This window comes from Quercus lobata, chromosome 1, assembly GCF_001633185.2.
Source record: "Quercus lobata isolate SW786 chromosome 1, ValleyOak3.0 Primary Assembly, whole genome shotgun sequence".
In the NCBI taxonomy this organism is placed as follows: domain Eukaryota; kingdom Viridiplantae; phylum Streptophyta; class Magnoliopsida; order Fagales; family Fagaceae; genus Quercus; species Quercus lobata.
The window spans coordinates 18,637,519-18,781,697 of record NC_044904.1 but is presented as its reverse complement, the minus strand read 5'-3'; the positions used below and the strand labels follow the sequence as shown (position 1 = coordinate 18,781,697).

The 144,179-nt window shown below is 34.1% G+C and overlaps 8 protein-coding genes across 12 annotated transcripts; 4 read left to right on the top strand and 4 right to left on the bottom strand.

The window, feature by feature from the left end:
* The first annotated feature begins 10,658 nt into the window (after nt 1-10,658).
* Nucleotides 10,659-38,904, top strand: LOC115981984 (structural maintenance of chromosomes protein 3). The gene is made up of 30 exons (XM_031104454.1): nt 10,659-11,056; nt 11,767-11,807; nt 11,966-12,041; nt 12,633-12,671; nt 12,785-12,852; nt 12,939-13,010; nt 14,265-14,344; nt 14,457-14,535; nt 14,660-14,777; nt 14,868-15,043; nt 15,779-16,024; nt 16,287-16,408; nt 17,005-17,149; nt 20,236-20,408; nt 20,487-20,586; nt 22,804-22,940; nt 23,109-23,310; nt 24,154-24,241; nt 24,332-24,481; nt 25,388-25,539; nt 25,979-26,170; nt 26,293-26,476; nt 26,562-26,632; nt 26,718-26,869; nt 27,294-27,462; nt 27,554-27,700; nt 35,540-35,635; nt 36,541-36,715; nt 38,052-38,237; nt 38,577-38,904. Exons 2-29 carry the CDS (start codon nt 11,793-11,795, stop codon nt 38,234-38,236), a joined length of 3,609 nt encoding a protein of 1,202 aa, XP_030960314.1. The 5' UTR covers nt 10,659-11,056; nt 11,767-11,792; the 3' UTR covers nt 38,237; nt 38,577-38,904.
* A 9,240-nt stretch (nt 38,905-48,144) lies between these two features.
* On the bottom strand, nt 48,145-53,476 carry LOC115984429 (beta-glucosidase BoGH3B-like). Its single transcript, XM_031107478.1, has 9 exons — nt 53,427-53,476; nt 51,219-51,682; nt 50,998-51,088; nt 50,563-50,708; nt 50,069-50,312; nt 49,846-49,950; nt 49,518-49,700; nt 48,865-49,069; nt 48,145-48,735 (listed from the first exon to the last, which is right to left on the bottom strand). The coding sequence occupies exons 2-9, from the start codon at nt 51,653-51,655 to the stop codon at nt 48,251-48,253; spliced, it is 1,896 nt and encodes a 631-aa protein (XP_030963338.1). The 5' UTR covers nt 51,656-51,682; nt 53,427-53,476; the 3' UTR covers nt 48,145-48,250.
* Nucleotides 53,477-60,528: 7,052 nt separating this feature from the next.
* Nucleotides 60,529-65,670, bottom strand: LOC115981972 (beta-glucosidase BoGH3B-like). Of its 2 annotated transcripts, none has more exons than XM_031104432.1 (10): nt 65,512-65,670; nt 64,955-65,211; nt 64,624-64,828; nt 64,124-64,214; nt 63,866-64,011; nt 62,454-62,697; nt 62,255-62,359; nt 61,898-62,080; nt 61,584-61,788; nt 60,529-61,207 (listed from the first exon to the last, which is right to left on the bottom strand). In XM_031104432.1, the coding sequence occupies exons 2-10, from the start codon at nt 65,172-65,174 to the stop codon at nt 60,729-60,731; spliced, it is 1,878 nt and encodes a 625-aa protein (XP_030960292.1). In that variant the 5' UTR covers nt 65,175-65,211; nt 65,512-65,670; the 3' UTR covers nt 60,529-60,728. The 2 variants fall into 2 exon arrangements, with proteins under 2 accessions (XP_030960292.1, XP_030960301.1); XM_031104441.1 differs by lacking the exon at nt 65,512-65,670 and adding an exon at nt 65,433-65,503.
* A 14,665-nt stretch (nt 65,671-80,335) lies between these two features.
* On the bottom strand, nt 80,336-95,354 carry LOC115981966 (abscisic-aldehyde oxidase-like). Its single transcript, XM_031104420.1, has 10 exons — nt 95,090-95,354; nt 92,361-94,055; nt 91,549-91,808; nt 91,165-91,374; nt 90,693-90,911; nt 86,385-87,350; nt 84,570-84,665; nt 84,291-84,389; nt 81,614-81,803; nt 80,336-80,830 (listed from the first exon to the last, which is right to left on the bottom strand). The coding sequence occupies exons 1-10, from the start codon at nt 95,238-95,240 to the stop codon at nt 80,613-80,615; spliced, it is 4,104 nt and encodes a 1,367-aa protein (XP_030960280.1). The 5' UTR covers nt 95,241-95,354; the 3' UTR covers nt 80,336-80,612.
* Nucleotides 95,355-99,411: 4,057 nt separating this feature from the next.
* LOC115981944 lies at nt 99,412-116,079 on the bottom strand. Of its 4 annotated transcripts, XM_031104391.1 has the most exons (15): nt 115,908-116,079; nt 115,649-115,876; nt 114,842-115,519; nt 114,295-114,501; nt 113,866-114,177; nt 112,649-112,776; nt 111,245-112,396; nt 109,527-109,668; nt 109,252-109,417; nt 108,957-109,120; nt 108,091-108,176; nt 105,707-105,806; nt 102,980-103,041; nt 100,418-100,577; nt 99,573-99,853 (listed from the first exon to the last, which is right to left on the bottom strand). In XM_031104391.1, exons 2-15 carry the CDS (start codon nt 115,811-115,813, stop codon nt 99,680-99,682), a joined length of 3,696 nt encoding a protein of 1,231 aa, XP_030960251.1. In that variant the 5' UTR covers nt 115,814-115,876; nt 115,908-116,079; the 3' UTR covers nt 99,573-99,679. The 4 variants fall into 4 exon arrangements, 3 of the variants coding, with proteins under 3 accessions (XP_030960258.1, XP_030960251.1, XP_030960269.1); XM_031104398.1 differs by lacking the exon at nt 115,908-116,079 and having other exon boundaries at nt 99,412-99,853; nt 115,649-115,879; XR_004089488.1 differs by lacking the exons at nt 102,980-103,041; nt 115,908-116,079 and having other exon boundaries at nt 99,412-99,853; nt 115,649-115,879.
* Nucleotides 116,080-120,577: 4,498 nt separating this feature from the next.
* Nucleotides 120,578-122,092, top strand: LOC115950317 (germin-like protein subfamily 1 member 20). The gene is made up of 2 exons (XM_031067535.1): nt 120,578-120,704; nt 121,557-122,092. Exons 1-2 carry the CDS (start codon nt 120,578-120,580, stop codon nt 122,090-122,092), a joined length of 663 nt encoding a protein of 220 aa, XP_030923395.1.
* An 8,511-nt stretch (nt 122,093-130,603) lies between these two features.
* Nucleotides 130,604-132,231, top strand: LOC115988849 (germin-like protein subfamily 1 member 7). The gene is made up of 3 exons (XM_031112510.1): nt 130,604-130,636; nt 131,382-131,466; nt 131,696-132,231. The coding sequence occupies exons 1-3, from the start codon at nt 130,604-130,606 to the stop codon at nt 132,229-132,231; spliced, it is 654 nt and encodes a 217-aa protein (XP_030968370.1).
* A 7,122-nt stretch (nt 132,232-139,353) lies between these two features.
* LOC115984352 (germin-like protein subfamily 1 member 7) lies at nt 139,354-140,233 on the top strand. The gene is made up of 2 exons (XM_031107401.1): nt 139,354-139,468; nt 139,698-140,233. The coding sequence occupies exons 1-2, from the start codon at nt 139,354-139,356 to the stop codon at nt 140,231-140,233; spliced, it is 651 nt and encodes a 216-aa protein (XP_030963261.1).
* The last annotated feature ends 3,946 nt before the right edge of the window (nt 140,234-144,179 follow it).

Here is a 144,179-nt window from a genome sequence, read left to right as displayed (position 1 = left end):
TTCTTATTTGTATTATAAATGCTATTAGAGGGAGGAGGGAATTAAGAAAAAGCAAAGGCGCCATGACCCACCCCCTAGCCCCATCTCCCTCTGTCCCAGTGTATAGAGTATAACAAGAAAAATTGAATCAATGATGAACTTGTCAAAATATACATCTAATAAAAATTTATTAAATTGTGTGACATTGTTAAAGGTTATACTTAACATTATTTGTGTAAGGACTCAATTTGTAACGATCCCAAATTGGTGTTGGGTTCGAACGTTAAAGGCCCAAATAATAAATTTTGTAGAGAGTGGGCTAAAAGGCTAGGTCTTGGTCACCGGACAGCGGTTAGACATGGTGTTCATGGTGGACGCACAGGGGTGAACTAAGTTTGTCCATGGACCTTCTCCATTGAGCTTGATGTTCTTATTAATCCTTTCACTTTTTGGGTACAATTGTTTCAGCCCTTTTTTTGGCGCATGAATCCTTACATTATATAGCCCTTCTTAGTTGATTCTGACCTTCCAGGCAAGTAACTACTAGAGTGCCTATCCCATCAGCCGCTTCCTCCCACTTTCTGTTAGTTGCAATAACTGAAGTCACACTATTCAGGGGTCTTTTCTTATCAATGTGGCTGGGACATTTGTTGGCGCATTCAATGCGGAGGTGACGTCTTTTCCTTGAACCACTCCCACACTGTACCCCCGTGCGAGTCCCATTCTACTCGCCTTTTTTGCTGGGAGCGCTTTGGAGGCTGCATTTGATGACGTGTCGTTGTTCCCTTTTAGGCCTTGGGATGCCGAGAACAGGGTCATCCTCGACTACACCTCTAGGCCATTTGGACTTTCGCTGCTTGTCCTCGGCAACTACTCTCCTCAACGCGGGCCTTGGACCCTAATGGAAAGTGGGCCGGGACCACAAATTCTCTAGCCCCACAATTTGGATTTCACTCATACATATATACATGCATACATATATTTATAGCCTTTATTTTTGTATGTATGTATTCCAAACTTGTCATAAATAAATTTTATTTTTGATTATCAAATATTGCAAAGAAACTAATTCATGAATTTGGGTGGAGTCCACCCTTCCCCCCCACATAGGGTGGACCTTACTACACTCCCCTAGGGCTTCGTTTGATAGTTCAAAAGGGAATGGAATGAATGGTAATAATTATAAAGGAATATAAATGAAATGAATAGAATATAATGAAATATATTTAATTAAGGGAAACGAATGGAAAATAAATGAATGGAATGAAATTAAGTAACCTTGTTTGAATGTTATAAAATATTGGTGGAAATGAATGGAGTGGGATGGAAAGTAAGCAATCTTGTTTGGGAGTAATATAAAGGGAAATGAATGAAATCATTTTATGATACTATTACTACTAGGGCCAAAATGGCCGAATAGCATATTTGGCTGAAAAATTTTATGATCTACCCCTGTTCATGAAATATTTAGCAATCTACCACCTTTTTAAACTTGAGTTCGTGAAACTCGAGTTTGACATGTAACTCAAGTTCCATAAAAACTGTCACAGTGGCACTCACTGATTTGTATTACTTTAATTAAAAAAGGTCATGTGGAACTTGAGTTTCTTGTAATGTGTTACTCTCGAGTACCATAAAACTGAACTAAATAAATAACTTTTACAACACTTTACAAGCACCACTATTACACTAGTACACACTAGCTTTTATTTAATGCACTCACTCACCAAATACACTTGCACACACCTGACACCTTACTTCTAGACACCTACACACTATGACTTTTAGACTTGTGCTTTTTACACACTACACTTCACCAGTCCTTCACTTCACAAGTCACGCGACATGGCATCATCCTTACTTTCTCTACTACACTTCACTTGTCCTTCATTGCACCTGCACACACTTGACTTGTGCTTTCTTTAGTCTATTTCTTTCCTTCTTTTCCTTCAGCTTTTCTTCTTCACTTCAGCGTGCCCCACACGAATAAGGCGACATCAATTTTTAAAGGAACTTGAGCTTCAAGAGCTCGAGTTTCATATTACAGGGAATTAGAATTTTTAAAACTCAAGTTCCACGTGGACTTTAAATTATAAAATGCCAAATCAACTTTTGCTGCTGTGTCACATTTTTTTGGAACTCGATTTTCATAGACTTGTGTTCTATGTAGAAGTCGAGCTTTATGAACTCGAGTTTCAAAATAGTGGTAAATTGTTAAATATTTCGCAAATAATAATAATAGATTGCTAAATATTTCAGCCAAATATGGTATTTGACCATTTTGACCTTACTACTAGACCTCTATTTTAAAATTAGGGCTAAATATATGGGTATTTTAGGAATTTCAGTAAAAATTTCATTAATCTCTAATCCAATATCCTTCAATTCCTCCCGATTTTAGGAGAAATGAAAATTTGAGGTTTGAGGGAATAGAGAGGAATGAGTGTTCCCTCTTACCCATTTCATTTCGTCCCACCTGAACTTCCAAACAAGGGACATTTTGTTCCCTCATTAAAACTCCCAAACAATGGAAGAAATGAATATTCTAAAATTATTCTTTTCATTCTCTTCTATTCCATTCATTTTATTCCTCCTAGATAAGCTCTAAGCCTTCGTTTAGGAGTTCATAAGTGAATAGAATGAAATGGAAATGAATAATCATAAAGGAATGAAATGTATTTAAATAAGGAAAATGAATGGAACGAAATTAAGTAACTTTGTTTGAATGTTTAAAAATAAAAGAATGTAATGAAATGAAAATGAATGGAATGTAAGTAACCTTGTTTGGGAGTAACAAATAGGGAAATGAATGGAATCATTTTATTGTTGTGAAATTTTAAAATACTCGCAAGTGTACGAACCGTACCGAAGTATAGTTAGACAAGAACGAGGTCGAACCCACAGGGACTTGTATGAACGTAAGAAAATTAATTAAACCTTAACCAAATTAATCCTAATCTAGTTTAATAAAAATTGGTTGTTTTGCAATTAAATATACTAAACAAATAATAAAATTAAGCAAATAGTTAAACTAAGTAAAAGATATGAAGCAATAAAAAGATGTAAACAATCAAGAGAAAGGAATTAAGGTTTTGAAATCCGCCTTGTAAATCATATCAGCATATATTTATGATCATTAATTTTTTCCAACCACTGCATGATAATCTAGAAATCAATCTTGCTATCATGGAAAATATCATCATTAAAATCCTTATTTTAAAAATCAAAAGCATGTTCTTCTTCGCTTCTTAAGTATAAAATCAAATCATCAATTGTATCCGTAGCCAAACAAATCACAAGATATATCTAATTCTAAAAATCAAATCATAAATTGTATCCATTGACAAACAAATTACAAGTGATATCCAATTTTGTAATCAAAAATTAATAAACCAAGCATTCAATTAATTAAGACAAATCCTAAATCATGAGAAAAACATGATTGAACTCATATCTAGAATCTCATCTTAGTCAATTGATACGAAGTAATAACAATTTAAATCATTAAAGAACAACTATTGTGGGAAAAATCAAATTACATAAATATTACTGATAATCCTTAATAAGGTTTCATCCTCAACCTTAATTATAAATTTAGCTACACATAGTAATTGAAAGAAAACACAAAAATAAAATACTAAACATTAAACTAGACAAATAAAATAAAACTAACTGTCATGGAAGAAGTAGCCGCAACTCTCTACACATTCAGCCCTCAGCCCTAGCACTAGCCTCAGCCTCCCTGAATTTTGCCCTAAAGAGCCTTTAAATAGGTCAAGGAATCTTATTACAAGTTGAATTCCTGCTTGGAGAAAATCCCAGATTTTTAGGCTTCACTTAACCGACAGTTTTGGTCCATTTAACGTCATAATTTGGACTTTTGGTAAACTACAAAGTTGTAGCCCTTTAAGCTAACATTCCAGCCCAACTTTAATCATCTCGATTGGACATCTGAGCCGAAAGTTATGCCAAAAATACTAACTGATGTGCAATCTGGAATCCTAATCCGAATTGGACTTGGATTTAGTGCAAATTTCCTTTGATTCCTTACTCCAATTGGACTTAAATTTAATTGGGTTGGTCTTTTCTTGAATTCATGCCTGGCTGAATGTAAGTTGGCTTGATTCAATTGGCCTAGCCCCACTTTGCATGTAAAGCCCTTGTTACCTACAACACAAAGATATTATATAATCAGTCACAAAATAACATAAAAGTAAGGCTAAATATGTAGATATGTGAGTACTTTATTGTATATATTTCATGCACATCAACAATATTACTATTAGACTTCTATTTTAAAATAAATGGCTGAATATATAGGAGTATTTTGGGAGTTTTAGTAAAAAATTCATTGAATATAATTCCATTCTCTCCAATTCCTCCATATTTTGAGGGGAATGAAAATTTGAGGTTTGAAGGGAATAGAGATGAATGAGTGTTCATTCCTACCTATTTCATTCCCTCCCACTTAAACTCCTAAATGAGGGAATGAACTTTCTATTTCTTCCATTAAAACTTTCAAATAAGGGAAATGAGAAATATTCTAAAAATATTATTTTCATTCTTTTCCATTGTATTCCCTCCTCCCAATAAGTGCTAAGGTTTCGTTTGAGAGTTCATAAAGGATTAGAATGGAATGGAACGGGACAGAACGTATTTAAGTAAGGGAAAAGAATAAAAAATAAATGAATGAAATTGAATTAAGTAACCTTATTTAGATGTTTTAAAATAAATAAATGGAAAGAAATAGAAAGTAAGTAATCTTGTTTGGGAGTAATATAGAAGAAAATGAATGGAATAATTTTATGACATTATTACTATTAGACCCCTATTTTAAAATAAATATATAGGGTATTTTAGAGTTTTAGTAAAAAATTTATTAAATCTAATTTCATTCCCTCCAATTTCTCCTAATTTTTAAGGGAAATGAAAATTTGAGGTTTGGAGGAAAAATAGAGAAATGAATATTTCTCCTATTTATTCCATTCCCTCTTGCTTAAAATCCCAAATAAAATAATGAATTTTCAATTTCCTCCATTAAATATCCTAAACAATGAAAGGGAAGAGTATTCTAAAATTATTATTTTTATTCATTTCCATTCCATTCATTTCCCGCTTGTCAAATGAGGGCTAAGGGTATGTTTGGTTGGAGGAGTGAAAAAATGAGAGGATAAAAAATATTTAGTTTTCCCTTTTGTGTGTTTGTTTGGAGGAGTGGAAAATTAGGAGGGATGGAAAACTCTTTTATTTGGTTAAGGAGAAAAATGGGAGGATAGAAAATGTAGTTTAAATAAATTTACTCTTATGCCTTTATTAAATAATATGTAAGAAATAATTTATTTATACTAATTAAATAGTATAAAAATTAACATATCATACATATAAAATTATATATATATATATATTTTTTGTTATGGATATCATATTCATATATCTTTATATTGGGTATAAATTTTGAAAATCTAACTGTTAGATTGAATGTTCTTATTGTATTATTCATGCTTACCAAATTTCAAGAAGATCAAAAATCAATTGCTATGCCATCAAACAAATGTTAAAATTTCAAGTTTTTATAATATAAAATTGTGTATAAAAAATAAGTTTATTGATCAAATAATAAATAATATCCGATTTGAATGAAATTTGATATATATATATATATATATAGAGAGAGAGAGAGAGAGAGAGAGAGAGAGAGATAAGTTCAAGTTACACCTGGTGTAACTCATATAAACTTACACATTTTTTACACCGAAAAATTTCTAAGAGATCTAACGGTTAAAAAAACACCATTAAATGCTAATGTTTTCCACCTTACTACATAATTAATACTAGCATTCTCTCTCTCCTTATTTATTGCTTTCCACTATATAATATATATATATATATATTTTTTTTTTTTGATGATCCACTATATGGTATTTTCTTCAACACAAACTAACAAAAAAAATTGAAAAATAATCTCATAATCATTAATTTCACAAAACTACCCATAACAAGAGTCAAATGACTTTCAACTTGCTCCTTAAAATAAATAAATAAAGGAACTTATTTATAGTTTGTAAATAATTATTCAATATACTTTGTCTAGGCTAAGGATACTTTTTTTTTTTCTCCTTTTTTCAACAATCTACGGGCTTATAAAAATCAACTTAACTTCTTTGGACTTGAATTCTATTGCCTAGTCACTGCCAAGCTTCCACACAGACTTTATCTCAACTTTTTTGCTGACCTTACAAAATTTTGAAACAACATTAAACCCTCCAAAATATAGCATTACGTACTCTTTGTACTAAAACCCCTAACACAAACACTACACTAGTGTCTTTTGGCAACCACAAAATGGCTTAATTTCTTATATATGCTATTCTAGAATGCACAAAAGGGTACATGATCCAACCTATTTTGTCTATAAATACTAAGGCTTTTTGCACTCCTTCATCTTCTCCTTGGTATTCACTCTAGGCCTAGAGTCTGGACATATATCAAAGAAAAAGAAAACAAAAAAAAGAAAAAAAGAAGGAAAATGAGCATCAATGGATTTTTTCAGTATTTCAATGTTTTATACTTGGTCTTAATCTTTGTGGGCTTCTATGGTTTTGTACAGGGACGATTACTCACAGAAAAGAAACCTGACCCAAAAGATATTGCTGCCAGATCTCGTTGGTTGGTCTCTCAGAATTCCTGGGGAGTCTTAAAGTATGCTATCCCTCTTTACTCTCTAGCTTGTTCGCTCGAAATGGGTATAGCTGTGTTGTATAGAACCTTATATGCGTATAAGAAGATAGAGCTAAATTATCAACATTACGGGATTAATTAGTGATGTCAATAGGTGTGTATATATATATGCACACTACAGTAAGATGACAACTAAAGTAATATTATTTAAATATTTTAAATAATAGTTTTTTTATTAGATAAATTAAGGATTGCCCGTTAGATAATGATAATAGTGGAAAGCAATAAATAAGGAGGGAGAGAAAGAGAGGGAGAATGTAGTATTAATTAGGTAGTAAGGTGGAAAACAATAGCATTTAATATTTTTTTAACCATTAGATCTCTTAGAAATCTACAGTGTAAAAAATGTGTAAGTTTATAAGAGTTACATCAGGTGTAACTTGAATCTATCTCATATATATAAATTTGGAGATGTTCACTGGTCTATATTACAGCTCAAAGACCATTTTGCAAATCTAGACATACATTACAATAGATTCTCTTAGTTAGAGGAAAAAAAAAAAAAGAAGAAGAAGATCAACCATGGAAAGTAGTGAGAGTAACAACAAGAAGGAAAAAAAGAAAAAGAAAAATAAGAGAATGATGAGATGAATGAGATACAAACAAATCAAGGAAGACATTAGGGTGTGTTGACTATGTGGTGAAGTGGGTGGCGGTAGGTGACATTCGTGAGAAACATTAAAATTTGGGGCAATTTTGTCATTGTGCTGGAATAGGAGTTTTCATGCTTGTTTTCTCTCCATTTTGGAGAGATGAATTTTTGTTGGGTCAGAAGAGAAAATGCCTGGAAGGCTGGACCCCACTAAAAAATTATCATTATTTGCTCCTTACCAAACAACACCAAAACCTAATTTCTTTCATTTACCTTCTATCAGGGAATGAAATTGAATTTATTTAAGTAAGGGAAATGAATGGAATGAAATTAAGTAACATTGTTTGGATTTTTTAAAATAAATGAAAGGAAAAGAATGGAAGGTAAGTAATCTTATATGAGAGTAACATAGAGGAAAATTAATGGAATTATTTTATGATATCATTACTATTAGATCCCTATTTAAAAATAAATGGCTAAATATATGAGAGTATTTAGTAAAAAAATTATTAAATCTAATTTCATTGCCTTAAATTCCTCTCAATTTTTGGAGAATAAAAATTTGAGGTTTTAAGGGAAAATAGGGAAATGAGTATTCCCCTACACATTTCATTTCCTCTCACTTAAACTCCCAAATAAGGGAATGAATTTTCATTCCTTCCATTAAAACTCCCAAATAAGAGAAATGAAGAATATTTTAAAATTATTATTTTCATTCCATTTCTTTCCCTCCTCCCAAATGAGGGCCAGTGGTATGTTTAGTTGGAGGAGTGTAAAAGGGGGAGGATAGAAAATTGGTGGGAAGATAGAAAAAGATTTAGTTTTCTTTCATGTGTGTTTTTGTGAAGGAGTGGAAAAGTGAAAGAAATGAAAAACTCTTTTTTTTGGTTGAGGAGAAAAATTAGAGGATAGAAAATGTGATTTATATAAATTTACTCTTATGCCCTTATTACATAATATGTAAGAAATAATTTATTTGTACTCATTAAATTATAAAATAAAAATGAACACATCATACATATAAACTTATATTATTTTTCTTTATTATTATATATATTCTAATCTAATATGAACAAAATTTCCCTTCAAACTAGGGGTGTGCAAAAAATCGGTAAACCAAAAAAACCAACTGAAATCGGCTAAACCGAGTTCAATTTTTTGGTTCGGTTTTGGTACGGTTCGGTGTTGGATTTTTTACCCCGAAATTGATCGAACCAACCCATATATAGATATTTATGTAAGTTTAAAACATAATAGAGTGAGTAGCTTAGTAGAATGGCATGCGTGTGTCGACCACTTGTTCATAGGTTTGAGTCTTCACCTATCCATTTTGAGTTTTGATTTTTTTTTTAAAACCCTAGCGTCTTATATATATACTTATAACCCTAGCATCTTCTAGCCGCCCCTCACCCAATTTTCTCTCCCTCTCACAAACACATACCCTGCATCTTTTTCTTTTTTTGATATCCACATACCCTACATCTTATTTTTCTCATTTCTTCTAGCACCAATTCTCTCTCTTCGTTTCTTGCTATGGTATGCCTTCTTCTTGATTTTGTTTCTCTCATCCCAAATCACCCATGCTTGTACTGGGATTCCATGGGTTTTGTGTCATCCCATGATGTTTGTTTTGAAGAAACTTTGTAGTTGCTACTTTTGTTGTAGATGGTGGCCTAATCTTAGTTTGTGTTTTATGTTTTTTGCTGTGTTGCTTTGTATTTTGTGTTGAAAATAGGGTCTGTGTTGGTCTTGCTTTTCTTGTTAGTTGTTGTCCATTTGATGCAAAAAAACTTCTTCAATTTTTAATTGCTTTTGTTTCTCACATTCCAAATATCGAAACTCGACTGAACGGAAACGAAACTGAATGCAATTGGTCGGTTCGACGTCCCTTCCTTACAAGTCGGTTTCAGTGCTCAAAAACTAAAACTAAAATTTTCGGTTCGGTGCGAAAACTGCGTTCAACACCAACTGACCTGAACTGATTACACTCCTACTTCAAACTTCTCATGTATCTTTATATTGAATGTAAAATTTGAAAATATAACCGTTGGATTGAATGTTATTATTATATCATTCATGCTTGGAAAATTCCAAAAAGATCAAAGATCAATTGTTATGTCATAAAAAAAATGTTAAAATTTCAAGTTTTTGTAATTTAAAATTGTGTATAAAAAATAAGTTTATTAATTGAATAGTAAATAATATCTGATTTGAACGAAATTTGATATGCATATTAAGAACATAAAGAACATAAAATTTAATGGTTATATTTTCAAATTTCACACCAAAAAATGAGTTGCATGAGAAGTTTGAACACTCTTGTTTTTCTTGTTGTCTTCTATGGTCCAATTAGTTTTGGTGATGACACATGACTTTGTTTGGATAGGTTTGCTAGGGCTTCCTGGCTGAAGGATGACCTTATTATCTATCCTATATATATATATATATATATATATATATAAATCTAGACATGTTGTTGGGTGGAAAAAAATTGGGGCAATAAAAAAAATTTGGACACGATCACTAGTCTATATTACAGCTCAAAGACCATTTTGCAAATCTGGAAGATCAACCATGGAAAGTAGAGAAACTAATGACAAGAAGGAAAAAAAAAAAGACAAAAAAAGAGAAGGATGAGATGAATTACCATAGACTGTGCAGAGGAGATACAAACAAAGCAAGAAAGACATTAAGGTGTGTTAACTGTGAGGTGAAGTAGGTGGAGGTGGGTGACATTCGTGAGAAGCACTAAAATTTGAAGGCGATTTTGTTATTGCGTTGGAACAGGAGTTTTCATTATTTTTCTCCTTACCAAACAACACAAAAACATATTTTTACTCATATATTTTCCATCCTTCTTATTTCATTTCTAACCAAACATACCCTAATTATCCCTTTTATTATAAGCTATTGGATTTGTATAAGAAAAAAAAAAAAAAAAAAAAAAAACTTCAGGCGCACTCTACAAACTTAATAATCCCTCCTATTATAAGCTATTTGGATTTGTATAAAGTTAGTCTAATTTGCGTGTAACAAGAAACAGGAATCCAAGAAACTTACCTTGTATTACATATCATAGAAAAAAGAGAGAGAGAGAGAAATCTTACAAAAAGAAGGAAAAGAAAAAGAGCAAAAAGAAAATTAGTACAAGCAACAAATTATGTGGCGGGGTAAATTTATTTATTTAATTTAATTAATTTTTTTTTATAAATTTGGTCGGAACGTGGAATAGCATAGCCCAACAACCAAACACCAGAACTGGTCACAACAACACAGAGTACTGAGCAGTGCACAGTGCACAGTGCACATTCCGCCCCAACGAACCCAACCCAACCCAACCCAACCCAGGCCCATCAATTAATCATTCATCGTTGTTGTAACAATTCCTTTGCTTCGCTTCATTGCGTGTTTCATTTTCATCTTCTTCATAATTTGATATTTTGATTATTTTCATTCAGGCTCTTTCATCTGGAGCCAAAGAAAAAACTTCCTATTTTGCCGCCCTTTTTTTTCCACTCTGCTACTTCGCTCGCTGTGCTTCAAAAATCAAAGGACATAATACAGTGCTAAAAGTTCGCCGTTGGTGCACAGCACAGCACGGCACAGTTCAACACTCATCCTTACAACTACACACCCTTCTATTTCAAGTCAACTCACTTCGATTTTCACTCTCCTCCCTCCATTTCTCTCTCTCTCTCTCTCTCTCTCTCTCTCGCTTCAATTCAACTGCTTCTTCTGGTAAAGTAGGTAAACTCCCTTTTTTTCCCACTCAGTTCTCTCTTTTCCTACTTCACAAGCTATAATTTAGTTTTCGATTTTTCATTTTTCACTTGCTGAAACCCTAGAATTTACTCTGCTCTCACTTCCTTTTTTTGTTTGTTTTTTAATTTAAAATTTTAAATTCAGATTTTCGCGCACAGACTCTGGTTTTCACTTTCCAGCATGGTAGGCTAGGGTTTGCTTTGCACTCTCACTATGGAAGTGTTTTTCACTTTTTCTCGCTTTCTAATCGGAAAGTGCTCTAGGTTTTGGGTTTTTAGAAAATAAGTGTTGCTTTAAGTTTTTTGTTTGTTTTTTTTGTTTGGAATTTAATTACCGTAATTCCCTTGAATTTTTGTTTCCAGAAAAAGCGTGTTTGTTATATGTTGATAGAACAGTGATTGTACTGTGGATTGTTTGGTAGAATGGCACCTGAACTATCTGCCCTAAAAATAGTTCAACTGTCCTTAACTGGGCAGTGTTTGTTGCTTTTAGACTTTTAGTGAGTGAATTCACCTCGAGTAGCAAGTGAAGTAAACACTGAAATGGGAAATAAAATTTTCAACTCATATCTTGTGTTGGGTATGCTTATTTTTATTTATCAAAAAAAAAAAAACTATGATCTACAAGGCTTGGTCGAGGTTTTTGAGTTGTGTATTAACAACTGCTGATAGTTATGCATTCACATTCTTGTGCAGAGGCTGGATAACCTGCTGATTTCAGCATGTATATCAAGCAGGTAAATTATTCTTGGCTGGTCTGAGCAAAGGACTGAAAATTAGATGAAATTTTGTTCTCTATTTTTTATTTGTTCCCGAATCTTTTGAATCTTTCATTTTATTTGATTTTTGAGATGTATATGTTTTTTTTTTTAATGTCTGGGGTTTTTAAATTTAGGTTATAATCGAGGGGTTTAAGAGCTACAGAGAACAAGTCGCTACTGAGCCTTTCAGTCCGAAAGTTAACTGTGTTGGTAATGGTTTCCCTGTACTTGTTCAATATTGTTATTGATGATTCAGTGAGATTTTATTCTGAAGTTTGTGTGTTTATCACTGTTACATTTTTTTTTTTTAATTATATTTTTTGTTTTATATGAGAAACATAATAATTTAGTCTTTTTTAAAGGTGATTATTATCTGCGTCTAAGTCACTGAATTAAACTGCTTGTGAATATGTGTGATGTCTGATATAAACAATTAAGTGGTAAAGAAAGTCTTCAAAGGCCAAGTTATTGGCATTAATTATCATTGGATGACAAAAGTCAGTGTTATCATTGAAGAAACTTCTCAAATGAAAGTTTCTTTCTAGAACCATTTTGAGTTCTTACCAGATTTATTATCTAGTTAGTAGATGGTTTTTCATGCGAAGCAAGGAGTCTTAGAAAGACATTATAAAACATAGAGTAATTGTTTTGTCCTCCCTTTTGAAATGTACTTTATTCATTTGCATTTCTTCTTTTAATAGTACTAGATGCTTATCTATTAAAGTGTGTGTATTACATTGTTTTATGTGTGATTGGAATATCAATAAATGCTTTTGTTTATTTGAACTATGTCCTCTGCAGTTGGTGCCAATGGATCTGGAAAAACAAACTTTTTTCATGGTGAGTACCTGATTTTGGGTACTTTGTTTTTATCTGTTGACTGATGATTTTTTGTTGGAAAGAAACTGATAGTAAAACTTACTTTTTGGTACTTAAAATGTCTATCTTTATAGCGATTCGATTTGTATTAAGTGATCTCTTCCAGAACCTGCGCAGTGAAGATAGGCATGCACTGCTCCATGTATGCTTCGCTACATATTTTGTTCATTGTCTAGAAATCATGTTGAGTTTATGTTTTAATGAATTCTATGTATCATTATTATGCAGGAAGGTGCTGGACACCAAGTATTATCTGCTTTTGTGGAGATTGTGTTTGACAATTCTGACAATCGTATTCCGGTAATGCTTTGTACCTAACTTTTTTTTGATTGATATAACACTTTGTACCATAGCAATTTTATTAGTGTAGCAAAAAGATATATATTTTTTTAGGGGAGGGGGTTAATGTTAAACCTTGATGTTTTCTTTAAATCCTTGGTAGCTTAAATTTTTTTTTTTTCCTTCTTTTTCATACCTTTTGCTTGTTAGTACATGATAAACTGGTGCATTTGTTAGGCATAGTGTTGCTTTGTTGACTGGACTGCCAACTATTTTCTGAAAGCTGATCTCTCTTTTGTGATTTTATTTTTGCATCATTGAAGGGCATGCAAAGAAAAAACTAATAGTTAAGAAAAAAATATCAACAAATATATTAACAGAAAAAGGGTTGTTCTGTTTGATTTTATATAAGCCCATTTTAATGGAAGTTGGGATGATCAAATACAGTAAGCTCATTTCTAAAATCCACTTCCCCCTTTTTCTGTGCTTTATCTTCTTAAATTATGTTGTGGCTTCAATGAATGAAGAAATAACCTACAGCTCTGATATAGATGGCAAAAAGACGAGTTTTAAATATTCAAGTAACTGGGGCCCTTGACTAATAATCTGAAATTTCAATTACCTACCATGCCATGCCAAAAAGCAGCATTGAATCTTTCACTGTCCAGTACTGTTTTATATTATTTTGATGACATGTCCAGTATCCGTACCCAAAAATTTTGCTTGTTTATTCCAAGTTTTGAACATTATGTGAGTCAGATACCTTACCTATCAAAAAACAAAAAAATGTGAGTCAGATACCTTGACACATTATATCTCCTGATACATTTACCCTAATCCATGTAACACACCAGACCAGAGTACACTTGAAGGCCCTTAAGTGATGAGATAAATTATAAGGTTGTCTTGGGGAACAATTACAATTGCGGTTTTATAAGTTCCTTTTATCTCTTATCTTTAGTTTTAGTTATTAATGTGGACTATGTAAAACAGTGAAAGTAGCTCCTGTATACAAGAGCTTTCTATTTTTTCTCTTTCGAATACGATAACTTAAGCTATAGTTGTTTGTATCATGTGCCAATCAAAAAAAAAAAAAGGAAAAAAGATTTGTTTGTACAATTTAATATTACTTTGTATAGTTATAATCACTGCTACTCCTATTCTTTCTTTGTTTTTGCTAGAACACCCAGAACTGAGGGATGTTGGATGCTTGATTGTATGGGTTGTTTTCTCATTTTTTTCACTGCTTTAGTATGCTTCTCCAACACTTTTCAGGTTGATAAGGAGGAAGTGCGCTTGCGTCGAACAATTGGTTTGAAAAAAGATGAGTATTTCTTAGATGGAAAGCACATCACGTAAGTTTTGAATCTTGTTTGAAAAAGACCATATTCTATGTCATATATGATTATGTTCGCTAGCGCCCTTTCTTTTAAATGATGAGCCTAACATGGGTAACATGATTTGCAGTAAAACAGAAGTTATGAATTTATTGGAAAGTGCTGGGTTCTCTCGCTCAAATCCTTATTATGTTGTGCAGCAAGGAAAAGTAGGAGCATGATTTTTCTATTATTGAACTTTGTTGTTACCATTTCTTTCTGCTTTATGATTCATCAGGCACACACTTATTCTCTTTTATTATCCCTCTTTGGGATTTCTGGACTGTTACATAGATAGCATCATTGACATTGATGAAAGATGCTGAGCGACTGGATTTACTGAAAGAAATTGGTGGCACTCGAGTTTATGAGGAGAGACGACGTGAAAGTTTGAAAATTATGCAAGAAACGGGCAAGTCCTTTTTTATTTCCCCCTCCTTTTCTTTTATGTATGCATGTATGTATGCAAGTATATATAACTGTTTTTTCACCTGTTAATCAGGAAATAAAAGAAAGCAAATAATTCAAGTTGTTCAGTACTTGGACGAGAGATTAAAGGAACTGGATGAAGAGAAAGAGGAACTTAAAAAATATCAGCAGCTTGACAAGCTGCGAAAATCTCTAGAATATACTATTTATGACAAGGAAGTTCATGATGCTCGGCAGAAACTGGCAGAGGTCAGATAATTTAGATGCTTGGATGTATGAAGTTTGCATCATTTCTTTTTTCTTAATTGGAAAGGAATATACTTTATTCTCCTCATCTCAATTAATAATGTGCTAATTCTTCAACTGCATATCCTAATGAGAATGTAATCAGAAAATGTATCTTTATAAAAATGAAGAATAAAGAATGGTCAGGAATGTCCACCTTTTCTGACTAGCACAAAGCAAGCACATTGTCTACTTAGAATTCTCTTTCCTTCTGGACAGGAGTATCAACATGGAAATAGAGCTTTTCAACGGGAAAAAATTACAGCAGCCTTAATGTAAATATCACTATAGGATCTATTAGTCTGTGGACTGTGACAGATTTTATTCTGCAATGAATCAACAATGCAGCAAGTTGGAGGGGAATGTGTTACTTCCTTTCCATGGACACCAATGTTCTAATGTATTTTGGTGCGAAAGTTTTTCAGAAAATATATCTAATTCTTTACAATAAGACAAAAATTTAGATTTTGAGTCTCATAGCTTATAAAATTGATACTCAACATGAATGAGATAAGTCATAGTGTTGTGCATCCTCTACAGTGTATCATGTATTTTTGAATCAATAGAAAACATATTTTACTTATAGTATTGTGGTTACTAGGAAGTGAAAATGTATAGTGGCCAAAATAACTTTTGTTTTATTCTTGTATAGCTGTGGCTTTGAAGCTGAAGGTTATATAATTTTCACCTTGATTGCAGGTTGAAGAGGCACGAAATAAATATTCTGAAACATCAACGAAGATGTATAATAGTGTGCTGGATGCCCATGAAAAGGCCAAGGACTTGGAGGAGACATTGAAAGATCTCACAAAAGAAGTTCAAGGTTTAGTCAAGGAGAAAGAAGCTTTGGAAAACCGACGAACAGAAGCAATAACAAAGCACACAGAACTGGAGCTTGATGTCAAAGACTTACAAGAGAAGATCTATGGAAATAACCGAGCCAAGGTATTGTTATGGATAATGACAGTATATATCAGTTCATATATATATATATTGACGAGAGTTACACCTTGTTAATGTTATATCACTTAATAACTTTCTATTTGATGAGTTTTTGACAAATCCACCATTGTATTACCAATATTTCCTTAGACTCTTAATGCTTGCAAAATTTAAAGATGATTAGAGATCAATAGGTATGTGTGTGTGTATGTGTGATAACAATTTTGCAAATATTGGTGCTAAACTTGCAAGTTGCATGCTTTAGGAGGATGCTACAAGACAGCTCGAGATTCTACAGAAAGAAATTCAAGACTCAATGGATGAGCTTGACAAAATACATCCTTTTTATGAGAATCAAGTCATAAAGGAAAAGGAGATAACAAAGGGGTATGTCTATGGCAGTTAGTTGATACTGGAATGATTTCTATATACATGCTCTTCATAATGTATGCCAACTTTCTAATTATTAATATTTCTTCTTCATTGAGAATTTTATCTGTTATTTTATCTCAGTAGATGTATGTATGTATCTATGGTACATATTTATATATTAAGGCAACGTGCCTTCTGTTTGCAAAGGTTGGTTTGTTTGGCTTGGCTAATACCTTATAGCTGAAATAAATCTGTTTAGTTGCACTTTTTTGTTTAAACCAACTGCAATTTTTTTGGATAGGCTTGGTTAATGCATTTTAGTAGGCAAACAGTGGTCTTAGATTAGTTGTGCTTGAAAGTCAGTAAAAAATTTGACTTTTCCCTTTCATCCCTTTTATTTTATGTGATTCTTCTTTCTGTTCCTATGCTGTACTTCCTTTTTATTCCTCTGAACTCTGGTGTGGAAGTAATGTATATATTGATGTATCTATGCTTGTATATTTTATCAAATGTGCTTGTCTAGCCAAAATGATTGAACTTATTGTGTGCTTTGGAGAAATTTCCTGTTGGTTGCTAAATCTTTTCCTAATCACTGTTTCTCATGTACTTAGAATAATGGAGCGTGAAAAGCAGCTTAGCATTCTTTATCAGAAACAAGGTCGTGCTACCCAGTTTTCGAGTAAAGCTAATCGTGACAAATGGCTTCAAAGAGAAATTGATGATCTTCAAAAAGTGCTTTCTTCAAATTTGGTGCAGGTAAAGTGTTGCTTTAGTAAACTAGAGTGCCATTTTGGATACTACATCATAGTGTTTTCTAAATATTTTATATGGATAGAACATGAGGATCTTTTAATTTATCTTTCTTGGTGAAGAACTATTTTTTATTTTTGATAGGTAATCAGAAATTTATTAATAAAGAGAAAAAAGAAAAGAAAAGTACAAGTTGTTCATGATGATGAAAAAGAAGAAGAAAAAAAAAAAAACAAACAACACAGCAAAACAAGAAATTAGGAAACTAAGCTAAGAGAAAACATAAACTCAGAGAGAGAAGAACATTCAGTAAAACCCCAACACCGAGACCACTCCCAAAGACTACGTTGGCATAAAACTTTTAACTCGTCCAAAGTCTTCTCATTATCCTCAAAGGAACGACGATTTCGTTCCAACCACACAATCCACATTAAGCACCCTGGAACCAAATTCCAGATGTCTAAATTATGTTTCCCGAGCCACTGATGCCAACAACATAACAAACCCGCCACTGATCCTGGCATCACCCAATGAATACCAAAGGCCTGAAGCATAAAAGTCCAAAGGGAATGAGTAATAGGGCAGTGAAGGAGAAGATGGTCTACTGACTCCCCATCACAACAACACATACAACACCAAGTAGCCAACGGGCGACCCCTAAGCATTAGATTGTCCAAAGTGAGGATCCGACCATGAGTAGCTGTCCACAAAAAGAACGCCACTCGCCTAGGAATCTTTGGTTTCCAAACACCCTTCCAAGGAAACAAAGAATTCGAAGCACCCCGAATCGCATGGTAATAAGACCGGGTGTCAAAATTTCCATCACCCTTCAACTGCCAACAAAGAGTATCACTCCTATCACCCTGAGGAATGCGAGTTTGGATAAGCTGGAGAAGAGAATAAGATGCAGCTAACTCCCAATCTTCAAAAGCTCTATAGAACCTTAAATCCCATACTCTAACAGTACCCCCATCTGGCATCCACAAAACCTCAGAGATACAAGCATCCTTGACCGCTGAACACATATAGAGATCAGGATAGAGATTTTTTAGAGTATTATCACCAATCCACCTATCATGCCAAAAGCGTATACGAGTGCCTTCACGCACTACGAAAGACAGATGCTTAGAGAAGCTCTCCCACCCTTCATTAATGCTTCTCCATAGGCCACACCCATGAGTCCTCCTGCACACTTTAGAGCACCACCCCCCTTGGCCCTCACCATATTTTGTGGAGATAACTCGCCGCCAAAGATGGGTATCTTCATGCCCATATCTCCACAACCATTTCCCTAATAAAGCTTGATTAAAAGACACCACACTTCTAATCCCCAAACCACCCATCTTGATGGGTAAACACACCTTTTCCCAAGCCACCAAAGGATATTTGAAACTCCCCTCAGAAGATCCCCAAAGAAAATTCCTCTGAATCCTTTCCAATCTAGCAGCCACAGCTTTAGGAATAGTAAAAAGAACTATTGAAGGAAAATTACACCATCTTTGACACTTTGGTCATCTAAGGGTCCTGTCGGAGAATTCTGTTATCTGAAAACAATTACTTGTTCTTTTTCATTTTTAATGGCAATGATGAATTACATCAAAAGCATATAGAGTATGTTGATGTTGGAACAACATAGCTGTAGAACCCCACAGATTTTTCATATTATCAAGCAAATGAAAATGTAAGTTACATAAGGCAGCATATGGGCTTCTGTGAAGTCCTTGAAAGTAAGAGAAGACCTGTTTGCCATGATATACGTCACTTTCTTTCCAATTTGGGGACACAAGAATTTGAACAGATGAATTCCTTTTTTAACATGTTATAATTTGTCTCCACCATTCGAAGTTGCAATAACATTCTTTTCAACATGTATTACTCTTTCTTCTCTTTATTTTCGTCTTTGTAAACTTCATTAAAGGATCTTCTGCCAGATTCATGTACTCCATTTTCTCTGTGATAAAGTATTTCTTGCCGACCATGAAGCCATTCGAAGCTTGATTTCTTACCCTTTAATGGGGTTTGTATTGTTTCTGTTTTGTATCTTTTGGTGGCAGAGCTCTTGAATGTCATGGATCAGTAGGTTTTTAACTCTTGTTCTTTATGATTGAGATTAATTTTGTTCAAGAATCTCTACTAAATGATGATGAAAGCCTTGATTGAAGCTATTAACACCTTTGTCATGGTATAAAAATGATACAAGAGGTTGATAATCCATGCATTCAAGAGAGAGTTTATGATTGAATTTGTTCAATTTACAAGGCTATTTATAAGCCTAGGAGTTACATGATGACATCACCCTCCTACAACTAAAACTCCTAATATTTAGCTAGCAATAGCATATTTATAACACGTGGAATTCCATTTACAAGCTAACTATAGCTACGCATTTAACACATGCTGAAATTAATTGAATCACATGGCATATCTAACAACGTTCCTAATTTTTAGCACATGCACATGTAACTACCACATGTGGGCCAAAGCCTTGCCCTAATTAGCACATGCTGAATTTGGTCACAGAAGAGCTCCCTTTATTTTTGGCCATTGCCATGTCATCATATCTCCTACATTAAAATAAAGTGGAGTCTGTACTTCCATGAAGTTGTTGAATGTAGGTGGTGTGAAGATTGCACTTCATTTTCTGAGGCTCCAAGTTGGCCGTGCTTGGGAGATTTGATTTCATTGGCTCTATCATGGGAATACCACCACCACCCCCTCGCCTCCATCGTGACCCCCCCCCCCCCCCTTTTTTTTTTTAATATATGCCTCAAAATTTTGATTCCTGCATTTCCCTGATGTTGGCGGTCTCATTCATCTGACTTTTCTCCTTTTGGAAAACTAATATGCTTATTTGCTTTGAGAATGATGCTTGGTTTGGTTGAAGAAATCAAAACCACACATACATGGTCATAAGTTGACTTGTCTGTACTACCTTGCTTCCAACTCATAAACTATTGCATAGCCTTGTGTTTGAATTTTCCAGTTCCTTTATTCTCAACATTAATTAGTTTTATTGAAATGAAATTCTGTATAGTTTATAGGTCACTTTTATCTTCTTTTTTTTGGGTCTTATCTGTTATTTTTGGTAGCAGGAGGAAAAACTTCAGGAAGAAATTCGCCGGCTTAATGCTGAGTTGACAGAATGGGATGCCTACATTGAGTCTCGCCGAACTGAAATTGCTACGTTAGAATCCCATATCTCCCAGTCACGTGAAGGGTTCAGTCATCATAAAACTGAGAGAGACAAGCTGCAAAATGAGCGAAAGTATGATCTATGTGCTTTTGTTTTTGGTCAAGGTTATTGAAATACTCCAAGATGCTTAAAGTGTGGTTAACTGTGTAGGTACTTATGGAGCAAAGAAAGTGCACTTTCTTCTGATATCAATAAGCTGAGAATAGAAGTTGAGAAGGCAGAAAAGAGCCTTGATCATGCAACTCCTGGAGTGAGTAATCTCATTTTAATTTGTTTTAATTTCTCAATTTTCTGAACATGGTTGTCAAAATGCGTAGGGAAACCTTCACATTGGTACTACTGAGTTTGTGATTTATAAAAATTGGCATAATCAAATGTGTATGTATCAGGCTTAAATTTTATCTGTGTTGGTAGTTGCTCACAATTATGTTTTTTTTTTTGATAAGTGCTTACAATTATGTTGTTGAGTGGTATAAATATGATATGATTCACCATGCATTTTACAAAGTTATGTTTCATGGTTATGTTGTGGTAGGTATGTACACTTTGAAAATTGGATTTTATTCAATTCCCAGTACGCAATTTTAAAACGGGATGGGAGTTTATCTAGTGAGAACATATATTGTAGACAAGAGTTTTATGAAAAGAGTTTTGTGATAAGTTATACTCAAAACTATTGTAGACAAGTTACACTCAAATTTTTTTTTTTTTTGATAAGTAAGTTACACTAAAAATATGCAAAATCACTGGTTTATATCAATAATGTCAAGATCCTATAGTTTTAATTCAGTTTTGGTTTATTTTTTTGAGAATATAAAAAAGCTCCAAAAAGCGTGCTCTGAGCTTTTTGAAAAAGCGCAAAAAAGTGCACCTATAGCGCACATCTTTGAATGAGCCTAGCTTTTGAGGCAAAAAGCACTTGAACCTTGGGGCTTCGAGCTTTGAGCTTAAGTGCGCTTTTAACAATGCTGCAACACTCACAAACACACATATTCAAAACCTTGTATAAATAAAAGCTAACCCAAATCCAATTATACCCAAATTAAACTCTCAATACCAACTAACAAACTCACAAATAAGGCGCACATTTCATAGTCCCAACACATCCAGTGGTGCTTTCTCACTCAAACAATAGCCAAACTCTTTTCAAACATGTGGGTATCTTATAACCCCAAAAGAATTGTTTCTCTAAGAGTCTTCTCCTTTGTCAATGTGAGAGGACCACCTGGACCAAAGCCACCAAACTCTTCACAGTATTTCCTAATATATATATATATATATATAGGCTCTAACTTCTATTCCATGGTGAATGAGAAATACTACATTTTTGAACTAGTAAACCAAATAGTATTTTCACAATGAATAGAATTTTTTTTTTTTTTTTTTTTTTGTGTGGAATCAATTTAATTTCCGACCAGGAGATTGAAATAAATATGGTCCATTAGATAAGGGCTGGGTTTCTAAAGTGAAAGGAAAATTTATATAGAATTGCCATTAGATCAATGATGCTTTATTTTTTATTTTTAATAGGTAATAAGACTTTTATTGAAAGAAATGAACATTGTGTAGTGGAAATGAAAAATGATACAAAGTGTTTGGTTGGTAAGAAGTAAGACATTCCTAATACAAGTGTAGTGGAAATGAAAATGGTAAATTATAGGTGTGAAAATAATAGATGAACTCATCTGTTTAAAGGTGGAGTGGCTCTATTGAGAAAGGGATGAGATAGAGTAGTTTAAGATGTTTTGGTTATGCGTTGCAGAGAATGCTTAATGCTCTAGTGAGAAAGGCTGATCTAATTTGAGTCAAAGTAGCGAAGAAAGGTGGAGAAGGGCCTAAAATAATATGAATAGATGTATTGAACAAGGATGCAATATATATTTGGATAGAATAGAATGGAGAAATAGGATATATATGGCCAACTCTGCATAGTTGAAAAAGGATCCATAAAATTGACCCTAATTTAATTGGAATTAAGGTTGACTTACGTGATCTTAGCCTTTATCTTAAAATATTGTGAAATATAAATTTGTTTTTCCCTTCACAGATATGTACAAAAAATCACAAAGGTGATAATAGAATTCTATCTTAAGCTTATTGTTGTTTGAGAAATCAGAACTTTGGATGCAGTTGGTGACAAAAGCTTTCAAAATATTTTTTTTGTTAAATTTTAATAACTAAAAGAAAAATATAAATGCTAATAGCATATTTGTCTATTAATTTGTTGTGTTTCCGTATGTATCAACATTTCATCATAAATGTGGCTAAGAGGCCTTACATCTTGTATATTCCTCAATGGATTAATCATGAGCCTCTTTTTTTAATTTTTTATAGTTATGTTATCTATCTCTTATAATTGTCTCTCTCTTAATAGTTGGTTTTGCAATGGATTCTATGACAATAACATAGTTGTTTTGTTATGACAGATCTATCTTCTCAATTTTTTATTCCATTGTGTAATACACAGGATGTGAGGAGAGGGCTGAAATCTGTTAAGTCCATCTGCAAAGAGTATAACATTCGTGGGGTGTTTGGTCCGGTCATTGAGTTGCTTGATTGTGATGAAAAGTTTTTTACCGCTGTTGAAGTTACTGCTGGAAACAGGTAAATATGATTTCTTTTTGGGGACTCTTAATTCTTGGAGCTGCATCTTATTGTAATGTTTTTGCCTGGTAACCGGTTAAAATATCTAGTAGTTTTTGGACCTTCCATGTTGTGTGCGTTCGATAATGAAAAAAAAAAAGTATTTGACATCTGTTTTTGTCTGAACAGCTTATTTCATGTGGTGGTCCAAAATGATGAAATATCAACCAGGATAATTAAACAACTTAATTCATCGATGGGTGGAAGAGTTACTTTTATACCTCTGAACAGGGTGAGGGCTCCCCATGTGTCTTATCCACAGAGTTCTGATGTGGTACCCCTGTTGAAGAGACTAAAGTTTTCTCCCGATTATCATGCAGCATTTGCACAGGTTTGTATCTGCCATGGGTTCTGTTCCTTGTTAGAAACACATTTTGTATCCCTGCATGGTTACGATGCTAGATTAGTAATTTCCCTGATGGATTCCTAATATTGTTACTTTTTAACTTCTTTGGTTTTTACCATATGGTGAACCAATAATTTAGTCATTAATGCGCTAATATTACTGTAGGGGATTATTTGTTTGTGTAGTTCCTTTTTTTGATAACTGTCATCTTGAATTTGAAGTATTCATAATCAAGCTCAGTTACTTACACAAGAAGCTTCAAAGGTGGTTTTAAACCTTTAGTGGATATTGGGAGGCCAGTGAACTGGACAATTTTGAGTGCTTAGAAGCAACTTAATGGTTTATTGTTGAAATGGAAAATGTAAAAAGGTTAATATGTGTGTGTGTGTGAAATTCCACTTTATTACTCTAAACACAAGTATTCAATTGGCAGGTATGAGAGAGAGAGAGAGAGAGAGATTTATCATTTATGATAGTAATTATGAGATTTGATCAAGTGTACAGTGAAAGATGATGGTGGCCCGTGGTCTTTGTTTGGTATATTATTGTTATACTTATAGTAAGGGTAAAAGATATTAAGAAATTTTATTGGCTTTACATCTTTTGAAAGATTTTGCTAAAGGGGTAGACTTCTTTCAAGTAAATTAAAATTGTTGGTAGGTTAGCCTTGTATTGCTTCAAAAAGAGTACAAATGTGAGATGGCTTACTGTAAGATCTATTTAAAATTATATTGCACTGTAGGGTTGTTACTGTTTATATTATTATCTCGACTCCTGTTGGATGTCCTTTGACGTTGCTTTTAATCTTATATATTCCCTTGTACCTAGGTTTTTGCTAGGACAGTGATTTGCAGAGATTTGGATGTGGCCACCAGGGTTGCTCGCAATGATGGTCTGGACTGCATAACTTTGGAAGGTTGGCATAGAAGTGCACTGTATTAATTGTTTCAGAAACTTTGGTCAGCCACTGATGGCTTCACACAATTTGATTTTTATCTTATAACAGGTGATCAAGTAAGCAAGAAAGGGGGTATGACCGGTGGCTTTTATGATTACAGGCGCTCGAAATTGAAGTTTATGAATATAGTTGTGCAGAATACAAAATCTATCAACATGAAGGAAAAAGAACTAGAAGAAGTTAGAAATATGCTTCAAGATATCCTTTTGACATACGCTTTTATCTTTAGCTGCATTGGTTCCATTCTTGTTTTTGTATGTGTGTCTTTTCCTAACACATATACACATAAAAAGAGCTTATTGCATAGCTATGTACTTCATACAAGTTTTGATGAATTCCGGTGCATTATTGATGTTAGAATAATGGTTAAATAATTGAATTCACAATTTCTTAGTAACTTAGGCATTTGGTACAAGTGGTGATATATCATGGTATCAGAGAGGTGGTCCTGTGTTTGAACCTTGTCACCACTCTAGCTTATTTTGAAAAAAAAAAAAAATTTCGGTCCCACTTATTAAGGGGAAGTATTAGCCCACGTGTGAGGGGGAGTGTTAGAATAATGGTTAAAAGCTTAAATTCACCATTTCCTAACAATTTAAACTTTTGAGACAAGTGATAATTTATTTATAATGTTGGTTTTTATATAGAGATCTCATTGTTTATCACGATGGCTGAAAAACTGTAATGTTTCACGAGAAGTTTCTACAAGAATAATATTGATGGAGCTTATTGAGTGGCATATTTTAGTTGGGACAGCTTATTCAGAAAATGTTGCTAGAAAAATCAAAGCTCTCAAATTGTAAGGTTCAAATAAGTAAAGGACAAGGTTTTCCTCCTCCAAACTCATCCAACCCACTATGTGGCGATTTATAAGACTAACCATGTGTATTGTTTAAACAAGTCACATGACTTATTCAAAATTTCATGTGACTAAAAGTACACGTGGGTGGTCTCTTTAACTGCCATGTAATGGCTTTGAGGTAAACTTTTTCCGTAGGTAAAAATAGACCATTAACAGACGGCAGTCTCCAAAGTAGGTGCTCTTCCTCATTATGAATGGTTTCCTGTGTTCTACGCCGTTTGTTTTTGCTTAGCTAGTCTTACAGATCGACCAGAAGATTACAGAACTTGTTTCTGAGCAGCAGAAAATTGACGCCAAGCGGACTCATGACAAGTCAGAATTAGAACAGCTTAAACAGGACATTACAAATGCTAATAAGCAGAAACAATTGATCTCTAAAGCTCTTGAAAAGAAGGTATTTTACTTTTGATTATTTTGTATATTGCCTTGGCTAACATTCTCTATTAGTGGTTTTTTTTTTTCTTGGCTTAAATACACTTTTGGTTCAAAAAGTATAGCCCATGTGCGATTTTAGTCCTTGGAGTTTGAAGTGATCACTTTTAGTTCTTTAGATGATGTGACCAAACTAAAAATTGACACGTCGTCACTCCATTAGACATATTAGGGATGAAAAGTGACCAATTTAAGTTTGTTTGGGACTAAAATTGATCACTTTAAGTTTTTTAGGGACCAAAAGTGATTTTTTTAAGTTTATTAAGGGCTAGAAGCGATCACTTTAAACTATAGGGACTAAAATCGCTCATTAGCTAAAATTTAGGGACCAACACTGTGTTTTGGCCTTTCTTTGATATGTTTCTGTTTTGTCCACTCAAATTCTTGTCAATTGTTTGTAGGAGAAGTCACTTGCAGATGTACGGACTCAGATTGATCAGCTTAGAGCCAGTATGACAATGAAGCGGGCTGAAATGGGCACGGACCTTATTGATCACTTAACACCAGAGGAAAAAGAGCTTTTATCACGATTGAACCCTGAAATTGCAGATCTTAAAGAGAAGCTTATTGCTTGCAAGACAGACCGTATTGAGGTTTGAGAAATGCATTTTGAATTTCTTTTTCTTTTTCCCCACTGCTGGGCAGCTTTATTGTTGTTGAAATATATTATTAATTTTGAATTTAAGTACTTATGTATATGATTTTCAATTATTAGACTGAAACAAGAAAAGCGGAGCTTGAGACCAATCTGACGACTAACCTTAAGAGGCGAAAGCAAGAGTTGGAGGTCATAATATTGTCTGCAGAGACCGAAACTTTGCCTGGTGAAGCTGAATTGAAGAGGCAGGAATTGAGTGATGCTAAATTATTGGTTGTCGATGTCACGGAGCAGCTTAAAAGTGAGGGCTTCGAATTTCATTCAACACATTTGTATTTTGCAGTTTAATGTATGGTTCCATGTTTTGACTGCAATTTTCTCCTTAGGAGTTTCTGACCGTATGGATGACCTTACAAAGCAACTCAGGATGCAAAAAGATGAAAAGAATAAGTTAAAGGTACTTATGCTGGTTGTTGTTGGTTAAGGGGTCAAGGTTATAATTTCTCTCTTTCTGCTGCTGAGATCACCACTTGTTGATGCAGAGTTTGGAGGATGAGTATGAGAGGACACTTCAGGATGAAGCCAAAGAATTAGAACAGCTATTAAGTAAAAGAAATATGCTTCTTGCTAAACAAGAAGAGTACTCAAAGAAAATCAGGGAATTGGGTCCATTGTCATCAGATGCTTTTGAAACGTATTACCTCTTTTTTTTTTTTTTCCTGGCTGGATCTTTTCAATTTTGTCTCAGATTCGAAGTTTGCTTTGTGTCTAATGTTTTCTGAATGATATTCATGTCTAGAGTTATTTCGATTTTTTCTTCCTAAACTAGAGAAGTACTTGATAAAAATCAGGGAATTGGTCTATTGTCATCAGATGCTTTTGAAATGTATACTTCTGTATTTTTTCTTTTTCATTTTTTCATTTTTCTAGCTGGATGTTATTACTTTCCATAAGTTTGAAGTTTCCTGTCTTTAATGTTTTCTGATAGATGTTATCAATGTCTGGGTCTATATTTTTTTCATACTTTAGGTCTCAAATTTTATCACAGTATATTTCTTAACTGTACTTGTATTTTCTTAATTTTCAATAACTCTTTATATTGAAAATGATAATGACAGGTATAAACGGAGGAGCATCAAAGAATTGCACAAGATGCTACAGAGGTGCAATGAACAACTTCAACAGTTCAGCCATGTAAACAAAAAAGCACTTGACCAGTACGTAAATTTTACAGAGCAACGAGAAGAACTCCAGAAAAGGCAAGCTGAACTGGATGCAGGTGATGAGGTATTATTCTGGAATTTCTATACACAAACCTTTAAATATAACATTTTGTTTAAAATATGAACTTAAGATATGCTTTTCTGAAATTCTGCAGAAAATTAGAGAACTTATATCTGTTTTAGATCAGCGCAAGGATGAATCAATAGAACGTACTTTTAAAGGTGTTGCTAGGCATTTCCGAGAAGTCTTTTCTGAACTTGTGCAAGGTGGCCATGGCCATCTGGTTATGATGAAGAAAAAGGTTTGTTAGTGTCTTTCATCTCTTCCAGCTTTTGTGTTAACCCTGTCACTATTCTAGTGAATCTCTGGAGGAAAAAAAAAAATCATTTCTTGGTCTCACTTGCTTTCTGATTATCAGACTCACAAGCTTGAACTGGATTGTTTATTTGATTGAGCTTGATTGGCCATCGGAGATAATAAATAAAAATCCGTAACCTTTGCTAAGTTGTTTTAAAAGAGCCTGTGCTTTTGGCTCACCTTAATTCAACCTTAAACAATAACTTTAGAAGGTAAGTAAGCTTATATGGTTATACCTGTTATTCACTGTCTTGATGTTTAGTTTGAGAATGATTTGTGGTGGATCGAGATCTTAGAGCTAGATAAGACTTTTTACACAATATCTCTCTCTATTAGAGGCCCGGCTACCTCAAATTAGTCAGAAATATTGTTCCCGGTTATTTTTTACGTCTGTCTTGGATTGTTATGGGTGGGTTTCGCAGTTTTTTTATTGAATCGAAGTTGTTTCAATTGGTGGTTGAGGAAGGGGGGAACTTTTTTTCCCTTAGGATTTATGAACGGGGAAAGTATTTCATGCAATCAGTTTTTATGGGTAAGAGTGCAGCACGATGGTTAATGCAAAGCTTGGAACACACAGTGATTGGGATTAACCCCAAACACTTCTTCACGCTCAGGGAAGGAGACATTGCTTACACAGTGCAACGGGGCTCTAACTCGTTTGGGCAATATTTGTTAGTAACAGAGTTAAAAGTTGGCGGGATGAGAAGATCGATCATTATTCCTACAGGCAAGGCACAAGGAGGTTGGAGGGCATTTGGTATTGAATTAAGGAGAATGCTTGAACCTTCTCATTATGCGTTGGGTGTTCCAAAAGCTGTATTGTCTAAGTTGGGTTCAGAGGTTCACGCTTCTTGGTCTTTTGTTGATACGGTAAAAGCGTCGATGCAGGGACGGAAGCATGCGCTCCAGCCCTCCATTAAAGAGACAGAGAAGATTCAAGTAGTGGAGAACACTATGCCGCCTCCGAGAGATGAAGATGGGATTCAGGTGGTGGCTTTTGAAGTTCCGACTAATAAGGCTACTCCGATTGCCGGGGGTGGGGTGGAGGGGAGTCACCGTGGTATTAATGTAGATGCTAAGGTTAAGGAGAAAAACCCGGAACAAAATAAATTCAGATTGAATAATTTGAATTTGAAAGAGGTTGATTTTGGTAGGGAGCGTCAAGTTAGGAGGTCTAGTTGGTTAAGGAAAGGTTTGACTGTGGAAGTAAATGAATTTGGCAAGAGGCGGGTGTCTTGGCAACGTTTTAGGAGTGATAAGCAAGCTGTAAAGTGGGTGGCACGGGATGATCTTTCTGCCCAGGTTGGCATTCAGGGTATGAACAATGGGTTTTCTGAAGCCTAGGCTGATAAGAGCTGCTTAGGCCCACTGTTGCCTAGCCCTTTTTCTTTTGAGGCAGGGGCTTGCTCCAAGCAGTCCAATAATAAACCCAGCCCAAGTTCTACAGGCCCATTTGTGGAAGGTGGTAAGGCTCAAGCAAACACATCAGGCCCGAGCTCCACATCAGATGGTATGAGTGTTAGTGTGCCACCTGCGAGCTCGGCGATTGATCTTCTACCGACACGGAGGACGGCGATGGCTCCGGTGGCTGACTTGAGCTCGAGCTCACCCATATCGGTACCGGAAGTCCACGGCGGGAGTGGGTCTTGCGTCCAGGTGAGCCCGAGCTGGATCACCCAGCATCCCACCTTGCCGATACCGGTAGCGGAAGTGGTCAAGGCCACTCGTGAGCTGGGTTCACCACCCTTAGCTCCGACATGCCTCTCGCTGGAGCCGGCGAAGGTGCTGCCCTCAGAGGATCCGGTACAAAAGCTGGCAGAAGCAGTTTTGAATGTTCCTCAGCAATGGGTTTCGCCGGTGGAAGAGCTTGGGTGCACCGGGATTCTTCCGAAGCTGGGTTTCAGGCTCAGTTCTGGTCGGAACAGTTTGTTGGGTCATATTGAGTTGTCGGGTGGGTTGATTTCTGAAGCTAAGAGGTTAGTAATTCTCGATTTTGTGCCGAGATGGATCGGAACTCCTTTTTCCGATCAGTTTCTGGAGTTTCTGCGAGCTGGGTCGATGGGTTTCGGAGTATCGGGTCAGGAGGTTAATACTTTCTCTAGTAAGGAGCTTTCAAGCTTTCCTAGGGAGATTGTGCTTGCAAGGGATGCAGCTGATTTTTCTGTGGGTTTTGGTGAAAATGAAGTGTCAGATTGTTTACCTCTGCAAATCATTGATCCGGGTGTGTCAACAAATTTGGAAGAATTGAAGGAGGCCACTGAGGTATTGAGTATTGAGAATAAGTTAGATATTTCTAGTTGGGTGAAGCACAGAATTCCTGGGTTCAGTAAATTGGTTGGGTTGTCAACGAATCGACATGAGAAGTTGTGCATTGCTCTCTTACAGAGGCTAGAAACTGAGATGGAAGCAGCCAATGTGTTACACAGGAGAGAAATGGGTAGTAAAAAAGTGGCTAAGTCCAAAAACAAGGGACGTAGAGAGTTGCAAAACTTGATATGTTCGGTGAATTATGAGAGGAGATAAAGGGTGGTTTTGTGTTGGTGTCATTAGTTGGGGATAGTTTAGTGTCTATGAAGATAAAAATGATTTCGTGGAATGTTAGAGGTTTAAATGATCCTCAAAAACGACTTGTAGTGAAGAATTTGTTGCGGGAGTGGAAGTGCGATGTTGTTTGTTTACAAGAGACGAAAATTGCTAGCATGAATAGACAATTGGTTTGTAGTTTGTGGGGTTGTCCATATGTGGATTGAGCTGTTTTGGAGGCTGATCGGACTGCTGGTGGTATCTTGCTTATGTGGGATAAAAGGGTTTTGGAGAAGGTAGAGGTTATGGTCGGCATTTACTCAGTTTCGGTTAAGTGGCAAGGGGTGGGGGACGGTTTTATATGGGCATGCTCAGGGGTTTATGGCCCAAATGAGAATGTTGAGAGGGGTCACATGTGGGATGAGTTGGTGGGTATTCAGCAGTATTGGAGGTTACCATGGTGTTGCTTTGGCGATTTTAATATTGTTCGCTTTCCTAGTGAGCGTAGGGGTGAGGCACGTTTGACATTGGCTATGGAAAAATTCTCTGAATTTATTGAGGATCTTAACTTAGTAGATTTGCCTTTAGACGGAGGTAGATACACATGGTCCAGTGGCACCGATCAACCAGCGATGTCTAGGATTGATAGAGCATTGGTCACTCCAGATTGGGAGGACCATTTCCCTGGTGTTCTTCAAAGGATTTTACCACGTCCTATCTCAGATCATAGTCCAATTCTTTTGGAGGTAGGGGGAATGGCAAGGGGGAAAAGTCCGTTCAGATTTGAAAATATGTGGTTGAAGACGGAGGGATTTGTGGATAGAGTTCAGTTCTGGTGGAATCGGCATTCTTTTGTGGGTACTCCTAGTTTTGTGCTTGCAAAAAAGTTGAAGGCTCTGAAAGAGGATATTGTGCAATGGAATCGCCGAGAGTTTGGTAATGTAGAGCGTCAGAAGAAACAATTATTGGAGGAACTAAAAAAATTAGACGCCAAGGAGGGGGATTTTGGTCTCACTGATGGGGAGAAAGGCCATAGGGTAGCTTTGAGGTCCCAGGTGGAACATCTTCTTTCTTTGGAAGAAATTTCCTGGAGACAAAAATCTAGGATGTTATGTATCAAGGAAGGGGATAATAACACCAAGTTTTTTCACAAAATGGCTAATTCTCATAGAAGGTTTAATCATCTAAGGAGTTTGGAGGTGGATGGGGTGGTTTTTGAGGAGGAATCCGAGGTGTCTAATCAGGTAGTACAATTTTATAAAACTTTGTACAAGGAGACTGAGAGTTGGAGGCCTTTTGTGGAGGGTTTGGAATTTGATCGTATTGGGGATGTGGAGAGGGTTTGGCTTGAAAGGAAGTTTGAGAGGGAGGAGATACTTCAAGTTGTACGTGATTTGGAAGGGGACAAAGCTCCAGGTCCGGATGGGTTTACTATGGCTTTTTATCATCTCTGTTGGAGAGTAGTGGAGAAAGACGTCTTAGCGGTCTTTGAAGAGTTTTTTCAACATTGTAAGTTTGAAAAATCCCTTAATGCTACCTTCATTGCATTAATTCCTAAAAAGAATGATGCTTCTAATATTAGAGATTTCCGACCTATTAGCTTGGTGGGGAGTGTGTATAAAATCTTGTCTAAGGTTTTGGCAAATCGATTGAAAGTGGTATTAGATCAGTTGATCTCTGAGTCTCAGAATAGCTTTGTGGGTGGGAGACAAATTCTTGACTCGGTTCTTATTGCGAATGAGTGTGTGGATAGTTGAGGGAAGAGTAGGGTTTCTGGAGTCATTTGTAAACTTGATATTGAGAAAGCCTACGATCATGTGAATTGGGAGACTTTGTTGAATTTGTTGCATAGAATGGGCTTTGGAGTGAAGTGGTGTAAATGGATCCGTACTTGTATATCCACAGTTCAGTTCTCTGTTTTGATTAACGGGTCTCCAGCTGATTTCTTTAGTAGTTCAAGAGGTTTAAGACAAGGGGATCCGCTATCTCCTATGCTGTTTTTGATTATGATGGAGGTGTTTAGTAGGATGTTGAGAAGAGTGGAGGAAGCCGGTTTGATTCGTGGCTTTAAAGTTGAAGGTAGGAGGGGTGGTGGGGAATGTGTTACACATCTACTGTTTGCAGACGATACTATCCTATTTTGTGATGCGGATGTGGAGCAAATCCTTCACATTCGATTGTTGTTACTTAGTTTGCAGGCGGTAACAGGTTTGAAGGTTAATGTGCATAAGAGTGAAATGGTTCCAATAGGGGTGGTTGATGATGTGCATGCCCTTGCTGAAATTTTGGGTTGTAAAGTCGGTAAGTTACCTATGACTTATCTTGGCATGCCTTTAGGGGCTTCACATAATTCCCCTTCAATTTGGAATCCTATTCTGGAAAAATTTGAGCAGAGATTAGCTGGGTGGAAGAAGCTGTATTTGTCTAAGGGGGGTCGATTGATGTTACTCAAGAGTACATTATCTAGTCTTCCTACTTATTTTCTATCGCTATTCACAATTCCTACTCATGTGGCTAATAGAATTGAAAAACTACAAAGGGATTTTCTTTGGGGTGATAGCAGAATTCATTTGGTAGGATGGGACAAAGTTTGTGTGCCTATAGCTAATGGTGGTTTGGGGATAAGGAAACTTACTACTTTCAATAAGGCCTTATTGGGGAAATGGTTGTGGCGGTTTGGGAAGGAAGAGGATCGACTATGGAGGAGGGTGGTGGTTCAAAATATGGGGAAGAGTGGGGGGGGGTGGACCTCAAAACTGGGTAGGGGAGTTCATGGGTGTGGTTTGTGGAGAGGCATTCGCATGGGTTGGGAGGATTTTAGTAAGAATTGTCAATTTGTTGTTGGGTTGGGGAATAGAGTGAGGTTTTGGCAGGATGGGTGGTGTGGGGGTCAACCTTTTCACTTGGCCTTCCCAAGGTTGTATGGTATTGCTATTGATAAGGAGATATCTGTTGAAGCCTCCTTGTCAAGGCAAGGGGAGGAGAATAGACGAACTTGGGATGTTCGTTTTATTCGAGAATTTAATGATTGGGAGATGGAGGAAGGGCTACATTTTCTTTGTATGCTGGGAGCTAATATTCCTCCTATGGATGTGGGAGACCGGATGAGATGGAAGTTGAAGGTTAATGGGGATTTTGATATCCGGTCATATTATAACAAATTAAGGAATTCTCCTTCAATTGTCTTTCCGTGGAAAGCTATTTGGAAAGTAAAGGCCCCTAGGCGAGTCTCCTTTTTTGTTTGGTGTGTAGCTTGGAATAAGATCCTAACGGGTGATAACCTAAGATTGAGGAGACTGGTGCATTTTGTGGACTGGTGCATTTTGTGGACTGGTGCATTATGTGTAGACATAGTGGAGAGTCGGTAGATCATTTACTTCTTCATTGTGAGATGGCTTATCGGTTATGGAGCTTTGTCTTTATAACTTTTGGCGTGTCTTGGGTTGTACCTAGTTCGATCCCAGACTTGCTTTTTGGCTGGTGGAATTGGTTGGGGAAACACTCGTCTCAGATATGGAATTTAGTTCCGTTGTGCATCTTTTGGTGTATTTGGAAGGAACGGAATCGGCGGACTTTTGAGGATTTGATTAGCTTCGGTGATCAGATGCTGGCTTCTTTTAGTGGGACTCTTTTTGATTGGTCTCGGGCTTGGGGACTCACGACTAGTGATTCTCTCCCTTCTTTCATTATCTCTCTCTCTCTTTGTAATTAATTTGTGGTTTGGTTTTCTTTTTTGCTTTTTCGTTGTTTCCTCCTTGTACTTTCTGGGTTTGCTCTATGTTTTTTATGCATAGAGTAGCCATTCGTATATATAACATTCTTACTTATCAAAAAAAAAGAATGATTTGTGGGCAATGACTTTTTTAACATTGTCTGTCTGCACTTGAAACAGTTTATTCAGTATCTTAACAAGGTTAACTTTGTAATATCCTTCTCTTTTGATACTGACTTCTAGGTCATTGTATTATTATATAAAATGGCGTATCTGACTGCAATGTGAATGTGTGTGTGTGTGTGTGGGGGGGGGGGGGGATTAAGTTATACTTAGTGTAACTCTTTACAGGGATTAAGTTATACCTAGTGTAACTCTTTACGATATTATGCCAGTCCATAACTTTTTATAGAATTAATATTTTATAAATCCGACCTTAGATTTGATATTTTAGTTGCTTTTAATATGTATGCTGAATTTTGTGTTAATTGGGTGTTATTTACTATATAATCCACAAACTCATGTTTTGAATGTAATTTTAAAGTTAAGAAGACTTGAAATTTAAACATTTTATGATGAAATAGTTAATTGGTCTCCAATCATCTTGGTATTCAACAAGCATGGAGGGTATAAGGACATAATGTAATCCAACGATTGATTTGTCAAAATCTCTTTTTAATGAAAAGGTATGGAGTGGTGTAACATCTCATAGAGTTAAACCCGGTGTACCTAACCTCATATATATATATATATATATAATCAGACCTGTTGAAGTTTCAATTGTTACCACCATTCAAACTTCTCCATTTTATTATTTTGTGTGAGTTTCAGAAAGGTACCAATAAAAAAAAATTATGTTTCAGAAAGGAGTCTGAAATATTCTGTCCTCTAGTTGGCCTAAACTGACCCTCAAATTATATGAAGAAATCATAAAAAGAATCTTCTCGAGTTGATTGTTACTATTTTCAAACGTCTTCATTATATTATCTTGTTATTGTGTGTTTGAGAAAGGAGTCTGAAATTTCCTGTCTTTTATTTTTTAGTGTTAAACCCTGAAAATGTATGAAGTAATCATGAAAAAATCTTTTAGGAGTTGACTGTGCCACAAGAATTATAGCTTGTTTGAATTATGTTCCACCCTGATTTTTACTCCCCTTTGTCCTGCTAGAAATATTAGAAAGTATTTTGTTGCAGACTTATCACTAGTTCTTTGACGTGTTTCGGAGAAAGATAAGAATATAAAGGGAACCTCATTTTGTATGGTCTACTCAATTTTCCTCTATTTTTTATAAATAAAATAAAATAAAAGGAGGGACTTCCTTAAGTTATTATTATTGAATGTGCTTCCTTATCCTTTTTTCCTTGCTATACTTTTAGGTTTATTTTGGTGATTTTAAACAATGTTTCCTTCAGGAAAGATCCATTGGGAATTATAGAATTTGGATATCCTTTTTAAAAACATGTCTTGCTTTTCATAAAGCTTGTCAATATCTTGAATTATTATTATTATTAATTTATATATAAATAAGTTTTGGTTCATTTCTTCAGGATGGTGATCAGGGCGATGATGATCTTGATGACGATGGACCTCGTGAAGCAGATTTGGAGGGAAGGGTGGAGAAATACATTGGTGTGAAAGTGAAGGCATGTATCTTCTTATGTGAGACTTGGAAGGGGCAAGGGTAGAATGGCTGAGTCAGGATTATCCTTTAAAAAAAAAAAAAAAAAAAATTGGGTGGTTCCCGCTGGGGAAAGTGTTGTGGAAGTAACTACTAGTGCAAACTCCAATTTTATGAACATTAATTAAAAAAAAAAGTGGATAAAAATTAATTAATTATCATAAACACTTAATTTTTTAGTGAATGTGAAGAACAAAATATGTTTTAAGCCTATTAATACTTCATTTACCCCAATTATTTTTCATGTTCATAAAGTAGTAATTAGATCACAAGAAAATAGAAAAATCACTACTTAAAGACCAACTATGAAGGAAAGCAATAAGATAAGATTATAAATATACTATTGAAAGGATGTAAAAAGAAAAAATGATTGATGAAAAAGGAAATAAATCAAATTATCGGAATAGGATTGTAGGAAGTAAGCCATTGACTTGTGTTTGGTGGTAGTAATGTGACAGTACAACTAGAATGATTTCTGCTAAATTTTGTTTTTTCTATAAATTTGAAATGCACCCATATATATTATTTTTTGCAGTGTTTGGATTTTGGAAGTTAACACCATTGAAACAAAAAGTGAAATTAACTCTACTGAAACAAAGAGTCGTTGACTTGTATGAGGGGGGAGTCTGTTTTCTTTGTTGGATTGAGGGGATAATTGAAAAGACCCATTTTTTTTGGAGGTTGGGGGTTTGGGGGGTGGGGGGGGGGGGGGGGTGTGGTTGTTAAATATCGAAAAAGGGATCTCTCTTTTCCGCCATTGCTTTTTGCAGCTGCCAGGCTTTAGAACCTCGGCTGGCAGCATCTTCCATTTCATTTTAGCCGTTACATTTTAAATTTAACAATGGTCCAAATTGGCTTCTGGTGTGGCAGGTTTCTTTTACTGGGCAAGGGGAGACACAATCCATGAAGCAGTTGTCTGGGGGTCAGAAAACTGTTGTTGCCCTGACGCTTATTTTTGCCATACAGCGATGTGATCCTGCTCCCTTTTATCTTTTTGATGAGATAGACGCAGCATTGGATCCTCAGTACAGAACTGCTGTTGGAAGTATCCTTTGTTATGTTAGCTATGTGCCTCCTATCAGATTTAATCATTCAATCCTTGGTTTTTCATGTACAATTTGTTTTTGTAGTTGGTCTGGGGTAGCATATAAACATTTCATGGGGAATTGAGAGCCTCCTTTGTCTCGAATACTCCTCAGTACCAACTAGCTTAAGCTTCTCTGTGTCAATTGGCTTATCACAGATGCTTAGCTTTATATGTTAGTGCCCATATAATCAGATTGATGCACAAGCTGTGTCAAAACTTTAGACATTTTTTATATTGTCTTTTTACAATGTACTTAAAAGGAGAGAACTTGTTGGGATGACTTCAGCAAAAGAGGTAACCAGTGTTGATAACTGAAGCTTCATTTAAGAGTCTTAACAAATTGAAGATGAAATTGGAAATAAATAATAACTGTTGTGGCATTTAATTAAGTTCAATAATATTTTTAATTACTGCAGTTTTCCTCGATGAATCAGAATGTAAAGTCATAATGTTTAGGGTAGCCTAGTGCTAACAAGGGTTCGAGTTGCTCAATTCAGGTGGCTGCATGTCTTACATTGGGGCTTTATATAATAACAGTTGGGTTTGAGTAACCACCAACTTGCTCATATTATTTATATTATTATTTTTTCTTATTAGTAAGTTGCATATGCACCTGGTGGGTTTTGAACTCATAAGTCATGATCTCACTCTTCACCTTTCTCTTACAAGAGAAGAACCAATTGAGCTGGAGCTCATTGGCAACTTGATTCTTGGTCCAAAACTGTGAAGCAACATCTAGTGAATAATGAAATGATATCAATGGATACATTGTAATCATTTAAGTAACTTTTTTTTCCCAAAATGGTTGACTAGGTCTGATATAGTTTTGCTTGGTTTTGGTATGGTAGGAATACAATGGATTTGATTCAGATGTAGCTTGAAACCAAACAGTCCTGCCCTACGTAGTGTACTTTAGGTGAGCTGTTTTGTTCAAGATGGCCTAAATGGGCTTCATATGGTGAAGATGAGATCATAATTTCCTTAATAATAAAGCACTTTTGATTCCTTGTATTTTATGGGCAAAATTGACTTCCAGTTTCTACCATTATAAACAAGAAAAATGGTTAGTTACACGGCTATAAACCCTATATGCTTGCTTATTCCAGTAAGTTGCTCGTCACTATTTATTGCTTTTGTCAATCCATTTGCATAATGACATCGTCTTGCATATATTAGGGAGACTCAATACCAATTGTTGCATACTCTTTAGGCCTTCTGTTTTCAGCTTGGTTTTAGCTAATCACTTAGTCATTGGAAGCTATTGTGTTTGATCCTTAAATCAGCTGTTTGGTAGATATGATACGTCGCCTGGCAGACATGGCAAATACTCAATTTATAACAACAACGTTTCGGCCAGAGCTTGTGAAAGTTGCTGACAAGATATATGGGGTGACACATAAAAATAGAGTGAGCCGTGTCAATGTTGTCTCCAAGGAAGACGCACTAGAATTTATTGAGCAGGACCAATCTCACAACTAAGGTCTGGACCATTTCATAAGTTTTGCCTTAAAATATTTTGCATATCAATGATTTAAGAGAGGATGACTGACCAAAAATTACAATTTTACATTAAGAGTATTATTTACACTGCTATGTTTAGTGGTGTTGACCTTTCCTTCGGACATGGCAATGACTACTATAGTGATTTTTCGAGCTCAGTGTAGCATACCCCAGCTGCCTGGCAGTGTCCCCATCATCCAATCATTAATTATGTTTGTTTGTGGCTCATAATATAGTATTTGCATGTTCATAGTTGAAACAAAGTACCATTATTGATCCATGTTTGGCTTAAAATACCTTTTTTGTTGCTGCCATGTAGGGGACAAACGCTGGGCAGATTGGAGTGAGTGCTTTGGGCGGTTCAACTTGGTATGATATATGTTTGCTTGTGGAGCCACAAGACTGTATAGAAGCTCTTAAACTTGGTATGATATATGTTTGCCTGTGGAGCCACAAGACTGTATAGAAGCCAAACAACTCAGCTAAATCATGTTGTACCCATCTTTTCCAGTATTATTGTTGTAGATTTTATGGAATTAACTTAGAAGCGGGAGCAACATATTGGAATGCTGAAGATTTTATACTAATTAGTCGCAGACCTGTGTGTCGCGCGTAATAATATTTTTAGGGTAGTCTCATTAAATATATTTTTTGCAATTTCGACTAATCTAATAAATAGTAATGTATTTCATAATCATATTTTTATTTATTATAGGGACAATCACTAATGTTATATATATAATTTGTCGAACCAAAATGAGTACAATACAATTTTTTTCAAGAATTCAAAAGGTAATTTAGTGAAAATATTAATTTTTTAATATAAGTTATTTATAACATTTTGTGTATCATTAAAAAGTATATAAAAGTTGGAAATTATTTTTTTAGTTTTAAACAAAGTTTTTCAAATCCAATTTTTTCTACCGCACAATAAAAAAATACGAAGAAACATATCTAAACAATTAATAAAACATGACAAACCTATAATTCAAAATACAAAAGAGATGAAAAAATAAAACTCACATCGAAGTCAAACTCATTTTTCCAAATATGTAATGCATATCAAATATGATATGATCAAGCTAAATATTCAATGTATAATAAAATACAAAATTTATAATAAAGCTTGGAAGAAGTGCAATAGAAATATGTTGTTTTCAAGTAAAAGTTCTTGTTATAGCTTTATACATAATGTTTGTAATTCTTTTTCCTTAATAATAATAAACAAAAACCAAGAGTACAATTCCAAAGGGGGAAAAGTAGAGAATTGTTTTTGTTGAAAAAAGAAGCATTATGTTAATACTGTCATAATCTAATTTAACATCTAATCTAATATGTGAAAAATGAATAGATAAATAAATAATTTTAAAACGCAAAATTGAATTTATTTTCTTGAAAATCTCAAAGAATACACTAATGAGATAAGAAAGATGAAGAATAATATAAAATATTCATAAATGCTTAATACAAGTACTCAAGCATCTAAGAACATCATATAACAAAGACAACAATTTTGCTGTTAATTTGTTGAACAAAATATTTAAACAAAATATTTACAAACAGTGACAGGAAACTACACAAAACCATCTTCTTCAATTATATTAGCTGTTCTTTATTATGTTATCCAGACTATCTTCTTTTTTTCTAAATACATTAAAATCCGACAACACAAAATATGACATATTATAATATGATTTTTCCCCAAATCAGGTCAACAACAAATATCATTCATTAAAATTATTTTGGGTTGTAAAAAATTGATTAAAAAAAAAAATACTTGCATCAAGAAACACATATGAATTAGTCAATTATAGGATAATAGGGGTACTGACCTCTAGTAGGAGATCCTTCTATGGGGCAGCTGTTAAGTTGTATTTATTCTACCATCAATGATTAAGCAAGATCTGTGAATACATCTTTTTGTGGGAAAATTATACATGAAATGGGAGACAATTGCAAATTTATAATAAGGGGGTGAGAATAATAGGAAAATGGGGGTACAAACATCTAGTAGGACAACTCCTATGGGGCAGTTGTTAAGTTGTTTTTTTTTTTTTTACCATTAATGATTAAGCAAGACCTGTGAATGCATTTTTATAAGTATTTTTTTATTCTTCATTGATTTCATTTTTTTAGTTATAGACAACCAATTTTTCACAAAAAAAAAAAAAAAAAAAAAAAAATCAAAATTAGAGTTCTAAAGAATTCAAATATTTGTCAATCTAAGGTTGAGATGTAAGAAAAATAAAAAAATCCAACAAAGAATGAAAAAAAAAATTGAGAGAGAGAGAGAACATTTTTTTGTGAGAAAAATATGCATAGACTGGGAGAGAATTGCAAATTTATAGTAAGGAGATGAGAATAAGAAAAGCCAAAATAAAGGAAGATAAATGAGCAAAATTATATGTAAAGTTAAAACCATTAGAAATGAATATGTATAGGCAATATTTTTGTTTTGATTTTTTGTTGATTTATTAATTAGTTATAATATTAACATTAAAGTAGATGAATATGTAAAGATAAACTTAAAACCGCCTAAAATGAATTTGTAAAGCCAATATATTTAATATTGTCAAAAACATTAAAGGTAAACAATAAATTTGAAAAATAATAGGGTAAACTACATATTTGTTCTCTATCATTTACACCATATTTCAATTTTGTCTCTAACCTTTCAATTATGTCAATTTGGTCTCTAACTTTTCAGTATTGTGTCAATTTAGTCCCTACCATTATATATTAGATAAAAATTGCTAATATGACAAACGGCCAAAATAAAATCTTAGTTTATTGTCACACCAACGAAAACTAATTTTTTATTTTGGTCATTAAATATGTCATCAATTTTCATCCAAAAGATAACGGCATGGATTAAATTAACATGGTACTGAAAGGTTGGGGACCAAATTGATACATTGAAAAAGATTATGGATCAAATTGAAATATGGTGTATAGGATAGGGACCAATTATGTAATTTATCCACAATAATAATAACGTGACCAATGACGTGACAGATGAGGTGGCTCAACAAGAGCGTAACAATAATAAATGCTAAGTTTCAACTTTTATTTATTTATTTATTTGGAGAAAACTTTTAGATATATGTAGTACCGATATAGATATAGATAGACTAAAGCTATGGGTATTACAAACATGTGTGCCAACTACAAATTTTTCTCACGTGGGTCTCTCTAGAGAGGTTTAACTCGATGAAACCCATGCCTCTGTTCTTTGAATAGAGCTTCTTTTCCCTTGGTGGAAACGCATTTTTTTTTCCCCCTCAGAACTCCACTCCACACCATACACCAACCTTGCTACGTGCTCTACAAATGGATGACCTTGCAAGCAAGTGGGAACGACTGTTCTTCAAGGCAAAGGAACACGATACCGTCGACCTTCCCCCTGTTGTAGAGAGCAACAATAGAGTCCTCGTCGCCAGACTCTTCACCAAACATAGAGTAAATCTGGCAGCACTTACTAGAATGCTACGAAGCATGTGGAGCTCTGTCCAAACCTTCAAGGTTCGCGATCTAGGTTCAAATACTATTCTGATACTCTTCAACAATGACGCTGATCCACAAAAGATACTTTCACACGGGCCTTGGTCTTTCGATAAATACTTGATTGGTCTATATAATCCCAAAGGTGAGGAATCGGTGGACGATGCAACCTTTGAGCGAACATCCTTTTGGGTCCAGATTCATAACCTTCCCCTCTGGCGAATGAACAAAGCCACCGCGGAAGCCATTGGCAGAACGTTGGGCACCGTTGAACAGGTTGATGCATCGCCCACTGGTGAATGTTGCGGCCAATACCTCAGAGTCCAAATCCATCTCGATATCAACCAACCGCTGTGCAGAGGAAGGATGGTGAATGTTGGTGAGATGGTACCTTAATGGGTGTCTTTCCAATACGAACAACTACCTATTTTTTGCTACTGGTGCAGTCACCTCAACCATGACAAAAAGGACTACTCACTATGTACTGATAGCAGCGGCACGCTGAATACTGATGACCAACAGTATGGGGCTTGGCTGCGAGCCTCCACGAACAATCTTCAACAACCACAAGTAGCTAATTGCACCACCAAGTCGAATTTCATTGCTCCTCGTGGCCCACCCCACCCTCCTCGTCCAATGCCATCTCCAACCACGGAACGGGCTTCTGAGATGACGGCGTGTACTGAAACACCGGTTCCGAAGTCTACTCCCACTGATATGCCTATCCCCACAAACCCGGAATTGGTTACGCTACACTCTCCAACTAATATGGAAATTTTGTCGGATTCGAATCTTTTCAACGCACATATCACGGAGATTGACAATGATTTGAGAAAAATTTCCAAACAACTCATAGTCAACCACTCCACTTAAGGCAAGTACGGATTTTGAGGACCCATTTGCGCCATGCTCTCCAAACCTTGTACACCCTGTCATTCCCGCAGTACATGTCAGTACCTCCTACCTGATTGACACCTAAACCAAACTCGTGTTGAATCCGGAGCACGTGCACACTAGTGGGCCAAAAAATGTCCTAGACCCAGCCTAAGCAACATGGAAAAGAATTGGGCCTCCCAAACTAGTGTTTGACACAAAACCCACCACCTTGCTAAGTACTAGGCCAAAATGTAAATTGAGGATATATCTACCATGCATGATTCTTCTTTGGATAAAAAACTAAAGATAGACGAGGAAGCAAGAAGCTTGGGAAAGATTATGGTGGACAACCTGGGATCGGCGGTGGCTGCTTGGCAGCACCATCGGGTCCAATGAATATCCTGAGCTGGAACTGTCGGGGCTTGGGAATCTCGAATAGTTAACGCTCTCAAGAGAGCATTAAAGAAACAAGCTCACTTATGTGTCTTCTTGATGGAGACAAAATTTTCTACGGATCAGTTGAACGCTAAAAAGCAGCACTGAGATTATAATCAAGGCTTGGTGGTCTCTAGTGATGGCTTGAGTGGCGGTTTAACTCTTTTGTGGAAACCTAATACTAAGGTACATGTACAAAACTTCTCACGTTGGTTTATTGATGCTTATGTGTTTTATGCCACCACAGGACTCTCCTGGAGGCTGACAAGCTTCTATGGCCATCCTAAAACTAGTAAACATAAGGAAACATGGAATCTCCTCGAGTCCCTTAGCTGATCCAGTCATCTTCCTTGACTTTGTGTTGGTGATTTTAATGAAATCATAAGCCAGTCTGAGAAAGCTGGAGGTTGCCTACGCAGAACCATTCATCTCTGTAACTTCATTGATCTTGGCTACGTTGGCTACCTTTTCACTTGGTCCCGAAACCACCCCACTGAAGGACGCATTCACATTTGTCTTGACAGAGCACTCGCAAACAATGCGTGGAGGTCACTCTTCTCAGGCTCCACTGTCCACCATGTCGCCATGTCCACCTTAGACCACTCTTTAATCTTTGTCCACTTGCAATGCCCTAGACCTCGAAAGCTTGGACCTCTGTTCTACTTTGAAGCCATGTGGCTTCAGGACCCACGATGTGCAGACGTGGTCCAAGATGCTTGGTACGAAGGGCTGTACAAGCTGGATGGTGTTCCAATCATTGAAAGACTTGATAAGAAGCTCCAACTCCTTGAATAGCACTCCATCCGAAATAGTGCTAAAATTTATGAAGTCCGAGCTGCTTTGAATCGTTGGCTTCACGTTCAGAACACCATGTGGCACCAAAGATCATGAAACCTGTGGATTATTGATGGTGATTGTAATACTACATTTTTCCACCAAAAAGCATCCAACCGAAAGAACAAAAACTCTATTCAAGGTATTTGTGATTCAACTGGGAGGTGGTAGGTGGATGATCACACTACCGAGACTATTATTTTGGAATACTTTGACAATATTTTCCACTCCAATGGCCCTACTGATACTTTGGAATAAGTTTCTAAATCAACCTTTTACAGCAGATGAGGTTTACAGAGCTCTCAAACAGATGTATCCAAAAAAATCTCTAGGACCTGATGGTATGCCTCCTCTCTTCTTTCAGCACTTTTGGTCTCTTACAGGTGAGTGTGTTACAAAAATTGTTCTAGACTTCTTAAACTTAGGCAATGTACCTCCAAATTTTAATGAAGCCCACATTGTCCTTATTCCAAAAGTCAAAACCCTACAAAAATAACTCAGTATAGGCCAATAAGTCTTTGTAATGTCATCTCTAGGCTTACATCCAAAGTCATTGCTAATAGACTGAAGTGTTTCCTGCCATTTATCATTAGTGAAAATTAGAGTGCATTCATGTATGATCGCCTCATCACTGATGATGTTCTTGTTGTTTTTGAAATTATGCACCACCTAAATCAAAAAACTAGGGGTAAAGTTTGTGAGATGGCTTTGAAACTAAATATAAGCAAAGTTTTTGATCGTGTTGAATGGAGTTGCTTAAAACAAATCATGCCGAAAATGGGTTTCAATGAGAGATGGGTAAATCTTATGATGCAATGTATTACTTCTGTTACATACTCTATCAGGATAAATGGTAAACCCCGAGGCCACATTATCCCTACATGGGGTTTGAGGCAAGGGAATCCCATTTCCCCTTTCTTGTTTCTCTTTTGTGTAGAGGGACTGTCAGCACTTTTACATCAATCTTCTGCACAGGGTCATCTTCAGGGTGTCTCTTTCAGGGTGTTTCTGCTAGTGCACATGGCCTAAGGATCTCTCACTTATTCTTTGCTGATGACAACATCATTTTCTACCAAGCAACCACAGAACAATGTAGCCATCTGGAGCAACTTCTGGATATTTATGAAAAGGCTTCAGGCCAACAACTCAATAGGGAAAAAACCGCCCTCTCCTTTAGCCGGAATACTCCGCAAGACACTTAGGAAGCCATTAAAAATCGCTTTGGGGGCAAAGGTCATTCCACAACATGAAACTTATTTGGGGTTACCTTCATTAGTGGGTAGATCAAAACAAAATGCTTTTAGAGCTCTAAAGGAGAGGCTTGACAACAAACTTTCAGGGTGGAAGAAGAAGATGTTATCCCAAGCTAGTAAGGAAGTGCTTATCAAGGTGGTAGCACAAACTATCCCTACATACACTATGAGTGTCTTTAAGCTCTCTGATGCTCTTTGTGATGACTTGACTGGGATGATTCGAAAGTTTTGGTGGGACTAGAAAGATGATAGAAACAAAATGGCATGCCTTAGCTGGGAAAAAACGTGCGCCCCCAAGGAGAAGGGTGACTTGGGCTTCCGAGACCTAAAAACATTCAACCTAGCCCTACTGGCTAAACAAGGATGGCAGCTACAGAAAAATTCTCAGTCTCTGGTCTACCGGGTAATGAAGGCGCGTTATTTCCCAAGCACAGACTTCTTACATGCCGAGCTAGGCTCCAAACACTCACACGCATGGCGCGGCATCTTCTCAGCCCTACCGGTAGTGAAAGCGGGCTGCTGGTGGCAAGTGGGGAATGGTACATCCATTTGCATCTGGACTGACTGTTGGCTACCACGACCATCGACCTTCCGAGTGATATCACCCCCAGCTTCACTGCCGTTGGACTCGAAGATTAACTCCCTTATCAACCTGGACTCTGGTGATTGGGATGTTACACTGATCACACAAACCTTCCTACCTGTTGATGTCAACTCCATCCTCGGCATTCCTCTAAGCCGCCACAAGCCGAGAGATAGACTGGTACGGGCCTACACGCCAAAAGGGAGTTTCACAGTCAACAGTGCCTACATACTACCGAGACCTCCCACAGCACAAGCCAGAGCAGCTTCGGCGAATGATCTGGAACCTCCATATACCAAACAATGTAAAGCTCTTCACTTAGCGAGCCTGCCAAAATATCCTACCTACGAAAGCAAATCTATGCCATCGCCACGTCCTTGATAACCCCATTTGTGAAGCATGTGGCCTAGCCCCGGAGACTACTGGACACCTTTTTTGGGATTGCCATATTGCAAAAGAAACATGGAAACTCTCTGATATCCCTTTTGATAAACATGGCCTCAGCTACAGAGATTTCATGGATTTTCTTTGGCATTTGGTTTTCACTCAACATGTGGGTACAGACATCCTTGAGCTTACTGTTACTACAACAAGGAGTATATGGTTTAGCAGAAACAAGACACGACTCGGAGCTACCCGCCAACCACCTCATGAGATAATGACCAAAGCCCGTTTTTTGCTCACGGAGTACCAGGATGCCCACCTCCGGCCCACGCTGTTCAAGGACGCCACAGACAATCGCTGGGTCCCGCCTGTTTTTCCGTGGTATAAGGTGAATGTGGACGCCGCTAGCTGTCTTCGCTCAACTTGGCATGGTTGGTATTGGAGTTATCATCCGTGACCATGAAGGTTTTGTGGTTGCTGCACTCAGTAAGCGCCTCCCCCTCCCACTCGGCCCCCCTAGAAGCAGAAGCGAAGGCCATGGATGAGGCTACGCTCTTTGCATGGGATGTAGGAGTCATGGACGTAATTTTTGAAACCGACTCAATCAGTGTTTCTCATGCTCTTCTGGACCCAGCAAATGCTAAGATTACGATTGCTAGTCTTGTCGCTGGGACCCACTCAAAGCTACAGAAGTTTCGTTCCTTTGAAGTTTCACACGTCAAGAGACAAGCCAACTTTCCCGCACATGCTTTAGCTGCATATGCCAAGGATATTGATTTCTTTGTATCATGGATGGAGGAATGCCCACCATTCATTGAATCACAAGTGTTTCATGATGCTTTGTCCTTATCTTCTTATTAATAAAAATCCTGTATTTCTCATTAAAAAAAGAAAAGAAAAAAAGCTATGGGTATTACGGTTTTCTTCTGTCACCGCCCCGGCCCCAGAAATGTTTGGTTGAAAAGAAACTTGAATTATCTAAATGCTTTCAAGTTTTGATAACAAAATTTGAACTGGATTAATTTTGAAATTTATTAAAAACGTTAGTGATATATCCAGAGAAAATTATCTTAATAATTTAATAATTAATGAGTTTAAAAAAAGAAAACTATTTTAGGTAATGTTACGATGGTAAAAGAAAAGCGTATCGTATTTGTTTTAATTTATTTAAAAAAAAAATAGCATGTAGGACAAATTTTTGGAATATTAAAATATGATGTAAGAATATAATTTGATACTTGAAAGTGAAAAAATTACTGTTACAGCAAGTGTTGAAAACATCAACTCCTTGGCCCAAAAAAAAAAAGTTTTGATATTTTCTTTTTAAGAAGTGGTACAAATCATAGTTGTTTCTAGTTTTAATTTGAACTAATTATTGAAATTATTCTTTTGCCCACTAGTAAAATTTTGTCATTTAGAATAAATTGATTTATTGTGAAAATATTGTGAACATAATATTTATTTCTTTTTAGAAACTAAAAACAATCTATCTAATATTAAATAGATTGTTTTTAGTTTCTAAAAAGAAATAAATATTTTTACAATAAATTTTAACTAGTAGGTTGTTAAAGATGGTTATGGGTGGGGGAAAAATAATTTTAATTGTGGATTCAAATTAGAATTAATAATAACTTACTACTTATAATTTATTGTAAAAGTATTGTGGACACATCATTTTTCTATAACATAGTTACACATTGTTGGCAAAATGAAGTTTTTATGTTGAGAGGAAAAAAAAAGTTTTATCTGCGGTCTAAACAAAACATTCAATGAGTGTTACTGTCTTATTTATTTTAATTATGTTTATGATTAAACAACTAATAAATTTGACATTTACTATTTATTTTAGTTGAATCTATTTGTACTTGGTTCATTATAAAGAAGACTCACTTTTTAGTTTTTACCCAAAAAAATGGTTGAAATTACATATCAAAGCGAGAAAAAGCAAGGTAACAAGTGATTCACAACATCTCAATTAACGACAAGAAGCATAGTATAGTTCCAATAAAGTCAGACTGCAAAATTTCCTCATACCTTTGTGACTTTTAAACATTATCAACTAAACCAATATTTAAACAAATCCAAGAAGGTAAAAAAGAAAAAGAAAAGACACATAAGAGAGAGACTCTATGCCTTAACTGGCTCAGTAGTAAGTCCAAACCCAAATGGAAATAGTGGGTCATAATGAGCATCACCAACATTCATTGGTAGCTGATCCACTGTCTTGAACCAGGTACGAGCAAGCTTCCCAGAGAATCTATAGTCACCAAAAAGAACATCAGCAACTCCATGGCCTTCAGAACCCGGTAGCCATGCAGCAACAAGTGCATCAATTTGTGATATGTATGGTTCAATCACAAGAGGCCTGCCAGAGACTACCACAACAACACACTTGACACTCGCACACACGTTTGTGATTGTGCTTGGACCTGGTTCAGCAATTGTCAGGTTCAAACTGTCTCCTAGTGTCTCTGCATAAGGGTGCTCTCCTACAACAACAATGGCATAGGAGAAGTTGTTGGACTTCACATAATCAGCATCAGGGTTCTTGCTATAAACAACTTCTGTGCTGGGGTCAACAGCAGTTGTAATAGCACTTAAAATCGTCGTTCCTGTTTTTCAAAAAAAAACTGTGGTACGTCGTTACTTATTACAAGGAATACAAGAAGCTGTAATGGAATGATTGTTCTTTGTTCTGTTCGTATATGAATTTGAGGTGAAATGGTAGGTAAAGCATGTACCTGCAGTGAGGTTGTTTCCATTAAGTCCTTGCCAAGCGATAGTCCAACCACCGCATTGATAGCCCAAATTGTTGGCGTGGCTTCCAGCAACTAGGATCTTTGATGCATTCTTCGACAGAGGTAGCAATGGACTATCTGCATTTTCTCCATTCTTTAAGAGAACTAGTGACTTTCTCACAGCTTCTCGTGCTAAATCTCTATGTGCCTGTCAGGAAAATATCACACGATTTCATTTGTAATAGTACATAATATTATGATTAAGTCAATTACACAGATGTTTACAGTTCCTAGCTGCATTAATTACTCAAGTAAAACTTAGTACAGTTCCTTAGGTTCCGAGTACAATTCCTTAGGTTCCGTACTTTAGCTTCCCAATCTAATTTAATCATGTGATTGTAATGAGGAATGAATCACATAGTTGAATTTAATTGTCTTTGAAAAAGATAACACTCTTTTTGTTGTATTAGTCTATACAACCATGTGATTGATTTCAATTAGGAAACAAAAAATATAACATCTAAAGAATTGTAATTATGTTTTTGCCTAATTAAGTATATAGGTGAATAGTCAAGAGCTTTGTAGTCTAAAGTTCAAATTTTCACTACTTCACTATTGAATTATCCGAAAAAGAAAAGAAAAAAGAAGTGACTAACCTGACTTCCAAGTTGGTCAATAAAGCTCTCATCAGATAAGGGGTTCTCAAACAGACCCATCATAAACTTAACTCTTAAAATCCTGTGAACAACATCATCAATACGACTCATAGGGATACGTTTGTTATTGACATGGTCAGTCAAGTCACCAATGAAATCAGTGAAGTTGTAGGGAACCATGACCTGAAAACACCCAAAATATTAAGCTTCATAGTTGAGCATTTCACTTTAAACAATCAACATCAGGCAAAATGACTTATTCTTGATTAATTAAGTCCAAAACAGTTCAAGATGAGAAATGTGATTAATGCATAGAATGGCCACTAACCATGTCAATACCAGCTTGAACTCCAGCCAAAACTGAGTATGAGTAGTTTGAACCCGGTGGATATGTAATCTTGTCAATACCCTGCCAATCAGAGATCACAAAACCCTGCAATTTTTACAGTAAAATATGGGGATCGAGTTAGACTGGATTGGTTCTTTCAGATTCAAACATCTAAATAACTAAAAAAAAACTTCGTACAGATAGTATATGAAAATGTTTGTACCCTAAACTTGAGGGTGCCCTTGAGAAAATTGGTGACTAGTTCATGGTTAGCATGCATCTTTACTCCATTCAAGCTGGAGTAGGAAGTCATAATTGTGCCAACACCCTTGATAACAGAATCCAAGTAGGGAGGCATGTGAATGCTCAGTAATCCATGCCTATCAATTACAGTGTTGTTCTCATTGATGCCTCTAATGGTGCCTCCATCACCCACAAAGTGTTTTGCACAAGCCAGAACCTTATCCCTATATAAAAAACGCAAGGCATTAGATAGGAAGACAGTTTCTAAGTAATTAATTTCATGAGGGGCATGAATAATAATACCACACCAAATTTCAATGTAATTTATGTTTCAAAATAACTTTCTGTTGGACTAGGTATGAGGTGAGTAACCATATTTTCATATGGTGTAATGGTTTTAACTACATATCAGCTATCAAAGCAAGAAGGCATGCACTAAAAATATGTATTTACGACAGTATTCGTTGAACTTACTTTCCACCAACATATGGGACACTCTTTCGTGAATCAGCTGGAATCTCGCCTTGCAACCCAATTATGATATCTGTCATCTTTTTCACAATTTCGGGATCCTCGCTAAAGCTCTCGTAACATCTACCCCATCTGGGATCTCTACACACCTGTTAGATATGCAAAATAACATTAAGATTAATTAGCTCCTTAAATTCATCACCAAAGGTGGGAACTAACAAAGAAATTATGCAATTTCATGGAAGAGTAATGCTAAAGAAGACTAAATACTTTTTACAATTTATTTATTTATTTTTTTTATGAATGCTAACTTGATTTACCGATACTACTTTTATTATACACCAATTACAAAATTTTATGTCAAAACAATAGCTGTAAAAAACATCAATGTCCCTATACTTGTTTTCCAGAGAATGATTCTTGGAATTGGTTCCATACCGCAATGCACGGAGAAAAAGCGTAGTTGATCCCAGTAGCTCTAACTTCAAGTGCAGTTGCTGCGCCAATCTTCTTCACAAGGTGAACATCCCTGCAACATGTTTCCATGATTGGAAAGTAAAGTAAAAGTCCATAGTTTTTTTGTTGGGTTCATTCTATATTAGAATAGACAATACAATATAATATTATACTATGGAAGGGGAATATAATACAATCCTTACCTTGTAGCTCCAAGACCAACATTATGGGGAAAAATGGTGGCCTTATACACATTATTGTGGCCATGAACTGCATCAATGCCATAAAGCATAGGAATCCCAAGACGGCTAGAGATAGCACCCTCTTGAAAATCATTGACCATGTTAATCCAATCCTGTGGTGTAGCATGAGGCAATGGCTCACTTCCTCCACCACTCAGTACACTGCCTAATGAGTAGTTCCTCATAATTTCACGCGAGACTACCGAGCGGTCTGCTTGCACCATCTGACCAATCTTTTCTGCTAGAGTCATCCGTTTCATTAGGTCTCTTATTCTAGCATTAATGGGTTGTTCTGGGTCCTTGTATTTCAAGTATTCTCCTTCAGCGTTTACTATCACTGTCCAACTGCAACATAGGAACAGAAGCCCCACGAGGGCTATTGAAAACCTTTCCGCCATCCTTCAAAGCTATAGCTCTTTCAATATCTGTGAAAGGAAATTGAAATATCAGTTTGAAAGCAAATCAGAAAGAAGAAGAAGATTTTGATAACTTGGCATGGTTGTTACACCCTCTAGTATATAGATTAAAACAGAAAGAATAGAAAAATTTACAATTAATCAAAGATTTAAGTTCAAAATAGGAACATGCAAAAATCAAATTATAATTATTATATGATTAATCATTAATGCAAATATAGTTATTATATGTTTACAAATAATGATTATTATATGATTAATCATTAATGCAAATATAATTATTATAGGCAAATAAAGGATAAAAAAAAGCATGGGAAGCTTAGTTATATTTATATATCAATAAAAGAATAGAAAAATTTACAAATAATCAAAGATTTAAGTTCAAAATAGGTACATGCAAAAATCAAATTATAATTATTATATGATTAATCATTAATGCAAAAATAGTTATTATATGTTTAATCATTAATGCAAATATAATAATATAATTATTATATGTATAATCATTAATGCAAATATAATTATTATAGGTTTAATCATTAATGCAAATAAAGGATTAAAAAAACATGTGGAAGCTTAGTTATATTTATATATAAATAAAAGAAAATATGGGAAGCTTTGTTATTATTATTATTTTTTTTTAGAATACTAAGTATTTTTAAAGAAGAAAGAAGTTTTTGATAACTTGGCATGGTTGTTACACCCTCTAGTATATAGATTAAAACAGAAAGAATAGAAATTTTCACCAATAATCAAAGATTTAAATTCAAAATAGGAACATGCAAAAATCAAATTATAATTATTATATGATTAATCATTAAAGCAAATATAATTATTATATGTTTAATCATTAATGCAAATATAATAAAACAATATAATTATTATATGTATAAGTTTAATCATAAAAAATGCATGGGATGCTTAGTTATATTTATATATCAATAAAAGAAAATATGGGAAGCTTTCTTACTTTTTATTTATTTATTTATTTATAATACTAAGTATTTTTAACAAACACGAAAAACTTTATTACCTTAGGAAAAGTTCTTGTGTGAGTAAGAGAGGAGAGAGAACAATAAACAAAGACAATATTCATTAAAAAAAAAACAGATAAAAAAAATAAGGGATAGAAAAATTTACAGATAAAAAAAGAAAAATAAATAAAATATTTAAGTTCAAAAGTAGGAACACGAAAATATCAAATTATATATTTAATGCAGAGAGCAAAGAAGTGGGGTCAATTAGCTAAACTGATTAAGCTTTTTGTCGTCCAATAGAAAACTTGAGATAAATGGTGTCTTATTCTCATGTAGGTTTAAATCCTAATGTGTATAGAGCTTTGTTACCTAAGGAAAATTAATTTCTTCTGTGTGTGAGAGAGGAGAGAACAACAAACAAAGAAAATATTTATAAAAGAAGAAGAAGAAAACAGAAAAAAAAAAAAAATTAATAATAATAAAAGCTTGGAACATGAAGAGTTTTTCAGAGAATGAATCAAACTGCATTGAAAACCGAGATTTGCAGAGTGACTTTCACAAGTTACAAACAGATACTACTACAACCTTTTAATTTTAAGGAAAAAAAAAAAATAACGGATACTCAATGCTAATAATTAACTAGGAAAACCTGAGAGGCAACATATACTATAACATCTACATGCAATCATGCATTACGTAGCACAAAGAAACAAACACAAAAGTCTCAACTGTTGTGGTGGGAGAGATCTAGAGAGGAGAAGAGTAAAACCCCATACCTCCAACTCCAATTATAGCAGAACCTCGCCAAGAAACCAGTGTTTTTTTTTTTTTTTTTTTTAATATATATATAGGTAGAAACCAGTTTTATATGTGTAAATATTTATAGAGGGTTTAGGAAAACAAAACGTGGAGGATTTGTTTTGATATGAAAATACGAAAATCAAGCATTATCTGGACTCCTTTTTTATTTTTATTTTTTATGACACAAAATCAAGCATTATCTGGACTATTACGGTGACACAAATTATTAGTTAATCCGGATAAGTAATGGATAACGTTGTAGGTGACTAGGCGTATACAACTTAATTTGGATAAGATCAAAATTATACTTTTCCAAAGTAAAACCCTTCTAGGATACTTTATTGCATTCCATATTATCACCTATTATTACTGTAAGATCACCAAAAAAAAAAAGTTTGGTATATATATATACACGAATAGTAATAAAAACCTTATTATAGCATTGTTAAATCACATTCCATATCTCTTACTGATGAGAGATAAAAAAAAAAAAAAAATTGATATATCATATAATTTCATTGAAAAAAGGGAATGAAATTAAGAATATAGTAATTAGTGGTAGATTCTAAAAGTTAATTTTGCAGCCAATAATTCGGGCTTTTATTTTTTATTTTTTATAGAAATATGTTTTTGTTTGTTAATAATCCAACAATTTAATGATAAATTTATATGTAAACTAAAAAAAAAAATAGTATATTTAAAATTGAATAACAAAATCAGAGTAAGGGTTATGTTCAATACACTGAAGAAGGCATGTTGCGGACACGTGATAAAAATTAGACACTATATATGTATCATGTTGGCTCCAGTGTACACTGGAGCATTGGAACTAACTTGTGTCCTTAAAATCATATTGGTTCTAGAAGCCACTGATGCACCAAGTGGCTATTTTTGTTTTGCGACAAGTGTTTACACTCTTATTAATATTATAATATAGTTAATCGTGCATTAAACACTATTACCAATACTTTACTTACTCAACATGATAAAAATTTTCTCCAAAAAAAAAAAATGATAAAACTTTATTTTTTTTAGAAATAGTTTGACAAAACATTATTCAAGATAAATCAGCCATCACAAAATTATCAATGTCAGGAGAAACAAACTTCATTCATACTAAAAGCAAATAAGAAAATCATTTTTTCCTAGTTAAAGCATGTGCCTTGTAAGAAATTTAAACTTCTATTATCAAAAATTTCGAGAAATTTAAAATAAACTTTATATTTATCACTTTTGTTATTAAGATTGTTTATGTAGATTAAACTATATTACAGTTAGTTTATTATACATAAAACCCTATTGTTAAATTTCAAGAAATATAACATTCTACTTAAACTAAAATTCTATTACTAAAAGTTTTAAGCAATTTATAAAATGAATTTAATAATATTTTGATTATATATCATAATATCAAATAATAAAATTAAAATGATTTTTTTTTAAAGTTACATATATGACATGCTCATTGTTTGATCTTAGCTTCTTCTTTTTTCTTTTTCTTTTTCTCAAAATCTTAACTTTTTTTTTTTTTGGAGAAAAACCTTTTATGTAGCTTTTTTTTTAAAGAGTTTTAACATATGATGTACGCTTCTGATGATAGTCTTTTCTCATCAGACTAAGACACCAATTAATGTTTAGTGTAGGCAAGAATTGGACCCCAGATTTCTTATTCAATCATCATGACGAATGCCCATTGTTAAATTCAACTATTATAGTTTAAATATATTGTATGATATGTTATTATATAATTTGATTTTTGATATGATATAAATTTTTAATATTAGAGAATCAGTATCCCAAGTTTGCTAGACTAATCCCCCCCTTATCTATGAGATAGCCCAAAAACCACACGAGCCAATGTAATTTGATTCGTAAAAGCAATGCAATTAAAAAAAAGTCATTCTAATATATCTTTTGAATTCCTTATTTGGGATTGATGAATACATTGAATAGTATTGAAAAGTGGACACTTAAGTTTGTGTAATTAGGCTAAGGGTTTGTAGCTGAATTGACACCTCCCCATGTATAAAGTGTTTTGGGGGGGGGGGGTTTAGAGGAGAAAAAGTTTGAGCTGTAGGGTTAACAGCATATTAAAATTATCTTTAAAAAAGTGTGTAATCAATGTAGCAAGATAATTAATACATAATAATAAATGCATTTGTCCCATTAAAACATGACAATTAATTAGTACTGTTTTCACATAAGGTCTAGCTTACATCTAGTGAAATTTTGACAGAAAATCTCCTTTTGTTTCAAGAAGAAACAGCCACATCACCCCCTAATAAACTAGCGGTAATGAATAAAGCTCAGTGCCACGTCATTTTCTTTTAAGCAAAAACTAAGAACAATCGTTTTGAGCTAATGATGCGCTAATGCTGAATTTTTTTTTTTTTTTTCCAAATAACCTTAAATATCAAATAATTTCGTTAGTTGTCACATTTCAAAACAATGTGAGAAACTAACATCTCGAGTGTCTAAAACTTGAGCTCCAAGATAAAACTCGAGTTTCTAAGTCTCGATTTGTAAGCGATGGCATCTAAGGTGGAAAAATATCCATGTGAAACTCGAGTTTCACCGTTTTATTTTTTCCTACGCGTTTTTCTTCCTCGCGTTCTTCTTCCTTGCGTTTTATTTTTTCCTTCTTCTTCTTCGTTCTTCGATGTTGCAGATTTGAAGACCAAATCGTCCAATCGCTCACCCAGCGTTCAATCGTCGAATCAACCAGATTGGCTCACCCAGCATTCAATCGTCCAATCAACCAGATTGTCTCTTCGTTCTTCCTCTGTTTTTCAGAGCTCCAGATCGTGCCTTTTCTGATCTGTTCGTTTTTAGATTGCTCTTCCTCTGTTCTTCTTCAGATCTAATTCTTCAAGTACAAAAATCGAGTCTCAGAGACTTGGTTTTGCTTTTTGGAACTCGAGTCTCTAAGACTCGAGATCTGTGTGGCATCATACTACCAACTCACCAAGTGGAAATCGAGTCTTTAACCCTTGAGTTTTAGATTGAAATTGAGTTTATAAAACTTGAGATGCTACTTTGCCACATTCTTTCAAATGCATCTTAATTTATGATATTCTTTCTCCTCACTATGCTAGTCTGCACATTCCCTCCGTTAATGCTTGAAGTTTAAACATCGTTTTCTTTCTTCTGCACTATCTCCTTTGCAGTACTGGTGTGAACACACAACTGGGCAAAAGTTCAATCTGTTCCCCATTGTTTCGCATTTGCCTCTGTTTGTTCAAATTTTTTTATGCGATCTCCTCACACAAAGGCACAGTCAGACAAAAAAGAACTCAGAAGAATGCCAACAATGTGGTTTCTAAATCTTCAAATTATGCTGTGATGTAACAGAGAATCAAAACATGGATAGTCTTGTAATTTTGTAATTTTCCTTGATGAACGCTGGTTGTTTTGTAAAGAGCATTTGCAGTGGGCTTCCCATATGCCAAATGTAAGATACATTTGGCATACAAGCCCAAGAAATGCTCAGCAACTGGAAGGCCTTATGGGAAAAGCCATTTTTTTTTTTTTTGAGATTTAGCTACAGTACCATCTCAAATGTAAGATGGTACTGTAGCTGAATGGTATAAAAAAAATAATTTTTTAATTGCTCTTTTTTGCAATTTCTCTCTCCTCTCTCATTTTTTCTCTTTCTTTTCTCTCTCTTCCTTCTCTGTTTCTCATCCCCTCTCTCTCTCTCGCCATTGTCAAGCTTCTCTTTCGGAGCTCACGCCGAATCACCAAGCCAGATTGATGTGGTGGCGAGGCTGGTGGCGCGGTTGTGATGGGCGTGGTGGCTGGAGGTCAACGCGGTGGAGATCGGCGTGGAGACCGATATGGAGATCGGCATAGAGACCAGCGTTTGGTGGGTTTGGTGGTGTTGACATGGTGGCCGGTTTCTGGGTTTGGTGGCCAGCGTTTGGTTGGTTAAGTTGCTATGGGTTTGCTGGGTTTGTAGTGGGTACTTGGTGGGTTTTATTTTGTTTTTTTTTTTTTTTTTAATTTTGGGTTTTTGGTTCCGGTTTCCGACGTTTGGGTCGGATTTGGGTGGTGTTTGGGTTGGCGTTGGGTGGTTGGATTTAGGTCCGGTGGTTGTGATTTTTTCCGATGGGTTGGGGGATTTGTTCCGATGGGTTTGATGGTGGGTTTCGGTATTTGCTAGGTTTGTTTGGGCAGAGGGTAGTGGTGGCATGGTGGTGATTGTTTGTTTAGTTGTGGTCGGTGCTAGAGGTTGAGATTGTTTAGTTCTGGTGCTTGTTTGATTTGGGTGAATTTTTGTTGTGATTTGCTTCTTGTGATTTTGCTGGGTATGGGTTTGCTAGAGGTTGAGGGTGAAGGAGAGGAAAAGGAGGAGAAAAAGAGAAATAATAAAAAAAAGATTAAAAAATAATATTTTAATAAAATGGTAAAATAATAGAGTTTTGGGATGCTGGTGTATTGTAAAATGGTATGGTATAATTGATAAAGTTGCTTTTTGATATAGTAAAATAAGATGAGATATAAAAACCGGCTGTGGATGCTAATGGGGCTGGCGTGCTCTGTAAAAGGGCAGTTTTTTATTTTGGGTTTAAAAATAAGACATGCCAAGTGTTTGAGAAAAATTCCAGTTAGAATTTCAAATTGAGGTGGCTATTAATTATTTCAAAAGTTCAGATATATTTTCCTTCTTGTAAATCTTCTTTAAGATTGGATCAATAAAATTTTTTCATTAATATTGGAAGTCTATCTTGATGACAATTTTTTATTTTGTTTTTTTGGAATAAGGAAGAACCTTCGCTGTCTGTTTGGGATTAAAAAAAAAAAAAATATATATATATATATATGTGGGGCCCGAGAATTTGTGGTTCCGGCCCACTTCATAATAGGGCCCAAGATCCAAGCCAAGGAGAATGATTTCCGAGGACGCGAAGTAAAAATCCAAAAAAGGCCCAAATATATGGCCGAGGACGATCTTATGCTCGGCACCTCACAAAACGCCTGAAGAAAATGACAAACTCAGTACATGAGCAGTACAAGGGAGAAAGCTGCCAACACCGTAGTATGGAACCCTGCATCTGACAGGCCCATACTCCAGACCATGCTATTTAACTTTTCCAACCACTCCCAACCACTCTATGTATGGATTGATAGGACGGGTCTATACCCCAAAAAGCAAAACTTACATGTGGACACTAAACGGGAAGTAAACACTAGTATAAAAGGGAAAGAGAGCCAAGGGGGAGGGGGATCCCAGAAAAAGGAGAAATCCTACAAAAGGGAGAAGGAGAAGGGGAAGGATACTATGCTCCTCGGACGTAGTCCGAGGACTAAAACCCTACAAGCCGCACCGATGGAAGGCTTAGCTAGTCAAGCCAAGTCCACCCTCATATAAGCTTCCATAAAAACCACGACTAGACCGCTGACCAGTGACCAAGGTCCAGCCTTTCAAGCCCACACTCTACAAATTATATTGTTCGGACCCTTTTCATACGAGCCCAATGTCATTCTTGGGTCGTGAATAATCGTGTCCCTACAATATATATAAAAGAGAAAGAGGGAGAACCTTGGGCAGAAAAACATATTTTGCTCATTAGTCAGTTCCTATTTCTTCTCCCATTCAAATTTTTGCCCAAAAAAGTTGTGCCTTACACTTGTGCTGCGAATGGTGATGCAGCGAAAAAAACAACGATGTTTAAACTTCAAGAGCTAATATGTCGTTAGCTCAAAAGGTTTGTTCTTTTAATTTTTGCTTAAAATAAAATAATACGTCATTGAGTTATAATCACAACCGTTGGTTTGTTAGTGAAAGATGTGACTGTTTTTCCTTGAAAGAAAAGGAGATGTCCAATTAAAATTTCATTGGAGATAAGTCAGACCCTTTCATGTAAATGCAAAGTTTGGTAAACTTGAAGTTAAATGAAGAAAATTGTAAGGGATGTGCCACATGGCATTATCTTAGACTATTTTAGTTGGAGATGGTATATCATGCCATGTCGTAAGTGTATGCATCTAGCCTCTCACAATATATAGATCCAACTAACGTGTGGGGCTCGTTGTGAAAGGCTGTATTACCAATTTGTAAGTGTATGAGAGAGGCTAAGATCTTGAAGTGGATGATCATTAATGTGGTAGTGTTTTGCTTTTACTTCCACAATTTTTACAAATACTACTTTTAGGAGGTAATTTGCAGAGTAGCATGAGTTTGCCACACTACATCGTTAGTTAGCAGAAAGTGGAAAGAACTTTGGAGAATAACATCTCAAGCCTTTCAGGCTTGAGTTTAGTGAAGAAATTGAGACTCAAAGTCTCGAGTTCTGATTGCTTACATGGAAATATTTATGTCACATGGAAATCAAGTCTTTTCCCTAAAAGAAGAAGAAGAATCTGAAGAACACGATGAAGATCTGAGATTCTGAAGAAATTGAAGAGGAAGAGAAGAACCCAAAGGAAGAAGAAGAATAGTCTGCACGGGAATAGAAAGAACACGATGAAGATCTGAACACGATGAAGGATTCCATGAAAGAAGACAGGACCAGGTGAACAAAGAAGAAAGAAAGGACTAAGTGAACATAGGAAATCAAGTTTTAAATACTTGATTTCCATGTGGATTTTTTTCACATCATATTCCCATCACACAACTCGAGTTTTAAAAACTCGAATTTCACCTTTGAAATCGAGTTTTAAAGTCTCGAGATGCTAGTTTGCTACATAGTTTTACAAAAATGACAACTAACTAAAATATTTTAAAAATAATGTTAAATGCAAAAAAATTTCCTACTTTTAGATCTTATCTCTTTTGTAATGTACTTAACAATGAAAGTGATGAGTTGGTAACAGATACTTGACAGAGCCAACCTCAGGTGCTAAAGTGACTTTTGAAACAAGTTAAAATGAGAAATGAGTAAAGTGCACTCATATTTTATTGTCACCAATCAGAAAACCCCAATCAGAAATGAGTAAAATGTAATTAACCTATATCTTATTATCACCAATTCCTAAATACTATCCAATTACATATTTGTCTGTACTCTGCAGCTGCACAGTGCACTCATATTTTCAGTAAGAAAAAAAAAAAAAAATCTCGGTCAAATAGAGTAATTGCACTAACCAACCATTCTTTGTTTTTGATAAGTTATCTAATATTCTCATTGAAAAAGCGCAAAGAAAATGTCAAAAGGTCATTGAATATTATTTCTCGAAAACAATACACTCGGTAAACCTCATGGAGGTCCAGAGTATCCCAAGCTAGGAAAAAATGCGGATAGAAGAAGCCATCCATCCTAAATGGTGTCCTAGTTCTAGGTAGGTTTAGTTGTCAAGCCAAACCCAAATGGAAATAGAGGGTCATAATGGGGATCACCAATATTCATTGGGAGCTGGTCGACTGTCTTGAACCATGTACGAGCAAGCTTGCCTGAGAATCCAAAGTCACCAAACAATAGGTCAGCAACGCCTTGGCCTTCAGTTCCTGGAAGCCAAGCAGCCACAAGAGCATCTAATTTTGCGAGGTAAGGCTGGATCACAACAGGACGGCCAGAAATGACAACAACAACACATTTGACAGCACCGCAAACATTGTTGATAGTGCTTGGGCCAGGTTCTGGTATGGATAGATTGAAGCTATCACCATACATTTCTGCATACGTAGGCTCGCCCACAACAACAATGGCGAAGGAGAATTTGTTGGACTTGACAAACTCTGCATCAGGATTCTCATTGTAGACAACCTGGGTGGTAGGATCAACTGTATTTTTCACAGCATTCAGGATTGTAGTACCTGTTCATGCAAATGTTGTACCATCAAACAACTGTTTATAATAAAGAATTAAATTGCAATTGACTAATAGATTATTTTCCTAGAAGTTTGATTGTACAAATTAAAGTTTTATTGAGACCTTTTTATAAAGATGACCATCTTGAGACATGGGTTATACAATCATCAAAACATGCTTTAGTATAAGATATGTATATACATACCATCATGTGGACTGTTTTCATGTAGTATATAAATCTGTAAAGAGATTTCCACTGAGTCTCAATTGTTTTGGCTGGGTATCTTTTAAAGTGAAATCTTTTACTAACATTTTGCAAAATGGCTTGCCAGAGTGTTTCATATATGAGCACTCATATTAAATGGGTAAAAGTTAACATACCAATTGTGAGATCATTGCCGCCAAGACCCTGCCATGTTATTGTCCAGCCTCCGCATTGATTGCCTAAGTTGTCGGCATGACTACCTGCAACTAGTATCTTTGCTGTTTTCTTGGGAAGGGGAAGCAAGGGCTTGTCAGCAGATTTTCCATTCTTTAGTAGTACAAGTGATTTTCTCACAGCCTCCCTTGCCAATTCTCTATGTTCCTGCTCAGGCAAGTCATAGGATTATTGCATGGCAAAATTCTGCCAATTGACAAAGATAGATGAAGAGCATTGAAATCATCCTAAGACAATAATAAACTTGAGAACATACCTTACTACCAAGTTGGTTGACCAGGCTGAAATCAGCTAGAGGATTCTCAAAGATACCCATGACAAATTTAACCCTCAAGATTCTCTTCACAGCATCATCTATTCTACTCATTGGGATAATATTGTTCTTCACCTGATAGGTTAGATCATCAATGAACTCTGTGAAGTTGTACGGAATCATGATCTGCAACACACAATTAGAAATATTAGAGAATGAAAAATAGTATAAAAATAAAAGCCTTACATGTGTGTTCTGAAGGAATCTAATGCTGAATTTTTAAGTTTATCAAAATGTCATTTATTTGGTACAATGATGAATGTACAATTTACAATAGACATGTTCTAAATGTTGACTGACCATGTCAATTCCAGCACCAACTCCAGCTTCAACAGAGTATGAATAGTTAAGATGAGGAGGGGAGGTAATCCTGTCAATACCCTGCCAATCTGATATGACAAAACCCTGAAATGCACCCAAAGAAACTTGTTATACTTTGCACCTTCAGGGTTTCCTTTCAAAACTATATTAAACAATTTAATCAAATGATTTTTTCCACCTTGAACTTTAGCTTGTTCTTGAGGAAACCAGTAACAAGATCACCATTAGCATGCATCCTCTTCCCATTCCAGCTTGAGTAAGATACCATAACTGTTGCAACACCCTTGCTAATAGAGTTATAGTAAGCCGGCATGTGGATGCTGAGCAATCCATTTAAACTGATTACAGTGTTGTTCTCATCAATGCCCTTGGTTGTGCCACCATCTCCCACAAAGTGCTTAGCACAGGCTGCAACCTTTTGTCTAGCCACAGTGATCAATAAATTAGGTGAAATTGTTATTGCCAGGTTTTGAATTTCTGTTCATCTTATATGCTACAGAAATTCAATTAATTACCATATAACATTGTAATATGTTAGTCCATATATGGACAAGAAAAAATTTTCACAAATGATGTTTGCATAAATAGAATTGGTGAACTGATCCTTCTATGAAAACAATGTGAAGCAACCCCTTGCTTTGCAAAAATACCAAGATTTTGAGAGGAGTTGACTGCCTGAAAATGGCGGAATAATAATATGGGACAAGTACTAAATTGGAAAAATGTATGTATTGATTTCATAGGTGGACATTAGGAAATCCACCTATGAAATCAATACATAGAGCGTGAACATAGGAAGGGCTTGGGGGACCTAGCTTTGTCGTTATTATAATTTATATATGCCTAGACATGTTCCGCCACTTAGACTTACCATTCGTCTAGAACAACCAAAAGAGGTCCAAAAGTAATATTTATCAGGCAAGACTTGAAAATATCATATCCATTGGATGTTGACCCTTACCAACTTAATTCAAATAATGTGAGCTGTTGCTTTGAACATTGACCATGGGAAGGATCCCACGCACTTAGCTTTTCTATTTTTCTGTCATTTAATAATGCTTGACATGTAGAGCACTACATCGCCCACTACTGGATTGAGATCTCAAATTTTCCTAAAGAAACTATTCATGCATATGTGAAACTAAGTAATACATCCATATAGGATGTTCACCCTTGACAGGCTTATATTGGATAAGGCAAGCATTTTTTTGATTAATAATGTGTGGAGAACTCAAAATACATTTTCCCTTAATGCTCATACAAATATTAAGGTAAGCATATGTGAAAGAGTAATGATCAAATGAGCATTAAGCTTATAATCTTGAATAGGTTCTTAAAGTAGATCACTTCAAGACAAGAACAACATCTGTCATTTCTTTTCAAGTTTGAGTTAATCAACTTTTCAGATGTTCTTCACTTCATGTGAATGTTAGCCACTTCCAAGTAAGTTCTATTTAGAAGCTCGTGCAATTATTACAATAGAACACATATGCTAATGGAGGCATTTATCTGAATCTAGTCAAGGTTAATTATAATTCACCCAGAGTAAACAAATAGGACAATGTGATAAAAGTAGAAAAGGGCTCTTACTTTCCAGCAACAAAGGGAATGCCCTTTCGAGATTTGGCAGGGAGTTCTCCTTGCAAGCCAGGTATAATCTCAGTCATTGCTTGAACAATCCTAGGGTCCTCACTATAACTTTCATAGCACCGACCCCATCGTGGGTCCCTGCAAACCTGTGAAACCAAGGTAGTGGACAAAATATGTCAATATAACTGTTCAAGGTTTTATTCTTTTGAGGGTGGGGATTGGAAGTCACCAATAAAACTATTTCAAATGTTCAATTACCGCAATGCACGGAGCAAAAACGTATGGAATTCCTGTTGCTCTAACTTCAAGAGCTGTTGCCTCTCCAATCTTCTTGACAAGTTGAGGATCCCTGAAAGAACAAAAATAAAATTAAATCCAACATATTTAAAAACTGTGGACTTTTTAAAACAGATAGGAATTTGATGTATTTCCCATTCATTCATTATCCTCGACAAGATCAAAACTTTTCCTTTTAGATAGATTGTAACAATATCCCAGCTTATATATATATAACCATTAAATTATCCAGTAATACCAAAAAAATTTCTTCTAAAATTTAGTGAAGCTATTTAACTATTCAAAACATCAGAACTTTTGAATTTGATTGAGACAATCTAATTCTATATTCTTCCAACTTCCATCAATGAGTTAGTATCCTTTTGGAAATCAACAAACAAGTAATTGGTACATCAATCACTTAAGACTAAAACAAAAAATCATGCCTGCAATCTGCATCAAGGTGTATATTAAATACTTACCTGGTGACACCAAGCCCAACATTGTGAGGGAAAATAGTGGCATTGTACACGTTGTTGTGGCCATGAACTGCATCAATCCCATAAATCATAGGAATCCCGAGACGGGTCGATAGAGATCCCTTTTGGATCTCATTCACTGCATTGATCCAAGCCTCAGCTGAGGCCTTTGGAGCCGGTACACTCCCTCCGCCACTCAACACACTCCCTGGCCAAAACCCACACACACCATTTTACTCAGAAACATGATTTGTGTACTAAAAACCACACCTTGACAACATACATACAAGTACAACATGTATATATAGTTATATATATGAACCAAGATGTTTACCAATGAAGTATTGCTTCATGACATCTGGGGTGGCAACAGTGCGCTCGATCTGCACCATTTGGCCGATCTTTTCTTCAAGGGTCATTCGCTTCATGAGGTCTTTGATTCTAGCTCCCAATGGCTGTTTTGGGTCCTTGTATTTTATGTATTCTGCTTCAGTGAGCACTGCTAAACAGCATAATAGCATGAAACCCATCATGGGTTTTGAAAGTCTCCCCATTTTAGCACACCCAAGTCGAGATCTTTTGGCCTGTAATCTGAAGATTTTAAACTGAGTCAGATAATAGATAAGCTTCAATATGATATACAGCTGATAGCAACATTAACAGAGACTCTGCATCATACACAAACTATGATTGAAAAATGACACAAACACAGAGCTTTAAGCATATACAAAGATGTCATACTGAAGTAAGCTCAAATGTGAAGATTAACAGAGGAATAAGAAGTGTGAAAGAAAGCATTGAACTGAACTTACTAGCTGAACAGAGACACACACAAGCTTAGAAACCAAACTGATTGAGAGAGATATAAGATAAGAGATTGATATATCTTACCTTTGCCTTTTTATCCACTATCTCTTCCAGTATGGATGCAGGAAGCTTTCAAATTTGACACTACATGACTGACAATGGGTTGTTACTTTATACTACCCGTTTGTATACTGATGATCTGGTCCGGCGTCTTTTTTTTAGAAGCGCGTTTCAACCCTTATTCTGCTTTTTTGAGTGGGTTCCGTGTACGGTTTACGAATCTATAAACTTATTTTTTTAATAAATTTTTTATTAAAAATAGGTTCCATCATACTATTTATACAAATAAATAGTATCCAAAATCTTTTTTTTTCCCATGGTTTTTTTAGAGGAAATGTGAGTGATTCAATGGTTCTGCTTAAACTTATTTTTGTAACTATGTATGGGATTCACTGCTTTTCTTGGTATTATTTATAAGTCTGATTGGACTATTTCAGTTAATTTTTATATTTATCTATAGTACTTTAAGCAAAAAAATTTCAATTTCAACAAAAAATGTTCACTTTCAACAAAATAAATGAATCCCAAACAGACCTTCAATTTCACATTATTCCATTATTTTCTCTTCACTATTTTTAGAATTGTCACTTTAATTTTTCAATCACTTACCATCAATTATATCATTTTTTTTAATAGTTTTATTGGACAAAACAAAACAAAACTTATCCAATTGACATGAACTCATCACATTTTTTTTTTTCAATCACTTACCATCAATTATATTAATTTCTTTAGCTTTATTAGACAAATCAAAACAAAAGTTGTTAGATTCACATAGACTCGTCACTTTTTTTAATCACTTTCCATTAATTATATCAATTTCTTTTTTGATTCAATCAATTACATTAAAATATTGTAAAAATAAGTGTGAAATTAGTTGCATCACTTACTATTAATTATATCAATTTCTTTTCTTCTTCTTTTTTGATCTGATATCAATTTCTTTTTTGATTGGATCAATTATAATACATTATTTTAAAAATGAACGTGAGATTTGGTTGCAATATTAGAATTTGCGTAAGATCTTATTTTAAGATCTTTGCCTAACTTGAAGACTTCAAGAGTCGGTTTTGTCTCCTTGACTGATACTCTGGGCAACTCAAAAGACGCGTATAGCTGTCTCTAGTAATGTCATAGGTGTATTCGGGATGATTTATTATAAGCAAGATAAATAATTTAAAATATAGGAAATTAGGAATACCCCAAAAATATATATATATATATATATATATCTATATATATATATATATAAAATAAAAAACTACAGGGTAAATTATATTTTTACTCCCTCAAAGAAGAGGTTTTTTCAATTTTATTCTTTCCAAATTTTTATTTTTATTTTTTCAGATCAGTTATGAAATTGAGCTATTTTGAAAATATATTTAAAATGAACAATTTTTTTGGGTATTATTTAAATTAGTTGAAAGTAACTTTAATTGGACTTGAAGTATTTTTAAATGAGTCTAATGTTGTTTTAAATTGGAGAGACACTGACGCAAAACTAAGGGCTTGTTTTGTTAGTGTTATTTAAATAATAGTTTTTGTTGTTTAAATAACACCACAACACATATTTTCACAACCTTTTTTTACCCACACATATTACCAAACGGACCCTTACCATTTAAAAACTATTAGAATGTAAACTAGAATCAAATTTGGGTCTTTTATTGAGCTTTCATTTCAATATATTACTAGTTGATAACACATAAAACAGATGCAAGTTATACAAAAGTAATATCTACTACATATTTAATTAAAAATTATTAATAAATAAAAAGCATATTAGAGAATTTGCAGAAAATAACATACATAATTTAATTTAATATTAGATTGATTTCTAAAGAGATTTTTTTGAGAAGGATTTCTAAAAAGATGGTGGCTCCTAATTAGTTTAAACTAACATAGTTTGCAAATCAACTTACTAAAAACTATGTTAACAAGACCCTTCTCATGTTAAAATTTTAAAATGATGACATACAAATATATAGGTTTTCAAACGTTGTGTGACAAGATTATAAAAAGTAAAAAAACCAACAAAAATTAAAAGCGTTCATGTCTATTTGGGATCCGTTTATTTTATTGAAACTGAAATTTTTTTGCTAAAGTACTGTAGATTAAGATAAAAGTTAGTTGAAATAGTACAGTGAGATTCATGAATAATATCAAAAAGTGTAGTGGAACCCATAAATAATAGTAAAATTAAGCTGAATAGTAAAATAAGTTGATAAAAATAATTTTTACCAAGCTCACACTTCATATTATTATAATAAATATAGATAAAATCAATAACAATCGGGATTGATGCATCACTTTTATATGGCTTATTGGCACCATTTTCAATGTAAAACAATCTATCTATATATATATATATATATATATATTGTAACTTTTAAACTTACATCACTTAATATTTTTTAATTGGATATGAATTTTAACAAATTCACCGTTAGATTATATTATCTTCATATATTTTCTATGCTTGCAAAATGTCAAGGTGATCAAAGATTAATACTCATGTCATTAATTAACTGTTTAATTCAAATTTTTGTAATTTAAAATAATGCATGAAAGATGAATTTATGGACCGAGTGGTAAATAACTTCCAATTGACATGAAAATTGACATGAATGTTAAGAACATATAGAACGTGTAATTCAATGGTGGGATTTTCAAAATATGAATTTTTTAATGTTACACCAAGTATAACTTGAACTTAACCCCTCTCTCTCTCTCTCTCTCTCTCTCTCTTTATATATATATATATATATATATATAACTCTAAGTAATATTACACAATTCAATATTTTTTAATGAGAAATGATATATCCATAACATTTTTTACAACATTTTTACAATAAATCATAAGTGACAGGTTGTTACCGATTGTTACTATTGGGGCAAAAAAGTAATTTTAGTGTATAACTTGAACTTAACCCCCTCTCTCTCTCTCTCTCTCTCTCTCTCTCTCTCTCTCTCTCTCTCTCTCTATATATATATATATATAACTTTAAGTAATATTATACAATTTAATATTTTTTAATGAGAAATGATATATTCATAACATTTTTTACAACAAATCATAAGTGACAGGTTGTTACCGATTGTTACTGTTGGGGCAAAAAAGTAATTTTAGTGTTAGGTTTAAATTTGAACTAATAACAACTAACCGCCTATGATTTGTTATAAAAATATTGTGAACGTAGCATCTCTCTTTTTTAATTGGATACGAATTTTGATAAATCTACCATTAGATTATACTATTTTCATATATTCTCTATGTTTGCAAAATTTCAAGGTGACTAAAGACCAATAGTCATGTTATCAATTAATTGTTTAAATTCAAATTTTTGTAGTTTAAAATAATGTATTAAAGATGAGTTTATAAATCGAATAGTCAATAACATTCGATTGCCATGAAAATTGACGTGTATGTTAAGAACATATAGAATAAGTAATTTAACAGTAAGATTTTGAAAATATGAATTTTATAACAAGTTATTGGGTTACACTAGAGGTAACTTGAACTCAACCTTATATATATATATATATATATAATATGTTGTGTAAGTAGGGAGAAGACATTTTGTTTTCTAATTTGTCAATCCTTTTCCCAGCTCCCCCATCATAACAGGCTTGAAAACAAAGACAAGAAAGAAGGAACTACAAGTTACAGCCAAGGAATATTGAAAGTGTTTGATCCCAAAAAAAAAAAAAAAAAATAGACAGTGTGGTCCTCATAATTTAATTATGATGGCCCATTGTTCTGTACTATTTCCATATCCATCACAACATTTTCCTTTTCTTTAGTGGGCAGTGACGGCAGTCCCCACCAAAACATGAGATTGCAACTACGGAGTCGTGTAACTTGATGAAATTTGTCTATAAAAATAACCATAGAAATAATTGGAATAATTATCCATTGCTTGTAGACAGTTTTTCATTTTTCATGCTTGAGGATAAAAAAAATGGCACAGACACCAATGCTGTAAAGACGGAAATAAAAAGGCGTATTTTAAACTCCAACCTGTACTTCTGATTCAAACGGCCAATTTTTTTGAAAAAAAGTCAAAATTGTAACGTTAGGAAAGCAGGAACAGATACTTCAGTTTTTGTAATGAAAATTTAAAAATTTGGTGGGGTATGTTCTTATTCTTTTTTTTTTTTTTTTTGAGGAAGAGGGTATGTTCTTATTCTTAATAATGATGTTTTTTCTTCTTTTTTTGGCTAAGTAAATAGTGATGGCCTTGTTGTTTGCACCAATCTATGTTTATTTATTTTATTAAATTCCCTTTGCTATTGCACATGAGTCACATGACCAGATAATAAAATGTGCGATAGTTTAGGCAACAAAAGCGTCCGTTTTTTTTCCCATAAAAAAAAAAAAAAAAAAAGCGTCCGTTATTTCACACTTTGTATTGGTTGCAGATAGGGAGAATATGATAAGGAAAATAGTGAGGTAAAGAATTGAGTGTACGAAGCAATGAGTATATAGAGAGAATATGATAAAGAAAAGAGTAAGGTAAAGAGTTGAGTATACGAAACAATGAGTATGAGGGTGTTATAAGTTATGTTAATTTTAGTTCATAAAAAAAAAAAAAAAAAAAACAGTTATGTTAATTTTAAGTAAATTTTTTTATTTATTTATGATAATTGCTTTTTATCATTAGGTTAAGACACCGATAAGTTTATGGTGTAGACGGATTATAATCCTTATTTCTTCTTTGACAGAAAAATAAATTGTTTTGTGGATGAAACAATAAATATAAGGTGTTAAAACTGTAGGGCCGGGGAGCTTATGATCCGGCCCACGCTCTATCCGGGCTCAGGGCCCGTGCCGAGGAGGTAGTGTGCTGAGGACGAGTGATCAAAGGCCGAGGGGTTAAGGGGAACAGCTGAGGACGACCTTATCCTCGGCACTTCAAAACTTTGATGAGAAGAGCAACGTCTTAGTGAAGGTCATCCCCAAATAGTTTCTTAAAGGGGATGTGAGTGGAATAGGGCCCACGTGGAGGTACGATGCAAAATAGGTTCAAGGAAAATACGTCCCCTCCGCATTAAATGCACCGGCCAACGCCCTGATCATGGTAATGAGAAAAGACGCTTGGACGGTGTAACTTCGATCCTCGCAACTAATAGAAAGTAAGAGGGGACAGATGATGGGACATGTACAGAAGTAAGCACCTGCCTGACCAGCAAGTGGAGGGCTAGGATCAACCAAGAAGGACTATATAATGTAAAAGTTAGTGCACAAAAAGGAGGCTGGGAAAAATGGCCAAAAACCAGAACCTCCTAGCCCGCCTCCAGGATAAAGAATCCTAGGGCGAAAATGACCTAATCATATGTAAACACCATGAAAAACCCACCAGCTGATAATTGAGGCCTAGCCTTTCAAACCCACGCTCTACAAATGATGTTGTTTGGGCCTTTTTGCGTACGAACCCAACACTGTTACGGGTCGTTACGAATCGTGTCCTTACAAAAACTAATTGGTTTATAGTGTAGACAGGGTTAGAACTAGGGGCGGCACCGAAAATTTTACTTTGGGTGGGCCGAGTTATAGTACTGAAGTTATCATCTAGTGATCATAATGTTGTCTACTTTGATATTAGATATGTTCCACACACGCATAAAAAGAAACTTGGTATTTTTAAAATTTATAGAAAAAAACTTGATGATGATATTTCATAAAATAAAATTCAACCATTATCATTTTCATAGTGAATTCTTACAATTTTCATTTGCAATATAAATTGTTGAGTTGTCTATCAAAATGAATAAAAAACCTCCAATGAAACCAATGAAGTCTTCAAAATTGTGAATGATCCAAAGCCTTAAAAGTATTTTTGAGAAACAAGTGAAATTATAAAATTGAAATTGAGAAAATAAGACATTATCTCTATAATTATTGGGTCTGTTAGTCAAATTTTTTTTTTAGAGCATTGTTTGAGAGCTTGAATTTTTTTTGGGGGGGGGGGGGCAAATCCTGATTTTTTTAATGAATCCTTTAAAATTTTTCACTAATATATATACTAGGAAAATATATTTTAAATTTTTGGAGGGGCCATGGCCCCCCAATGGGCAATATAGTTCTGCCCTGGTTAGAACCCTAAACACCAATCGGTTTATAGTGTGAATTGGTTGCATATACGATAAGGAAAAGAGTAAAACAGGGAATTAAGTGTATGAAACAATGAGTATGAAGGAGTTATGAGTTATGATAAGTTTATAGCATAAGCAACATATATATATATATATATATATATTTATCATGATGATTGTCATTGATCATCATGCTAAGATTCCAATCGATTTATGGTGTAGAAGGGAGTTAAAAATCCTAAATCTCTTATTTTGCAATAAAATTTTTTACCAATTGAACTAACAAAAACTTAGGCATAATAAGAAATTCATCCCTTCCTTTTTCCAAAGAATTCCTGACCAATTTGGGTGTACCCACCATGATTAAGGCCTAACGGGAAGGGAAAATCTAGTGTCTTTTTTATTTTACTTTGTAAAATATGGTTACCTGCCATGGGTACAACACCATGTGCACCTAATTTTTTTATTTATTTTTAAATAGTTTTGATTCTCCTAGGTTGGTTTTTTTTTTTAATTATATATATATATATATATATATAAAGCGAGAATATATAAAAGTTACAGTATCTTTTGGTTTGTTTAATATGTACTGTTTATCACTTCATTGTCTTTTTTTTTTCTTTTTTTTTTTTTTTTTCTAGTAAATATCCCCGGGTCAACTTTTTTATTTTATTTTTCTAATTACAACATCATGTGCACCTAATTTTTTTTTTTTTTAAATAGTTTTGTTTCTCCTAGATTGGTTTTCTATATATGTATCTATATATAAAAACCCAAAATGTGCAAAAGTTACGGTACCTTTTGGTTTGTTTAATATGTATTGTTCATCGCCTCATTGTCCTTCTTCTTCTTCTTCTTCTTCTTTTTTTGGTAATATCACCGAGTCAACTTTTTATTTTATTTTTCAAATAATAATAATAATAAAATTTTCACAATATTTTTGCAATTGTTGAGGTATTAATTCCTTATAGGTCAAAATAAACTATCATATTAGAACCAACCATAATTAAAAATAAAGATATTGTGAAAAAAAGAAGTACTACATTCACAACATTTTTCACAACACTTTCATAACAAATCATTTGTGGTAAATTGTTATTGGTTCTAACTCAAACTTACCAATGAAATTACTTTTTTGTCTACCAATAACAACTAGTAACAACCTACTGCTTATAATTTGTTATGAAAATGTCATGGACATAACAATTTTTTTTAAAAAAATATTAAGACATCTTGTTGTCGTTACAATATTTTCTAAACTGTTGAACTGTCAATTCTTTACAAGTCAAAATAAAATATAACAAAATTATAAAGGAATTATGAAAATGTTGTGTCATACTGTTGTGATTTTAGAAATTTTTTATTGGTTCAGTCAGCTTTGTTGAGCCAAAATTCATTGTTTCACACACAATTTTCTTGGATTGACTTTTTGTATTTTTTTTTTTTACACCATTTTAAGTAAAAACACATAGTTTTATACACAAAAACAAAAACAAAAATTTAGGATAAAAACACTTTTCATCTTTAATGTTTGGCGTAGTTTACAATTCCTCCTTAAACATTAAAATCAAGCAATTTTTCCCATAATATTTTGGAAAATAGCAAATATATTATATTTTTATTTTCTCAATTAAGCCCTAATGAAAACTTATGATCCTTAAAATATTTTATTGTGTAATGTCTAAAAAACTCCCACTAAATTTTAACATTCCAAAAATTTTCATCGTGTATTTTGAGTTTTAAATGGTAGTAATTCTTGGAAAGTTGGAATGATGACATAAGGTGTTTTATTTGTTATTTAAAGAACATTGATTTTCTAAGTTTAAATTTTTGAAACTTATAATTTATCTAATGGAACATTCGGTGACACACGTCTTTTGTTATCTTTTATATATATATATATATATATATATATATATATATTTAGCAAAACTCAGTTGTTTATTATTGGAAGATGATTGTAAGGACGCAATTTGGCTCCCCGACCCAAAATATGTATGGGCTTTGGCCCAAAAAGTCTCAAAACAATGAATTTGTAGAGAGTGAGTTGGAAATCTAGGCTCTAATGAGTTAGATAATTATTATGATAGATTCAAATGACAATAAAATAAGAACAGGCAAGTTATACTTAAAGAAAATCGCCCTTGGCACGGTCTAAGGAGATCAGTTCTTGTATATCTTCTGGATTAGGTTACCAATCCGGTCCTTGTTATTGCCCCTCCCTTTTCTCTCCATCTTCTCTCTCTTTTATACATCATTTCATGTGTAAATTTAGATTGATAGTTCTGATACTTGTCCCATCAGCCCCTCTCTAAAGTCTTTGGGAGCAACTGTAAGGCTGAAAAGCATGGTTCAATCAACTGCAGAGCATTCAATGCCATGGTAGCAGCTTTATCTTAGATATTTTATAACTTTCCTTTGTCCTGTTTCTTCTTAATACTTATCTTTTTCCATGGAATGGTTCGGAATGTTGTTCTTGATGGCAGACCATGCCCTCTGTCCTCGGCCTTGCCTAGCCGAGGAGGGATTCTTCCTCGTTTTCCCCCCAAGGTGGCTCTGATCGGATTCCATTTCTTTCCTTATTAGCACAGACCCTTCTGGAAGTGTTTACCTCTCCTCGAATTGTTTAATGTCTTCGGATTGGGCCCCTGATCCAATATATACATAGATATGGGCTCCCTGACCTTTTACCCCTACAATGATAATATTCGTTATCATTTTTAGAAGTTTTTAGGGAGTGAATATGTTGCCTTTACCAAATAGATTCTAAAAAACTATTATAGTAAAATAGATATTGATATGTTAAATAGCTACCCTAACTTTGTGGTTGATCAAAATTCTTATACGAATAAGATTAATTTTTTATAACATAATTATCAAAATTCTTAAAATTAATGTCTCTTTTGATTAATGTAAATCTCAATTTACTTTAAAAATAAAATGATTTATATATTTGTTTTATGATACAAATAAAATCTATAATTGATCTTAATCCTTACTCTTAATTTTTCCATGGTAAGCACATGCCTTCCACGTGTTGCCTTAACTACTATATATATAAAAAGAGCCAATGAGTATAGCTAAAATACATTTGGTTTATTCAATTGGACACTGTTACTTACGCCTTCTTCTTCTTCTTCTTCATCCTTTTTTTTTTTTTTTTTTTTTTTTTTTTTTTTTTTTTTTGTGTGTGTGCGCGGTAACTTGCTTATATAATAATAAAAATAAAATATTAACACAACAAATTGACACAATATTTTCACAAATTTTGAGGTGTTAATTCTTTATATGTCAAAATGAAATAATAAAATATCATATTGGAACAAACCACAACTAAAAATAAAGGTATTGTGGAATAAAAAAAAGTGCTACATCCACAATATTTTCATAACAAATCTTAGATGGTAAATTATTACTTTAATTAAAACTTACCAATGAAATTATTTTTTTTCCACCAATAACAACCCGTAACAACCTACTATGTATGATTTGCAACGAAAATGTTGTGAACATTGCATTTTTCTTGTGAAAATGTTAAGACATTTTGTTATCCTCACAATATTTTCATAACTGCTAAGGTGTCAATTATTTACAAGTCAAAGTAAAATATAACAAAGTAATAAAGGTATTATGAAAATGTTGTGCCATTGTTTCTAGAAATTTTTTTTATTTGTCAATTTTTATTGAGCCAAAATTCAATGTTTCACGTACAGTTTTCTTGGGTTAAAATTTTGTATTTTTTTTTCTTTATGCACCATTTTAAGTAAAACACATATAGTTTTACACACACACACACAGAAAACAAAAATAACAACTTAGGATTAAAACATTTTTCATCTTTTATGTTCGAGGTAGTTCAAAATTCCTTCTTAAACTTTAAAAAATCAAGCAATTTCTCCCTTAATATTTTGGAAAAGAGCAAATATGTCATATTCTTATTCTCTCAATTAAACCCAAATGAAAAATTATGATTCTTAAAATATTTCATTGTGTAATGTCTAAAATACTCTCACTAAATTTTAACATCTCAAAAATTTTCTTCACATATTTTGAGTTTTAGATAGTAGTAATGCTTAGAAAGTTGGAATGGTTGTATAAGGTGTTTTATTTGTTACCTAGAGAACATTAATTTTCTAGGTTTAAATCTTAAAAACTTATAATTAAGGGTCATCAAATAGCCCATGACCCATGGGCTGGTCCAATAACCCGCTAGCCCACCAGGCTAATGGGCAGCCCAACCCGGTAATATTGAAGCCAGTGGGCAGCCCAGTAGCCCAATGGGACAGGCTATGGGTTGGTTTCTTTACCCATGGGCGCTCGGTGGGCCGGCCCATTAGCCCAGCCCAGTAGCCCGACCCGTTAGCCTGACTCATTGCCCAAAATTTATAACAAAATAATTTGGGAGTTGGGTGGGTGAGGGATTGAACTTTAGACATTATAAAAACTTTAAAACCACACACCTAACCACTAAATACTTGGAATGATTGTAATACAATATGCATAATAAATATATATTTTGGTATTAGTCTAGTAACTTTGATTTTTAAAACAAAGTTACTAAGATGACTGTTGCCTTACCTCTGTGCCTCTGGAAAGAAAGTCATTCTTTCCTTTGATAAATTCCAATTCTTTCCTTACAAGTTACAATTATAGAAGAAATTCCTTAAAAAAATAAAAGCTTATCGTTGGTTGGAAGAAATTCTTTCCTTAATGAGTTGATATTTGATTCTTCATATATTTCCTTTAAGAATTGATATTTTATTCTTCAAATATTTCCTTTAAGAGTTGATATTTAATTCAATGTACTTATTTATTCTTATCAATAAAAGTTAATTAATCTTATTTTAGTACCTTTTTAAGAGGTATGTCTTAGTATTTTTTTTTAATAGAATCTTTTTAGTAGATTTAATTGTTCAATTTGATAGTTTGTAATAATATATAATTATAATTTTTTTGGTTAAATTTTTATAACCCCATTGAAGACCTGTTAAAAATGCCCATGGATAGCCCATTAAACCCACCTCACTAGCCCAGCCCGCTAAAGCCCAAATGGGCATTGCCCATGGGTAGGGCCATGGGCTAGGGTTTTTCCATCCAACCTGGCCCGACCCAGCCCATTGACTAGTCAACAGCCCATTAAGCTCAGCCCATTAGACCCATGGGCCAAGTAAAAATGGGTCAGGCTGGCCCGGCCCGGCCCATTGACGAGGCCTACTTATAATTTATCTAATGGAAAATTTGATAATACATGCATTTTGTTATCTTTTTTTTTCCTTGCCTAAAATGGGTGTTCATTAAAAACTAATTAAGCTAAAGATTGCACCTAGACTCATATAGAATGATAAAGAAGAAAGTATGAATGACAAAATTTTCATTGTGTATGGTTGAAGGTATTTGATAAAGTTATTCAATTGTATCATATGATATCCTTTATTATGAAAATTTAAATATTGTAACAATGCCTTAGCAAAAATCAGTTGCTTATTGTTGAAAGATGACGATATTCGTTATCATTTTTATAAGTTTTTAGTAAGTGGATATTACATTTAGCAAATAAGTACTAAGAAACTATTATAGTAAAATAAATATATATATATATATATATATATTAAATAGCTATCATAACTTTGTATGTGATCAAAATTTTTATACGAATGAGATTAACTTTGTATGACATACATTTTTTATATATAGTTTCTTACTTCTTCAAATAGAAATTTTATCTTAATTTTCTCACTCAAGAAGTGCTAAAACTATGTGTGTAAAACACTTTCATAACAAAGAAGTGTTATATCCATAACCACCTATAACAACCTATTACTTGTAATTTGTTGTGAAAATATCGTGAACATAACACTTCTTTTGTGAAAATGTTAAGACATCTTGTTGTCGTCACAATATTTTCAAAATTGTTGAGGTGTCAATTCTTTACGAGTCAAAATAAAATATAATAAAATTATAAAAGTATTATGAAAATGTTGTGCCATTCAGTTGTGATTTTAGAAATTTTTTGTTGGTTTAGTCAACTTTGTTGAGCCAAAATTCACTGTTTCACGTATAGTTTTTTCGGGTTGACTTTTTGTATTTTTTTTTCTTTATGCACCATTTTAAGTAAAAACATAGTTTTACAAAAAAAAAAAAAAAAAAAAAAACAAAAACAAAAACAAAAACTTAGGATAAAAACATTTTTCATTTTTTATGTTTGGGGTAGTTTACAATTCCTCCTTAAACTTTAAAATTAAGCAATTTTTTTCTTAATATTTTGGAAAATAGCAAATATGTCATATTGTTATTCTCTCAGTTAAACTCTAATGAAAACTTATGATTTTTAAAATATTTTATTGTATAATGTCAAAAATACTCCCACTAAGTTTTAACTTCTCAAAAATTTTCTTTATATATTTTGAGTTTTAGGCGGTAGTAATTATTGAAAAGTTGGAATGATGATATAACGTATTTTATTTGTTATCTAAAGAATATTGATTTTCTAGGTTTAAATTTTTGAAACTTATAATTTACTTAATGGAAAAATTTGATGACACATGCCTTTTGTTATATATATATATATATATATATATATCAGTTGCTTATTATTGGAAGATGATGATATTTGTTATCATTCTTAGAAATGTTTAGAAAGGGGATATTTTGCCTCTAGCAAATAGGTACTAAAAAACTATTATAGTAAAATAGATATTTATATTTTAAATAACTATTTTAACTTTGTGTGTGATCAAAATTCTTATACAAATGAGATTAACTTTTTATGACATAATTGTCAAAACTCTTAAAATTAATGTCTCTTTTAATTAATGTAAATGTTTATGTACTTTAAAAATCAAATGATTTATTTCTTTGTTTTGTGATATAAATAAAATTTAAAATTGACTTTAATCACTAATTTTTTTTTTCCACAGCAAGCATGTGTCTTGCACGTGTTGTCCTAAATAGTATTCCATAAATCATTTTATGTCGGTCCTCTTTCTCTTTTTTTGTTTTTGTTTTTGTTTTTTGTTTTTTGTTTTTTGTTTTTTTTGTTTTTTTACTTCGTTTTGGAGAGAGAGATGGAGGGGATGTACATGTACCATCCAAAGTTAGATTTTACATCGATATCAAGTTATAAAAAGAGCCTAAATCGTGTCCTTCAAAAAAAGAAAAGAAAAAAGGAGAGACGTAAATCATATTATATTTAAGTAATCATTCATGTTTGAAAAGCTCTCTTTTCCCCAGTTTTGGCAAACAAAATTGTTTCACCTTGTTGTGTTGAGCTTTCGCTAGAGATCTTGTTTCTCCTTGTGTTGAGATTTCGTTCGACGAAGAGTTGGAATGGTAAGATTTACCCATCTTATTCAACCAATTACCACATGGGATACCCATTAGTTTAGTGCCAAATTGGCACCTTTGTGGAGCTGAAAACATGTACCCGTGTAATCTTGGTTCTTTATAAACCAAGGGATCTTGGTTGTTTATAATCTAGGGTCATGTTAGCAGGTATTTTTAGAGCAATTATTAATAAATCATTTTAGAAAAATTTTAACATTACTTTTATGAAAAATATAAAAAGCCATAAAAAATTTACTAAATGTTTTTTTTTTTCTTTTCTCATAAAAGATTTCTAAATATATATCTTAAATCAATGCCCTTAACTTAAGGCATCCGTCAACTTTTTCCTATAATTATTGAATTATCATAGGAAAAAAAATCTATTACAATATTTTTATTTTAGGTATTGAGTCTATTATTATTTTTGGGTCCTATAAGGATCATAAGTAGATCATTACTAATTACTCAAACGGACATTATAAAAACAGTTGTATCTATGGATTTAGTGAAAACAGTTGCCACTATTAAACACTCTCTTCAATTAACTTTTTTAGATGGGAACTTCAATTGATTTATTTTCTCGTTAAACCCGAGCCTGTCAACTATTATTTATAATAGTTAGAAATCCTACATTATTACAGTAGTACTTGAACCCGTTCCCCACCCCCCTTGCTCTAAGGCTTGGAGAGGTACCATCCCTACCGTACAGGCAAATGGTCGGAGCCTATCAACTTAATCAGCCATAAGGCTTGTAATCTTGGAATTTCAATTCTCAGGTTTCGATGTTCATGTGATGGCATACAAATGGACTAGAAAAGATTTTTTGGTGATGGCATACAAATGGACTAGAAAAGATTTTTGATAATTGAAAAGGGGGAGGGGGAGGGGGAGGAGGGTAGGGGAGGCGACCATGTATGACTCACCCCCTTGGGCGTGACTATAGGGGCACTTCCTTGCTAGGGAATGTTGGATTGAGCCATAACTACTGTGATTAGGGTACCACAGACCTCACCCTAGCATCCCAAGAGAGCTAGCAGTAAGGCGCAACGCATGAGTGCTCCCACCGCCTATCCCCAGTACTTGCTAGGGTTCAAATGAAGGATCATTGTGCATGCGTGCAGGATCCTTACCGCTAGGCCACCCCTCTTGGGGCTTGGGCATCTCATGACAACATGAAAATCAAGCTTGAAGTATGATTGAACGACTCAATCGCAAGCAAGTCATGGCATTCTTTTAGCATGTACAAAATCATCCAAAAATGCAATTACAGTTTCTTTCACATAAATATGTCCAAAATACCCAAGATTTCACTATTCACTTCCTCCACTTCCAAAATCAATCACATCAGGCAGTGTATAATTCTTATATAATTATTGCATTGAAAAATTTACAACTTTCACATAAGCTTTAAGGATACACCAATATGTGAAGAATATGGACTATAGAGAATGCAAAAAACAACTAAAATGGTAAAATATAACAAAAGGTCAAGGATTTATTACAAAAATTAGCTACCCCAGGTAATAACATGGAGATTATTATCTATTTGCCCCATATTTTCGTCTCTATAAGGTCTACTCTCTCTTTATTTTTCTATTTTAAATAAATGTACAAAAAAAAAAAAAAGCTACAACCAAATGATAAAAGTGAGCTTATTTTCAGCAATGATGAATTCCTTCCATCTTCCAGCACATAGAGCTCCTTCACTTTCTGCCCATTCTCCATTCCAAGTACCTCTCCACACTTTTCAGTCCACAGTGCTCCTTCACAACAGGCATCGTAGCAGGAACCTCCAACTGGAATGTTGAACTACACTCATCTTTGCCACTCCAAGAGAGAAGCTGTTTTCTGGCTTCTTTAATAGCTGCTCTAGTAGCACAGTGAACTGAAGCTGCTAAAATTAAAGGTGGCTCCCCAGAAGCTGCACAAAACAGCTTTTGATTTTATACACTACTAATTGATCAAACTACAAACATCACTCTACCCGATGACAATTTGCGCCTACAAACTATATTAATTTTAGGAGTGTGTTTTGATAACTAACTCAAATTAGTTCCTTTGCAGTGTCTGCCAGGATAGCACACTGCATAATTTAAAGGGAAGTAGACATTACGTCAGTCTATGGCTAAACTCTAAAGCCATGAGCAACACAATGTATAAGATGTTTTTGGAAAAGGATTAGTATGATTTCAATATTCTGTAACAAGATCCCCTCCACTTCACAGTTCACAGTTAAGATTTCATTTTCTGAATCTAACAGTGTACATACCACCACAAATTTCAATGACTTGGCAGTCTGTACACCCTCAGATTTATAATATTTACTTTGAATCATGAATCAAATCCATTTCAAATGGAGAGGATCCTTTTCCCTTTTATTTTACATTTCACTATTTTAAGTTCATTAAAATAAGGGTGGTTTTGCAATTTCATACTCATTGCAATGGCCTTAGTTATAAGCAAAGAGGTCCTATCAAAGAAGTAGGCGAATCTAGTTAAGTAAATAGGTCTTCTTGTTTGGCCTTCGGTTTATTCTTCTTTCAATATTTTTACAATAAATCATAAAGTTCTCATAGTTTCAACAGATCAAGATCATCAATGATCTGCTTCATCAATTAGTTTCAATTTCAACTACTTAGAGACATCTGGAAGGTTTTCCAGTAAAAGCCATTTGCATTTAAAACAAAAATTCAAAGGGACATACCTTTTGAAGAAAGAACACGTTTTTGATGATGTCCACTTTTATGTATTTCAACATTGAATTGTTTGGGTATTGTGTCAAGTGTAGGAATCTTGTATGTCCATGTACCTTCCGCAACCACCAATCCATCTGAATTTGTCAGGTATTCCTCAAGCATGAAAAACCCAACTCCTTGGACAAAAGCTCCTTCAATCTGCAAGAAACAACTTCAGATATCATAATTTATAAGTGAAAGGAGATATTTTGAGCATCCAGTTAGTAATGTATCAACATTCTAACATAAATACTTGAATGCAACAAAAGCGTTGGGTTCTGCAAGGTGAATTTCTTCTGGAAAAAACCAAGCCAATACATACAAAGCAAAGAAGCAGCTCAATTTTGATTGTGGATTGGAGAGGAAAGGTGGAAGAAAAGGTCGGATTGAGGAGTTTTTGTGTGAGCTGTATGAGGTGAAATTCACACGAAGTAAAAAGAAGGCTTCACATCTATATGAGTAGTGTTTGGTTGGGTTTTGGCCAACAAAATAGCAGCACTACTAAGTTTAGTTTTTTTTTTTTTTTGTTTTTTTGATAAGTAATGAAAATTTTTATAAGAAAAAGGCAAACCTAGTACACCAGCGCTGTACTAAGAGAGAAATACAATCAATTCAAAATACAGTGATCAAGCAATTGTAAGAGAGAAAAGCAGCACTCCAATTCAACAAAGTATGGAGAAAGAAGGCTTTAATTTCTAGGATATTCTGTTCACATCCCTCAAAACTTTTGGAATTCCATTCTTGCCAAAGTCCATGTAGATTACATTAGCCAGTGAAACAGCTACAATTGTTTGAGATAAAAAAGACTCCACACAGGACCATAGTCAGCACAGCACCCTCCCCCACCCCTTCCAGAAGGCAGAAAAGAATCCTTGGCTGGGAAAAATGAGATTTTCCAGTGCAATGTGTGCAATGTAGACTAAAAGAAATAAGGACCTTCATTTGCGAGGGAAGTATGGCACCTAAAGAAACTATATGGACTAAATGTGTCATAACCCGAGGAAAGAGCTAGGCACATCTATGTTATTCCCTAAAAGGAATAGTCATAATTGAGATTGCTCATAATCATAATATAACCTAGAACGATTTAGCACATGCCTGATATAGTACTCAACACATGCCACACGCCACTTTCACAATCTAAATCCACACATAAATCCAAACAATCCAAGATATTACATTTTCCAACCATTAATCATTATGTCCTCATCAAGGCACGTGTTGCGTTGTAGTTTCCCTAGCACATAGGGCATTACTAGGTTGGTTATGCTACAATATGTCACTACCAGAGAAAAGTGCTAACCACATTTGTATTATACCCCAAAAGGAATATAAAAATTTGGGTTTCTCATAATTGTTTATGTAACTTTGATTGACCTATTTCACGCCCGATGTAAGATGGGACTCAACACAAGCCCACACAACACCTTCACAATCTAAGTTCACATGCAAAACCAAACAAATTGAGGTATTAGTTTTTCTTTTTTGATAAGTCAAACAATTTGAGGTATTGCAATAAGGACTAGTCACAACTAGAATCTCTCTAATCACTTTTATAGCCCAAATCAACTTGGTACATGCCTAATGTGGGACTTAGCACCCATCCAAGACTTTCATAATCCAAATCCACACAATCTGAGCAATTTTAATCTCCCTCATTTAAAACCTAATGTCTTGTTTTAATTGTTTGAACTCCTAGATCTTATGTAGTCTTAGGCTTGGTGGGAAAAAAATACTTATTCCTGCTTCCCCTATAAGAATTCAGTCCCTGAATTCAATGTACCTTGCAAAATGTGGAAATATTTCCTTCATCTTAGCCTCACTCTCCCAATTCGCTTCCTTAATGGCATGATTCCTCCAGAATACTTTAACCATGAGGATATTCTTGGTAGGTAAACCATGCTCTTTTCTATCCAGAATTTGAATTGGTTGCCCTTCATTTGACAAATCCTCATTGATTTTGATTGTTTTTGGTAACATCTTTTTTTTTATACCATAAATGAAAGTTAAGGGGATTTGACCCTAGATCTAATCTAACCCCACAGTAGGGATTGGAATGTTAGTAGGCCAAATCCTTTTGGGGTTTAATGCAGATATGGTTAGCACTTCCTTAGCTCATGACAAAATGAAATAAGAGACGCCTTCATTTGCTTAGTGAAGTGTGTGTGATTGTTTGTATACATTCAAGATTATGTTACATTTGGTATAACTCTAAGTAACATTACACCATGTAATAACTTTTTATTAAATTAATATTTGAAAATCTCACTATTGGATTACATGTTCTCTATATTCTTAAAACATATGCCAAATTTTGTGCCAATCAAATGCTATTTAATATTCGATCCATTTTATGCACAATTTTATAATACAAAAACTTGAAATCAAAATATTTGATAGATGAGATAGTTATTGATCTCTAATCATGTTGAAATTTTGTATGTATATAAGAAGAAAATGTAATCCAACCGGTGGATTTGTCAAAATTTGAATCCAATCAAAAATATTGAATTGTGCAACATTATCTAAAGTTACACTAGGTGTAACTTTTTTTTTTTTGACAATCGACACTAAGTGTAACTTAAACTCAATGCGCGCGTGCACACACACAATATATATAGCTCATAGGATTAAAATTAGGCAAACCTGTCCTAAATCCACAGCAGGGTTGAGACTCTGTCCACAATCATAGATAATATCAGTTTGCAAAATTGTGGTTTCTCCTGTCAAAATATTCACCTCCACCTGTGACACCAAACTTTTGTTATTGAATTTTAGCCGATATTTGTATTTTCACTGAGTGTGACTTGTAATGCAATATGGTACCCTGGAAGTGTGCCCTCATGCAACTTTATTTAAAGAAGCACTTCTTTAGTTCCAAAATAAGCAAATGTGGAAGCAATAAGGTATTAGAGGTAAACTTGCCTCACTCACTGCGGCACCATAGGTTCGATATTGCATGGAAGTAAGGTCAGGGACAAAGAAAGAACTTGCTGATAAGTTCACAGAGAGCATGTAGGCCTACAATTTCATAAATCTGAGTCAGTGGAAAAGATGCAATGTATCAAATCAAGAAATTCCGAAAGGAAAATTCATGCTAGGAGCAAAATTTCAGAATTTATAAGTTTAGATTTTTTTTTTTGAGATACTAGATTTTTTTATTAGGATTGAGATGTCCTTTAGGATGTAATTGTGCCTTAATGTAATCCTTGAAGCCTATTAAAGGTCTGTTTGTATTGTGTGTCCGCGTTTTAGGGCTTTTTTTTTTTTTTTTAAGTCCAGCGCCTGATGAACAGTGCACCAAGGCAAATGCACAGTGTTCTCTCTAATGAACAGTAATTAAAAAAATTATTTTATTGTTTTTAGTTTTCAGCATAATAAACTGTATCCAAACACACACTAAAAGAGGCTCTAAGAATGGTTTTAGCATTGCAATTTGAATAAAAGTTTTCTAATTAGAGATATTTCTCTCTAGCATGGTGGTGATTTCAAGCACCCTTAGGTGGTGAAGCCTACCGTTTTTAGGTAAATTCTAAGTGGTGAAGCTTAGAATTTTCCCTGCCTTCTCTTCTTTACCCTTCTTTCTATTTCTACACTTTCCATCCTAAATAAAAAATGCAAGTAAATATCCTGCCTCCTAGGGCAATTTTTCATACAACAAGCAACTACTTCACAAAATTACACCTTTCATTTGTGGGTGTTTTATATATGCCTTGACACAATCCAAAACCAGTGAAGGTTGTTTATTTGTTGAGTTACATTTCAAATAAATAATCAATGTCATTTAAATCAAGATCAGTCATTGCAGCTCAGAATCTCAGAAATATGTTAAAGCTTGAGATTCTATGATATATATGTCCCAGCTTGAGGGGAAGCATTATGAGTAGTATTTATATGTAATTACAACTCTTTTTTTTTTTTTCTTTTTTTCTCATTAAAAAAGAGAGTAGTATTTAATATTTATATGTTAAAGGGTAAATTTGTAATAATATACTAACGTTATAGTACAGATATTAAACATGTGTGTTAAGATAAATTAACTAACCCTAAGGAGTATTTAGCTTTTCCGAATTCTTTTAGGATTTTGCTTCTGTATAAGCAAGTCCCCTGGTCTTGTAGCAAACAATTAAAGCACTTTGATAATCAGTTGTTCAGCATATTATGCTCTCATTTAATGGTGATACTACAAAAGGCTAGGTTGATATTTCAAAGCTTCCAATTTATTTCTTTCTTCATCTTCAAGTTAGAGCCACAACCAGACCCCTAGAAAACCCTTTTCAACCCTCAGTTAGTCCTAAAATTCCTATTTTATAAACCATGTGACAGCCCACTGTAAATTAGCTTCAAAAAGTTACTGTTCATGAGTACAGTTCACACTGGACAGCGGCTTGGTTCTTAGTTTTCTTGCAACCCTCCATAAATTTTAAAATTGCCTTCTAATAAACAAACCTTAAAATCTAAAGGCTCAATGCCAAATACTCTCGTCATGGAAAGTTTAATATCCCAATCAAGGGCCACCTTACATCAATTTATTTCCCATATCTAGATTGTTGGTACATTTTTCATTACCTTGACAAACAAAGATTTTTGATAATTGTGTTTATGGTCTTACTTTCAGGTCAAAGGGTTGAATTAGGATAAGTTCTTGATTAACAAAGGCTTGGAAATAAGGTCTTGATTATCACATCCCATGTTCAAAAGGGGAAGAAAAAAAAAATTGTCCAAACAGCACGTAGCTACCTGATCAATAAGCATCTCCCATTTAATGGAACCCATTTGATCCTGCAACCTTTCCCTGAGTGGCCTGAGTCTTTCAACCAAAATATTGCAGCAAAGCCTCACTGCTTCACAGCTTGACTCAGATGTTGTGCTCCCAGCAGTAAAACCCCCTTGAATTAAACTCAAGCTATCAGACTGAATGACCCGTACTTTATCCGACAGATCTCCAACTCCATCACATTGGATTGAACTGAGACCAAATGCAGCCATCTGTTTTACCTTTGTCCAGAGCCCCTGGCCGAGCTCAATCCCACCGACTTCAACAACAATAGACCCATCACTTAAAATGCTTACTTTTCCTGGTGTGGGTCTTACAGAAAATTCATGCACAATAGGTATACGAGAAATGCCCCTTTTCCTCCATTTATTGTCCCTATTAAACTCTTTCACCATTTCAGTTCTCTGGTGTAAGCTTGATGACATGGCCAACTTATCCCATATAGAAGGTAAAGTATACTCGAGAGGTTCATCTGCATTACTCTCATAGAATAAGTTAAGGCTGTTGTATGTGTGGAGATTTATGCTTCTGACAGAATCAGCATCCATTGAAAGGGTAGATGCTACGTGTTCAATAACAGCTTCAGCAATAAATGATCCCTGTAGTTCCCCAGGTGCCCGCATAGCAGATTTACTGGAATGATTTGTTTTGCATACCTTTATATCAAAGGATAAAGCACCCCAGTCATACTTTTTAAGTGGACCTAGTATGTTATGCGGCATAATTGGACTTATATCTGGAGACAACCCAGCATTAATTAATATGTCAAGTTGTAATGCTGTAATCTTCCCATTAGACTTGAATCCTACGCTGTAAGTTATTTTCATGGGATGCCTTCCTCCTGCCATTATCATATCAGTCTTGCGATCAAGATATATCCTGACAGGGCGACGCAATTTGTGTGCTGCAAGTGCACATGCTGTAGCAACCTAAAACATCAGTGTAAGTATTTGTGCTAGTGGTTTTATTTTTAACAAAGTAATAGAGTATTTAATAGTTTCTATCAAATGATACAGAGAACCAAATCAACAAAAACGAGAGAGAGAGAGAGACAGAGAGAGAGATTTAAAAACAAAAACTGGAAATCATATACACAGAGATTAAGGATCTTAGAATCATATAAAACTCCAGTTTAAAGTGGTGTATTCTCATGTCAAACCAAGGCTGAGCGAATTACAATATAAAAAAGGTTCACAATGAAGTTATCCTTTCCAATCTAACATCCAAAGATAAACTGACCATAGGCATCCATTTAAATAAAACTTCTTAGACGGGCATGGCATAAGACACAACCAAAAGGATCAAGGACAGATGGAACCATGATTTCATCTTTGGGGTTAGAAAGCATGAAACAAAAAGTATCCATCTTTCAAGAACCAAAAATATACTAAGATTCAAAACTAAATTAATATATGAAAATCTATTTCAATATTGACAAAATATAAATAAAATAAAAAACACAAAAGAATTGTTCTTGATACATTTCAACTCAATAATCACCTATTAAAATAGAACTTGACCTTTGTTTGGAATCCCAAAATTTATCTATGATTGATTATGTAATAAATTTTGCTACAATTTCCATTTCAATATACACAATCAAAGACCACTTTAAAAATTCATCCTCCATTTTATTGCGAATCCAAGTTTTGACAATATTCATGGTGGGAAAATTTGAATGTTGCAGTTGGTTTTCCTATCATCTACATATCAAGTAAAAAACATATTTATTATCTCATTATATATTCACTATTGACTAACTAAAAAATAATTAGTGTTGCCAAGTTAAAATTTTTAGGCAAAAACATCTTTTTATCCCTATATTTTGGCCTTATCTTCAATTTGGTCCTCAAGTTTTAACAGTTTTCATTTTGGTCCTTATATTTTTAAACTAGCTAAACGCTATTTTTAAACTAGTAGTAACGCCCATCAGCCACATAGGCATTTTTCGTAAGTGAGATGATGGCGGGACAAATTGACAGCAAGTTTAAAAATAAAAAAGGACCACAGTGAAAGATATGAGAACTATGACCATTTTGAAAATAGGGCCAAAATATAAGGACCAAAAAAGTGTTTTTACCAAATTTTAATTAAAAAAATTCAAACAAAAACAGATGTTCTTAAAATTACCCAGCCTCAATCACTTAATGTGTTACCATGTTAAAAAAAGAAAAAGAAAAAAAAGCACCTAAACAAATTGTTTAGGCTTAGTCAGCAACAACATGAGAACATACTAATCCCAAATTTTAATTTTAATTTTTTTAATGCTGTGTCCCAAACAACATAAAGCGAGTAATAAAACACAGTCATTTGAAAAAAAAAAAAAGGAACAAAAACAAAAAATTCCAAAACACTAATTTGAATGTGTGTGTGTGTGTGTGTGTGCGCATATAAAAGAAGTTATGTTGACAAACAAATTGATATTAGTAACACTTAGAATTTTGGAGCGACAATGGATGGGATAACTATTTTATTTGTTGAATTTATGGGACAATTTTTTTTTTTTTTTTTTTTTTTGGGGGGGGTGGGGGCGGGGGAGAGGGTGGATGGACCCCCTTAGTATAAACATTGCTTCACCCCTAAAATGGATGCAACAATAAAATTGAAGAATAGAAAAATAAAGAAAGATAACCTAGTAGTTGGCATCAATCAAGAGAGAACAAACCTATAAGTCATTTACAGTGATTCAATCATTCTTAACTATAGAAAGTTCAGGTTCATTTTACAGTGGTTACAAATGTTAAATTTAGACCAGAACTGTAGAGAGGGTATCTGACATAGGACAAAAGCTCTGGTACTAATTAATTTAGCAAAGGGCAGATTCTAGGAGGTAGGCAATTAGGATTGTTTGGGTTAGGCATTTGTGCTGGAAAGGATGTAATATATATATATATATATATATTTATATATATATATATATATATGTTAGAGGTAGAGTTTCAAATATGCTAAGCAATAGATTTGCTTTGAAGGTCAAACAGACAAAACTCAAGTTCAACCGCATTTTGATATTTTGGGATTCTTGGGGAGCTATTTGAAGGACATGACGTTTTTGGAATTTAAGACTTTGATTTTTAGGGAAAGATGGAAACAAAATTCAGGTATGGGTTTGCTGGAATCAATTTAAATCACTGAAAAATTAAAGGGAAAAAATTACACCTAGGGTTTCGTCAAAAACACACTTAAGACAAAAATTGCATCGCACAAAACTCCACAGCATAATGCCGAAAAGTTCAATAACTTGTTCCCCATTGAATTGAAAGCATTATATCATTTTTATAGAAAACTAAACCTAACTGTAATAGCAGTTGGACGTACCAAATTCAAACTAAATAACTAATAAAACTCGCAATATAAACCAAAAATAACCTAATAAAACCCAAAAACAAGACCTAACGCCCAAAACTACAGCCCATGACAGGAATCTCAACATCAAAGTTGTCAATTCCTTTGCAAAGACCATTTCGATTTATATATATATATATATATATATATATAACTACTCTCTTTATATATATATATATAACTACTCTCTTGTGTTGATTGTTTTGCTAGCTCCTCTTTGGACCAGCATTAGAAAAGAATCAGGTAAGTAAGAAATAACTCTCCTGCTATTTATCACCACTTCCTAGTTCCTAATAACAATACCAGATTAAACCAGTTCAATAACAATTTCAGACTGCAAGAAAGCAGGTACGAGAACATTTTCTAGAAAAAAAGAGAGGCTAAGATCCAATATATTTTGCATGAAAGGGTATGGGAGAATTATGAGTAAATGACGAAAGACATTCTTAATAATTAAACTTAAAAAAAAATATCATATGTGAGTAAAGTAAATGAAAAAAGAACACATTCTCAATGAAAATAATAATAAAATTCCATATGTGAGCAAAATAAAGGAAATAAAAAGGACCTTAGGAAACATATAATGAATTTTTTACATACCAGCCAAAACCACAATACCAGTCAAAATTTAGTAGAATGGACCGAAATGGGTGGAATTGGCTGAAATGCATTGGAATTCAGAACTAGATAGAATGGAGGGGTGATTAGTACCAGTTCACTAACTCTTATCAAAAAAAAAAAATTAGTACCAGTTCACTAACTGGAATGGAATATTCCGGCTGTTCTGGGTGGAATAGAATGGAATTGATAACATTGCTCAACATATTACAAAACTAGCTTCTCATTGCCTACATCAATGTCAATAGTGAAAATAAATTTTGTAAAAAAAAAGTTAAAATAAGGAGATTTTTATACAAGATACTCACAGGCATGGCTTTGATGGCCTTTCCTCCAAATGCTCCCCCAACCCTTCTCGTAATTACGCGGACATTATGTTCAGGAACACCGAGACATCTTGCAATCACAATGTGTGTCCACTCAGGGACCTGACTTGAACTATAAACCACCATGCAGTTGTCTTCATCTGGTATAGCAAGGGCAGCTTGCGACTCCATATAGAAATAGTATTGTGACCCAAGTTTAACCTGAATGCCACAATTCCCAAAAAAGAAAAAAAAAATTGAGAACAATCATGCATTCTATTAGTGGACGACTAAAAAGATGCTGAATCAGTATAACCATGTCAACAATCCTGATTTATCTTTTCTTTTTAATTGCCATATTTACATTTGAAATGAAGCAAAATTGAATATCCATACATAAGCCTTTTTTTTGGGGGGGGGGGGGTGTTTGGGAAAGGAAAGGAAAGAAAAACAATGGCATGTAGATGACAAGTACCTCAGCAGAAAGAATTTTATGATCAGCTTCAGCCATTCCTTTTGATATATCACCAACTTGTTTTGGGTAAAACATAGGAGGAACCTCAAAAAGGCTAGATCTCTTAACAGCCTCTTCTACAGAGAGAATTGGAGGTTCTAAATTTTCCAAGTCATAATCAACCACAGCGAACTTTATAGCTTTATCTGCATGTTTCTGTGTATCTGCAACCTACAAAGTCAGTTTAATGAGTATATCATGCAGAAACTCCAAAAAGGAATTAATTTTTTAATAAGAACAAGGAATTAAATGAATTTGTGTATTATCTCATAGGGTATACATTTGTAATCAATGGAAATGAAGGCCATATATTTCTAGAGAAGAATAATGGAATCATCGAATTACCACAAATGCAAGACGCTGACCGGCACACTGAGTAAGCTCCTCAGCAAATAAAGGTTCAGCACCAAAAATGTTTTTTGATCCTATATTCTCTCCACCTTTCGGGATGTCTTTAAAAGTAATAATTGAAGCCACTCCATCTGGAAGTGGTTTAGGCTGGAATTGTATACCTTTTACCCATGCCAAAGGCTTTGTGCTATAAATGAATGTTCCATGTAGGCAATTTTCTGGTGAAGGAATGTCATCCACATAGAAAGCCTCACCTACTTGACCAGCATGAGTTAGTTATCTAGTTCTTCAAGGAGCTTCCAGCAATAATTGAAGATATATAACAAAAAGTAACAGAAAAGGAAATAATTGTGTTAATCTGATATCACTAATCATCAGCAGAAACAATAGAAAAATATATCAACTCACATCAGACTACTGTTGTCTAGGCTAGGTAATAATAATCAATCATAATGAAGCTGACAACCTATGTAACAGCAGTTGCATAGTTACTGTTGGTTCCGAGGAGGAATTTGCGTGCTTGCAGTAATTTCCCAGAGAGAAAGAGAAGGAGATATGATTAACACTAGTTATACATGAGCACAAAAATGGGGAAAAGGTAAATTTAGGAACTTTGTGGTTCAAAAATTCAAATTGTTCAATTCATTTAAGCCTTTAAGGTGGCAGGTCAAGTTTCAAACAAGAAACATGAGGCCACCAAGCAGCAGAAGGATGCTAGTAATGATTGTATTGAATATAATAGTAATAATAATAATAATAATAAAACCATTTTCACTATGCACATATCTATGTGCAGTATTACGAACCAGAAGCTTGGATGGCAGCTCCAGATTTTGTAATTGGCTCACCAACTGGATGATACTCTTCACTTAATTCAATCACCTGCTTACCGGATGATAGCAAACTTGGGAGGTTATCATGAGCTAGCTGAACATGATTCTGGTTTATTTTGTAAGCATTAACATTCTTGATATATCCTTCTAACAAAACATTAGAAATTTTACCACCATTGTCAATTAAGGGGCTAAAGAAATCAAAAAGATAACCTATGGCCAAGCTTGACCTATAGGCAGGATAGGAAGTGCCATCTTCAGGTACCACAATGGCTTTAACTAATTTGGTAGCTTCATATAGAACATCTAAACTTAAAATTTTTCCAGCTAAAAATTCCTCCACCTGTCTTGCTCTAATTGCATGTTTAGTCCCATAAGCACCAAAAGCTAGCTGACAGTTATTTACTATGATTCCATCAGAAGTTTTACATGGAGAAACTTCAGCCAAGAATGCAGCATTTAAATAGGGCAATGCATTTCCAAGAGGTCGTGGTGCAGCTCGATAGGTTTCAAAGAGCAACATAGTGTCAGTTTCAGATGAAATATTTTTTATTGATTCCCAGGATGGGATTTTAACATTGAGAAGTAAAGTTTTTGAACTCAAAGGAGGCCTTTCTAGAAACTCCTCCAACATAATCCTTTCACATGTAGGACCGGTCATTATATATACCATTGAACCCACAGCAACAAGAATCGTAGCAATATCAGAAGGAAAATTCTTCCTTTGTGCCATCATCAAGTTTCCCCCTATACTAGCTGTATTCCGGATGAAGCCTGAAGCAATTTTCTCCATATGGTTGGCAATTTTTTTGAACACCATCTCACTCTTTGGGTGAAATTCACCTTTGTTTTCTTCCTTTAAAGCTTCAATAGCTTTAGAGATTGTGATGGTTGCTCCAATCTCAATCCCTTTTGGATCTCTTTGAATCGATGAGAGCTCAGGAATATACCGTAGATCAATATATCTGTCATAGTGTTCTAGTTCCTTGTAATAACCCATTCCAGTGTTGCCAGCAACTAATTTAATCAAGCTCCCATCATCGGTCTCATTAGATTCCAAGAAGCTTTGAAGTTCCTTGACTCTAACAGGATTGTACCAATAAAATCCTTTAGAATCCAAAAGCATGGAAGACCTGATTTCCTTCTTCAGGAACTCAGGAAATGTACAAATCTCTTTGTTACGGTTATAGAAAGGTAATCTACTCATCTTTACTTCCTTACTCTCTCCCTTTCTCCAAAAAGAGTTGAGCCCCAAATCCTCTACATCAACATCAGCCGCAAAACTCTTGCAGGCATCAGCTATTGATCTATATCCAGTACAGCGACAAAGGTTTCCTGAAATAGCCTTTTCAGCTTCAGAAACTGTCAGCTTGGAGAATCCAGGAGAGGGCTCTGATTGATTGGCCTTTTCAGCATTGACCAGAGCTGCAAAGAGTGAAACACACATTCCAGGAGTACAAAACCCACATTGAGAAGCATGGAAACCAGCGAACCTTTGATGAATTGGGTGGAACCCATCTTTGCTATTTCCAAGGCCTTCAGTTGTTGTAATAGAATATCCATTTATGCTGCAAAGTAGAGTAAGACATGAACTTGCTGTAAAATCCTCAACCTGATCAAGCACAGGATCATACTTTGACAGTAAAACAACACAAGCACCACAACCACCTGCAACCATGAATTATAGACCATTTCAAGAAATCATTTCAATGATAATTAGAAATTATTCATATCTTAGGTAAACCCAATTTCAGTCAAATTAAGATGATCAAAGAACTGCCACAATTCAAAATTCAGAATCATCAGCATAAAAGAAAGACTCTTGCTCGTTGACTAAAAATATGAGAGCCCCATTTTGGATTACAGGTTTAAGGTGCTTGACTTTGCAGCAAAGGAAAAAACAAGGCTAAAATGCAAAACCCACCCTCTAAGTTTCTCAAAATTCATTTCAGTCCTCTAACTTTGCTTTTCCATAAACTTTTGTTATATGTTGTGGTTAATTTTTCAATTTTTAAAATTTTTCTTCAAGTTTTTTAAATTAAAAAAATCCAATTAATGATGGAAGAATATTTTTCAGATTTTTTTTTTCAAAAAATTTTAACAAAAGGTTATGGAAAGTCATTAATTGAATAAATCTGAAATTTAAGGAGTTAAAAAATTGAAATGAATTTTTGGTGAAACAGAGAGTGAGTTTTGCATTTTAGCCAAAAAAAAAACTAACCTTAGTTCAATACTCAAATCACATAATCAACGCTAAAGCAATGAGAGGTTATTAATCTCTACAAACACACACACACACATGCTGTGATTCCCCTCGACAGGTTTAATCAACACCTAAACAACTCATTTTCCTAAGAGGAAAATTAATCAGAACCTAACAATCCAGAATTTTCTTATATACTTATACAAAGACACATACAACAAAATCCATGTCATCAAAAGTGCATTTTCCTAGCCAAAATCAAACACAGAGTACACAACAAAGAGCAATTTTTTTTTTTTTTTTTTTTTTTGTTGACAAATAGTAAAGTTATCACAGCAGATACAGTCCATAACAAGCAATGTTGTTCACAGCATAACAAGAAGAAGAAAACTCAACTACCCATCTAAGAGAATGTATAACTGAATGAAATTTAATCATGAATTCTCTATGACACAAAATAATATAGCTACTACACACATTGACACACGCACACACGAACCTTCACCACAGCTGAGCTTGACACTCTTGAAGCGAGTTCTGGAACGCAAGAACTCAAGCAAAGTAGTTGAAGGGTCAACAGTGGAGAGCTCAAACCTCTCTCCATTTACAGCAAAAACTAGATTGTTTCTGGTTTCTCTCTCCACCGCCATTTCTTGGAGAAAGACAAACTGACAAACTCAGCTGAACTCAACTCATTTCCTTAAAAGAAGTCCAACAGCAATAATGTTTTTTTTTTTTTTGGAGAGAGAGAACAAAAGGCAAAAGCAATAGCTTGCACACTAGCTTGCTGACAATGATGTCACATGGAAAGAATTTTGTTTTGATAAAATGCAAAATGACCCGAGTTTTCAGCTTCATTTTTAAACAGGCCAAATAAATTGTCAATTTAGTGATAAACCCCTCTCAAAATTAAAGTATTTTATATATAATTTTTAGCCAAGAAAAATAAAATGAATAACATGTAACTGCATGTATCTCAAAAATAAAATAATAACGTCAATGTATATTTCACACCAGTTATTGTACACAACAATATATATATATATATATATATATAATTTCTTTTTAAATTGAAATCGTGATTTTTTTTTTTATTGAAATCATAATTTATTGTTATTATTTTTATAGAGTTTTAACATATGATGTTCGAGGTCTAAGAATTATCATTAGACTAAGATATCAATTGATTTTTAATTTAGACGGAAATTAAATTTTAGATCTTTTATTCGATTATCAGAGATTTTATCAATTAAGTTAATGGAAACCCAACATAACTTATTTATTTACTATTGATAATAATAGTTGGTGTACACTAATATTTAATATTTAGCCAAATGGTAGTAGTAATAATATGTAAACCCAGTGGGGTTGGCCGAGTGGTTGGCCACTCGGTCTCAAATTGACTGTCTTGTCCACTTGTCGCGAACGGTGATTAGTTTCTAGTTGAAAGTTTTGAAGAACCGTTGGAAAAAAAAAAAAAGTAATAATATTTAGGTCGGTGCAACAATTGAAGCTAGAAATACTAAAATAGCTAACCCCAAAATCCATGCAAATAGATCTTACAAAAATGGGACCTTGTCAGTTGTCACATGGGCATCACACTCACATGCAGATTCTATTAACAGGAGCAGAGTGATTTATTGAAACTTGCGATACATTATAATTTATAAGTTCATTTTACAAAAATATTCTGTAAAATATTGTATTTATAGTTGATGTATGATACTTATTAGATAAAATTATTGTTATAATAAGTGACAATAATTTTACCTAAATTATTCCTTATCAAAAAAAAAAAAAAAAAGTAAAATTATTGAGAATTGGTTATATTACATGTTATTAAAAATACAGAAAAACATAAATATTATAATTGATATAGTTTTTTTTTTTTTTAAACGTTATAATTGATATAGTTAAGTTAAGTATATGAACATATTTTTTTGTATGAACTCAAAAATATTTAATTATTTTTATTAATATAACTGCATAATTATTATATATATATATATATATATATTGTGATTTGCTAGTTTGTGTTTCAATTATTGCTAAAGCAATTGAACTTGATCAAAAAGGCCACATTTCAAATCAGCTGTTTTTATTGTGAGTTTTAGAAAAATAATCATATAAGTTGCCTATTAGTAGCATTGCCTAGAAAAACCCAAAATTTTAAATCCTCCCTCCCAACTTATTGTGAGAAAATAAAAAAGTAAATTCTCTTTTATACACTTAGATTAGAATAGAGTAGAAATTCTATTTTGTATATAAAAAAAATAGTGAATCATTTATAAAAAAAAATTTAATATTCATTTATTAATTTATGAATAAATGACATTTTTATTCATTTATGAATATTAAATGACATTTATTCATTTATTAAATGTACTCCCATTAAACACATGATAATAAATTAATATATATTTGTAAAAGATCACTGTGGACAAAGTTGGGCTCAAAACTTGTTTTGAGCTATTTTTTCCTACCCATTATGTAGTAAATTATAAGATTATTCATGTGTATTATTTAAATAAGTCACATGACTTATTTTTTACCTATAAATGATCTCTTCAAATGTCACATAGTAGATTAAAGCAAGATTACTCTAAACATGTTTGGATCCAAACATTTTTCAAACACTATTGCTTTTTGCCAAATAGAAAAGAATACTAATCCTAATAATAATTAAACAAATGATTACAAGTTGTGTTGAGGTGGAAGGTTAAATGATAAGTATTCTATTTCATTCTCAAGGAATGCACCACATGGCAAAAATTTAGGCTATTACAAAACTTGAAATAAAATGCATGGAATAAAATTATTAGTTGGAAATTTGGGATAATATACACTAGACAATACTTTTTATTTTTATTTTTTGAGAAACATGCTAGACAATACTTTAGTTTGCATTCTTGGTATTTATACGTTGGCAAGACATATGGTGCACAATACAATTATTTATTTTGGTTTTGTTTTGTTTTATTTTATTTTTTTCTCGAAAAGATTATATATATCGCTAAGTGATTGGCCAAAAAATTTAATTAAAATCCAACTGATATATTCCAAACAGATTAAAAAAAAAAATAAAAAAAGAGAATGAATGAAGAAGTGTGGGTGTCTGTGACTCTTTTTTAGATGGTATTGGGAGTTCAAAGGTTCTCATCCATTCTTTCTCTAACTCGTACAATTACTATGGAAAAAATTGTCATGTGATGAAAACACAAAAATATGCTCTTATGGATCTCTCCAAGATATGATGCACATATTACAATGGGGACTACATTTTGATTCAAACCTTGGGGGGTTGATGCTGATTTATTACTCAAGATTCCCCATGAGTTGGTGCTATTAAGATATTGATGGGGCTCAGCCTACTGCTAAAACCCACCTGACTTAATGCCTGTGATGTTTCACACTGTTCAAACTCCCTAGGCATTGACTTCTCAACAGATAAGTGCACTTTAATCACACTGTTCAAACTCCCTTGGCCATTCTACGATTTGTTGTGGTTGAGCTTTTCAAATGAAACTTTTCTTGGTAATATTTGTGCGAAAATTGTTGAAGAAGATGCTACAAATTTTAGTTTTTGTTTAAAAAATACCAATATAATAAATACTTCTTTTATGTTGATTACTAATACAAATTTTTTGATAACGATTATTATCAAATATTTTGAGATCACCATAACCATTTATCTAGTATCTATCTATTTTAATTTTATAAGTTTTATAGCTAGACAATACCTTATGAATGAGTTCAAACTTGGTAGTGTGACTAGTGAGTACAATAAAATATATTTATTTATTTTAGTTGACCATGCCCAAAAAAGAAACTAACCAATAAATATTAATATATCACCATTTATCTATCTATTATAAATATTGGATATAGACGATGCCTTATGAATGAGTTCAAGTTTAATAATGACTTGTGAGTAAAGGGCAGAACCACTTAGAGAAATGGGGTTGGGGGGAGATGACTTCTCAAACATCAGAAAAAGACCCTTAATTTTTTTTTTTTTTTTTAAATTTTCAAAAGATATATAGTAGATCCCAAACTTCTTAAATATTAGACTTTTACCCCTAAATTTACCTAAAAATTATAAAAGAAAAATGGTTAAACCCCAAAATTTTCATATTTCTTGCATGACACTATTGAATTGGTTCAATTTTATATTTTATTTTGACCTCATTCGTAAAATTCTAGTTCGGCCCTTGCTAGTGATTACAATAAAATATATTTTTCTTATTTTGATTCACCATGCCGAAAAAGAAAACTAACCAACAGCATTAGTATACGACCATCTATTATAAATATTATATGTAGACAATACATCGAATGAGTTCAAATTTAGTAGTGACTAGTGATTATAATAAAATATATTTTTCTTATTTAGGTTCACCTTGCTGTAAAAAGAATCTAACCAACAGCATTAGTTAATATAATCTATCTATTATAAATATAAATATAAATATAATTATTATATGTAGATACTGCCTTATGAATAAGTTCAAATTTAGTAGTGACTAGTGGGTACAATAAAATATATTTTTCTTAATTAGGTTCAAGTTGCAGAAAAAAAGAATCTAACCAGCAGCATTAGTTAGTGTATCATTCAATTAAAATGAAAAAAAATAAAGAAAGAACTAATTTGGATTTGGATTTGTCATCTGCATTACAGATACAACCCTCCGTTGATATGGCAAATGTACTGAAATCACAGATTTTCTATTATATTATTATTAAATAAGAACTTACAAATTTTCCTGCTGGGTAAGGATAAAAACTTACTAGTCAGTATATACTGTTAGGAACACGTACAACTCACCCTCAATTTTTTTTTTTTTTTAATACATAAAAAAATTTAGTGACAATAATCTTTTTCTACTATACAACTCACACATCCATACATACAGACAGACTAACTGCCATACTACTTCCTATCCAAGAGAAAGAAAAAAGAAAAAAAAAACGACTATACTATTAGTACGTATTACTTTTTACCTTTCACAATAACACGCTCATCATTTTCTTCACAAACAAAACACAAAAACACCCAAAAAGCTTGTCCTAATTGGCATTATAGATAGCCTTACACCGAGAAAGCATAATAGTCCATGCCATTACCAACATCTGAGTAATACTCATTATAATTGAGAGACGCCCAAAAACGGGAAAGCCCGTACTCCCCATGTTTAGGTGACTTCAGATAGCAAAGGTGCAATTCTTTCAGATTTTTGTCAAATGTTCGCTTTATGGCAAGCACCTGCAAACAGATGCAATTGAAAGGTCAAATTACTGTTTTCTCATCCAAGCTGTGATTTCAAAACACTAAAGCAGGTATTCTGAAATTCATAACGAATATAATGAAGACCACTGCACACAGATGCATTATATCAAAATGGAAATGATTGAGATGTGTTTAGGCAGATATGTATCAAACGTAGACCTACAAAACTTGGTTTCTACAAACATACATATATTGCAAAATTGAAATGGGAATAGATATGTCACTAAAATGATTTAAGACCAGAAGGGTTTCCCTGCCAAGCATGGGAACTGGGTGATGTACCATGTAATAGTGCATTATGAAAATAGATAAAATTAAAACCCGCCATCCACAAGCATGAAGTAAATGGCTTCCCTTCATGTACATATCCTGTTATTAATGATTTCAATTTATATTTTCTTAATCATTGTGAGATCTCAAGCTGGGTATTTAATAACCCAAACAATCAGAGTATTTCCATGTACATCTTTCCAGACAAAACAAAACAGAGTACAATTCGAGTTGTACATGCATCATTAATAATAGAGATGCGAGGATCACCTGGGATATATTGATTCTTGAAAATTTACCCATCAAATCTCTTCGATCCATGCCAACATTCCATATGCCTCCAGTGAGGCAAGACCGGAAGTCTAGTGCACATTGTAATATGTTTTCAACAATGCTTGCTACATGCCGCGTTTCATGAGAGAGGAAACATCTGCAAAGGTTATTTATGTACACTGTTTAGTGATATCAAGTTTAAGAACCTTCAATACATAAACCCCCCCTCTCCTCTTCCCAAATATATATATTAATTGCAGTAGAAAAGAATAAACAGTTGTATTTCCCCATTAAAGTGCTTAGTAGTAACTGATTAAAATTACTATAACAAATAGATGAGACCGAAGCCAAAGAGCATATTTATAAGAAGCAACAATGAAGAGTTCCCTAAACAACAAACAGCTATATTTCCTCATGAAAGTTCTTAATAGTAACTGGTTAAAGTTACCATAACAAATAGATGAGACTGAAGTCAAAGAACGTAATTATAAAAAGCATTGATGAAGATTTCCCTATAACAAATAGATGAGACCCCAGATTTGAAGCATTTTGCATCCCTAAGGCCCATCCCTAGGAACTCAACCTCTGCCTGACGCAGAAATATGCCCAAATAAACTAAGAGCAGCCCCCAGTGTTGAACTTAATCCTTCATCCTAGGGTGACACATAAGCAAGAAATTATCCTGAATCCCCTAGTCAGTGTTCCTAGAACATGGTCAGCTTCTTTCATGTCTGGACCAGTTATGACCCACTTACGTACAAGGATTTGTCCCCCATATAATTTTTTTATAAATCACCACTGCTACTTTAACTGTCATAAGAGGCTAAGCACGTTTATTAACTTTCAAATCATAAGTGTAATAGATTATGAAAGGTTCACAGCAAGAGTAATTTAATAAGATTTTAGTGAGAAATATGAAGTTTTAGTTCTAAGTCTCTTCCAAAATGAATTGCATAAGGTTTTTTCTTAATCTACTACCTTTGGAATATGTAATTTAATAGACAAGAGCGAATAATACATATTTTTAGACTAATTTATAGGAGCACAAGGACCCAATAAAATAATTATTGAATAGGCAATATCTTCCATGACTTCATCAAAAGGTAACAGCAGTTGTAACCTTAAGAGGAGTGTAGTAACTCAAGCATTGTTTCAACAGTTGTGGGTTCAAGATTGGACATTTACAAGTAGAGTTGGGCATATTGCAACTCATTCCTAAAGCATACTAGAGAAAGTATAGCAGCACCCATTGTGTTTGTGAGTGATAGATATCACAAGTTTTGATAAATTGTTACAACAAGTGGGGAAGGGGGATTTCAATCTTGGTTCTAATAAAGGAGACCAGTCACTACTGCTGAGCTATAAGGCTCTTGGCAGGTGACATATCTCACAAGTTATAATCCAATAATGATTTATATGCTGAAAGCATTTCTCTACAGGAGCTTGATATTAAAAACTTGGGTGGACCCAAATATCATTAGGGGATTGAGGTGGCCAATCCAAAGCCAGAGTTATTTTTGTAGATGAAGAAGACTGAATCTTTTTAGAAGTACCGGACAGGACAGAGTTAATCCTGCATATAAGCTAATTGTTCAAGGTGAATGATAGAATAGCATTTGCAGTGGCAACTTGTGGAGGACAGGATTTACATCAATATCAAAATTGATTGTAACCCACATTTTTTTAACCCTCTCCTAATCAAGTGCTAAATTTTTTATTAACAACATCAATCTGTATCTGCCAATGGACTGCAAAGCTTGTGATTCTACATCAAATCTTTGAACATTTGAAATATGCTAAAAAGAAGGTAACAATCAACATCATGGGAACATAACAGTGAAGGCATGCACTAATGTAAATTGGGTTTGGAAACAGACTTAAATACTCTCCGCTGTGAGGAATTTAGACACCATGACTAAAGAGCATCCCTTGGTAGCTATAAGATGTGCTAAAAGCATTGAGGACAGTGGCAGGTAAAATGAATGCGATTAGTTAGTGAGTTTTTGTCATAAGAAAGACACTACATATTGACATTGAAGTAAATCAACACTCCATGAAGGAGACCTAAAACCTATGACAAGCTTGAGGGGAGTATTACTGTCTACCTCATTTCACATACTGACTATTCCAAAGACTTGCATCTAACACATAGCCCAAAAACTCCACGATAACTTTGCAACTAGCACGAGCAATTTCAACAAAACAATCTAAGAAAGATATGTTGCTATAGGAAATGGAATGGCTGAGACTATATATATATATATATATATTATCGTGGTATAATCATAGTTGAATTATATGATCTAATCATTTACCAGAGATCCTGCATCCTGGCCCCTAAATAGGTCATTTTTACTTTGAAAAGATAAACATGGCATACTACAGAAGTATAGATATCATAACCTTGTTCTCAGAGGAGGTAAAGGGTGAGGTAAGATCCAGGTTGGTTTCATTAACAGCCAGCTTTGCAACTCTATGCAGCAATAATTGTTCATGTAAATGATATTTCAAGTTTTAAAAGACTAACGCCCCCCCCCCCCAAAAAAAAATTGAACTTACATGTGTAACGAATCCATTAAATAAGCCATATGCACCGAATCAAGATCCAACATATCTTTGACCTACATAGACCACAAGCAAATTCAAGATTTTTTTTTTTGGTGGGTATGTGCATATTCAAGATCAAGGACACCACAAAAATTGAATAAAAACAATGATATCTACTTATAAAAATTAGAAAAGAAATGGCATATTATAGACAATTAATCATTATAAAAAAGAAAAAGAAAATATTATGATGATAGATGTCTATCAATGGTGCTTATCTTCTAAATACACGCTTTTGTATTTTAAAATCAAGGGAAAGTGTACTTGGAGGGTGTACTTTACACCCTTCAAGTTAGTCCTTTGATTCTGTCTGGCTCTATTTGAGGATACGGCCACCTTGACCATAGATCATTAAAAAATACATAACCCCAAATGTCAAGATTCAATCCAAATATCCAAAGCCCAAACACTATTACTTACTTGATTATGCAGTATGCACATGCTATGACTTGAGCCCAAATTTACAATGTTATGACATAAGCCCAGTAATTGTGACTATAGTACAAATAAAGAGCCCATGGAAGAAAGGACCCAAAAAAAGAAGGATCAAACGGTGGAGCTACTAAAGAGTGCAACATAGGCAAATGGTACTCATTCTACCAGATAACAGGGGATGATTTTGGCCTGTCTTTAGACAACTCTTGGAGTGAAAAGCAACAAATTGTGGATCTGAAACCATTGAAGAAGACAAGGAAGAAGAAAAATGAACAAAATAACTACCAACAAGGCATGGTTTCAGTGGAGACAATTCTGGTTGAGTTAAAACACTCGAAGACAGCATTGATTCCATTGGAACTTCAGGAGAAAAGAAAGGATTCAATCCCTTAGTGTTGTACACTAGTGGTTGAAGCTTGGATTTCAATAATCACTGTGTGAACAGCCCACATAATCTGCCATTGTAGCATCTATATAACCAAAAATTTGAAATAGTCCAGGCCAGGAACCAAGGCTTTCAATGCACTCTGCCACACCACATATCACACTAAAGTCTATTGCTTTCCACATTAAATCTGATAGATTTATACACCCTTATCACCCCTCATGTTCTTTCATAAGCTCAGACTTCATGCAATCCATATTATTCATCTAAAATGCCAAGACCACTTACCCAGAACAACTTGATTAAAAACCAAAAGCTTTATGATAGACAACACCCCAAACTGAATAGGAGAAACAAGCTATCTTTGTATCTTCCAATTAACAATTTGAAACTCTCAACCTTATTAACTACACCAACATGCATAGGGGAAAAAGAGAGAAAGTTGAAAGACTAGAAAGTAAGCCTTCCCCCTTCATGTAAGTAGAGATTTTCCAACTAGCTGGCATTTTGTCCATCCTCTTGACCACTCCATCACATATTGTCCTTGATAAAAGAACAAAGGGGCAAACCCAAGTATGTCATTGGAAGGGTGATCACTCTACAACCTGATCATTCAGTCTCTTCCACTTCTGAGAGTGGGAACATCTTATTAATAATCTATGTTGAGGCTATAATTATCATTGGTGATGAGGGGATTGAGGAGTTCCTGCAAAGTTCATTTCAAACTAAGGATCTAGGAAAACTGCATTATTTCTTGGGGATTGGGGTAGCCTGGTCAAAAGAGGGAATTAGTTTGTCACAGAGGAGAGACATGTTGGATATTTTGGGAGAAACTGGACTGTTAGACTCTAAACCTACAGACTTATGGATCCCAATTTAAGCTGTACCTGGATTAAGGGGTGTTGTTATATAATCCGAGGAGATATTGTTGCCTACTTGGCAAGTTAACTATCTCACCACTACTCGTCCAAATATATCCTTTGCAGTGACTGTTGAGTCAGTATAGAGCAGATCCTCGTTACCCAGATTAGGAATCAATTCTTCAGATTATGAAGTATCTGAAAGCACATCCTGGTCATGGACTTTAATACAGGGCTAATGGTCATTTACAGTAGATGCATTTGGAAAGAAGATCAACAACTGGATATTGTAGCTTTCTAAGGGAAACTAGATTACTTGACAAAGTAAAAGGCAAAGTGTCATCTCCTGGCTAGTGTAGAAGCTGAGTATACCATGACTCAATAAGTCATATGAGCTTATGTGGATTAAGCACCTGCTTGAGGAATTAAGGCTCAATGTGCAGTTACCTTTGACTATGTATTATGACTACTTATTGTTTTGTATCTTGTGTTCCATGAGTAGACTAAGTAGATAAAGGTGGATTGTCATCTTGTTCAGGAAAAAGTGGAGAGTAGAGTTATTGCTACCCAATATGTTTCTACAAGAGCTCAAATTGAGGATATGTTTACTAAACCTTTCTGCAAAACAATATTGGATTTTCTATGTAACAAGCTAATATTATATAATATATATGTCATGGTTTGAGGGGGAGTGTTATGTAAGGATCTTGGTTAGGGTTAGGTTTTAGATGGTTCAAGTAGGGCCTTGGGTGAGAAATGCTAGGGTTTGGGTGTTTGAGATCTTTAGGGTTTCAGGTATATGGTGTTTCAAGTGGTTCTTGGTGATATGAGTATTAAAGTTGGTAAGACAAGGTTTCATAACACGTTCTAGTTATGATACCAAGTTAGAAAATGTTTGACCCAACTTACCTAAGAAAAAATACGGAGAAAACTAGTAAATGAATATACTATAGGCAGAAGAAAATAAATGATCAAAAATAAAAATAGTTTTCTTCAAACCTTATTCTGAAGGGAGTTAAGAAACCTGCACCATGATACATGAGATAATTGTGACTCCACGTATTGTTGTAATGTAGATACAAAATGATTGACCTGATGCCTGACATGGGACAAATGGAGAGAGAATGATTACTTACAAAACAAAATTTTCATGCTGAAATTGGAAACTCCAATGAAAGTTAGAACTATTTGAGATGATGATCATTGACTTCCCTTTCTAAGTTTTTATTCTAAGCTACATATACTGACGCAGGACAACCAGAACAAAACTAAACAATGGAAAAATAAAGGAATATGACCTAAGAGTCAGCACCTAGGCTTGGCTTGGAGTCAGCACCAAGTCGGGAAACCATTAGGAGTCAGCACCAGACCAAAGAAATCAAACGGCCATTTTTATCATTCATCAAAATATCAACTAACTTCTCAAGGAGCTGCTTATAAAGGATCGCTAAACCCTAGTTCTAATTAGCTAGGAAACTCTAATTGGCTTATTACAAAAATAACTTTGCTTCCAAATTAAAATACTAATAGCCTAATAACATAAGGTTTTAAGATTACGTGTGCATTTGGATTAGCTTATTGTGGAAAGCTTATTTGCTAGAAGTTGGCAAAAGTACGGTTGCACTAAGAAAAAGTAAGACTTCAAAAAGCCTACATAAGCAAATAAGCTTTTTTTTTTTGGATAGGTGCATAACCAAATAAGCTAAAAAGCTAATCCAAAATCACAAAAAGTTTGTTTGCCATCGGCTTTTTGGTTTAGCTTTTAGCTTATTTTGTTTATGTTTAGCTTTTTTAAAACCTCACTTTTTCAAAGTAGAAGTATATTTTAGCCCATTTTTAGTAAAAATCCAAATAAGTTGATGCCAAATGGACACTACACGATCTTTCTGATTACTTTTTGGGCATTTGATAGATACTGCAAATCATTGAATGGAAAATTTCTTGATCAGAATAATAGCAATCCATATTAGTACCAAAGCTCTACCATTGCTAAGTAGAGCCTCTCAAAGGTACACTCCAATCTCATTTGTTTTGTAATTTTTACTGGAACCATAACATTTAGTAGTCTAAGGAATAGATTTCACAAAATGTTTACATTTTTTCCTTTCATTTTTGGGTCATTGTACGCTCCTTATAAGGAATACTCGAACCCTACAGCTTATCCCTAAACAACCCATCCTTTCCTTCTCAATGAAGACAGTATTAAAGTTCTTCAATTGACCATAAACCCAGGTTGCATGTATTTCTATTTTACCACAAAAATTGATCCATCTATGGCATAGTAGTTGAAAACTTAATATGCAAAATACAATTATCTTTTTATTCCTTTTGATGCATATCTATAGGTGTGTCTCTCAGATAAGTGCATTGTGCCATACAACACACATGACTGATGAGAAGATACAAATAAAGAGACTGTATTAGGCAATCCACACTCTACTTGATTGACATCTTTTCAATTAGTGAAAAATAAGGGTTATCTGATGAGGTGATACATAATAAAGAGACAAAGTATTAGGCTGTCCACTTACTCTACTTGATTGGCATCATTTTAGTTCTTTGCTTTTATTTAGGAAAAGGATTTTTTTTTTTTTTTTCTTTCTTCCAGTGCTCAATTGAACTAATCCTTGATCCCAACAGATTGGGCTCAAAGACATCAATCATCTTCCACCAGTGAGACTTATCAATGCATACTTTGGCCATAAAAGACAATCAATAAAATATTAATCACAATCACCTAAAGAACCTAAGCCAAGTGCTTAACAGATATACAATATCAGTGTTTTAAAATGAAAAAAGAAAACCCAGATAAATAATGATTTATTTTGTCCTAGTTTCATAAACAAAGAGTGTATCCCCTCAACTCCACCCCACAACACCCACCCTCCTCCCCCCTCCCCCTCCTCAACAAATGAGCTCTAGCTCAAACGGCACCTCTTCTCCCCCCCACCCCCCCCATAAGAAGAGGTGGAGTGTAAGGTTGTGAGTTCAAAACCCAGAGTTTGTGTATGTGTAATTAAAAAGACAAATAAAAAGTTCACCCCACACCCCCATCATCGTAAAATGTTTAACACACTGATTCTTCACCATTCTTTTATCTTCATCTCTCTCTACTATAAAGAGAACTTTTGTTCAATCCAAAGAAAGTGTACCACATGTAATCAGATTTGTAAGTTTTGTAAAAATTTCTCACATTTTTGAAGTGTCCATTAGCCATTTCTTACACATTCCATGTTGTGTAAACATTGGTACAATAGGGTGGTGTTTCCATGTAAAAAAACAATAAACATAGTAGCAAAGCAAATGTAAATGCTAGCTTTATGAGCCACAGAAAATAAGCATAACAAAAGGATCCAAATAAAACAATCAATTATTCAGCGTACCTTAGCTTCGTCAATATATTAAAATGGCCTACTTCACTTTCATGATTTTCAGAATGGCGATTCAGTTTAATCAAGTGCACCAACTCCTGTTTACCAAAATCGACATCTTGTTCAATACATTAGCATGATCAAAAGCCACTTGAATTTGCAGGATGTTTTATCATCTAAATGCAAATTTGAAGAAATGCATTATGACTTAAAAGTTAAAACTAATGTTGATGTCCAAATTTAGACTTACTAGAAATTGAATCCATTTCTGCAGACACTAAATATAAAATTCATGTTTTAGCAAACAAGAAGATCTAAATCTCTGAGAATGGTGTGATAAAAAAAGGAGGTGAAGTAGTATAACATCATGTGAGATTAAACCATGATTTATGTCTATGTAATCCATTAATTGGTTATAAACTGAGAGTTTAATCAACATAGATATCTAGTCTAGAAGCTGCAGGAGTTGGAGCTGTTGATAGCCAAATGCTCCTACATTCCACTTTTGAAGAAAGAACAGCATGCATCAATGCATCTACCATGGTTTTTTTTTTGATAGGTAAATGCATCTACCACGTATTCTTGAAAATGATACAGAAAATCACACATTACAATCTCAAAATCATTTATACAGAGAAAACAATAATGGCTACAGAACCCAACTTTTATAGCCAAGTGGTACCTCTATGGCTCGATCCCATCTAAAAAAAGTGAGGTCAGTACTGGGGAGGGTAGGGTTGTGTGAAAGGGGCTGGGGGACAGGTGGAGCCTACTACATAACTATTTTCATATGATCAAACAATAAGTGTGCAGCCTACTATTGCAATTTGATAAATGTAGGAAAGTAAAGTAGTAAACCAATGCCTAGGAATCCATACCTTCAATGAACGCCATACATCAGTCAATGCAAATACGGCAAGCTTCACTTTTACCAAAAAACTGAATATTTCAGCATATATTTGCAAAGCATCAGGAGTCAAAACAATACTAAGTGGCCAATCCACTCGGTAACCCAATCCTAAAAAATCAAAGGAATGCACTCCTGCAATAAAAAGAAACAAACAGAATCAAGGTACATTAAGATGAAAATTTTAATTTAATTTGAAACTTGAAAGGGAATAATTAAACAAACAGTAAAATAAAGAAGTACCCTAATAATAACCATAAAAATACCATTCATAGATGTTGAAAGAGGCATAGTTTTGTGTCCTTTCATGTACACAAATAACCTATCCTTATAACGGTCTCGCCCGCATGAAGACCTCTGAACTGACAACTCAAGGAAACCTTGAATTTCTGAAAGTCTCTGATCTGGCTCAGCAACACACCACTTATGCGGCTTCAGGGGGGGTGGGGGGGAATAAGGAATAAAATCAGAAGGTTTTTGGTCATATAAACCGTATCATTATAAAATAGTATGCATTAAAGTGATCAGTTGACAAGAATACATGTTGCCAAAGTGACTTGATAAACAAATCTGTCCAATCTGCTAATTCCATGAAATGGTAACGCCGCAGTGCCAGAAAATGTTCTTGCAAATCAAATCCTTCCTCAAGCAACTTGATAGTTAACTTGCTGACATACTTATATCTAGCATTCTTAAGGAAGAGCATAATATAGAGTGATCTCTGTTCCAACAGAAACAATTTGAACATGATTACTCATTTTAGTAATGAAGATTTTACTATGAGACAAAAAAGAAAATAAGGAGAAATAGATCAATCGAGGAATATTAGAAAATTGACAGTGAATCATGTGCTCCTCTTTAAAAAGATTAGAGAATTTATACAAGCATCCTATTTCATAAGGGTTATAAGTAGCATTTGCTAGTTGATTTGGGTAAAGTGAAGTAGTATTTAAGGTAATCTTTTCATCTGTGCTTCTCTTTCCTATCACTGATGGATTTTTATATTAATAATAATGCTTCTAAAACATATTGCTATGAGAGAAAATGGAGATTAAAGAATTCAAACATTAATCTTCTATTGCACAACCTGCACCTGATAATGTTCTTTTTCCCTTTGAGTCTAATTGACAACTTTATTCACATGAAGTGAAAGATGAAATACTTGAAGCATGTTTTCATGTGATCTTCAACTGTGAGGCTTTTGAATGGCTTCCGAAGAATTCCATAGTTCTTTGATTATCTATTAAATACATAAGGAAATGTTCACAATCCAATCTTCTAATATAATGATTTGACCCCTCTTAAAAATGGGCAATACATTCACATCTTTTCCACTCTTTTCACTCATCAATCTCCAACATTGCAAGAGACCACATATTATTTTGTGGGAATTTATGCTCCATAAAAACATACTATGAAACTATGATGTTGAGTTCCTAAAAATTAGATTCAAAAGAAAAGGTCACTCAAAATTAGTTGTAGACTTCTCCTATCCAGTGTGAATTCTACAAACAGCATCCTCAGCCTCACCACCCAACATTACAATTGTGGCAGCACAACTGATCTAACCTTCATATGGATACATTAAATTCACATTTTTTTCCCAGTTTTGTCATTCATCAGTCCCCAACATCCCAAGGCAAGACATAGATGATTTTTAGAAGTGGGTTTATAAGAACAAAACAATTCTAAATTTCATCCACCCTGACCAGATTCTATAGACAACATCATCCTCAGTCTTACCTTCCTCTGTTACGACCTTGGTAGCTCAATGTCCCTCACTACCAGTAAATTAAGCATCAAACAACCAAAATTGAATACCTAATCTGCATCACATGTTAAGAGTGTTGGTACTACTATCAATGCCCACTTCTAATATTCATTAGAATTTTATATGTTGGAAACCCAAAATTAGATTCCAAATAGGATTTCCTGGTGAACAATGAATATATATCTATATATGTTATGACATTCATTCTCTGTCTTTAGTATTATATAGTAATCTAATGTTTAGGCAGAAATTGTTTACTAAAAGAAAAAATATATACTCAGCAGAAACAAAACATTAAAAAAAAAAAAAACAACAGCGAAGATAAACTCATCAAAGGCAAGCACACAAATCAGAAAGTGTATACATCACATTTCTGGTTGGGCCCAATACCGAGAATTACTAAAGAAAAACATAAAGAAAAAATGAACAAACCACACAACATAGTTTGATTAATATTTGTTTGAAAACTAGCATAAAGAAAAGGATACTGAAGAATGATTTCCTGCAGTAAGCATTTTTCAATGATGAAATCAAGTGGTATCTCAAACATGGCTGACAAACTCTGCCTCTGATCTCCAACACTATTATCTTTTTTTTGATAGGTATCTCCAACACTATTATCAATGGTGATACTGGAACCACCAAGCAAACTCTCCCAACTACTCCCACCAGAAACATTTTTTATAACTTCTTGGTTGTGGTCCTTCAAGTATGATGGTGAACAAACATAAGGCACTTCAATATTATCAATTAAAACATGGTCTCCGTCATAGCCTTGTTTACTATGACGATCACTCTTACTTCTGGTAGAAGAAGCATGAGAATGCATGAGTAATCGAGGCTCAGTTCCAAATTCATGCACAGAACCAGTTGCTGACTGTTCCACGCATAACTTACAAGGGTCTTCTACAGAGGTAAAGTCAAAGTAAGGTAAAGATCGGCCATAGTCTGCATTGCATCTCTCTCCTGGCTTGCTTATTGAGTGAAGGAAAGCATAACTTGTCAACATTGGATTCACACTCATAAAATTGCTTTGGTAGTAAGACTTACACCTTTGCAACGTATATAAATACGGAGTGTGTGTGGAATTTTCAAGTTGGCCCTTGCCAGTGGCTTCCCCAATCGAAGCATCTAACATGGCCTGAATTTTGTGAAAATATGATGTACCTTCCATTATTACTCCCACATTTGCTTTCCTCGGATTTAGGTCAGAGTCTTTCTGAGGGTGTCCTAGTGAAAAGACTTTATCAGCTAGAGAATCTGTATGTTGAATATCAGATGTGCATGACTGGTTAGACTCCTCTGGCTCGAGCAGCTCAGGTAAGTGACTTAAAAACATACCGTTATTATGAGAATGCACATCATGACTGAGGCTGTCTGTTACTTCACAAATTCCACGTGAATCATTTTCTATATGACATGAATTTTTAAATTCATGAGGCTTTTGCAAAGAAATATCCATGGAAGTACTCAGGGAGAAGCTTAAAGCAGATAAATACTTAGTGTGATTTGGAGGCTCAATTAGCTGCTCAGACTCGATTTGCTCTTCAGAGCTGTTCGAGGACGAACATTCAGACGAATCGTCTGTATCCATCACAAAAGACAACTCATCCATTGAATCACAGTCCACATTAATATCACTGAGAATTATAGAAATCAAACCATCAATAAAGCATTAAAAACATTTGAAAGAAAAGTGACAAATACAGAAGTTTGTAAATGGAATGAAAGAGTAGTGCTCATGAACTGGAGAGAAATATATTCATCAGCTGACATACAGTGCACATGCATAAATTATCCTCAACATAAATAATAATGACTTGTATATTCCCAGACTCTCTTGATGTTGTTACATTTGCACACAAAGAGAGAGAGAGAGAGAGAGAGATTACACATTTGAGCTTCTTTTATCTGCTGTTGAAGGAGCAATTGAAGTGTCATCCAATGTGCATGAAACTGAATTGTTTGAACTCCTTCCACCATTGGCAAAGTACATTGTTTCAGGGCAACAGGGAGCTACCTGCAAAATGAAAAAAATTCAATATAAGAATGTAACTAGGTGATCAGAAGCAGCAGTGAATCAAAATCAGCATGCGGGTAGACATGTCAGTCACATGACGGATTAACAGTTTCCTTTAGGTTCACAATACATAGAGCATCTACTAACAGGATTGACAAAAACTTAAATGACTTAACCAGAAGCTTGTTTCACTTATTATTTAGTTAAAAAGAAAATTTACATACAAATATATGAAGAGAAAATTAAATTAAGAATTGAAGGAAAAAAATACTAGAAGTCTAGAACTATAGTTTGTTCACAGACTACGGCAGACCACACCATAGCATTTTAGCAGAATCAGAATGCCTAAAGACTGGCAATGGAAAAGTATATGTTGAACATATTATTGACACCTGAAAAAAAAGAAAAGAAGATGAATAATAGTCTATTGCTTGGGGGATATTTAGGATTCATTGCTTGCACTGCATAAATCAGGTAAAGCATTATATTCAGTGGAAAACATGGAAATTGGCTGGACATTTTTTTATGAATATAACAGGCTGGAAAATTATACTTTCCTGACAGCTTGGAGTTAGGAATAATAAAGAGAGCATGCATCATAGTAATCATGGTAAACAAAGAGTGATGAATAAGATCATAAGATTTAAATATTTTGGACAAGGAAAAAACTAAAGAATCATAATCACTTGCGAATACAATTGTAAACAGGAGGATTACGATCTAAAGCAAGCTTGAACCATGAAAAGCCAAGACAGCACACACCATAGTTTTGATAGTTACAACTAACAAATAGGTTCTTGAACCATAGCATGTTGCAGACAAAAAACATATTTTTGATAATTCAATAGTTGGGGGTGGGGGATTTGAACCCTAAATGTCTCCTTTGGAAGCACCATGAAGTGTCAGTTGAGCTACAAGGCTCTTGACAGCAAACAAAAAACATATGAAAACAAGATAAAGGATATATATATATATATATATCAGATAATTCATAATTGTTTCTGCATATTTTACCATCCATTAATACTATGTAGCAGAAAAAACACAAATCACTAAAAAAATCTGAACCACCATAGCTTGGTTACCTACCTGTTCATGTCTAAACTTCAATTTTGACAAAAGATATTCAAGTTTTTCCTCCATCATTTTGTAGTAACTGTCTCTTGCCAGTACCATGGCTTCTATATTTACTTTGCTGAAAGTCACTGGAGATGCATAAGACGGAGAACTGTTTGAAAACCCACTCCAGCACGGAAGAAAATCCTCATGAGTATGGTCCCCAGTGGCAACATAAATATACATTTCAAGCAATTTTGTCAGCACTTGAAGCTGCTGACCAGCTCTGACAAGTGGAACCAAGAAGTTCTTTAGAAAACAAGGAACAGCAACTCCATCTTGCTCCTGAGGTTAACAGTTCCCAACCATGATAATTAACATTAGGAAGGAATGCTAAAAGCATGAGCACATAAGAAAAAACTTCTGAGTCCAATGTTTCAAAGTTACAATAGAGAACAATACCCTGATACTTGGCAACGTGAAGTCAACAGATATGCCTACTTTACCATGTTGATTAGGTGGTAGATTGTTAGAATATTCTACTATAAACTCCTTATAAGGATCACTAATCTCAGCTTTGAATATCCATGACCTGATAAACCCACAATATGGTTCACATGACCGAAGAAAGAGAAACTTGAGTAGAGCACGGTGGGAATTATCAGCAACCTAAAAGGAAAATACAAAATTCCCCAAACAATCATTAGCAAAACTATAAAATGATGCAAGAACCATTCAATAATTAGAAAAAGAACAAGCGACATCCACAAAAAATCAGGAGTTCAATTGCCAATACCATAGTGTGCCCCTTCACAGAGACAACAATACAAATTTTCAACCTAGTCAGAAATTTAATATTTTTACAAAAGCTTTCTTATGTAGACAACAAAAAACAATATAAAAGGATTTCATAGTATTAAGGCCAGGGAATAAAACGAGTGAAATTACTTCAAATGAACATTTTCAGCTGAAAAAATATGGAAACAAGGAATTTTATATCTAAGCTGACCTGCAGTTGTTTATATAAATAAGTGAGAAGATCCCCTCCTCTATGGAAGTTACAAAACTCTAATGCTGCTTTAGCGATTGAATCTTCAACAGAAGATACCGCGAGGGAAAGTTTTACATCATGTAGGTTGCAAATATTAGCAAGAGCTTCAATTTGAGTCCTCAAGTCCTTAGTGTGCAGGTACAGCTCCAACAATGTAATTTCAGAATGCACTACACTTGTCAAACACCCCACCAAAGAAGATGGCGCGCCATCATTCCTTGATATTCGCCGCCTGAAACCTACCGATGCATACAACGTGTCGAGAGCACACATGTACCCTTCCAAAACCTTCCCAACAGCAACAGCAAATGCCTGATTAACAAGGCTGTAGGAAGGGCGTTTTTCGTCTTGCAATTCACTGCCATCTTTGCTAGTCGAGTTTTCACACGATCTAAAATTGGTATAATAATCTACAAATTTAAGGAGAAGAAAAACCCGAGAACCCGAGCAGCCTATGGAGCTCAGAATGTTTCCAAGAGCGTGAGTGCTGGAAGCCCGAGTCCACAGGCTTGGAATTCGATGGAATGTCCTATCAGCCGGTTCAGAAACAAAGGCAGCAGAAAGCTTTTCGATACTAATAAGTGCCGATTCTACGCCTTGCATTGCATACATTGCCAACCTCACCAAACTTTCCTCCTATCCATCCATCAGTTCACACACAAAATTAAGATCCCAGTTGAAAAAAAATCAGTGAAATTCAAAAGAAAAAGGAAACGATAGTAGAAACCCTAAAGTAACAACACTATGAGAGAGAAATGTGCTTACGGAGACGGTGGAGGCGTGGAAGAGAGGAGGAGGGTGAGAGGAAGAGGAAATTGGTGGAGGGCGTCCGCTTTCGGAAGGGATGGATTCCCAAGACCTGGGAGGAAGCCATGGATCTTCGACCTTGAGGTTCTCAAACAACGAAGCCAAATTCGCATCCATCGCCATTTTTAGATGATTGACGAAATCTGATACCTTGTTTATTCAGCTTTGTAAATTGTACTAGCAAAGCTCTTCTCTGTACTAGCAAAGCTCTTCTCTTCTCTTCTCTTCTCTGCTGCTTTACTTTTTTCAGTCCGATTCGCAGCGCAGTCACTTCAAATTTTTTTTTTTTTTTTTTGAGAAACAGTCACTTCAATTGGCCCGCCTAACGTTTAAAAAAACACAAAATGGACCGAAAAACGAACCGTTTGTTCCGGCACAATAAAGTGTTGAATTTGGATCCGGCCCAGCAATTCCACTTTCAAAAATTTTTAAAATTTTTTGGGGCATTTTTATTATGAATGCAAAAAAAAAAAAAAAAAAAAAAAACTTGGGGCAATTTTGTCCATTCCGTACAAAGGGTGATAATCAATTTATTTCCTAAGCTGCTCACATACTTTGAGATTTGACTGTAAATTTCCATTATCCAAAATTTATGTACATAACTTTTATGAGTAATGAACAATCATTTTTCTCTAAATCCATCACTTTTTTTCTTTTTCTTTTCTACTACTCATAATTGACAATTTTATTAAATTGTGTTACTAGACTTATTGTTCCGAAAATTGGGTTGTTGACTAAGTAATGAGCCCAAACCAATAGATGTTATTATTATAGACAATCCATTTCATAATCATGAAAATCCCATTTTTTGTGAGATGAAATCTATGTTCTAATTAAAGGTCATACAAAGAAGCAATCTTAAAATGAGCTTGCATGTATGAATTATATTTTATTAGGGTGATCAGAGATTCAGAGGTGTCCATAGGACAAGTTTCTACTCACTTGTCCCCCAACAAACTACATTTGGGTGGGAGAAGTGAGAACCTATTATTGACCATTGAGTTTTGATTATTCAAACAGGTTTGCACCTCTCCAATGAGTAATGCCCGATCAAATTCGATCGATTTTGATGGTGTGATATGTTGACAATAGCAAGAGAGGGAGAGAGGCTAAGATTGTAGCCTCCAAAGGACAGATCTAGTCTTGTTACGGTCATAACTAATTTTTCAGTGAAGATTACAGCCTTTCACAACCAGATTTGGTACTTATAGGTGATAGTGGATATTTGGCGAAGAATCAATTTATTCAAGTAATCAGTTGATATTTGGTTTGCCACTACTATTTGACCTATGAAGGTCGGGGTTTCACAGCATGAAACCCAAGGTCAATTGAAGGAATCAACCATGAGGTTGTGAGTTGGTCTAGATCAACCAATTGGGTCAGGTTTTTACACGTTGTTTGACACCCTTAATGGTGATCATTTGAACCTCTTCTTCCCTGTTGCTTTTGGGCAGTACCTCTTAAGCCTATTAGTCCATCAGAGAGAGAATGGGAGACATGTCATGGATATTCTTACTCTTTATTCCATATTCTATGCGTTCATCAGTAGGTATCAAGTCAGTGATGAATTGTGCTTAGGTCTCAATATTGTTTTCATAGTCTGGTGGCTTCAAGTTATCGACAAATATCCAACCATTTCTTTCTCAATCATTAGCAACTCGGCCTAAGTTTTTCTCTCCATCTTTGTGCGTACTTCCCAAATATTTTTCATTACTTAGTAACTTTTGAAGTAAATCGGTATTGTGCTAGGAATGCATCCACCAATTCCTTCCATTGAGAGACTTTCCAATTTGAGATACCATACTACCACTAGATGAGTGTGTCAGGGTCATATTTTTCATTAGTTGGCATATATATCTTTTGACAAAACACATTTTACTTATATTTGGGCAGTTCTAAGTGGATTTTAGAATATCATGAAGTATGTTTTACAAAAAAAACAAGTGATATTATTGAAGACTGCACAAAGAAATAAGTGTGAAAAGTTGAAAAAAGTGGACCTTGACACAAGCTCGATACAAGCTTCTATCGAGACTTCATAGACCTTGATACTTCTCGATCTATGAACTTCGCAAATCCAGAAATTCATGATTTGTTTTTCAGCCCATGATGTCTTGGACTTCTAGGGTTTCGTTTATTAAAATTTTAGGGATATAAAATGATTATTTTGTAGCCGTCATCATACACAGACTCAATTAGAGAATCTATTCACTTATTGTGAAGCTACAACGTTCTTATGCGCTTAGAGTTTTGTGATCAAGTGCTTCCTTTTCTTCAAGTGTATTGAAGAATTTTGCATCCAACAACAAGCTTCAAGTTGCTGGGAGTTAGTCACGTATTGAGATCTATGCAAAGGGAGGAAGTCTCTACAAAATCCAAACCAAGGGGATTGGCGTAATGATTTTATTGTAGGTAGGTACTTTGGGACAAACCAAGTTTGGAGTAAGATTTCTTATATTTGTAATTTCTTGATTTTAAGTAGTGACTTGGGAACAGTGACCTGAAAAGTTATCGATGGAGTTTTTGCTTTATGAGAGACTTTCCCTGTTAGTCAACAAATCATCTTGTTAAATTAAATTTCCACTTGCACTTTAGATTATTTGATGATTTGTTTATGCCTCCATGATTTTGCATGTAATTTGACCTAATTAATCAACTTTGGTTATTAAATTAATTAATTGAGGTCAATCTATAACCCAACAAAGTGGATAGTTCCCTAGATCATATTCATGTGACATCTTCCTACCATTATGTCTCAAACTTTGATGGTTTTAAACTTGTAGGGAACCTTAATATATGAGAAATATGATAGGATAGCAAACTCCACATTTTTGTAGGAGCTAATCGCTTGGAATGAACGAATTTCTTTTCTAGATTTGCTATTTTGCTTTCCAACTGGCCGTACTCAGGGGACATATTTTCTTTGATTGAACATAGACTCTTCTTTCATCATTATCGACTAAATAAAGCTTAGTGATTATCTTGGTGAATAAGCTTGGTGATCATCAGTATAATATGATAAATATTAAATACTCAGTCTTGGTGATTTTGAGCATTTCACCAAGATAGTCACCAAGCTTATTCACCAAGATTGAGTATTTACGTACACACTTGTAGGCTTTTATTGGTGATTATCATGTGCCTATCTTAACGGTTGGGTTCAGGGCATGGCTTTCACAAACCCAAAGCCCCAATACACTCCAATGACTCTTTCGTACTCACAAAACAAACTCACTTTCAACACACAACCATATATACCTTTCAACCCCAAAGAAATCTATCAAACTACTCTTTGAATAAACCCACCCCATGTTCTTCTAAGAGCTTTCTTCTTTTCCCACGTGGAAGGACCTTTGGGCAAAACTCACCAAACCCATTGCAACAAGCTTATATATATAAGGCTTCAATTCTACTTCTTGATTTACAAGGAATACCTAATTACTTTTTCAACACAAATTCTTTTTTTTCTTTTATAGAGTCTCCTTATCTTCACACCAAAGAAACCCAAGCCCAAACTAATTAGGAATTTGTGGCAATATTTAACATAATACAAGGGAAAATAATGTAACACTTCTTTCTTTTCTTTTCTTTTCTCTTTTTTTTTTTTTTTTTTTTTTGAGCGGGAAAAAAAATGTAATACTTAAGTGATTAAAGATAATTATTTGGGGAAATTACATACATGGCCAAAGTTTATATTCCGTTTAAAATTATGTCTCAAGTTTTTAACTTTGCTAGTTAAAGTCCTAGACTTGTGAAACCTTTTTCCAATTTAAAGCCCATGCCCATATTCGTTATTCATTTACAATATTCTATTTCTAGGCGGTAATAGAGTAGAGAAAAATAGAAAATTGATGACAATACTTTGTGTTTCACTTGCCTAAACAATTTCAATTTTTGGCAGTTTTTGTGCTTTGGAACAGGGCCGGCTCTATGGTGGAGCAAGAAATGCGACTGCTTAAGGCCCCAAGTAAAAAAAAGGCCCCCAAATTTTAACCAATAGGATTATTTATAATCAATAAATAAAATAATTTTTTTTATTAGATGAAAAACAAATAAAAAAATAGAGAAAAATGCAACGTCGTCTACAATATTTTTCACAACACTTTTACAACTAATGCTAAGTAGCAGGTTGTTACAGCCTATTGTTGATGGCAAAAAAATAATTATAGTGATATTTTCAAATAAAAAACAAAAAGCGGTTTAAAATCTAGGATTTGTTGTAAAAAATATTGTGAATGTTGCACTTCTTAAAAAAAAAAAGAATAATAATAAGAGTTTAATTAGCAAACTTTTACTAATTTTCATCTAAATCTACCACTAACACTACTGTTTTACTTACCACTATCAATCTACCACATCAACAAGTATGAAAAATTTTGTCAAATTTTTTTTGTCTTAAAAATTCCAAAAAAAAAAAAAAAAAATTCTATGTAGTTCATGTTAATTAGTAGTAATTTTGCATCTAAATTAAGATGGTCAATTTTCGCCTTAGGCCCCCAAATGCATCAAACCGCCCCTACTTTGGAAGTAGTATATGATTGATGGAAATAGTATGACGTTACTATTTCCCCATCAGCTGCCTAATACGGTGGAACATTTCACTAATTAAGGATAGAGTCAATGTATGGGAACTTCAGTCATTTCAACATATTATGGGTTTCTTTGTGGGTTTTGCCCATGCAACGATAAAACTTCACAATGACGTTGAAGAGGTCCAATTTGAAGTAATGGTTGCCATGCAAGTCTCTTATATTACTCCGTTTGTGAAATACAATAGACCAGTTCACTGACTCCTCTCTATAATAGACATATCCCCGCATGCTATATTCTCATCCCTCATCCGAGCAATAATACGCAGAGTACTATACTATAACATAACCCCAAAATATGGTGAAAGGTATTCCTTACCTTGTTACTTTTGCCATTTTGGCTTTGGCATTTTCCTTTGCTTCAGCCTATGACCCTAGTCCTTTGCAAGACTTTTGTGTCGCAATTAACAACACCGATTCTGCTGGTATGTACATGCATGCTCTCTGCTTATTATTATTAGCAGTACGTAGTAGCAAGGGCGGAGCCAGAAATTTTGGTTTGGGAGGGCCAAGTTGTAATGCTAATATGTTAGTTAAGACAAACTTCTACACACACATGTATATAAATTAATTTACTAAGAGAATTTATCATTTTCTAAATTTTAATGAGTATATAAAAGTCATGTATTTCTTCTATTAGACATGTAGAAAAATTTATCATTTTCTACATAGTTTAATTTGTTAACCCTCTTAAATTATATGATTTTAATACAATTCTTTTTTCTTTTAAGAGCATCATTGAAATAACTCAAAATTTAGGGGGGCCAACTTCAATTTTTACATGCTACACTTTTAAAAATGTAAATAATATATACATAGAGGCCGTTTGGATTCAGCGTTTTCCGCTGAATCCAAGCTGCGTTTTCTGAAATTTTTTTTTTTTTTTTTTTTACTTTAGCTGCACATTTTGACTAAATCAATTGTGAACAGTGCATTTGTGCACTGTTCACGGACCCACAAATTCCACTTTTCAGCAACTTTTTCATTAAAAATAGGTCCCACGATACTATTCACATATTTAAAAATTATTTTGCTACAGTTTTTTCAGTTTCAGTTTTCAGTTTCAGCAAAAATAAGCTCAATCCAAACGGACCCATACTATAAAATAATTTTTTTAAAGTTTGGGGGGGCCTTGGCCCCCCCACCTTTGTATGTGGCTCCGCCAATGCGTAGTAGTATTATCATCTGCATTAGATTTTTTCCATACATGACATGCTATTGTCCATTGTTACATAACTGTCTTATTTCTGACAATAACAAACTTTTTTTTTGTGTAGTATTTGTGAATGGAAAATTTTGCAAGCACCCAGCTACTGTCACAGCCAACGATTTTTTCTTCTCCAGACTCAATATTCCTGGAAACACAGCTGCAAATAAACTTGGATCAAGTGTCAATCTTGTGAATGTCGACAAATTTCTAGGTCTCAACACTTTAGGCATATCTTTGGCTTGCATTGACTTTGCACCATATGGCCTGAATCCTCCTCACACTCACCCTCGCGGCACTGAGCTTTTGGTAGTGATAGAGGGTACTCTCTTAGTTGGATTTGTCACATCCAACCCAAACAAACTCTTCACCAAAGTTCTAAACAAGGGAGACGTCTTTGTATTCCCAATTGGTCTCATTCACTTCCAATTCAACATAAGAGAGACCAATGCTTTGGCCTTTTCCGGTCTCAGCAGTCAAAATCCTGGGGTAATCACCATAGCAAACACAGTCTTTGGATCAAATCCTCTCATCAATCTTGATGTTCTTATTAAGGCCTTCCAATTGGACAAGAGTGTAGTTGATTATCTTCAAAAACAATTCTAGTCATTCTACTATTCGGAAAAAAAGTATATGTAACAAGGATGGCAAAGGCAGTGCAATTAGTGCATATATCTTGATTTTGATTACGCCTTGGATGCATAACGTTTGAAATTGCAAGCACCTAACTATTAAACATAAACGGATCTAAATTTTATTTAAAATAAATAGAAATTTTAGTTTCATGTATACAAACGGGAGGCCAAATTAATTTAGGGTTCAGTAGCACCTATGTCAAACATTCCTAAAGGTAACATTAAAGCAACATTTTTGAGTGTTAAAATAGTGAGAGTATTGAGGTTCTACAACACTAGCAAGCATACTCCTACAAGTGAGAAAGAAAGGAAGAAATGAAGAAAGTGCCTTTTGCATAAGATGTTGTAGTTTAATGTATGTCATGGTGTAAATGAAGCCTGATTTACTCATATTAATGGAATTGGCAATTGCTTTTTCTCTAATCCTAAAAAATGAAATTGGGCAATTGCGAAATAGCTAGATTCTAAGGTATTTGGAGTGTTTTTGTGCTTTGGAAATAGTAAACACGTGCTTGACTTTTTTTTGTTTTTGTTTTTGTTTTTGCTAAGAATAAAAACTTTTATTATCTGAAACAAGATACAAAATGAGCATCCTTCTTGATTACATCCTGAAAGCTTGGATTTGTGCAAAAATACAAGAGCTTTATGGCTAGATAGCTTTTACTCTAACTTATACTAAGTGCAGAATAAGAGTAAATAAGCACAAAGAACCGTTATCACTACCCTAAGCCATATTCATCCATTATCAACAATAAAAGGAAAGCTTAAAGAGTAGGGAAGAGAGATACAAACACAAGATAACACCGAGACGTGTTATCGAATAGGAAACCAAAGAACTCGGTGAAAAACCTCTTCGCGACTCTCCAAGTTGAAATCGATCCACTAGAGAATAAAGTTGGAGTACATGAATAACAAAAGATCCTTCAAGCCTAGTCTATCTCATATATTTGAGCCCTCCAAACTCCTGCTACCAATTAACTTCTCGGAACCTTGTCTTCTCTAGTTTTCCGAACCCTGCAATTCAGCTTGATTGCATCTGTCAATGAATAGCTCCTTCCAATGCTTCCCAGTAGCACCAAAATCTCACTTTACACTCAAAACATATGTGTGATAAGTGTTTGGGCTAGTAACCTCTCAAAGATATAGAGATGGAGAGGTAGGAGTTGAGGAAAACCACAAGGAATGTGTAAATGATTGTGGGTATGACAATCTCTAACTCTTAAGTGTATTTTCTAGGGTTTTCTTCTGAAAAACACTTCTTGAAATTTGTGGGTAATGAGGGTATATATAGTGTGGGTAAAGACATGGTAAAACAAAACATAACTTTTTGATAAACAAAGAGTTTCGCGGGTCCTTTGCGGGTTGACCTTACTTGCGAGATACTAGTGAAAACATATAGCCTGGTGCGACTCTTCATCTTCCAGTCATGTGCTCTACACATGGCTCTTTTCAAGCTTCTCGCGAGACAATTGCGAGCTAGTTGTGAAATCCAATTGCTCATCCTTTGAAGCTAGAGTCTTCATCGATCTCTGACACTTATCCCTTACAATTAATCCCACATACATACAGGGAAAAAATGATTAAAGAAATTACAATCAAATTTGGAACGAAATTAAAGCCAACACAACATAGTTGGAAATTACAACTTTACACATCCAAAACATAAAGAGGAGCTGGACTGGGAATAAAGAAGCCAAAAAATCAATTTGAAAAGGACTAATGGTTAAGAACATGAGCAGCCTTGTTAGCCTTTTTAGAAACCTAGTTAAAAGAAAAAGATGGAACTAAAGACGGAGACAGGACTTTAAGTTAAGGGGGGTGGCTTTGACCTTTAGCTCGGTGGCTTCTTAGTCACAAAGTTGTTGTTGTTGTTGTTGTTGTTTTTTTTTTTGTGTGTTCGTCTACTGGGTAGAGACAAAATTATTTAGTTTAAAACTTTCTTAAGGGCCAGTTGTTTGTTTGAGTAAAATTGGTTAATTAGACTTAATTTTTTTTAGCATTACTATTGGTGATTTTTGTTGTTGCACAAATGTTTTTAGGCTAGTATATGTTTTTTAAGAATTTAGATCTATAAATTTTATAATGGCCTTTAAAATGAGGAAAATGCTAGAGAGATATTGCTGATATAGTGAGTGATTATTGATAAGTAAAAAATGATGTAAGTAATAGGCCTAGATGCGAACCGATAAGAATTTGTAATCCAACAATTTGTAAAAATGTTGTAGATAAGTTTATAACTGTAACATTACTTTAAAAAGAATCAATGATATTGTGAAAGGAGGCCAAACGTAATTTTATAGAACAAAATTGCTAAAATTAATGCGTACACACACACACACACACACACATATATATATATATATATATATCTATATATACTAATATCTTTTTTAAAAAAATTTTAAGGGGGGGGGGGCGGCGGGGGGGCATTGCCCCCATGGTCAATGTATGCCTCCGTCCCTGGATGGAACTAAACTAGCTAAATACTTAGTTTCTTGAAAAATATTATTATTTCTCCATGGAACAGAATCGGTAGAGAAAGTTAGACCTTGGACGCAAACTTGACAGTCACTTTCAAAACATATATTGATAAGTTTTTGCTTCATGGCAGTAGAAATTGTCCATCTGAGTGCCTCAGCCTCAGCTTGGACAGGGACATTGGTGTTCACTTTGATGGAACAAGCAAACACCAAATTCCCTCTCTAATCCCAGGCAATCATGGAAATAACTGAGTCAAATTTTCCAACAATAGCTTCAGAATTTATCTTTGTTCTCTCCCTTTTGGATTATTCCAACGAGTGACCAAAACTGGAGAGGAAGATGGTCTGCAATGATTCTTGGACATAGTCATCTAGTGCTCATGGAATTTTTTTTGAAAAGCTCTTTCCAAATCTTCACCTGTTGGCTTAATTCCTTCATGGATTACTTTGCTACTCTGAAAGTTTAAATAGTGTGTAAAACACATATGAACGTTTAAACCCCCAAAAACAAAACTACCAACACAAGCTTATAATCAAACAATATATGTGCGGAATATGAAATATAAGCTATAACCAAATAGGTAACACACTCTAAACCATAATTAATCACAATCACAACAATAATTAAAAGGTAAAGAGAAAGGAAAGAAAGATGCAAACACAAAGATAACATGACGATGTGTTATCGAAGAGGAAACCGAAGTACTTGGCAAAAAACTTCTCCACCGTTCTCCAAGCGATCAATAATCCACTAGAGAATGAAGTTGGGATACATGAATAGCAGAAGACCATCTAAGCCTAATCTACCCAGTGCACCTAAGCCCTCCAAGCTTCTTGCTCCAATAGGGTTACGCCGAACCTTATATTCTCTAGCTTATCGGATCTCGCAATAGCCCATTGCATCAACCAAAATGAATTGGTCCCTTTTGAACTACTTCCCAAGCACCAAATGTCACGCCCCAAACCCCAAAGAGTCCAAAGTATGGGAAAGATGTCTCAAAGTACCTGTAGATCTTTTCTTTTTGATAATACAATCCACATAAATCATATCAAGTACCAACATCAAGAATTATCATAATAATTCCATTGAGTATACTCTTAAAGTAAGTCAGAGCTCTAAGAATTAATTACAGTGACCATTGGCCACAAAAGAAATGAGGTCTAAATAAATAATTACATATCAACAGCTTGTCCCATTAGTGGGAATAAAGTCACAACCACTATAATATACAAAAGAATGAGTCAAGCCTATTCTAAAATGTACATCATCTAATATCTCTATTACAAAAGTTCAGCCTCCATCAGTAGTTAGTCTAACTACTATTAGCCACCAAAAAGCTGTCTCAAAAGATTATTTCTTACTCTGAAAAGTTTAAAAATAATGGAATGAGACAGAGCCCAGTAAGTAGCATAATTAATGGGGGTGAGGGAAATGCAAGTTTCATGATAGTAACAATTTACAAATCATGTTAGTAACAATTTACAAATCATGTTTTTAATTTGGGAATTTCCAAATATTTTCTACAAAACCATTTCCAAAAATAATATGACAAGGTTGAATAAATTGACACAGCACAAAGTTTCTCAAGATGTTCTCATGAAATTACATACTATATATTCCTCAAAATATCTCAACATGAAACTACATACTATACACTGTGAGCAATAACAACACCGTTCCAAACCAAAAAATCTAACCCAAGGCCACATGACAATCGCTGACACAAAGCCGAAATTGATCTGTTGACACAAAGCCAGAACTCATTGCCGACACAAAGTCAAAACTAATCTGCTGAAACAAAGCCGAAACTAATAACCATAACAAAGACGGGTGCTAAGATACCAATGTCACACAGACTATAGTATTTAGCTAGATAATCACCGGGTAATCACATGTCACAGTACATGGGTAGAACATAAAGATCTCACAAATTACCTTTAATTAAAAATACATAATTCACTTCCAAGTAGTTTCATAAAATATTTGAATGCCCAAGATATTCACAAGGTTCACAGAGCCTTCAACTCATTTCTTGTCAAAAAGATTTTGTATTAACTTCCCAAATAACATAGGTCAAGATAAAGCATCTTTATATTTTTGCAAATAATGCAATAAATCCATAAAACGCATTCTCAAGAATTTAATCAAAGATGCTAGTCTTTTCCTTGCTAACAAATTATGCAATTCCCCGTATGCAATAAGAATATGCATTTTCATATATAATCATATATAGTAGGGTCACAACACAACACCTTTTAGAAAAACATAGTTCCATCATTAATTTTCCAAAATGTGTTTGACCCAAAAATGATGTTTATGCAACATGATTATTTTCCAAAAATCCCATTAAAAAGCTACTTACTTCGCAACCCGCAAAAGCCTAATTTTCCAAGCTCCAAAAGAAATTAGCTAGAACCTAAACAATACCAAGCAAACCTATCAAAATAAGCATAAAGCTTGAAATTGTATCTAGCTACATATTAGGAATTGCCAAATAAGCAATAAATTAGGCAAGCCTAGATTTAGCCTCACAAATAATATTTTCCACTTCTAAAGTTTCTCAACCAATTACTTTATAAGGCATAGACTCCCATTATACTCATGAATCATTCAAGGTATTATCTCTAACATCAAAACCTCAATAATTTATGAATAGTTTCCACAAGGTTTTCACAACATCATCAAGAGATCCATGACACCAAAATCACAATATCCTTCCAAACAAACAATTTAAATCTTTAACTAGCTCCAAATAAATTATAAAATTATATTCACAATTTATTTCACAAGATATACCTCAAAAATCCTAAATTTTCACCATTCTTAAACCTTAGTTAGCCACCACTAGTAAAAGATGGTGGAGATGGTGGAGGATGAACACCGGTGAGAGAGGATGAGAGAAATGTTTGTGTTGTGTTGAGAGAAAATGATAAAGAAAAGAGTAGAAGACCTTAGTTGACTGGCCAAAGAGGGAGAGATATGAGTGATATTTGTGTGGTGGGGAAATGAGTGGGGTAGATGGGCACGTGTGAATGCAAATAAAAATCTGACCATCACATTTTTTTTTTTTAATTGGGACGTTACATTCTTCCTCTCTTATAAAAAATTTGTCCTCGAAATTGTACATAGTAGACTTAGATCTCTTTTCATTATGCACCTTATCCTTATCAAATAAGAGTCACAGCCTTGCAACAATTTCATTCTCTTTACTAAAGTTGATTGAACTTTTAACTAGCCAAGTAGGCCTCTGAATGGCCTATACAACCTCAACTCTCAACCCTTCTAGATCAAAAATATTTTCCTTTAAGTCATATGCAAAGCAGCTGAATAACCAGAGACTTTCTACTAAGCGCACCAATAATGACATAACCTTATGAAGGTGATAGTTAATAGAGCAATCATAGTCCTTAAATAATCTAAGCCATCTCCGTTGTCCCATATTTAGCTCATTCCGGTTAAGTAAATACTCTAAACTTTTATGATCCATACAAATATCATATATTTCATACAATTCATGTCTCCAAAATTTTCAAGCAAACACAACTGTAGCTAACTCCAAGTCATGTGGGGAAATCTTTCTCATGATTCTTACATCCTACTAAGATCCAATGTAATTCCATCCTTAGGGATCACATAACTTAACAACACTACTTGATCCAACCAAAATCCACACTTCCTCAATTTAATAAACCACTTATTTTCTCTTAATATTATTATTTTCCACACCTTTTGCTCAAAAGAGCCTCATGAGAAGACTAGGAAAAATCAGCTTTGCCCTTGAAGTTGTCCTTGTTTCATCAGCAGTTATGGAGTAGACATGAGCACTAATATCAATGTAAGTATTCTCCCGAAGCTCCATGAGAAAAATGGTTCTAGCATTACTGATGGTGGTCATCTTCTTCACTGGGTACAGGTTGAACATCATAATGTATGTAAGACATCGAAGATCCGATGGAAAAGCTGTAGTGTTGAGACATCTGCCTTCTCGAACACCACTGATATGGGATTGAAATGTTTCAATGGATAGCATTCTGTCCTTGTAGTGAGTGAAATCATGCTCTAGATCCTCAAAACCAAGAACATCATCAATATCTTCCAAGACAATGGTGAACTCATTGCCTCTAATCCAATAGTTGATCACCAAGGAGCTTGTCCTAACCTCTATCTTGAAAATAACTTGGGATAAAGTAATCTTTCAGTTTTGTCAAGTCCACAAAACGCTCTGGGATCATTGGAGCCTTCGCGTAGAACTGATTGTATCTTTCAAAGTGTTGGATAGAGTGGAACGAGTATTGTCCATTTTCTTCCTTTTGTTAGCACGATGTGCCGTAGTCTTCTTCTTTGGAGTCATCTGCAAAAACATAGTAGCAAAGACCACAACACAAGGCACAACATATGGAAACACCAAAGATTAGTAACAAGTTAGTAACAATAAAATGGACTAAGGATAGGGCCAAAGATTAAACTAAAGCATAGTTCAATAGCAACAAGACATGAGAGGGCACAAATCATCAAAGCACAACAGAGTCTTGGCATTAAGTCCACAAACATACCATAGTGTGTGTTGTGTTAACAAATAATACCATGTACAACCTAGGGCATAGTGAAAAACATATAACCAAACAAAAATTCATAATCATCGAAGCAAGGTCAACCCTACAAACATTGTATACCATGAAGTCCATAGTAACAAAGGGAATGTCTATGAGACATTTTACCATGAGCATGAAATGCACAACATAACACAAACAAGGTATAATACTCAAAAGTGAGAAGCATGCATTGATTTGGTTTTAGGACATAACACCTTTCTTTTTTTTGGAAAAATGTTAGTGGGAATACTCCGAAGGTGCATTTTCAATCTGTCGTGAATCTTTAAGTTCCAAATCCCCCATTGAATTGGTTACTCATAGCATTATTCAAGGAGCATGATTCTCTCTATTTCCAGTCTTCTCTAATTCATCTAATTTACAATTAAGCTTTTATTTTATGTATCCAATAGTGTATAGAGTCTTTTGTAATTCATTTAATTTACAATTAAGCTTTTATTTTATGTATCCAATAGTGTACAGACTGCATGCTATTTAAAATTTTAAATGACATGCCGGTTTATTCATCTTAAAATCTGTAAAATATAATATGAACCATGAAATAGATCAATTTCAAATGGAGACATTATTTAGAGGGCATGGTGTCATGAAAATTATAATTTCAGTCCACTTTGGTTCATTTGGTCTATTCGGTCCACTTCAGTCCATTTTGGTTCACTTTAGTCAATTTGGTCCAGTTTGGTCCATTTGATCATTTGTCGACTAATTGAGCCTTAAATTGTATCTTTTTTTTTTTTTTTTTCAGTTTTTGGCGCATAAATTCATTTTTTTCCTAATTTTTGAGTAGAAAAATATGAAATTTGATTTTATTTGGGTCAAATACTTTAGTTTTAGGTTAAAAATACAAACAAAATAAGCATTAGAAATTAGAGATATGAACCCTTAAAAAGTAATAAAAATGATAAATATTCACAAAATTACCTTAAAATTCAAATGTTTTCCATGGAATGAGAGTGTACATTATTTTGTATATGTGCAAATTAATCAACCAATTATGATATATTTAAAAAAAAAAGTAATTTTAATAACATTTTCTCAATTTATATGAAAAAATATTATAATTGTGTAATTTAAATCTTTTTATTTAATTACATTTTTCACACACACACATGTATGTATGTATGTATTGTTGTTGAATGCAAGATATATTATATGTTCCATTACATAAAATTTATAAAAATATAAATTACTTTTAAATAACACATGCACTATTTAACTTAAAAATTTTCCATCATATTTTTAACAAATAATTATATTGAATTTTCCATAAGGGTATTCTATGAATGACTTAAATTGAATTTGTTTCAGGCATGATAAAATGATGTGTTTTGTGTAAAAATAAAAAATAAAAAATTAATTCAAGAAGAATCAAGTTTCGGTTACATGCTTCAATGCAGCTAATCTTTAATTTTGTCGTAAAAATGGTTGTCTCCTTCTTGTTCGGTTGACAGATAGATTAATCCTGAAATATTGTTCTTTTCCAACATAATTTTGTTTTCTAAAAAATATTTGGTAAGTTGTAAGCTAATTGACTTCATGTCTAAACAGTGAAAAACCTTTTAACTCCATACCAAATACACCAATACATGAAGAAAAATTAAAACGGGGGAAACGGCAAGAATATTATCCCACATGCCTTGGTAGTTGTTGGTTCTACAAAACCATAAAATCTAATAATTAACCATTAAAAGTATTTAGTACCCACCAATTAAGATAAAGTCAACAGTATGATTTCGAACCATTCGACTCAGAGAACATAAGCCAAGCATTGGTAAATTGCATATCCCCAACTGCTGAACATTTCACCAACGATCCGGACAGAGTCAACATTCAGGTTTATTTGTGGATTAGACCAAAGCAACATTAAAACTTTACAATGGCATTGAAGAGGTCCCATTTGATTGGTTTTCAAACTATGCAGTGCACGACAAGTAGTGGTTAAAGAATGGTTCATCCATTAAATAAAAAAATATGGTAGTAGTTGAAGAATTACCAAGTTATATGCTTCGTTAGTGGAAAAACATGGACTGCTTCAGTGACTCCTCTCAATAAATAGACATTCCCATATGCAATGTTTCCCATCCCTAACCATAGCAAGAATACGCAAAATACTACACAGCGAAAGAAATAACTTCAAATATGATGAAAGTTGTAATTGTGGCCATTTAGGCTTTGGCAACCACCCTTGTTTCAGCTTATGACCCTAGTCCTCTGCAAGACTTTTGTGTCGCAATTAACAACACCGATTCTGCTGGTATGTACATGCATGCACTCTCCTTATTATTGGCAGTACGTAGTAGTATTATCACCATCGACAAGTTCTTTCGAGATCATTATAATGAAGTTCTACACATTAATGAAATTATGCCGATCGGCTTTATCATCTGCATTAGATTTCTTTTTTTTTCCCCTACATGACATGCTATTGTCCATTGTTACAGAACCGTCTTATTTGTGACAATAACAAGCTTTTCTTTGTGTAGTATTTGTGAATGGAAAATTTTGCAAGGACCCAGCAACTGTCACAGCCAATGATTTTTTCTTCTGCGGACTCAATATTCCTGGAAACACAGCTGCAAGTAAACTTGGATCAAGTGTCAATCTTGTGGATGTAAACAAATTTCCAGGTCTCAACACTCTAGGCATATCTTTGGCTCGCATTGACTTTGCACCATATGGCCTGAATCCTCCTCACACTCACCCTCGCGGTACTGAGCTTTTGGTAGTCATAGAGGGTACTCTCTTAGTTGGATTTGTCACATCCAACCCAAACAAACTCTTCACCAAAGTTCTAAACAAGGGAGACGTCTTTGTATTCCCAATTGGTCTCATTCACTTCCAATTCAACATAGGGAAGACCAATGCTTTGGCCTTTTCTGGTCTCAGCAGTCAAAATCCTGGGGTAATCACCATAGCAAACACAGTCTTTGGATCAAATCCTCCCATCAATCCTGATGTTCTCATCAAGGCCTTCCAGTTGGAGAAGAGTGTAGTTGATTATCTTCAAAAACAATTCTAGTCATTCTACAATTTGGAAAAAAGTATATGTAACAACGATGGCAAACCGCTAGATAGTTTGAATAAAGTTTGCCTGGTTTCCCTTATTGTAATGCCTTAAATATAAATATATATATATATATATATATATTTATATATTACAAATAAAATGGTTTCTTATTATTACTATTATTCTTTTGTGCGTGTCATTGTGTCATGGCAAAGGTAGTGCGATTAGTGCTTGAATAAATCTTGATTACACCTTGCATCCATAAAGTTTGAAAGTACAAGCATCTAGCTATTAAATATAAGCAAATTTAAAATTTATTTAAAAATAGATAGAAATTTTAGTTTCATTTATACAAATGGGAGGACAAATTTAGGGTTCAGTAGCACTTATTCTATGTCAAACATTCCTAGTGGTAACATTGAAGAAACATTTTTGCATTTCGATCAATTTCAAATGGAAACAATTATTTAGAGGGCATTAGCATATTGTCATTGAAATTATTAAAAGAAAGGACATCCATATAATATCTAAACGTTGAAACTTAAAATTTTTTGTTGTTACGCTCCTGTTAAGTCACATTAACTTAGCATTTTGATTAACTTTGGTCCATTCGGTCCATTTAGTCTATTTTGGACTATTTGGTCTAATTAGGACCATTTTCATCCATTTTGGAATAATTGGGCCTTAAATTGATTCTTTTTGTAGGTTGCCGATTTAGTTTTGGGCACAACAATTCATATTTTTTTCTAAATTTTTGGGTTGAAAAGTTTGAAATTTTATTTTATTTGGACTAAAAAATACAAAAAAAAGGCATTAGAAATTAGAGAAATCGACCTTAAGAAAGGAATAAACACGATAATAATTAAATATTCACAAAATTACATTAAAATTCAAGTTTCAATGATATATAGATTATACTTATATTTGGAAAAAAAAAATGATACAATTCCAAATTTATATAATAATTCAAACTCAATATAAAATGTTACACACTTACACGTGTACCATGGAATGGAGGTGTGCTAGATTGATTTTTGAGTCTTTAGGGGCTCAAATTTGGGCCTACGTGCTGGGTTTTGTTAAAATGCTTGGGTCTGATGGTTTCATGTGTAAGAAGGTTATTTTTGGGTTTGAAGAGGGTTGGTGGTGTTTTGGCCTTGTGGGTTGACTGTATTTTTGTCCAAGGGTTATGTGCAAAGCACATGATTAGGTGGGCCATTGGACACATGTTGCTTTCTTTTTGCTGTCACATAACCTATTATATTGCAATTGCTGCATACTAGTGTGCAACAAAACCTTTTTAAACCTCAGATCCAACAAAAGGCAGAGCAATTAGCGCACGAATAAATCTTGATTACACCTTGGATCCACAATATTTGAAATTACTAACACCTAACAATTTTTTTGTTTTGGTTTTTTGATACAAGATATAAATTCTGCTTTAACCTAATCTAAGTGTATACCTGTGTGAAGCTTTCTCTTGGGGACTTGAACCCTGACCCTTGCCCTCCACATCCTACAAGCACTTATACTTGTAGAGTAACCATTGCACCAAATGTGTGCACTAGTAGCACCTAACAATTAAATATAAACAGATCTATTTTTTTTTTTTTTTTTTTAAATATAGACAATATATATATATATATATATTTCTTATTTATAAAAATGGGAGGCCAAATTTAGGGCTCTGTAGCATGTCTTCTATGTCAAACATTCCTTGAGGTAATGTTGAAGCAACATTTTTGGGTGTTGAAATAGTAAGAGTATTGAGCTTCTATAACACTATGCATTTAAACTAAGGTAACAGGGAAAAAATTATACTAGTGAGAAAAACATGATACTTAAGGGGTTAAATATTGTGAACCTTTATATGTTTATATTGTACTTACAATATAAATTTACATTGTAGACAAACAAAAAGTGGCAAATGTTGTACACATTTGCTAAAAGTGGTAAATATTGTACATTTTTTGCTAAATATGAACAACGTTTGCCACCCTTATTATCTCGACAATGTAAATTTATATTGTACCAGACAATGTAAAATAAAAAAATTCTCAAATATTGTTAGAGTTACATGGTCCAAGAAGCCCAAACCATTGTAGGTTCATGTGCTTGTAGAACAAACAAATTAATCGTGACTTAGTTTAGGGCTAACCTAGAGTAGTTCTCTAGTATATAAATCCTACTTTTGATCATTCTAATTACAAGATTTTTATAGTATTCGGTTCATATTATATGTAATTGGCTAATTTTTTGACAAAATGCACTTTACTTGTAATTTGGTAGATCTAAGATGGGTGTAATACATCAAGAAATATGTTATTCAAGCACATCAAGTGTTCGTATTAAAAGACATGAAGATTGGTCCAAGAAACAAGTAAAGAAAAGCTGTTCATTAAGTTTCGACAGATAGCTCGACAGATGCCTGCTATTGAGTCCTAATATGAAGCTTGGTAGATAGCTCAACACTAGCTTGATTTATCGAGAATTACGATTTCAGAATTTGCAAGTTTGAAATTCGGCGTAAACTTATGTATTTGTTTAGGGTTTCTTTTCTCATAACTCTAGTATATAAATCCTACTTTTGATCATTCTAATTACAAGATTTTAATAGTGTTCGGTTCATATTATATGTAATTGGCTAATCCTTTGACAAAATACACTTTACTTGTAATTGGGTAGATCTAAGATGGGTGTAATACATCAAGAAATATGTTCTTCAAGCACATCAAGTGTTCGTATTAAAAGACATGAAGATTGGTCTAGGAAACAAGTAAAAAAAAGCTGTTCATTAAGTTTCGATAGATAGCTCGACAGATGCCTGATATCGAGTCCTAATATGAAGCTCGATAGATAGCTCAACACCAGCTTAATCTATCGAGAATTACAATTTCAGAATTTGCAAGTTTGAAATTCGGCGTAAGCTTATGTATTTGTTTAGGGTTTCTTTTCTCACAACCCTAGACATATATAAGGCTTATTTTAAGAGCCGTCTCACATGGATACAAAGTGCAAGAGATTTATTTTCTCTGTGAGAAGTTACTGCGTTTGTACGTTATAGGATTTTGTAACTAAGTGCTTCCTAATCTTCATTGTTGATGAAGTGAAGAACTTTGCTGTCAACAACATCATTCAAGTTGCTGGAGTTAGTCATGTGCTAGGATCTGTTCCTGGATGGAACTAAACTTGCTAAATACTTAGTTTCTTGAAAAATATTATTAATTCTCCATGGAATAGAATTAGTAGAGGAAGTAAGACCTTGGATGCAAACTTGACAATCACTTTCAAAACTTTCATTGATAAGATTTTGCTTCATGGCAGTAGAAATTGCCCATCTGAGTGCCTCAGCCTTAGCTTGGACAAGGACGTTGGTGTTCACTTTGATGGAATAAGCAAACACCAAATTTCCTCTCCAATCCCGGGCAATCATGGCAATAACTGAGTCAAATTTTCCAACAACAGCTTCAGAATTTATCTTTGTTCTCTCCCTTTTGGATTATTCCAATGAGTGACCGAAACTGGAGAGGAAGGTGGTCTGCAATGATTCTTGGACATAATCATCCAGTGCTCATGGAAATTTTTTTTGATAAGCTCTTTCCAGATCTTCACCTGTTGGCTTAATTCCTTCATGGACTATGCTTCTCAATTGCCATAAAAACTCTAATATAAGAGCGACATAAATTATAAACATATATCTTGCCGCTGTTTGTCTCCCATCAGGTCTTTGGGAAGATTAACAAAAATATTAACTAACTGATGTGGAATAGAGAAAGGAAGTTCCATGACTTTTAGCCCCCCACAGCTCCGAAACCACAACACTTGTGCTACTTGACACCTTTGAAACAAATGTATAGTTGATTCAGGTTCGCAACCACACAAAGGGAATTTTACATGAATATTTGAATCAAACCAGGACATAGCACCTTTTTTTTTTTTTTGGAAAAATGTCAGAGGGAATTCTCCATAGGTACATTTTCAATCTGTCGTGAATCTTTAACTTCCAAATACAGCCATTGATTTGGTTACTCATAGCATTATTCAAGCAACATGATTCTCTCTATTTTAAGTCTTCTCTAATTCATCTAATCTACGATTAAGCTTTTACTTTATGTATCCAACAGTGTACAAACTGCATGCTATTTAAAATTTTAAATGACATGTCGGTTTATTCATCTTTAAAATTTTAAAATATAATATGAACCATGAAATAGATCAATTTCAAATGGAGACATTATTTAGAAGGTATAGTGTCATGAAAATTATAATTTCAGTCCACTTTGGTCCATTCGGTCTATTCGGCCCACTTCAGTCCATTTCAGTTCATTTGGTTCACTTCAGTTCATTTGGTCCAGTTTGGTCCATTCGATCCATTTTCGACTAATCATGGGCCTTAAATTGTTTCCTTTTGTAGGTTGTCTTTTCAGTTTTTGGCGCAAAAATTCATTTTTTTTCCTAATTTTTGAGTCAAAAAATATGAAATTTGATTTTATTTTGGTCAAACACTTTAGTTTTGGGCTAAAAATACAAACAAAATAGGCATTAGAAATTGGAGATATGAACCCTAAAAAAGTAATAAAAATGATAAATATTCACAAAATTACCTTAAAATTCAAATGTGTTCCATGGAATGAGAGTGTACATTATTTTGTATATGTGCAAATTAATCAACCAATTATGGTATATTTAAAAAAAGTAATTTTAATAACATTTTCTCAATTTATATGAAACAATATTATAATTGTGTAATTTAAATCTTTTTATTTAATTACATTTTTCACACACACACACATGTATATATGTATGTATTGTTGTTGAATGCAAGATATATTTTATGTTCAGTTACATAAAATTTATAAAAATAGAAATTACTTTTAAATAACACATGCATGCACTATTTAACTTAAAAATTTTCCATTATATTTTTAACAATTAATTATATTGAATTTTCCATAAGGGTATTCTATGAATGACTTCAGGCCGGCCCTTCCACCAGGCCAATTAGGCAATTGCCTAAGGCCCCCAAGTGGAAGGGGCCCCAAAATTGGAAAAAAAAAAAATTTAGTTTCAGATGAATTAAAAATATCCGGCATATCCTTTTAACTAGAAAACAAAAATTTTGATAGATCCGGTTAAACATTGGTTCTAAACAAAATCAATTGCCCAAAAATAACATTATTATCCTCTAGACAAACCAAAAATCAACAAGATAAACTACAAATCTGGTCTAAGAGATTAACCACGAAACAATCACAAATCAAAACAAATTAAAAACCTCAAATCCCTAAAATTTTTACCTTTCCTTTTGCTTCTTTCTCTTCGCTCTCCGCCTCTCTCATTCTTTCTCTGATTCTCTCCACTGTTGCTGTCTGCTTGGCTCAGTGGCTCAACTGCTCATGCTTGAAGCTTCCTTTGATCTAAATCATTTGTATTTTGGGCCTGTATTTGCGTTTTGATTGATTTTGCATCTGCAGGTTTTGAGTTTTCGGTATCAAAGTATCACCGTATCAGGTATAAAGAATAAAGGCTTGGGCACTAGGCTTTCTCTTCATTTTATTTGTTATCCTTATTTTGGGCCTGTTTTGTGTTTTGTTTATATTGAGTTTAGTTATGGCTGGCTCATGGCTGGACATTTCACGTTTGGTTTGGTTTGGGCCTTCAAGTATTTTGTTTCGTTTTATTTTTATTTTTTTTAAGCTCGCGATTTTTGGCTGGCTCATCACTGTATCAGTTTTTTATTTTTTTATTTTAATTTTTTAATTTTTTTTTTTAGTGGTAGTATATTGAATAAGTCTTTATTTATGCAGGTTGAGATTGCTAAAAACTTGTTATTGTTCGATGAAACTACAACAATACTTTTTATATAAATCAAGTTCTATTTCTCATTTGCTCTACACTTGAAAGTTATTTTTTACTTTAGTCTTTATAAATATATTGTTTGATTAGAAATGTCTACGAGAAAATATGTATCTGGATATGAAAAACTTAGGAAAAGAAGAAAATTTTAATTAGTCAATTTGCATCTCAAAAGACAACAAAAATAGATTTTAAATGAATTATATTATAATATAAAAATATTAAATAAAAATTAATTTAATTAATATATAAATATAAAAAATGCCTCATTTTTAGTTCTCGTTTTAGGCCCTAAAATATCTAGGGCTGGCCCTAAATGAGTTAAATTGAATTTGGTTTAGGCATTGATAAAACGATGTGTTTTGTGTAAAAAAAATAAAAAAATAAAAACTAATTCAAGAATCAAGTTTTGGTTACATGCTTCAATGCAGCTCATCTTTAAGGTGTCTGCCACAGAATTTAGAAATGGTTACGTAAGTTCTTCTACGTAAAGATAAAAGTTATAAAAACGGAAGTCATAATAAGGTGTATGATAATTTTAATTTTGTCGTAAAAATGGTTGTCTGCTTCTTGTTTGGTTGACAGATAAATTAATCCTGAAATATTGTTCTTTTCCAACATAATTTTGTTTTCTAAAAAATATTTGGTAAGTTGTAAGCTAATTGACTTCATGTCTAAACAGTGAAAAACCTTTTTAACTCCATACCAAATACACCAATACATGAAGAAAAATTAAAACGGGGGAAACGGCAAGAATATTATCCCACATGCCTTGGTAGATGTTGGTTCTACAAAACCATAAAATCTAATAATTAACCATTAAAAGTATTTAGTACCCACCAATTAAGATATTGTCAACAATATGATTTCGAACCATTCGACTCAGAGAAGATAAGCCAAGCATTGGTAAATTGCATATCCCCAACTGCTGAACATTTCACCAATGATCCGGACAGAGTCAACATTAATTCAGGTTTATTTGTGGATTAGACCAAAGCAACATTAAAACTGCACAATGGCATTGAAGAGGCCCCATTTGATTGGTTTTCAAACTATGTAGTGCACGACAAGTAGTGGTTAAAGAATGGTTCATCCATTAAATAAAAAAATATGGTAGTAGTTGAAGAATTACCAAGTTATATGCTTCGTTAGTGGAAAAACATGGACTGCTTCAGTGACTCCTCTCAATAAATAGACATTCCCATACGCAATGTTTCCCATCCCTCAACATAGCAAGAATACGCAAAATACTACACAGCAAAAGAAAGAACTTCAAATATGATGAAAGTTGTAATTGTGGCCATTTTGGCTTTGGCAACCGCCCTTGTTTCAGCTTATGACCCTAGTCCTCTGCAAGACTTTTGTGTCGCAATTAACAACACCGATTCTGCTGGTATGTACATGCATGCACTCTCCTTATTATTGGCAGTACGTAGTAGTATTATCACCATCTACAAGTTCTTTCGAGATCATTATAATGAAGTTCTACACATTAATGAAATTATGCCTAACGGCTTTATCATCTGCATTAGATTTCTTTTTTTTTCCCCTACATGACATGCTATTGTCCATTGTTACAGAACCGTCTTATTTGTGACAATAACAAGCTTTTCTTTGTGTAGTATTTGTGAATGGAAAATTTTGCAAGGACCCAGCAACTGTCACAGCCAATGATTTTTTCTTCTGCGGACTCAATATTCCTGGAAACACAGCTGCAAGTAAACTTGGAACAAGTGTCAATCTTGTGGACGTAAACAAATTTCCAGGTCTCAACACTCTAGGCATATCTTTGGCTCGCATTGACTTTGCACCATATGGCCTGAATCCTCCTCACACTCACCCTCGCGGTACTGAGCTTTTGGTAGTCATAGAGGGTACTCTCTTAGTTGGATTTGTCACATCCAACCCAAACAAACTCTTCACCAAAGTTCTAAACAAGGGAGATGTCTTTGTATTCCCAATTGGTCTCATTCACTTCCAATTCAACATAGGGGAGACCAATGCTTTGGCCTTTTCTGGTCTCAGCAGTCAAAATCCTGGGGTAATCACCATAGCAAACGCAGTCTTTGGATCAAATCCTCCCATCAATCCTGATGTTCTCATCAAGGCCTTCCAATTGGAGAAGAGTGTAGTTGATTATCTTCAAAAACAATTCTAGTCATTCTACAATTTGGAAAAAAGTATATGTAACAACGATGGCAAACCGCTAGATAGTTTGAATAAAGTTTGCCTGGTTTCCCTTACTGTAATGCCTTAAATATATATATATATATATATATATATTACAAATAAAATGGTTCCTTATTGTTACTATTATTCTTTTGTGCGTGTCATTGTGTCATGGCAAAGGTAGTACGATTAGTGCTTGAATAAATCTTGATTACACCTTGGATCCAGAAAGTTAATTTGAAATTACAAGCATCTAACTATTAAATATAAGCAAATTTAAATTTTATTTAAAAATAGATAGAAATTTTAGTTTCATTTATACAAATGGGAGGACAAATTTAGGGTTTAGTAGCACTTATTCTATGTCAAACATTCCTAGAGGTAATATTGAAGCAACATTTTTGCATTTTGATCAATTTCAAATGGAAACAATTATTTTGAGGGCATTAGCATATTGTCATTAAAATTATTAAAAGAAAGGAAATCTATATAATATCTAAAAGCTGAAACTTAGAATTTCTTATTGTTATGCTCCTATTATGTCACATTAGCTTAGCATTTTGATTAACTTTGGTCCATTTTATAACATCTCAGTCAGCAAAAAAAAAACAAAAAAAAAAAGAAGATTTTTGAGTTCACACGTGCCTCCCAACTACCCCACCTACCCCACCCATTCCCCACCACTCATTTCCTCTCATCTCATCTCTATCTCTATCTCTTTGACCGGCCAAGCTCCTCACCTCTCCTTTATTTCTTTTTTTCTTTTTCATTTTTCCGCCTAACGCTCCTCTTGACTCTCTTATCCTCTCTCACCGATACCTCCACACCACCATCTCCACCATCATTTTTCCGGCAATGTCACCGGAAAATCCTTAGAAACCTCTAAGCATCTTCATCTTTTATTTTTATCTAAGCTTTAATAATGATACCCATGTGATTTATGAGCATTGGAATTGACATTTATGTGTTTTTATGTATGGGTTTTGTATTGGTGGAATTATTTGATGAGTGGGTATATAATTTGTGCTATGATGACTACTTAAGGTTTATGTATGGTGGAAAGTTTAGGAGTTTTAAGTTATAACATGTGGTGGTTGGTAAATTAAATTTTTCCATTGCCATTGGATTTATTTGGAGTTAGTTGAAGTTCTAAATTCTTTGTCTTGGAGGATATTTTGATTTTGCTTTCATGGGTCTCTTAATGATGTAGTGTAAATTTTTGGAAGCTAGTCATAATGTTGGAGATATTAAATGGGTTAACTTTATAAATTGGAGTTTATGCCTTGTGAATCAAATTGTTGAGAAACTTTGGATGTGAGATATATTATTATTGATGAGGTTAAATACTAGGTTTGCCTAATTAAGTGCATATTTGGCAATTCCTAAATTGTAGCTAAATACAATTTTAAGCTTTATACTTAGTGTTAGGTTTGCTTGATATTGTTGAGGTTCTAGCTAATCTCCTTTGGAGCTTGGAGAATTAGGCTTTTTGTGGGTTGCAAGGTAAGTAGCTTTTTAATGGGATTTTGAAAAATAACCATGTTGTATAAATGTTGTTTTTAGGTTAGACATGCTTTTGGAAACTACTTATGGAAACTATATTTTCCTAAAAACTATTGTGTTGTAACCTTAATATACATACATACATACATACATACATACATATATATATATATATATAAATATGATTATATATATGAAAATGCATCATATTTGGTATTGCATTTGGGGAAATGCATGAATTGTGGATATGGAAAAATGAGCATCTTTTATTTAATCTTTGATAAGGAAATCTTGGAATTTATGGTAAATTAGAAAATTTAAAGATGCTTATCTTATCTTATTTTGTGGGAAATTGATAGAAAATCTCTTGACAAGAATGAAGTTGAAAACCTTACAAACTTTGTACAAGTTAGATTATTTAAGGTTTTTTGAAACTACCTAGATATAAACTATGTGTTTCAAAGTATATGTAACCTGTGAGCTTTATGTTGTTTTAGCCCTATGCCATGTGTGATTTCCCGGTGATCACCCGATTTGGTTTTCGTAGTCTTTGTAACAAGGGAATCAAATCTAGATCAGTACCCTTTTACTTTGGATGACGCGTTCTTCCCTACTACCCATGGGGGGAAGAGGTTCCTTGATTGTGTGTGGGTGAGGCTGTTGCCCATGGGGCCAAGAGACCACATGCAAGAGAGGTCCTATTTGATGCGCTCTCTCTGTTGCCCATGGGGGGAGAGAAAAACCTTGAGGGTATGAGTGAGGCTGCTATCCATGGGGCCAAGAGTCTGCATACCAAAGAGGACAATATCATGCTAGTTGTGAATGGGTGGATTCCCTGACCGGTTTATGTGGTAGTATGGTATATTTGTGATAAATTACCGTATGTTAGATTTTATGGCTTTGGAAATTATATTGTTGGTGCTCACAGATTATAGTATATAGTTTCAAGGTATTTACTTTGAGAAACTTTGTGTTTCATTATTCAATCATTCTTGTCATATCATATTATTATTATTGAAGATGAAACTTGCATTTGCCCCACCCCCATTAATTATGCTATTTACTGGGCATTAGCTCATCCCACCCTTTAACAGTTTTTCAGATTTATTAGCTATACCTTGGGTATGGAGCTTACATCATTGGTGATGATTGGAGTGCTATGTTAAATTTGGAGACTTTTGCTGTAAATGGTTGGTGACTTAATCTTGCTAAGTTCAATGATGCCTTAATTAATTGTATTGGAGGTTGGTCGCTTGAAGTTTGTTAGCCTTTGGCGTGGTAGGCCTAGACTCGATGTGAAGGTCCTTATTCTTGATAAGATTGTCACTTTGTGTAATTTAATCAGAGTTTTGTAATATATTCATGTATTATGTGGAGGCACATGATTTTTAGTTATTGTTTGTAAGTGTGTTATAGAGCTCTGACTTGTTATGTGGAGATTTTAGTATAGTTTTATATTCTTATCCTATGGAAAAGAAAAGAAAATAAAGATTTCCTATAGTTTGATTTGCCAAAAAAGGAAGAAAAAAAAAAAATCTACAGGTACCTTGAGATGTATTTCTCATGCTTTGGACCCTTCGGGGTTTGGGGCGTGACACATTTGGTCCATTTAGTCTCTTTTGGACCATTTGGTCTAATTAGGACCACTTCCGTCCATTTTGGAATAATTGGGCCTTAAATTGATTCTTTTTGTAGGTTGCCTATTTAGTTTTGGGCACAATAATTCATATTTTTTCTAAATATTTGGGTTGAAAAGTTTGAGATTTTATGGCTAACTCTTTAATTTGGGCTAAAAAGTACAAACAAAATAGGCATTAGAAATTAGAGGAATGGACCATAAGAAAGGAATAAACATGATAAATAATTTAATATTCACAAAATTACATTAAAATTCAAGTTTCAATAATATACAGATTATACTTATAGTTGGAAAGAAAAAAAAATGCTACAATTCTAAATATATATAATAATTCAAACTTAATATAACATGTTACACACTTACACATATATCATGGAATGGAGGTGTGCTGGATTGGTTTTTGAGTCTTCAAGGGCTCAAATTTGGGCCTGGGTGCTGGGTTTTGTTAAAATGCTTGGGTTTGATGGATTCATGTGTAAGAAGGTTATTTTTGGGTTTGAAGAGGGTTGGTGGTGTTTTGGCCTTGTGGGTTGACTGTATTTTTGTCCATGGGTTATGTGTAAAGCACATGATTAGGTAGGCCCTTGGACACATGTTGCTTTCTTTTTGCTGTCATATAACCCATTATGTAGCAATTGCTGCTTACTAGTGTGCAACAAAACCTTTTTAAACCTTGGATCCAACTAAAGGCAAAACAATTAGTGCACAAATAAATCTTGATCACACCTTGGATCCACAATGTTTGCAATTACTAGCACCTAACTATTTTTTTTTTTTTTTTGATACAAGATTT

What these genes read in the sequence shown, in the direction of transcription:
- LOC115950317 (XM_031067535.1), top strand. Translation starts at nt 120,578, where the DNA reads ATGGTGAAAGGTATTCCTTACCTTGTTACTTTTGCCATTTTGGCTTTG. An exon ending in TAACAACACCGATTCTGCTG is followed by an intron (nt 120,705 to 121,556) that starts GTATGTACATGC and finishes TTTTTTGTGTAG; the next exon opens with TATTTGTGAATGGAAAATTT.
- LOC115981944 (XM_031104391.1), bottom strand. Translation starts at nt 115,813, where the DNA reads ATGGCGATGGATGCGAATTTGGCTTCGTTGTTTGAGAACCTCAAGGTC. An exon ending in TCTTTCAACATCTATGAATG is followed by an intron (nt 109,121 to 109,251) that starts GTATTTTTATGG and finishes TTTTTATTGCAG; the next exon opens with GAGTGCATTCCTTTGATTTT. An exon ending in ATGTATGGCGTTCATTGAAG is followed by an intron (nt 108,177 to 108,956) that starts GTATGGATTCCT and finishes TTTGGTAAACAG; the next exon opens with GAGTTGGTGCACTTGATTAA.
- LOC115984429 (XM_031107478.1), bottom strand. Translation starts at nt 51,655, where the DNA reads ATGGCGGAAAGGTTTTCAATAGCCCTCGTGGGGCTTCTGTTCCTATGT. An exon ending in CTTTTTCTCCGTGCATTGCG is followed by an intron (nt 50,709 to 50,997) that starts GTATGGAACCAA and finishes CATATCTAACAG; the next exon opens with GTGTGTAGAGATCCCAGATG. An exon ending in TTGACCAACTTGGAAGTCAG is followed by an intron (nt 49,070 to 49,517) that starts GTTAGTCACTTC and finishes TTTTCCTGACAG; the next exon opens with GCACATAGAGATTTAGCACG.
- LOC115984352 (XM_031107401.1), top strand. Translation starts at nt 139,354, where the DNA reads ATGATGAAAGTTGTAATTGTGGCCATTTTGGCTTTGGCAACCGCCCTT. An exon ending in TAACAACACCGATTCTGCTG is followed by an intron (nt 139,469 to 139,697) that starts GTATGTACATGC and finishes TTCTTTGTGTAG; the next exon opens with TATTTGTGAATGGAAAATTT.
- LOC115988849 (XM_031112510.1), top strand. Translation starts at nt 130,604, where the DNA reads ATGCAGCTAATCTTTAATTTTGTCGTAAAAATG. An exon ending in TTAATTTTGTCGTAAAAATG is followed by an intron (nt 130,637 to 131,381) that starts GTTGTCTCCTTC and finishes GTGGCCATTTAG; the next exon opens with GCTTTGGCAACCACCCTTGT. An exon ending in TAACAACACCGATTCTGCTG is followed by an intron (nt 131,467 to 131,695) that starts GTATGTACATGC and finishes TTCTTTGTGTAG; the next exon opens with TATTTGTGAATGGAAAATTT.
- LOC115981984 (XM_031104454.1), top strand. An exon ending in TGTCACGGAGCAGCTTAAAA is followed by an intron (nt 26,477 to 26,561) that starts GTGAGGGCTTCG and finishes TTTTCTCCTTAG; the next exon opens with GAGTTTCTGACCGTATGGAT. An exon ending in ACATTGGTGTGAAAGTGAAG is followed by an intron (nt 35,636 to 36,540) that starts GCATGTATCTTC and finishes CTGGTGTGGCAG; the next exon opens with GTTTCTTTTACTGGGCAAGG.
- LOC115981972 (XM_031104432.1), bottom strand. Translation starts at nt 65,174, where the DNA reads ATGGGGAGACTTTCAAAACCCATGATGGGTTTCATGCTATTATGCTGT. An exon ending in ATTCCCTTTGTTGCTGGAAA is followed by an intron (nt 62,698 to 63,865) that starts GTAAGAGCCCTT and finishes CACTGTGGCTAG; the next exon opens with ACAAAAGGTTGCAGCCTGTG. An exon ending in AGAACAAGCTAAAGTTCAAG is followed by an intron (nt 62,360 to 62,453) that starts GTGGAAAAAATC and finishes GGTGCATTTCAG; the next exon opens with GGTTTTGTCATATCAGATTG.
- LOC115981966 (XM_031104420.1), bottom strand. Translation starts at nt 95,240, where the DNA reads ATGGCGGTGGAGAGAGAAACCAGAAACAATCTAGTTTTTGCTGTAAAT. An exon ending in AGGCCATCAAAGCCATGCCT is followed by an intron (nt 87,351 to 90,692) that starts GTGAGTATCTTG and finishes CTGATGTTTTAG; the next exon opens with GTTGCTACAGCATGTGCACT. An exon ending in GGGAGATGCTTATTGATCAG is followed by an intron (nt 84,666 to 86,384) that starts GTAGCTACGTGC and finishes ATGAAATTGTAG; the next exon opens with GCCTACATGCTCTCTGTGAA.